Source organism: Lytechinus variegatus, chromosome 5, assembly GCF_018143015.1.
Source record: "Lytechinus variegatus isolate NC3 chromosome 5, Lvar_3.0, whole genome shotgun sequence".
NCBI classification, from domain to species: Eukaryota; Metazoa; Echinodermata; class Echinoidea; order Temnopleuroida; family Toxopneustidae; genus Lytechinus; species Lytechinus variegatus.
In genome coordinates, this window is record NC_054744.1 from 38,654,520 (window position 1) to 38,785,099 (window position 130,580).

General features: G+C 37.3%; 5 protein-coding genes, 2 long non-coding RNA genes, 1 other non-coding gene and 1 pseudogene across 8 annotated transcripts; 6 read left to right on the forward strand and 3 right to left on the reverse strand.

The window, feature by feature from the left end:
• Nucleotides 1-10,225: 10,225 nt before the first annotated feature.
• On the forward strand, nucleotides 10,226-14,081 carry LOC121414936 (trans-L-3-hydroxyproline dehydratase-like). The gene is made up of 3 exons (XM_041607982.1): nucleotides 10,226-10,816; nucleotides 12,236-12,528; nucleotides 13,364-14,081. Exons 1-3 carry the CDS (start codon nucleotides 10,330-10,332, stop codon nucleotides 13,625-13,627), a joined length of 1,044 nt encoding a protein of 347 aa, XP_041463916.1. The 5' UTR covers nucleotides 10,226-10,329; the 3' UTR covers nucleotides 13,628-14,081.
• A 2,300-nt stretch (nucleotides 14,082-16,381) lies between these two features.
• Nucleotides 16,382-26,170, reverse strand: LOC121416100 (protein RRNAD1-like). Its single transcript, XM_041609558.1, has 8 exons — nucleotides 26,163-26,170; nucleotides 24,450-24,648; nucleotides 22,448-22,608; nucleotides 21,723-21,750; nucleotides 20,598-21,426; nucleotides 19,976-20,132; nucleotides 18,439-18,623; nucleotides 16,382-17,388 (listed from the first exon to the last, which is right to left on the reverse strand). Coding segments are annotated over exons 1-8 (1,680 nt in total). The 5' UTR covers nucleotides 26,165-26,170; the 3' UTR covers nucleotides 16,382-17,269.
• An 18-nt stretch (nucleotides 26,171-26,188) lies between these two features.
• Nucleotides 26,189-43,130, reverse strand: LOC121416101. Its single transcript, XR_005970099.1, has 3 exons — nucleotides 43,095-43,130; nucleotides 27,969-28,091; nucleotides 26,189-26,275 (listed from the first exon to the last, which is right to left on the reverse strand). It is a non-coding gene; the product is annotated as an uncharacterized LOC121416101 (long non-coding RNA).
• Nucleotides 43,131-54,061: 10,931 nt separating this feature from the next.
• LOC121415453 (trans-L-3-hydroxyproline dehydratase-like) lies at nucleotides 54,062-77,261 on the forward strand. The gene is made up of 4 exons (XM_041608656.1): nucleotides 54,062-54,141; nucleotides 55,305-55,402; nucleotides 74,595-74,887; nucleotides 76,788-77,261. The coding sequence occupies exons 1-4, from the start codon at nucleotides 54,062-54,064 to the stop codon at nucleotides 77,073-77,075; spliced, it is 759 nt and encodes a 252-aa protein (XP_041464590.1). The 3' UTR covers nucleotides 77,076-77,261.
• LOC121416102 lies at nucleotides 55,691-58,668 on the forward strand. The gene is made up of 3 exons (XR_005970100.1): nucleotides 55,691-56,125; nucleotides 57,131-57,253; nucleotides 57,717-58,668. It is a non-coding gene; the product is annotated as an uncharacterized LOC121416102 (long non-coding RNA).
• Nucleotides 77,262-79,612: 2,351 nt separating the features above from the next.
• LOC121416103 lies at nucleotides 79,613-96,697 on the reverse strand (annotated as a pseudogene).
• A 7,617-nt stretch (nucleotides 96,698-104,314) lies between these two features.
• On the forward strand, nucleotides 104,315-107,727 carry LOC121416104. Its single transcript, XM_041609560.1, has one exon. It carries the CDS (start codon nucleotides 105,199-105,201, stop codon nucleotides 107,095-107,097), a length of 1,899 nt encoding a protein of 632 aa, XP_041465494.1. The 5' UTR covers nucleotides 104,315-105,198; the 3' UTR covers nucleotides 107,098-107,727.
• Nucleotides 107,728-109,220: 1,493 nt separating this feature from the next.
• TRNAI-GAU lies at nucleotides 109,221-109,293 on the forward strand. Its single transcript has one exon. It is a non-coding gene; the product is annotated as a tRNA-Ile (tRNA).
• Nucleotides 109,294-113,805: 4,512 nt separating this feature from the next.
• Nucleotides 113,806-128,201, forward strand: LOC121416105 (galactose-1-phosphate uridylyltransferase-like). The gene is made up of 11 exons (XM_041609561.1): nucleotides 113,806-113,974; nucleotides 116,018-116,187; nucleotides 117,061-117,139; nucleotides 117,853-117,901; nucleotides 119,953-120,082; nucleotides 120,608-120,664; nucleotides 121,658-121,780; nucleotides 122,578-122,710; nucleotides 122,929-123,012; nucleotides 124,687-124,841; nucleotides 127,106-128,201. The coding sequence occupies exons 1-11, from the start codon at nucleotides 113,935-113,937 to the stop codon at nucleotides 127,181-127,183; spliced, it is 1,098 nt and encodes a 365-aa protein (XP_041465495.1). The 5' UTR covers nucleotides 113,806-113,934; the 3' UTR covers nucleotides 127,184-128,201.
• Nucleotides 128,202-130,580: the final 2,379 nt, after the last annotated feature.

Below are 130,580 nucleotides of genomic sequence, written 5' to 3' on the forward strand. Positions count from 1 at the left end.
ATGTATTTGGCATTGACGTCAGGATTTCTCTACCTGGGTGTCGTGAACTGTTTTGATGAAAACAAAAGATTACAGAGCCAAAGAGACCAAGTGTTGATATTGCTTGTGAGTTTTGATGGAGGGAGGGGGCTGCTCTGGAAATGTATGGAGAAAATTTGGATGAATTATTAGAGAAGATTTCTGGGTCATGACGGGGGCGGCGTATTGCCGTGGGTTAATGCAGGGTGTTGCCGCATCTTAACAATGGAGGTGTTTGCCCACTCAAATGTGTGGGGGAATAGATCGAGGCCTGGGAAAAGCTACACCTTACCTCGTATTCTCGCCGACCGTTTATTCCATATTAATTCTCTGTCTTTTCTTTTGTTAAGTTATGAGCGGATTGCACTTTTCAACCTTATGCATTTTTTATAGCACCGCAAGATGTTACACAACTGGTCAGTTTTTTTTTATTCTGTACACATTAAAAACTAGTTCTCTGTTAGAAATGAGTAACAAGGCAACTCTTTCTCTATTGAAAAGATTGATTAGCTTCCAAATGAGGGAATTATGTATGAAGAAAACAAAACCTGCTTTCTCTACCATTATTATAAAACATTTAAACAGATTCAGGAGAAATACCATATATGAGAATACAAGGATTGTCATTATCTCGCTCGTCTAAACTGTTATTCAACGTGGCACTAACTTCACACCACTCTCGGACCCTTTTCCCGTAAAATGAAAAATTACTTTGGATTTCATTTATGATAAATCATAAATAAATGATGGATTCTGAGACTCTGCCTTGAAAGGAAAGCAGGTAGCTCTTACCTTGTGATGAAAATGCGTCATTGCAAATAAAATGCTGAGAAGGATCGTATAGTACCTGCTTGCTTGCTCACTTAATGACCTACTCATTTTTTTATTTATTTGTTATTTACTTACATATTCACTAAGATATTTACTTTTTACTTATTTACCAACCTATCTACTTGCTTACTTATGTACTTACTTACTTTTTACTTACATATGTACTTACTTTTTTAAGTACGTACATACTTTCTTACTTACTTACTTCCTTACTTACTTACTTAAGGTATCAAAGGCCATGACCTTGAATTTAATTTGCGTTGTAGGACCCTAACTTCAGACTTGCTCCATTGACGCAATGGGCCTTTCTTCAAACGCCTTAACCAAGTCCCTGGTAGCAGGAATCCTGCAGAGCTCTTATCACAGCAACTTTCCTGTGTTCTCTATTGTTTTGACTCTGCTGAGATGGAAGGAGTTTTGAGGAAAAGATGCTGAGTAGGAATCCTGCTCGGTATCTCGCAGGGGCTGTACAGCTTTTTCAATTGCTTTATATATTAAACTGAGATAGGAGGATAAGTGAGGAAAAGATGCTGAGGACTTCATTCTTCATACATTCAAGAGATACAGGGAAAAACTTGAATCAACATCTTGGTTTGCTGATCAGGGAACCATCGCAGAGGCTCGTATTCCTGGTCCATGACTGATGATGCTGCGCACCATCAACTCTGCCTTGGAGACTAGAAGATAGAGGCTACTTGCGGACCTTTCTGTGGCTGTCGTGTTAAGTGTGATTCTATGAAGACACTTCACACACAACCACAGGAAGTTTTGCATGGTAGCCATGACAACACATCCCAGCTTCATGACGATGCCCCTCTCTTTCGACCTGTCATTCCGAACACCCGAAAATTATCTGTGAACAAGTTTGTGTTTATATTGAATTTGATGTAGTTAAATCATCTAGATAACTTACCATCACATATCAGGCTTATTAATGCATTTAGATAATGGGCAATTTTCTCAACCTAATTAGCTTAATTCATGATCTCTTTGTATTCATCAAATGGGAAAGAGCCATCTCCAATTTGAATTGAATACGTTTGATGAAACTCTAAAAGCATTCATGAAGCTAAAGACCTGGTCACACCGCCCGAACGTTGTTGGAGCAGTAGGGAGGGGGGGGTCGAATTTCGCTCACAAGATTGGGGGAAAAAATCAGGAGGAAAAAAAATCGAAAATGGTGAATGGTAGCGAACGGTGATTTTTTTCTCCGCTCCAACAACGCTTGGGCGGTGTGACCAGGCCTTAAGCCTGGCTGAACTGTGTTTATACTTTTTTGGAGTGCCTGTTACCATCTCAATTTACATATTTTTATGTGTTTCTAAGAAGTAATTGTGCAATTAAACTCAAATTAAATTTGAAAAAATATGACAACTTTGGCAATATTTTTTTTTATTTCAAATCTTGAAAGTAAATTCAAGATTAAGATGAAACCTTGTATTCCTACATGTAAATTCACTTTGGACTGAGCCATTGCTTTGCCCATAGTGTAAATTGAAGTTTGGAGTTGGTGTTGACGGCATACCCTAGCTCAAAAAACCTTATCCAAATTTACAAAAATTGCTATGCTGACTTCAAAATCAACAGTTGGGTGTGCTGAATGTTGATTTATAGATTTAAACAGCAACATGAATTTGTATACCAAGCACAATTGCAAAAGTCATCACAAATTACGATCAGCGATGGTCTGAAAAAGTACGAATATCTTTTTATGTGCTTGAATACACAATGTAGAAAGCAATGATGAAAATGGGAATTAGATTTTTGATTGTTTTTTACAGGGTGCCCAATTATTATTTAACATACAAGATGTTAGAAAAAAGCCAGATATGTATGAATAATATGTGTACAAAATGAATGAAGATTCTCAATCTTTATTAATTTCATGCAAACACCTTATTTTCAAAGTTAATAACGTTTTACTTTTGAACCCTTTTAAAAAAAGGATGACGAATATTTCACTGAACCCCCACCCCCCCCCCTTAGAAAAAAATACAGATAGTATTAAAATCCGTTTAGGTATATATAGAAAGTATATATGAACCCAATATAATACATTAATTAGCATTTATTATAAGAAATATTAAAAGATTCTCAGTAGCCAGATTATAAATTGTATAATCTTTTCAATGTAATTGATTAATGGACTGCCAGAGATATTACATAGCAAATAAAACAAATGGCTCTGTGTAGATAATGCTTTTTTTTCATGAGGAATCTAATCAAAGACCTGGGAGTTCCAAGTTGTGCTGGAAAATAGCCACAATAAAGTAACCATTAAAAATTTGTTTTTGAGGTGCTATTGGCAAAACATAAAACTGTAAATATCTCAGTATGAGGAGGCACGTTACAATCGCCTGCGTTCGCAGAGCGGGGATGGCCGCACCCTTTCGAGAAAACCGGGGGAGCTCTTCTCGAAAGGGTGGGTTGAGGGAGGGGAGTCAAATAAACGCACCTTTTCGAGACAACCGGGGAGCTTTTCACGAAAGGTTGTGTTTAATAGTTTTCTGAACCAGTCATTTCTATGAAAATTATTCATCAAATAAAAACAATATAATATTAATAGACTATTAGTAGAGGTGCACAGATGGAGGAGGGCTTATTACGCTACTGATAATTAGGAGAAAATGAAGAGAGCTTGCAGTTTTCTCTTTCCCTTTCATTTTTTTTTCTTGGTCGTGATTTTTTTGTTGGAGGGAGGGGGCAAGCGCCCAAAGTACCCCCCCCCACCCATGTGTACACCGCTGAAGCAATTACTTTAAACTGGCTTTCCTTCGCAAGCTGCTAACTAGTACTACCTGGTCGACGCGTGCACCGCCGAGACTATTGGAAATAAATAAGCCTAAATTGAAATACACAAAATTTGTGTTTTCTTCCTCTTTCCTTTTGTTAATGCAAATGTCCGTCGAAGTGTTCCAAAGATGACACACACACCCCCACATCGCACATACAACCTCACCTCATATGCGGCCTCCATACCTCACACAAATTTACACAGACACACAAAGAAACAACTGGTACAAGGGACTACTCAGCACTGCCTTTCGTATAAAGCTCCCACCCCCCCCCCCCCCCCGTTGTCTCGAAAAGATGCGTTATTTTTGGTATTTTGACTCCCCTCCCTCAACCCACCCTTTCGAGATAGAAAAGCTCCCCCGGTTTTCTCGAAAGGGTGCGGCCACTCCCGCTCCGCGAACGCAGACAATCGTAACAAGCCGTATGAGGAAAGTGTAGATACCATGTTTTCCTCCATAGGGAGACAGAATAGTAAAATGGAAGTTGCAGGATACCTGCATGGAAGCCAAGGCTTCATCCTACAAGAAATGATGGCGGAAGCTGGAAAGCCACTGACATTGAAAGACGTATAGCTGCTATACTGTGCATTGAAAAAAGACCAAATAAACCAATGCTTACTGATCGTTTATCATAACTTAGTCATAAATATAAAGGCCATCGCCATGATCGCACTCCATAGATTGATCTGGGACTTGATTTTGTAGTAAAGCATCTTAAATTTGTGCCGAATCTCTCAAGATTTAACATCTTAACCTGCAAAGTTCTAAATCATATGTACACTTATGTTCAAATCCAGGAGACCATAACGATAGAACATAACTCCTTAGTCGAATAAAAGTAAATTCAATATGTATTCGCAATGACGTCACAGCAATCATTGACTACGATTTGAAACAAAATTGAAATCGACTCCAGAATAAAGGCTTCCAACTATCAAAAATTTCGGTATTTAGTATTCTAAATTGAACCTCAAATAGAAATATTCTATGCATTCACATTTTCAGAAAATATGGAATATGTGATTTTTCCCCCAAAATGAGATCGTAGACCAGTCACAAGGCATGTGCTGGCTTGATACACAAATGACCTATCATGTTCAGAGTATCCTCTTTCATCTGATATAACTCAGAAGATTCTTCATTCATGCATAGGTGGGACAGATTTTGGTTTACAATTTCTGTTATTTGAAAAAAGTATTTTGTTTATAAGTTGATAACATTTATTTAAAATGGTGAAAATTTGAAAGGCAGCATAGATGATGGTAATAATGGTGGTGGTGGTAGTGATGATGGTGATGGTGATAATGACGATGATGATGATGATGATGGGAATGATGATGATGATGGTGGTGGTGATGATGATTTTGATGATGATTTTGATGATGATGATGATGATGATGATGATGATGATGGTGATGGTGGTGATAATGATAGTGATGATGATGGTAATGGTGGTGGTGGTGATGCTGATAATGATAGTGATGATGATAATGGAGATAATGATGGAGATAATGATGGTGATGATGATGGTGGTGGTAATGATTTGGATGACGGATGGTGGTGGCAGTGATCTTATTTTAATGACGCAATGAAGGATCATGTTACTTCATAGAAAAGAAAACAGTCCTGAATTATCCTCAGATTCTACATATAAAAATGATCAATGATCCTCTCCCACATAATTCCTTTCACACACATACACAAACAAGAATACTTAAATGACAGGAATTTCACCCCAGCAACGAGTTTAGTAAAAAAAAAAAAAACACTGAAAACCTCAGAAAAATCGGATGTAAGAGTAAGAAAGTTATGACATTTTTAAGTTTCATTTCATTTCACTAAACATTTAAATGCACATCCAGGTCTGTGTGCAAATGAGCGGTCTGATGACGTCACTATTTCTTTTGTATTTTTATTGAATGAAATATGGAATGATCTAATTATCTCCTCATCCTTTGAAACAAAGTTTCCTCCCTAAAAAATGGAATATAATATTCAAAAATTTGAAGAAAAAATGTAGTAAATGAAGGACATCATGCACGTCACTGAGTTGTAAATAATTGGCTCTTTTATGAAAATGAGCGAAAATTTAAAAGGTCATAACTTTCTTAATACACATCCGATTTCGATGAATTTTTCATCATTATGCTCGTTTGATTTGTCTCTATTGATTCAAATTAAATATTTTTTCTGGGGTGGACTTGACTTTTAAAGAAAACTCATTGCCCTTGAACTGGATAAAGAAAACGTCATTTGATTTTATAGGCAAAAGAGGTGTTTCATTTATAAGCATAATATTGTGAATTAATCATCCTTCTGTGTCTCTTTGAAAATATTTCAAGCTCTTCCAGAAATACTCCAGGCTAAAAAGCATAATTTGAATAGATGAAGTAAAAGAAAGCAGTGAAAATTACGTCAAATAGGACAAGGAATACGTTATCGCATTTCAAATCAAAGTATTGCATTAAATATTTCGGTGAAACTGTTCCATACATATCTCCCTGAATATGCCCATGGTCTTTGGTATTTTATTATATGAAATTACGTTTATTCGAATTGTTGACTTAAAGAATGAAAAAAATGGATAAAGTGCATAACTGATTCATTACCTTGCCTTGATGAGGATTCACATAAACCTCTCCATTTAAGAACAGTAGATGGCAGTATGCCACTTTTATTAATGGAGACCATTTGAAGGGAAGTTCACCCTATCAAAAAAGTTTGTGAAAAAAGAAAAATTAAAACAATATTGGTGAGAGTTTGAGGGAATTACATAAATATTTGACAGTCTTTTATCAGGTTTTGTTTTATTTTGTGACGTCATATGCGATCAGCTTCCCCACATATTGTGTAGTAAAAAAATTAATAAAATGACATTTTCTATTAAAAAAAAATCCTTCAAAATATCAAGTACGTACATATTATTTCACCATTGCCCCTGAAATAAAAATCTTTTTAGTCATCATGAGCCATAATATCAAAATTGAAATTCATGCATTATATATTACATAACAAATGGGGCATATGCTCGTAGTTTGACGTCACGAATCAACGACTTCAAATTCTAATAACTTTCTTAATTAAATTCAATTCAAATAAACATTTATTTTTCTTCCATTTCATTACATTTTTCGTAAACATAAATCAATTTGTTAGGAAAAATATATTATATAATCTTTAATGACTTCTCCTTAATATTTCAGTAAAATTGTTTAAATTATTTTTGTTTCTTCTAATTTTACAACAATAATTTTTTCAGGGTGAATTTCGTTTTAAAGGTTACCCCATCCCTTCCCCAGGGCCGTAGCCAGGATTTCTAGAAGGGGGTTCCGAATTTAAAAGAGTTAACCTTTGTAGTATGTGATCAGATCCGTTACTCCCCAGGGCCGATCAAGATTTCGCCAATAGGTGGTCCAGAAAAATGTTCATCCACATTTTCCCCAATCTCCTGGCGAGTGCAAGCTCTAATTTGGGGGTATTTTATTTATTTAGACCTGGAAAGTGAACGCTTAGAGCAATTTTCGTAATGGTTTTCAAGATGCTTATCTTACGAGATGCGCGAGATGAAATTTGTAATATACTGACCTGAGAAAAGGGTAAAGGGACCTCTTTAGGAATGTTTGCAGCACTTGCGGATCCAGGGGGGGGGGGGTAATTATTTATTATTACCCCCCTGTTTTGGTGAGCCAACGTCTCTCAAAATATAAAGCCGGGATCAATTTTCTGTAATGGAAGTACTATAAGGCAAACTGTTAACCAGGGAACTGACACTTCCCTATGTGTTAACCCTAATATAGGACTGGGCTATCGTCGGGAGGTAACAGAGATGGGGGCATGATCCCCAACCCCCCCCCCCCCCTCCTTCTGGGGACCGTTTCATCAACATTTTTGTCTGACAAGTTGTCAGATCTGACATCTTTCCTTGATTTTGATTGGCTGAGAGGCACTGTTACTACAGTAACTGTCGAATAAAATGGGACTTGTCGGATAAAACGTCCGACAAGTCCTTTCATGAAACGCTCCCCTGATCTCAACTGCATCGAAATTTTGCAAACTACAAGCTTGTGTTTAAAATAATAATGACTATATTTTTGTTATTGTATCCCTCTTAAGAATATTCATGAGTATAGTAATTGCCAGTCCAACCTCGGAAAAATAACTCCCACTATACTTTTTCAAAGCCTGATATATTTGTATATTACAAATTGAATATGCAAATTAATCCGGGAAAATATCATTTGCATACCATGACAAAAAACTTTTTTTCACACGTCTTTTTTATAAAATTTATAAAGAAAAGACAGTTCAACGAAAATCGTTACAGGCCATTCAGCAACCAAATATTATCCTTATAAGTTTGATAAGAAGATCCTAGATAACAAGAATGAAAAAAATCACCCTTTTATGAATACCATCTTCTATTAGTTTTCGACACGGTACATAAATGTCACATTTTCGGCATGATATTGTTTCATAAAAGAAATAAGGGGAAACGGGTAGGAAGATAAATGAGTGGATGAGAAAGGGAGGAGAAAAGAAAAGGAAGATAAGGGAAATTGTTCTGATCATCCATAGCCTATACATATAAGTAAACAAAGAAAGATATAAAGTGAGCAGAGAAGAGCTACAAAAAAATTCCAGGTGTATGGAACGCCTCACAAAACTCAAGCTACCAAGTCTTGCTCATAGGCGAAGGAGCTATGATTGATGTCTGGAATATAGAAAGTAAAAAAAAATAATTTGTAGCAGAGGAGGTCACAGGATGAAGTTAATTGGATAAGAAATTTTCTCTGCATGAGATTGAGTTTTTTTTTCTCTAACAGATCAGTAAATATGTCTTCCTGATAGTGTTGTATCGGCACCTTCCTTCAGTCAACTCATTCATTTCTTGGATAGACACTGGTCTAAGAATTATGACGTGCTCTCATAATGAGCCAGTATAGGCAGCATTACGTTTGCTTTCTGCAATTTTGCATCCGAGGGGTAACAGGGGTCAGTGGCCAGAAAGGGGGGGGGGGGGAGGGAGGAGCAAGAACCAAAAATTTCCCGGTCATATCATAGTAATGAACAGACAGTGGCGTAATGAGGCCAAACAAATTAGGGGGCCACATATGGCGTATCGATCAGACAAAATTTATAAGAAAAACATGCAAGCGAGCAAAAAATTCGAAATTTTTATTACAAAGGTCTTATTTTTTGATAAATTTTGACATAGTATTCTGAAAATGGTGTCATATTCACCCTTCTCTCTTTTCTTTTTTAATCTCTTTCTTGGTTTGTAGGCCACTGTGAAATGGATTATTTTATGATTGTGCGCGAGCATTATAGGACGAAGCTCTATATGCAGCACAAGCGTGATGAAAAAAAGAGGGGGCACAGTATGGCGTGCGTGGCAAAAAGTTGCCGAATGTAAGTCCAAGCGAGCTAAGCGAGCAAGAAAAAAACCTTCATTTTCATGAGGATCTAACTTTGAGCTAAAGAGATTTTGAGATTTTGACATGATATTCAGAAAATAACATATCTTGCACTTTTCCTTTGCTTTTCTTTCTTTCCTCCTATTCTTTTTTTTGTTCTTGATGGTTGTAGAAGTTCTTAGGACCATGGCCCAGACCCTTCCATCTGTATGCCAGTGCTATTAAGTCCATTTTGTTTAATTTAATTTCTTATAATCATACTAATTCGGGGTGATTTGTTCTTTCTCACGTATTCTTCTTTCCCTTTCCCGTTTTTCTTCCGTTTTTCAAAGTTATTTTTTCTTTCTTTCTTTTCACTTCTTCACTTTCCTTTTTCTCCCTTTCCTCTTTTTTTCATTTTCTTTGCATTTGCATTTCTTTCTCCCTTATATTGATCCTTTTTCCCTTTGAATATGTTTTTCCTGGGAAATCCGGGGGGGGGGGGGGGGGGTGGGGGGACGGGGCGGCGCCGGGGGGGGGGATTATCATGCGTTGTCATGGATAGTGTACGTATAAGACCACCAGAGGGGATGGTTTATTTCCAATTCGTCCAATTGCCAACTCGTCCATTCACCACATGGTCTACTTTAATTTAGTCTAATATGCAATTCCGTCTAATAACCAGAACGTTAATTCGTCCAATAGCCATTGAGTCAGTATTTGGTGTAATTGGACTTTGTGTTAAATTGTACAAAATGAATGAATTGTGAGACGAAATGATCATAGACGAAATTGTGATTAGATGAAGTGATGATTGGACCACATGGTTGTTAGACGAAATGTTGATAGACGGAATGACATTAAATGTAAGTGGTAAGTGGACGAGTCGCCACTTTGCAAACTGCATGCCACCTTTGAAAGCCCCGCCCACTTCCGCGCCCATCAATGTATGGGTAGCCATCGAGTTCCATAAATGTTTTCCTGTAAAAAAAAATATATTGGTCTCGTCATATCACAATTAACCACATCCAAGTTTTGTGATATTTTTTTACATAGAATTCCCCTAATTTTTTGCATAACGGATGAACAAACTTTATAAATAAACTTGGTTTAAACTTAGTTCAGGTTTCAGCCCATAATCTAATAATAACGGATTAAATAGTCGCATAGCTTTCCATACAACGCAACGTGTCGCTAAACAAGTTACAGCTGCTAACAATTTCGTTAACTTGTTTGTGGACGTACACAGTTTTAAAGAGAATACCTTACAGAGATATATCTCATCAAACAAAATGTCAGATATTGCTGCTGTTGTGCCAAAATGCTCGTTCAAAATCAAAACGATGGAAATGCACACTTGCGGTGAGCCGTTACGGATTATCACCTCCGGCTACCCCGATATCGTCGGGGACACGATCCTGGCGAAGCGCTCCTACGTCCGAAAGAACCTGGACCACCTTCGGAAAGCACTGATGCTGGAACCGAGAGGGCATTACGACATGTATGGAGCCCTCCTCGTCAAACCAGATCACCCGAGAGCCCATTTTGCTTCTCTGTTCATGCACAATGAAGGTTATAGTACAATGTGTGGCCACGCAACACTTGCTTTGGCCAGATATGCTGTTGATTTTGGACTTGTTGAACCAGTTTCTCCAGAAACAGAAATTAATCTTCAGTGCCCTTGCGGATTGGTGAGGTCTTTTGTAGAGTATGATGACAAAAGGAAAACTTCTGGAAGAGCGAGATTTCTGAGTTCCCCTGCTTTTGTTTTTAGAACAGGTAACTGAAACTGGAAAGTTTTAATAGCAGCCTGTTGTTGTGATTAGAAAATTTCATGGACATGGTTGAATTTGAAAGTACTTGACATTTCCACAGACAGTAGAATTAGATCAGAGTCTTTAGACCTATTATATATATATACATTTATCTATTACCAGCTTCAGCTTCTTGAGCACTGTAAAAACTATAACTAACTAGCCTAGTAGAAATCTGTAGACAATGTAGGCCTACATCTGGGCCTACATGTAGGGGAAGGCGGGGTAAGTTGAGCATAGGGGCAAGTTGAGCCACCAGCTTCAGGCCAATAATGAATGAGTCAGACATTGTGGTGGTGTCATGTATTGATGACCCATAGCATAACCCCTAACCCCACCACATTGTTTTCAACTTTGAAACAAAAAGTAGTTTTTTAGAGGGAAAAATATGAATTTCAGCCAAAAAAGTAAAAAAGAGTGTGAAATAGATAAGTGCTTTATAAACACACACATCTTTAAATATAATAAAGACATGATAACAACATTATTAGTCCAGGTATGGATCTCCATTCTTGTCATAGTCTTTTATATGATGGATGCATAATAAATGTGTGGATACAAAATTATCGCACTAAGTTCGCACTGGGGTAAGTTGAGCCAAACAGCATGGGGCAAGTTGAGCCATGGTAATTCCTATGGTAATGTATCTTAAAAGACAAACAAACCGTAAAAATCGATTGAAATGCTGGCTGAAAGGAGCAAATTTAAATGACTGCTCTTTTCCTTTTAAAGGATGTTAGTATTTATAGAAAATTAGCAAGTGAAAAGACTTTAAACAAAAAATTGACATGCTGGTTCTCCCCTCATACATTTTGTACATAGTTTTTGTGGCTCAACTTACCCCAGAAGGTGGCTCAAACTTACCCCATATATGGGGCAAGTTGAGCCATTTGACATCGTTTTTTTCAAAGGTCACGATGACTTTCAGTGTGGGGATAGAAAGTTATATATAGGTGGAAAATATTTCAGAAGAATTAAATTTTAAGGCAAGGTACTTATTTCGACAAGATTATTAATCATATCAATTCTAACATGCAAAAAGCAAAAACTGTCACAACTTACCCCGCCTTCCCCTACATGATGTTCCATTAATTCATTATCATCATTATGACAATGACAAAATCTGAATCGTATACTGTTAAGCCTCAATTTTACTCACCAAGTTTATTACAAAGAAATTCAAACCTGCCAACCAAGCTATTATCACCAGACACCAACAAGCATTGTCATCCTCTGTTAATTTACTTAGGTCTTGAAAGTTGAAGTCGATTCTGTTCTGTTTTAGCCTGTTCCATTCTAGTTTGTTTTAGAAGGGATTTTTGTATACAACCAACTCCAAGTGAGATTGTTGAAATAATGATGTTCATTCTTCAACTTCCCTCAGATATAAAGTTGAATGTACCAAACTATGGTGAAGTAACAATTGACATCAGCTACGGGGGTGCCTTCTATGCCTTAGTCTCTGCAGACCAACTTGGTCTTGACCTCGGAAAATCTTCTTTCCAAAGCATCCAGGCAGCTGGAACAGCTGTTACCATGGCAACCAAGGATGCAGTGATCCTGGAACATCCAGACAGTCCAGACCTCGCCTTCCTCTACGGGACTATCATCACAGATGGAGAGGATACTTGGAGCGAGGAGCCAACAACCAATATTTGTAATTTTGCTGATTCTCAGGTTAGCTGATTTTTAATAAGCTATGATGTCATATCCTCTCTCGCCTATATTTCTTTTTTAAGGAAATCTGAATTGTTTAATTCTTTTCTAATTCACTGTCTCCCTGAGTCTAGTAAGAATAACAGATGAATGAATGATGATCTTTTTAGATCATTAGTTTCTCTCCTGTAGTTTTTAATTCTTAAAGAAAAAAAATGAATGTATTTTTATAATTTCATATGATATGGTACAAAATATATGAAAATCTTAAGATTCCATCATTGTTTTATTTGTAGCATATTCCGTCATAGTACTGTTTCATAGAAATAAAGTATGATAGAAATATTCCATAACTTTGCTTTATCTCGTAAATGGGAGAACATTTAGTTTAATGGAATTACTAATTAATTTGAATTGTAATACATGTTCATAAGTTCAGGCTTTCTCAATACCATCTTGTATCAAATTAATATGAGCAAGGAATGGTACAAAATTTGCCAAATTTTTATCAGTTTTTTTGATATATTTTGGATATTTTTTTTTTGGGGGGGGGAGAATTAAAATTAAGACATATAATATTTGTGTTGATCAGGTTTTATCATATATTATTGTTGTAAACTAAATTTTATTTAGGTGAAGTTAATGTGTCACATTATGGAACAAACTAGTAGCGCAACGTTTCAACTGCTACAGGCTAGTCTCTGTTAAAGGCAATGCGACTTGCAGGTAGCAGTCGAAATGTTGCAATACCAGTTTGCTCTATTGTGTGACAACGGATTAACTTTTCAGCTATTTCTCCTACCACGATGATCAAATTTTTCTGTATTTTTTACGAAATTGTACTTTTCCCCACCAGATTGACAGATCCCCCTGTGGGTCAGGTGTCACTGCCCGCATCGCTCTTCAGCTTCATAAAGGACTGATAGATTTGGACCAGACTAGATCCTTTAGGAGTGGGGTCACAGGAACAACATTCACAGGAAAAGCAGTGGAAAAGACAAAGGTGGGCCGCTTTGATGAAGTTGTGGTTGAAATATCAGGAAAAGGGCACTACATAGGAGAAAGCACCTTTATATGTGAAGACGATGATGAATTGGGAAAAGGATTTGTTGTTCAATAGAGGACTTTTTAGGGGTTCACTCAAAATAATACTGAAATAAAAACATTTGTCTATTTTATTGAGGACAGGTTCCAGTTTTTGTCTCGTCTGCAAAGCAGAGTGAGACTAAAGGCACCGCTTCTCCGATGGCGATGGCGGCTGCGTCAACATCAAGTTTATGAAATGACATCATCAACTGAGAAAGTATATGGACCAAGTTCATGAAACTTTTACATAAGGTTAATCAAGTATTACTGAACATCCTGCTTGAGGTTCAGGTCTTATGATCAAGGTCAAAGGTCATTTAGGGTCAATGAACTTACTGGTAGACCATGTTGGGGAATCAACATCAAAATATTAAACAGAGGTTAAGTTTTGGAAATTTCGTTATAACTTCGAAAGTGGGCCTAGTTCATGAAACTTGGACATAAGGTTAATCAAGTATTACTGAACATCCTGCCCAAGTTTCAAGTCACATGATCAAGGTCAAAGGTCATTTAGGGTCAATGAACTTTGACCAAGTTTGGGGTATTTGTTGAATTACCATCATAACTTTGAAAGTTTGTGGAGCTGATTCATATAACTTGGACATGAGAGGATTCAAGTATCACTGAACATCCTGTGCGAGTTTTAGGTCAAATGACGAAGCTCAAAGGTCATTCAAGGTCAATGAACTTTGACCATGTTGGGGGTATTTGTTGAATTACCATCATAAGTTATTGGTTTAGTTCATAAAACTTGGACATAAGAGTAATCAAGTATCACTGAACATCCTGTATAAGTTTCAGACCACATGACCAAGGTCAAAGGTCATTTAAGGTCAACGAACTTTGACCATGTGGAGGTATTTGTTGAATACCCATATAACTCTGAAAGTATGTGGATCTATTTTTTTATAGAATATGGCCATAAAAGTTATCAAGTATCACTGAACATCTCGTGGGAGTTTCAGGTCATATGACCAAAGTCAAAGGTCATTTATGGTCAATGAACTTTGACCATGTTGGAGGTAATTATTAAATTGCTGTCAGATTTCAAAGTTTATGGATAATTTATGAAATGTGGACATAGGGGTAATCAATTATCACTGACAAGTCTTAGGTCACATGATCAAGGTCAATTATCATTCAGGTTCAATGTGCATTGTATCATATGAATGGCATTTTTTTTTGCGAATTATTATTTTGTAGTATTCAAAGTCAGCACTGCCGCTATATATTGAATCACATAATGCAGGTGAGACTGCCAGAGGCTGTTTTATTTTTACCTACCGGGGTATGCCATTTTTTATGGCACCAGACTCTCTTACAGGTCAATTAAATGTGATGCCAGCGTCAGTAATACCGATGAAAAAAAAAAAGATTTCTGAATGGCAGGTTCCTTTTTAAGTGATATGTACATACATTGCATGGAATGGAGTTAATAATGGAAATGATTTCAAGAGGAGCAGAATTTTCCATGGTAGTAATGTAAATGTTAGGAGCCAGGACAATAGAATTCAATAGGGCTAATTATGTATTCATCATTTTTTTATGGTATTGGTATATCAATTGTATGTACACCCTGTATTAACTCCCCTCTTCCTTTTCCTCCCCCCCCCCCCTCTTTCTCCTCCTTCTCCTCCCCCTCTTTCTCCTCTTTCATCTGCTCTTTCTCTGCTCTCTCTCTTTCTCCCCTCTCTCGCCTCCCCCTCATCTTTCTCCTATTTCTTCTCCTCTTCCTTCTTCTCCCCTCCTCCGAGTCCCCCTTTGCTTAATCTTCTTATATCTTTTAAAAAGTCAAGGTAGTTTATATCTCAGATGCATAGCAGAAAGAGACATATGCACTGTTTTTCTTTTTTTTTTGGGGGGGGTAAACTATTATCTCCTTGAATTGAAAACAAATCTTGCTCTTGGAGTTCAAAAACAAATAAATGTAACTGCAATATTCAAAGATACATTTTATTGAAAAATACCTTTTCTATTACAAATTGACAATATACATGTATGATCACTGTAATTTTTAATTCAACTATTAATATTGCTAACAGACACCTCCTGTGTATTTTTCAAATGCACTTAATGTAGGTTTGAACACCCAAGTTACCTAACCCTCCAGGGTAGTATTCTGAGTGGATTTATCTCTCTTTTCAAAAAGCCTCTATCATGCTTTGGTGAAGGGTCAGTAATGCGAATTATACTTGAGCAGGTTTGGGCTCAATTACAAATCAATTGATCAATTACTGTACATAATCAAAGGAAACCAAAACCCAAGAAGAGAAGCAATCTTTTTTGGAAAGAGTAAAACAAGAGGAACAATTAAAAAAAAGTTTCATCAAAATCGATTCTGAAATAGGAAAGTTATGGACGTCTTGTACTTTCTATGGGTATCCTCAGATTGGCAAACATGCTTCAAATGGCTGATTTTGTGGACAACTCTCAATTTGTTTTGTACACAAATTTTCAGATTTTTCCCTTTATTTTACATATTTCACAACATTTCCTCCTGACCTTGACATATGTGGTGTGAATTATATTTTTCCATGACATATATTCATGGGAGGGGCAATATGCAATTTGAAAGATGTGGAAAATCTGAAAAATCGAGTACAAAACAAGTGGAGAGTTGTCCACAATATAAGCCATTTTGAAGCATGTTTGCCAATTTGCAGATCCCCATAGAAAGTAAAACAAGACCTTATAAGCGTCCATAACTTGCTTATTTCACAATCCATTTTGATGAAACTTGTTTTAAATTGTTCCTCTCATTTTACTCTTTCCAATAAGATTGCTCTTGGGTTTTAGTTTCCTTTCATTACATTTAATTACTTTCATTTACTTTACAATAAACTTATTGGTACTTAATTTTATAATTTAATTTCATGACCTTTTCTATATCAACTGCTTCAGCATCTAAGAGTGTAATAGGCGTAATCCATGATCTTTTAGTTAAACATAAATGTCAGTTTCTCTGTAACTTAGAATTACGTTGAAATAGGTGGTGCTAGTACATACAGAATACAAATTGATTTCATTCATGACTTATATAGAAAGTAATTGTAACTGACAAAGCAATTGTAACTGACAAAGTAATTGGTAATTGTAATTGAAAAATGTGTAATTTAGTTGAAAATTAACTGTAATTAAACATATCTTCAATTTTATAATTGTAATTGAAGAAAGTATTGTAATTAAGCCCAACCCTGTACTTGAGCATCATCTTACATTCCAATATTACAGAAGTCTGGTGGTCATTTGATGTTTTCTTTTTTAACCATCAGAATTAAAATTTGGCATCTAGCAACTTCTCTTGATAATGATTTTAACATTTAAAAATAGCCCTTTGAGCATTGACTTTGCAAAATTTACAATTGGATATAAGAAAGCTAAAAAAAATATATAGCCTTAAATTTTCAAGTCAAATCAGGCAAATGATTAGAGTGAATTCTGATATGAAATCTAAGATTCTATCCAATGAAACACACCCTTTCCTTTATATCCTTCACCTCGTAACCAATTTTGGGGCATACAAGTTTATATAATCTTGTAATAAGTCAAATACATGGATGCACTTTTGGCATATTTACCAGAATACAACATAGGCTTTATGGCTGTCAAGTACATCAGTATTATTAAAGAGAAGCATTAATTATTTGAAGATTGTTAACAAATGTGATAACATCTATCATCTTTTAAGATTTGTAGAACTCAGCTTAATATGGTCATCATCCTTTATCGCCACCAGTGCAAAGTTCCGTGGAGAAATACTTGCATCGAATACAGGAACAAGTTTGCTCTCTATACCTGTAGATTACATTGTAGAGAAGAAAATTATGATTTTGACTGTGGCCAATTGAGCAGGGTGTGTTGAAGAGAAATTAACTTGTGATATATGCCAGAATATTACAGCTCAAAAAGAATCATGTTGAAAGGTGGAATCACATATGCACGACACAGGTTTCTAACCCCCCCCCCCGTGTTCAATTGGTAAATATAAATGTAATTTGTAGAGTAGAGAAAGTAGGCTTCCCTTTGCCCGTAATTCTAACATAATCATACTTTTTGTTAACTTATCTTGTAAACTATTTCACCTTTTAAGTATTCTAATGCGCAGTTGAGTATATAGAAATTGGACAATAGAAATTTAAGTTATCATTACAAATTATAATTATCATTTTACGAATATTCTATTCATTCTTGTGTGCACATTTTCCCTTAATATACAGGTGTAAAGTCTAATACACAAGCTCATTTTTAGAAACCCTAGAAATGTAAAATTTTCCTTTAATTTTTTTGCCTCTTTTCTATCCTCATTTTCCATGATGATGATGATTATGGCGACATGATGGTGATGAGGATGAAGAAATGATGCTGGTGATGATGATGGCAATGATAATAAAAGGATGATGATGAATTTGATACTGATAATGATGACAAAGAGGAAGATGATGATTTTGATTTTAACGTTGATGATGATGGCAATGATGATAATTATGATGAAGATGGTGGTAGTGATCTTATTGCTGCTGCTGCTGATTATCACTGAAGAAGCCAATGACAATCTTAACAATAACTAGACTGGTAGTTATGATAATGATGTGTAGTGATAATGAAAGGAGTAACGATGATGATTAGGAGCTGGATAATCCTAGCAGTGACAACTGATGACAGTGGTAATGATGGTGATGAGAGTGATGATGATGAAAATAATTAAGATGATAAAGACAACAATTAATGATTTCAATACAAGTATCAATTAGCTTATCTTTTCATGCAACACATTACAATCACTTTATTGGTTATGACAAGGAAAGATGACATTCTCTGTAATTAGCAAAATAAGATTACACCGACCTTGATCAAAGAGATAGAGGACCCTATCCAGCAATAGTAAACTCTCTACTATGGGACCCATCATACTACGAAGCACATGGAAAGTGATGACATTGGTCCATTCCGGTCGGCATATTTCTTCCAGTTCTGCTAGGCGGTGGTCTTCACATGGAATGCCCAGAGCACCAAGCACGCCAGAAGCATACCTGAAATATGCACGAAAGAAACATGTTTGGAAAATCATTGGCAAATGTTCACAACTGGTTTTAAATTCATGGTTTAAGCAGGTTACTGCACTAATTACACTTAATAGAATCATAGGGTGTTATTCTGATAGTCGTGGTATAGTTAAACCGAGGTTAACTTAGACCACACTTTTGTGGAGTGCCGGTTGTCAACTTTATGCACCATTAAGCAGGGTGCTACATAAACACTTCCAAATGCAGAAGCACTTGCCCAGTCAGGCAAGTAAATTTTAAAATAGTTGGAATATACTTGTCCCAAAATCTATTTCACTTGCACGAGAAAATCCTTGAAATTTTTTTTTTGCCCCTTCAAAAGAAAGTTTTGTGGTTTTATAAACTATTGACCCTTTTCTCTCTTTTTTCATGAACTGATCTACTTGCCATGGCCAAAATTAGGGACAACACTAAATCATATCAACCCTAATTTTGGTCATTCTACCGTGAGAATTTTGCTTGCCCAATTCGGGCAATTAGTTTTGGTCTTTACTTCAAAACACTTGCTCGACTTAACTTTTTCTTGCCCCGGACAATCAGGCAAGTGCTTATGTAGCATCCTGCATTAAGATATATTCTTATCTTGGTGCAAAAAAGTCATCACAAACTTAAATGATTCATGAAATTGGACGATTATGAAAATACAAAAATATAATGAATTTTAATGAAAAAAAATTGGGACACAATGATTTCCTTGAATATGGAAGAAGTATTATGAAGCCAGCATCCCATAGGAGTGTGCTTTAAAATTCTATAGTTCAGAAAACCACCCATCAAGTTTTCAAAATTATTTGCTATCATCTTCTCTGGTTATAAATAATTCAATTTTTGTTAACATTAAATATGCTAAGATAAAAAATATCCATCTGAAATTCCCCAACTTTTATTTTCGACGAAGAAGTTTGAGACCAAGCCAATATTTTGAAAAAATATCAACTCGTAACTTTGAGTCCTTGCATCAATCATGGGTTGTCTGGTCAACTTGGGTGAAACTGGCATACTATTCGGACTGTTTGTGCAAAGAGGGGGCAATATATTGTTATAGAAAACTAATAAAGTTGAAGCAGGGAGATTACCAATTCCCACCGTTATTGGAAATACCGGTAGTCATGTTTGATTAATATCTCTCTCTTAGACATTCTCAACTTTGAGGCCATTACTTTCTCTCTTTATATCCTGTCTCACATTCAGCTATTTGAAAGGGGGCTCTACCCAGAAAGCCCACTTCTTCATTAACCTGCTGTTCACTGGAACCATGTAGTCCCTGTGCAATGCATATGTCAATTACAAAATCCAGTATGCAAGAGGTTAACACTTACTCTTGAAATGTCTTGAGATGGGGTTTTCTGACACTAGCCACTGCTTTCTTGATTCTACAAATGCCCGAGTGAGACTGGGTCATCCCGGGATCAAAGCCGTGTATGATAACTTCTAAGGTTGCACGATACCCATGGAGAATCAGGTTGGCATCTGAGGCTAACAAATAAATGATAGAATATTGTGATATTAGCAATGACCTTTTAGTTGAACTTTGATAGAGTATTGTTACATTAAAGTTGACCTGTTTGATGACCTTTTACATTTGATGACCACTAAGGATGTATGATACCCATTGAGAATCAGGTTGGCATCCTACATGTAGGCTGGCATCTGAGGCTGACAAATACATGCTATTTTATCATAAATATTGCAATATCACAGTTGACCAAAAAGTCGACCTTTGACACATGATGACATTTTATATAAAGTTGCATGATCCCGATGGATAATGGTTCAAATTCCCTTGGTCTACATACAGAAAGTTGTCTAAGGCATAAAAAATTAATTTTTCCTCATTCACTTTTTTCTAAAAGGGACTTGAAATTATACTATTTCATGAATGTCCAATCAACTATATGACATTAAATGCTTTGTTACTTTCTAAAGATGAAGATATCTCACCTTTTAACCGCTTGTGGTAGCTTTCAAGGAAATGGCAGGCTAGTTCCATAGCTGTAAACTCGATGATTTTCCCACCAAGACTCTGAACAAACTTACTCATGGGGTAACCCTTTGAATTCAGTGTCGAATAATCATCCATTGAATAACTGTTATTATCTGAGTCTGATTTTTCTCTTGGAAATTCCAGTCTGTCGTGGCTCTCAGTTAGTATGGGGGATTCTTGCAAAGAATCTGAATGGATCGTCTTTCTCAAGTCGCCATTTTGAACAGGTTCCAAGGAATTTGCAGGTGGTGATGGAACTGCTTCAGGTAGCGCACATTTCATCTTCATGTAACAGCACGAGACAGAGGTCAGAGCCCGGGCCTGGGGACACTTGGAAAACACTCTCAGCATCGTCGGGGCCAAGTCACCGCATGTATGCAGGCCAGCTAGCACAAACGCATCAGAGCCTCTGTCCTCTGACACCAACGGATGAAGCGTTGATCTTTCATTGACCATATCAAGGCAAGCATTACTGGACTCTTTCGTTGGATCATGATCTGGATGCCCCATAGGTGGAGGTATATCTAAGAAGTGATCAAGACTGGTAGGTGCTTCAGTAGACTTCTCTACAGGTGACAGGACCTCACGGTTTTGTCCCTCGGCACAATGAGCTGCACCCTCCTTTCTGTGCTTCTTGGACTGGTCCGAGTCATTGCTTACAGCTGATTGGTGGTTTATGACATCAAGGAACTCTTCAGGGGTTATCTGGGGGTGAACAGTGCATTCTACATGCTGCGGAAGTGTGTGGGGAATACTCTCAATGGGTTGTTCAGATTGCCTTTCTATCTGTTAAGAGAACAATGGAGATTACAAAACAATAATTATATAAATCAGAGACCAGTAGTTGCAAACTACTTAAAAACATGAGAGAATAAAAAAACAACAGTCTTCATGAAATCAAAATCATTCATTGATGTTACAGTATTTGGAAATGTAGATATTTTCCAATGGTATTAGAGGTTAGAGCACATATGGAATATTGGGATCTCTTGGAATCTGTACATTGTTCTTTAGTTGAGAGAAAGCGACACCCCCCCCCCCCAGCCAAAATAAGAAAATATATAGAGAAAAGTCATACTCACTCTCTTCTGGATAATGGTCTTTATTTTCCTGTAAGAAAAGAAAATGAAAAAAGTACATATATCGGCTTGAAACTTAATTAATTAATCAATGCTTCTTGTTGGAATATATATATATATATATATATATATATATATATATATATTTGGGGGGGGGGGGTTAATAGCATTCATTTTTAACATTCACTACCTTGCTTATATTCTTTTGTACATTAATTATCTTTTATTTCATGTTAATGTTAAGTGCTCATAATGCATGTCAGGCAGAAATCTCTGACAAGCCAAGGCATTTTTATGATTTGTTAAAATCTACATGTATGCTTTTTGAGCACCAAAGTAATTGAACCAATGAATGAGTCCTTGTCTAAAGAAAATATTATGCTTTTCACACTGCATTAACCCTGGACTTTAACCCCATACCATTTGCTTAGCCGGGGTTAAGGCATTGACTATCACACAACTCATGATTATTGATGATTTTACCACACAGAGTACAATTAAGCCGGATAACTCTGCTTTTTTGCAGGGCCAGATAGTACCGTACTATTTACCATGCTAGCCCACTTTGCTAAAACGTAGTGTGGAAACGAAGTAGCTAAACTTAACCCCAGAAAATTGGTAGGGCTAAGACCCCCCCCCCCCCTAAGCCCAACCAATTTCCTGGGGTTAAGGAAAAAAGTGCAGGGTGAAAAGCATGTTAGTATAGTAAGATCAGAGTAAGGCCTTACTTGTCTACCTTAGCTGCACCTGTCAAATGACAACCAACAGCCTCAATACTGGTGACCTTAAGACCATAACCAAACGAGAGTAACCTTGATAGATGACCTTGGCCTGATCCTACATCAACAACCCTCTCAGTTCCTGCTTTCCTGGTTGCAGAATTTATCACCTGATTGATGGATGGATGGATAGATGGATGGGTGGGTGGATGGGTGGATGAAAGGATGGGTGGGTGGGTGGATGGAAGGATGGGTAAGTGGTTGGATGGATGGGTGGATGGATGGGAGGGTGGATGGATGAGTGGGTGGATGGATGGGTGGATAGATGGGTGGATGGATGGATGGGTGGGTGGATGGGTGGGTGGATGGATGGGTGGGTGGGTGGATGGATGGGTGGTGGGTGGATGGATGAGTGGGTGGATGGATGGGTGGATAGATAGATGGGTGGATGGGTGGGTGGGTGGATGGATGGGTGGATGGATGATGGATGGGTGGATGGTTGGGTGGATGGATGGGTAGATAGATGGATGGGTGGGTAGATAGATGGATAGTGGATGGATGGGTAAATACATGTAGATGGATGGATGGATGGGTAGATAGATGGATGGATGGGTAGATAGATGGATAATGGATGAATAATAGATGGGTGGATGGATGATGGATGGGTGGATGGTTGGGTGGATGGATGGGTAGATAGATGGATGGGTGGGTAGATAGATGGATAGTGGATGGATGGGTAAATACATGTAGATGGATGGGTGGATGGGTAGATAGATGGATGGATGGGTAGATAGATGGATAATGGATGGATGAATAATAGATGGGTGGATGGATGAGTAGATACATGGATGGATTGATGAATGGGTAGATAGATGGATAATAAATGGATGGATGGGTGGATGGATGGATTGAAGGAAGCATGGATAGGTGGATGGATAGATAGATAAATAGATTAAAAGATCATTGCAGCCAGCAGCCAAATTGTCATCAATTGTACAAATATGTTACACATAAACTCTCCATGCTAAGTGTAACTTTCAAAATGATAACCTTACATATAAATTTTGTGATCACAGGAAATGTAGAGTAAGGGGGAGGGGGGAAGAAACATGGGAGTAAAGGGAAGAAAAGAAAGAAGGAACATCAAAGAAGATAAACATCACAGAATAAATAGAGGATAAGTAAATGGAGTGGATGGATGAGAGAAGAGAAATACACAGAAAATAAAAAAAGGGGGAGATATAAAAAGAGATCAGGTTCATCACGAATTATAATAATAATAATATAGGTATATTTACCAAGGGAAGCCACTTCAGAAAATTGTTCTCCCAGCGGGCCGTGCTATTATTATTACCCCCCGGCTTTAGCTGGGCTGCCTAGGCACTCAAGCATTCAAGGAATTTCTTCCTCCCGGGTACCCATTCACCTCACCTGGGTTGAGTGCAGCACAATGTGGATAAATTTCTTGCTGAAGGAAATTACACCATGGCTGGGATTCAAACTCACAACCCTCTGTTTCCAAGCCAGAAGACTAATCCACTGGGCCACAATACTCCACAAGAATTGACATATATACCCCCATACAACAAGGAAATGATACATGGTGATGTTTAATAAAGCTATTCAAATGTTACATGCAATTTTAAACACACCTGGCAAATATTCTAATTTAGTGTTGAAAGCAGACTCTCTATCATTATTTATGCTGAAGGGGAAATTGGACCAACTGGGAATTAGACCAAATGGTAATAGACTAGTAAGGGAGTATAAGACCAACCAGCATATTAAACAAAATAGATAGTAGACTAAATGGGTTAAGCCAATGTGGTTTTAGACCGAGAGGTTCCATGACATTTGCTCCGGCGACAAATGCTCTGCTATAAAAAAAACCCTATTGCAAACCTAACCCAATGAAATAAAGCCCAGAGCACTTGTCACAGGAGCAAATGTCAAGCCACCATCTGCGATCTAGGCAAACTACTTCTTAACCATGTAAAGTCACGATCATTACCTCGGCCAAGCGTAAGATTTCATGTTTCTTCTTCGCTTTGACATGTAGTCTGCATAGTAGATCGATTGGTTTCAGGGCTGGGTCCATTTTAATGCTGAGGGAATCACCGGCCGTTGGGGTCGTGTCTAGTGCCAGGGCTTGTGTGGCAGCACGGTATGCCAAGAGGGACAATGGCCAAACAGTCTGCGGCGGCTGATGCCTGTAATATACATGTAGAAACAAGGAGACATTTATACTGCCCTCAAATGACATAAAGAAACAACTCTGTGGATTGAGTTTTTCAGAGTAAATGAGGAAAATATTCTTTTGGAAAAGAATATATGTGACTCCAATACCTGTAGCATCATGTATAGCATACAGAAAATAGCCTACATGTAAATCAAGAAATTATATCGCCAATTTTGAAAATATCAGAGATGCTTCCTTTTTAATGGGATGGCACTCATGGTAGCATAGAAGAAAGTATACTTTTTCTCATGTTTTTTGTTCAAATGATTATCATCAAAAATAAACAAACTACAGAAATTATATATTGAGAGAAATGTGATCAAATCATCCAGCCTTATTTTCATATTTTTTGCTTAGTACAGGGAACATTTCCCTTCAATATGTTATCATTTTATGAAAAAAAATAAAACACAACTCCCCATTCTTTTTTTTAATACTATAACTTCTTTATAAGAAGAGAGTGAGAAAATGTTATGTTTAAGGACTGTTCATAAACTCATCAACTAACTGCTTTTTTATAATTTTAATTGATCCATCTAGTCATGTGCATGCATTATAGGAGAGCTTGTTTAGTACATGTAGTTCTTTTGCTATTAACATTCTTCAATATTATATCACAAATCCCTGAAAATGACCAAAAGTTGTTAATATGTACAATGTGCGACCACTCACGCATACATTCGTAATTCCGAAGCTTCGTTATTCCGAAGGTTCGGATATTCTGAAGGTTCATTACTCCGAAGGTTCGTATTTCTGAAGGTTCGTGAGTCCGAAAACGAAATGAGGTTAGTAATTCCGAAGGTTCGTTAGTCTGAAAACAAAGTGAGGTTCGTAATTCCGAAGGTTTGTTAATCCGAAAACGAAATGAGGTTCGTAATTCCAAAGGTTCGTTAGTCCGAAAATGTAACGATTAACGAACCTTATTTCATTTTTGGAGTAACAAACCTTCGGAACAACGAACCTTATTTCGTTTTTGGATTAACAAACATTCGGATCAACGAACCTTATTTTGTTTTCGGACTAACGAACCTTCGGAACATCGAACCTTATTTCGTTTTCGTATTATCAAAACTTCGGAAAACGAACCTTTGGAATAATGCCACAAATGTTCGGATTAACGAACCCTTTTACGTTTTCGGATTAACGAACATCGAGGTATAGGCAATTTACATGTTTCGGAATTACGAACCTTCGGAATTACGAAGTGTAACCGACCACTCATGCACAAGGTGGAAATACATGTAATTCACATCTGTATAGGCTTTATATCATTTCACAGAGGGGTGATTGCTGAATTTGGGGGCTATTTCTTTCACTTTGAGAGCTACCTTTTTCTGCAACAAACAATTATACACTAAATGCAAATAACATCATTCAGCTGTAAGTACATGTAGGCTATTGATTTTCTAAATATTGGGCTATGTTGAGATCAAAATGCCCTCATCATACAATTCTACTTGGCACGAATAAAGTGAATTAACTTACATCTCATGATCTAGTACATGTAACTGATTAGCCATGATATCTGGTGGTAAGCCATCAAGGGCTGCTTGCCAGGACTTCGGGAATACCTCCCATCGATTTTTTACGAAGAACTCCTACGTAATGATAAAGAACATCAACATCATTATTTAATCAGTAATAGGCGATGGTGAAGACTGTCAAGTGCCAGTTTTCATGGGGGGGGGGGAACTTTGCCATGGAATCTTTCAACTTGGGTCCCATTTTTATATTAAAAAAAAAAAAAAAAAACGTTTTAAAAAAATCCCTAAATACATGTGGTATCCCAAATCCTGTGCCCCATGTATTTTCTCAATGAAGAAGAGGGTCCACTTTTCATGATGAATCCCTACACATAGGTACCCTTTTATTCTCAAAAGATGAGTTAGGGCAGGTTCAGGGTCCAGACTCCAGACCTCACACCACTGTAAAAAAGAAAAGATATGAGCATTCACCCTCCTTAGCTCTCAAAAATTTGTTTCTCAAAACATGTTACTCCGTTTCAAACTCGATATAAAATGGAAATTACCTTTAGAAAATGTACATGTACACAGCATAAAATATGAATTCGGTTTTGCAAAGGTAAAATTCAATGAATTATTCACATTAAAAGTAACAAGTGGAATGTCTCTGGCCGTCTCACCTGCATCACGCGATTCAACATAGCAGCAGTGCAGACTTTGAAAACTACTATAACTCGCACAAGATGTTCAGTGATAATTGGTTACTCTTATTTCTACGTTTTATGAACTAGACCAATACACTTTACAGAGATAGGATGGTAATTCTACGAATGTGGCCAAAGTTCAATGACCTCACATGACCTTTGACCTTGATCATGTGACCTGAAACTTGCACAGGATATTCAGTGATACTTGATTACTCTTATGTCCAAGTTTCAAAAGTCAGATCAATAAACTGGCAAAGTTATGATGGTAATTCAACAGATACCCCCATTATTGCCAAAGTTCATTGACCTTTGACCTTGGTCATGTGACCTAAAATGCGCACAGGATGTTCAGTGATACTTGATTACTCTTATTTCCAAGTTTTATGAACTAGACCAACATACTTTTAAAGTTATGATGGTAATTCAACAAATACCCCCAATTCGGCCAAAGTTCATTGACCCTAAATGACCTTTGACCTTGATCATGTGACCTGAAAATTGCACAGGATGTTCAGTGATACTTGATTACTATTATGTCCAAGTTTCATGAATCAGATCCAAAAACTTTTAAAGTTTTGATTGTAATTCAACAGATACCCCCAAATCTGCCAAAGTTCATTGACCCTAAATGAACTTTGACCTTGGTCATGTGACATGAAACTCTAACAGGATGTTCAGTAATACTTGATTAACCTTACGGCCAAGTTTCATGAACTAGGTCCATATACTTTCTAAGTTATAATGTCATTTCAAAAACTTAACCTTAGGTTAAGATTTGATGTTGACGCCGCCGCCGTCGCCGTCGGAAAAGCGGTGCCTACATGTATAGTCTCACTCTGCTATGCAGGTGAGACAAAAACCAAAACAGATTTTACATTTTGATATAGGTAAATAGAAAATCAATGTCCCTAAACTTACTCTGATTACTTTGAGCCCCTTTGAGCGGACTCTGATATGGGAGGATGATTGTTTGTTTAGGGTCTATTTTGTATGAGCATGGTGTCTAACCTTCTTATAACAGTGCCCTCCCCCTCCCCCCCTTCCCCCTCCACATCAAAGAAATCTGCATTGGCAGTAGTGTGCCCTCCCTGTCCTAATAAAGAAATCAGAAGATAACCTACTACAACATGAGAGTTGATGAGTTCTTGGTATTCTTCAATAATTGTGTGAAGCTGCCTTGCATATATTCTGAGCTGTGACACTGTGTCACTTGAACAGACAACCTGAGTTGGCATTCTACGGATCTGCGAGAAAAAAACACATTAATCATAAAAAATAGTAAAAAGGTAAATCTCTGCCATGATAGATATAAGATTTGTTTTAATGGTCCAAATCCACCCTACAATAAATCAATTCTAGAATAAAAAGAGAAAAATCTAACAAGCATTACAACTTCATTTATATTAGAGGAAATCTGGAAGTTTGAAATTGTTGAACATGTATATTTTATATATTTGTTTGGTTTTCCCTCCTACAAAGTTGGCTCATCATCTAGCACACAGAGTGAGAGCCTATGCCCATAGGCTCAATGTATTATTGGGGTGGTTGATTTTTAATGATTCTTACAGTATATTGCTTAGAAATTACATCAAAGTGGTGTTGATTACATTCTGATTATTTTCAAGAATGATATCAACCATAGATCTGCTCATTCATCAATGATCATAACCTTGTTCTCTGTTACTAGTCCCTGTGTAGTGAATATTTGGCTTATTTTCTTTGTTCTTGGGGACAAATGCTTGATTTTGTTTTTTCTGTCAGTTTCCAATACAGCTATTCACTACATAACTTGGCTCTTAGGAAAATTGAATTCTTCTTTGCATCAATTTTCTTTTCTACATTAAAAATAGAGATTGAAAAAATACAATTTTCTTACAATTTTACTGCCAATAGAGGGCGTAATTAAAAATATTCAAAAAATTCAAGTTTTTGAGTGCTATGGTGAATACAAATGTGATTTCCAAGTTACTCATGAAGAATAAATTGCAACGTACTGTATGACAATTAGTATTTTTTGGTCACAATGTGATATTTTAATGAAATTGTTAATTGTGTGATGTGGATATGCATCTACCGTAATCATTTTACATGTAGATTCTCCACAGGCAGGGTGGTTGCAGTGAACAAGTGCATACAGTAGTCTCCATACAGTTGAAATATATTTTTCATTAGTAATGTGGGGATAATTTTTGTATTCACCAGCGTGCTCAAAAACTTGATTTTTTTGCATATTTTTGTGCAGGCCCTCTATAGGTGGAAAATATAATTTCAAGAAAATTTTCAATCTCTATTCCTAATTACAAAAAATAATTTAGACTTTGATTAATTAAAAACCAAGTTATATGATGAATAGTGAATAGTTGTATTGGAAACTGACTGGTGTCATAAAATTAAGCATTTGTCCCTCAAAACAAGAGAAAATAAGAGAAACATTGCCAACCTTACCATACACAGAATAGTAACAGAGAACAAAGTTATACATGTAAATAATATAACCTTGTTCACTGAATGAGTTCATAGGCTGCATACATGTAGACCCTTATTTTGATGAAAAATGTTGTATTAATAGTAGAAGTCAAGAATTTATTGGGGGGATAAAGCCTAATCAATTAGGTTCCCTTGTAAGAATGACTTTAGCTTTATATGAAGGTGTAAATTAGTGCAGCCACCATTAGGGGGCTTACAGTGCAAAATCCCCCCGACAGGGCTCATCGATTTTTGTCTTTATTTCATGAAAGAAATATAAAAAGAACTGTACCAAAACAAAGATTATTATTCCCTTTTGGCCTGAAATGTACATGTACCAAAAAACGGGGAAAAAAAAACTTAAAAGGGGAAAAAACAGTGGCTTACTTCGGCTGTCGCACACTCCCACTTCCCTGGTTGATCCGAACTTAAAGGACAAGTCCACCCCAACAAAAACTTGATTTGATTAAAAAGAGAAAAATTCAACAAGCATAACACTGAAAATTTCATCAAAATCGGATGTAAAATAAGAAAGTTATGGGATTTTAAAGTTTTGCTTCATTTCACAAAAAAGTTATATGCACATCTCGGTCGGTATGCAAATGAGGAACTGATGACATCACTCACTCACTATTTCTTTTGTATTTTATTATATGAAATATGAAATATTTTGATTTTCTCGTCATTGTCATGTGAAATGAGGTTTCATTCCTCCCTGAACATGTGGAATTCTATTATTTTAACAGTTTGTGCTTCAGGCAAGGAGGTCCTAATCGTCAAATTCGTAAAAATTGAAAAATTGCATAATTCAAGCAATAAAACAACAAAAGAAATAGTGAGTGAGTGACATCATCGACTCTCTCATTTGGATGTAACTGGCTCGTTCATATAACTATTTTGTTAAAAATAAGCGAAACTTTGAAATGTCATAACTTTCTTATTTTACATCCGATTTTGATGACATTTTCAGCATTGTGCTTGTCTGAATTTTCTCTATTAATTCAAATCAACATTTTTCTGAAGTGGACTTGACCTTTAATACATAAACATATATATGGCCATTGAGTCCCTGTACAGATCGAGCTAGAACTTCGGTCTCTGTATTTGGTGAGTGGAGCCAACGGAGTTCAGCAGAACAACCAACATAACAGAGACCGAAGCTTTTGGTCTACATCTGATGTTGATTAAAGGTCAAGTCCACCTCAGAAAAATATTAATTTTAATCAATAGAGAAAAATCGGACAAGCAATATGCTGAAAATTACATCAAAATCGATTTCACAAAATAGTTATATGCACAATATAGTCACATGTAAATGAGTGAATCAATGATGTCTCTCACTATTTCTTTTGTTTTTTGTTTGAATTATACATTTCATTTTTTAAAGATTTGACAATAAGGACAAACTTGACTGACCCATAAAATGTTAAACAATGGTAATTCCACATGTTTATGGAGAAATAAAACATTGTTGCACAGGACCATGGGGATTGGGGAGAAAATTAGAATGTCATATCTCCTATGATAAAATAAAAAAAGAAATAATGAGTGAGTGATTTCATCAGTTCTCTCATTTGCATACTGAACAGGATGTGCATAGAACAGTTTTGTGAAATTAAGCGAAACTTAACCCTTAACGTGCCATGAACACATTTCTGTGCATCCACTGGAGTGCCACAAACACGTTTTCGTGCAATGCCTATTGCATTTGAATGATTCCATTATTCAGTTCAGCTTATGGTCAAGAGGTTTAACATTGTCTCAGGAGTGATTCCCTTTTCGTTATAAATAAAACAATTATATAGACTCTTTGAACAAACAAGTAGAATGCCTCTGGCCGTCTCACCTGCATCACGCGTTTCAATATAGCAGCAGTGCTGACTTTGAATACTACTCTAACTCGCACAAGATGTTCAGTGATACATGGTTACTCTTATGTCCACTTTTTTATGAACTAGACCAATAAACTTACAGAGATATGATGGTTATTCAACAAAAAACCCCAACATGGCCAAAGTTCATTGACCTTTGACCTTGATCATGTGACCTGAAACTCGAACAGGATGTTCAGTGATACTTGATTACTCTTATGTACAAGTTTCATGAATCAGATCCATAAACTTTCAAAGTTATGATGTTAATTCAACAGATACACCCAATTCGGCCAAAGTTCATTGACCTTTGACCTTGGTCATGTGACCTGAAACGCGCATAGGATGTTCAGTGATACTTGATTACTCTAATGTCCAAGTTTAATGAACTAGACCAATAAACTTTCAAAGTCATGATGGTAATTCAACAGATACCCCCGATTCGGCAAAAGTTCATTGACCCTAAATGACCTTTGACCTTAATCATGAGACCTGAAACTTGCACAAAATTTTCAGTGATGCTTGATTACTATTGTGTCCAAGTTTCATGAATCAGATCCATAAACTTTCAAAGTTATGATGGGAATTCAACAGATATCCCCAATTCGGCCAAAGTTCATTGACCCTAAATGACCTTTGACCTTGGTCATGTAACGTGAAACTCATGTAGGATGTTCAGTGATACTTGATTAACCTAATGTCCAAGTTTCATGAACTAGGTCCATATATTTTCTAAGTTATGATGACATTTCAAAAACTTAACCTCAGGTTAAGATTTCGATGTTGATTCCTCCAACATGGTCTAAGTTCATTGACCCTAAATGACCTTTGACCTTGGTCATGTGACATGAAACTCTAAAAGGATGTTCAGTAATACTTGATTAACCTTATGGCCAAGTTTTATTAACTAGGTCCATATACTTTCTAAGTTATGACGTCATTTCAAAAACTTAACCTCAGGTTAAGATTTGATGTTGACGCCGCCGCCGCTGCCGCCGTCGGAAAAGCGGCGCCTATAGTCTCACTTTGCTTCGCAGGTGAGACAAAAATGGCACTTGCTGATTTATAGTGAATGGCACATCGATAAGGGATTTTAGTTGTCATCCACACACAAAACAAATGGGCTTCTGACCTCACTCATGTCAGTGAGACAAAATTTTGGGTGGAAAAATTAAGCTTTTATTCTTTTGCAAAGCAAGTCTCTAATATGGGAGATTGTCTCCCATATTGCCATGGAGAGTCTCCCATTTTGGTAGTGCACCTCTACTGTTTTACATCCGATTTTGATGAAATTTTCAGCATTATGCTTGTTGGATTTTTCTCTTTTTATTCAAATCAACTTTTTGTTGGGGTGGACTTGTCGGCAAATTGGGAACCAGTTCCTAATTTACATGTACACGGGACACTTTTTTCACGACAAGACATGAAATTGATTTCTTTGCTGTCTTTTCTCTACTCGCTAAAATGGGAATCAGCGCGTACAACTCTATAGAAAAATCCCCATAGAGTGGTAACACTGGTTCCCATTTTGGCGAGTAGACTAGTATTAGTAAAACTAGTTTACTCGCTGAAATGGAAACCAGCGCGTACAACTGTACAACTCTGGAAAACTCCCCATAGAGTTGTACACACTGGTTCCCATTTACTAGTTTAATCTACTCACCAAAGTGGTAACCAGCATGGAAAATTCTCAACAGAGTTGTACACGCTGGTTCCCATTTCACTTTCAGCGAGTAGATAAAGACAGATTACAAGTGATATTTTGACTTTTGACTTTCTGAAATAAATCTAATTATAATAACCTGTCTTTATGTAAGACAGATTACTAGATCTAGTGATATTTTGACTTTCTGAAATAAATCTAATTAGGCCTACAAGTATATAGGCTATAAATTATACTCGTGAAAATGGGAACCAGCATGTATAATATTGGAGAATTTTCTTAGATGGTTCACATTTTGAAGAGGTAAGTCATGAAAGTTAAAGAGAGATTACCAATGAGATTTATTTCGTCAGTGATGATTCTAAAGAAATAAATTTCACGAGTAAACTTAGAATATTAGGTTTAGATCTAGACCAAAAGCTTCGGTCTCTGTTTTGTTGGTTGTTCAGCTGAACTCACCAAATGCAGAGACCGAAGTTCTAGCGCGATCTGTACAGGGGACTCAATGGCCATATGTTTATGTACTTAAGATCGGATAAAACGGGGAAGTGAATTTGCGCGACAGCCGAGGTAAGTCACTGTTTTTGTTCCTTTTAACTTCATTTTTTCTCCGTTTTTTGGCAATTAATGCCAAGAGGGAATAGGATAATAAATTTTCATTTTTTTCGCGTTAATTTTCAAAATTTTTATTCATTAAAGACAAAAATTGAAGAGCCCCGACGGGGGGATTTTGCATTGCAAGTCCCCTAATGGTGGCTGCACAATAGCGAGCCGTCTGTGTACACGTATGTTCACGGCCTCAAATCAGTGGAGCGCGCCATTGAAAGGCCTTCTCGCTTAGCCTTATTGTTAGTGACGTTCGTGAGCATCACTTTTTTACTCTCTTAAATGTCTGCGACATTAAAATCATATAAAAACAATGGAATCGTTAAATTTTAGTGAGGCTATGAATGTTTATCATTTACGTTGACTATCAGTGTACCAACATATACCAAATTTACAAGCAAGTGTGGGTGAGACTTCGAAATTCGAATTATCAGTCATTTCGATGCAATCCCAAAATTGATGAAAATATAACAGAACTTTGATATAACATTGCAAAATCCTTATTTTTGAATCCCCTTAAATTTTCCTTTTCTTTAAAAGCATCTTAGTACATTTTTTAGAATTTTTCATAAATAATAACGCTGGTGGATTTTGTATTCCAGTTTTTTTAGTGAAAAGACAGGCATTTGAAATCAGGTAAATTTTTGTTATATTTTCAAAAGAAAATTGTTAGATTCGAACAACTTACTAATAGTTCTCCGAAAGAAGGGTTTTATTCTATTTTTTGTGTGTGAATGATACATGACGATAAATTTTACGAGTATATCAATGCATGCTGGACAACTTTTTCCATGATAAGTTTCGTAATTGAGAGAAAAATCAAGTTCATTCCTAGCACGCGAGCCGCAGAATGATAAATTTTAGCGTACGCACACAGGCTGATCGCCGTGTCTGCGGGGACGGATATCTAGTTCCATACTGGTGTAAGGTGATATTTTCTACGTACCTTTTCCCCTTGTAATGATCACTTTGCACTTTAGTGCTTAATTTCGACACTTAATCTGTGAAAATTGATGGTTTAACGATTTTGGAAAATGCTCGGAATAAACCTGACACATGAATGATTACATTTTCGAGAATTATTATTTCTTTCCTGAATTACCAAAAGGCAAATTTAGGTCAAGATTGTATATTATGTAACATACTCACATTGACTGTATACATAGCGCATATTTATTACAATTACATATACATGTATATGTGTGTGGGGGGTGTCTATAATTATCTTAATTGGTCAATTCCAGCCAAATGTTGCATTTTTCCATTTTCAAAAATTTCTTTTCTGAGCAATTTTGTTTATTCTGTTTCAAAGTATACAGTTTAAGGTTTACAAAAACACAATTATATTTACTATACCCTCATTCATTCATAAAATACACAGTGTGCACTCTGTTGCACTTTGGTACTAAGATTTCATAGAAATTGTACAACTTTGACCCATCCCTGGCTCCTGGCATGCAAAGGGTGCTGACGAAAAATTATACTGTCCATGTGACTTCCAAGCAGTAATTTACCATTAGCTGTATTGTTTTACATGCTGCAGTGAAACGGTGAGGCACAAAATACATTTCAATGTATGTTTGTTTGATGTCCCATAAGTCACAGTTTTAAGCATTAAGTTTTCCTCATGTGCTGCCATTGACTCCTGCAGACAAGTATTGGACTTTTTTATCTACCACATTACATGCTTGCTTCAACAAATTAAGCTGCATCTGTATTGGACTTGAAATAGCTATTCTGGGGGGACATACATTTAAGTCCCATAAGTCACATGTCCCATAAGTCACACATACAGTTCGTAAACCATGCCACCTTAAAGCTGTCCATGACATCAAAGAGTGAGATGAGAATGCTTAAAAGCTGGAGAACAGTATGCTGACTGTCAGAAAAAACAGTCAGAATATCATAGGCAGTGCATGGAACAAAAAAAAAGTTTGGATTGTGTGCCCATCCCCCCAAAAAGGAGAAAACTGAATATGATCGCTAAAATGCAAAGCTTGAGTACAGATGAATTGGGTTTGTTTCACCCCAGCTTTTATTCATTTTTTAAGGTCCAGATCACTCTCTTGGTTTTCTTGTCTCCTTGGGGTATGCATCTACTGTTTGACATATGATGTGAACTTGGTATATAGTTCCATGGAAACTAAACTTATTGCAATGTCCCATCAGTCACAAATTTTGTAGTTGAGCGATCCTATGGATCCTGTCGAAATAAGAGCAACAGTCCTCAGATGCATAAGGCTACCATGAGCAGAGATATTAAAAGGGTACATACAGCACTCCTTACCAGCCCCTGTGAATGCCAAAAAGTTGTTCAGAAGCTTGCAATCAAGTTTTCTTAGAATCATTCCTGCCTCCTGCCAATAGAAAGTAACATGCGCAATTTGCAGAGTACCGAAGTGTGACGTCACAATGTCATGACATCGAATCGGCCGGTTCTAATCTGAGTCGCAGCTGCATGATCGTCAATACCTATTTGTATTTGCAAAAAAAATGGTGATGTGTGTTGTCCCTGGTTGTTACCATAATTCTGAAAGTTGTAAAAGGGCACTGGTTCATAAAGCTAATCGTAACTTAAGAGTGACTTTAAGAACGACCGGTGATCCTTGTGGTAAATGTCATCATAAATTGGCAATGTTTTAGCATACAAGAAAGGATCACCAGTCATTCTTAAAGTTGTTCCTAACTTACAAACAGCTTTATGAAACGGCCCCCCTGGTTATTTTGTTTAGAACCAGGCCGCCACGCCGCCATGACACCATGGCAGCTGACATCATCGCTTCGGTACTCTATAAATGGTGATGTCCTTTATACAGGCATTGTCAATTTCTATGAAAGAGATGACATAACAATCCAAGCAGCTGGCAAAAAAAAGAATTTGTGATAGGGTGCACCCCATGATATATTATTTAACTAACTTTTTTGTATGGCCTAAAGTGTATATTTAATGAATCTTGATGTACCCTTTGCCAAATTGTGTCCCATAGGTTTCAAAATTGGCAATTTTTGGCGGCCATCTTGGCGGTTATCTTGGATTTTTCATGAAAATCAGTTATTTTAATATTTTTTTGCAGAGACAATGGTAAAATCTTCCATGTAAATGAATACACTTTTTACAAGTATACATGTAGTTTAGATAGAATATTTTTTTTAAAGAATTTATGCCAAAATTTTCATGTTTTTTGTCAAAAATTTGCATGTGCACTGATTTCTATTTGTTTTATTATAAACATCAACAACTAATGAAAAATATCAGCTTTCGACATGACAGAGAATACATGTATATTAACAAGAATATTGATATACTTCATGGCAGCATTAATGTCTTAATTTGCTTACATACAATACACTGAAAAGGTAATTTTCTTACCATTCTGTATGAGACAGATAGAGAAAAGCAACATTTATTTGTCCATCTGTAACAAATATGTCCTATCATTTTGTCCCATCAGTCACAATGGAAAGTGTGTACATTCTTATTCTAATTGTTCATTTTTCATCTGTTTGCTAGATATTTATGATTGTAATTGTTTACTGATTATTTTGTACTTAATTGATTACAGTTCTTAAAGCTTGCTGACAAGTTAGGAAGTATTTTTTTTTTTTTTTTTGGGGGGGTTAATGTTCCCTTTATATTCATGAAGTGCATGAAAAGATGTTTCTGCCCTTTGTTGAATGTATTTCTGACACAATGGCATGAATTATTAAAGGTGTCATGTTATTAGGGAATATTTCTTCATGCTGAAATTAAGTTTGACTTAAAAAGTTATTGAGAGGAAATGTAAATACCATGAAATGAGATAGGGTCCCATCAGTCACATTCACTTGTCCCATAAGTCACACACGATTGCACACAACTACTGAAACAAATGAAATGAATCTAGTCCAATTCAAGTACTGTTTGTGAGCACTATCACTGGTGAATCTCCAAGTCCAAATTTAAAAACATTGTCATAAAACTGAGATAGATATGGCACTTTGAACAAAAGAGCTCAATTTGTGTGGTCCATCGATGTCCCATAAGTCACAATGACACTTCTGAAGATATAGCACCCTATGAAACCAAGCTGCAAGCATACATTTTTGTATGTAGTAAGTTTCAGTATTCTTCTTAGAGATTAACAAAGTAAATCCATGTTTGTGCAGCTACTATTTCAGATATGTACTTTAGTTATGTGGAAAAAACTATCAAATGTCCCATAAGTCACAATGGAATTGACCAATTGTCATGTAAATAGAATCATATTGTATGCAAAAATCATGATGGGTGTCATAGTCTGAGTTTTCTTTGTGTAAAACAAACAAAATACTGCATGAACATGTCATTGTATGCAATGGCAATTTCAATCAGTTTATAATTTTCTTTTGTTTAGTCAGCGTTTAGTCTTCAATGTGCATAATTAGTTTGCAAGCGGTGTTTATACCGAAGAGCTCATTCCGGCACATAGACTGAAATTCGATATGATACTTTATTAATAACTGTTATCCATTTTTAAAAACAATATTTATTTACTGCAGCCAACGAGTTCCTGACACAATTTACTTCTTTGACTATAAACTACATTATGAATGTCCCCGGAACGGTCTTAAGATAAAAAAAAGAATTACCTTTTTTTTCGCAAATGAATATACTTTACTAGTTGTAGCTGTAAAATTACTTTGTCTTAATCCTTTCCTCTTAATTTATCATTTTAGTATTTCATTTACATAACCTAAAGAATAAATGAATAAATGAATAGATGAATAAATGAAATTAATCAATTAACAAATAAAAGTCAGTAATCTTTAATAGAATAGTTTGCATACTTGCCAACCATTCCGATTTTGGCGGAATCATCCCGATTTTTTATTGCCAATTCCACATTACGAATATCAACTCCATAATTCTGATTTTCATTAATTTTTACATTGATAATATTGAAAAACGGCTGGAGCGAAGGTTAGACCATTCTGAAGCTTGCGGACACCTGGATATATCGCGATATTCCAAATAGCATTATTTTTCCACTAACTGAACACACTCTTGTACGTAGTTTTTCACTTTGCCTATCTCACATCGCGCGCACATTGCAGAAGCGCATGCAAACACAGCTAGAGCGACAACACATGCAAATACAATGCATGCTGTGACGTCGCGAGCGCGAGTATACCTCGCTGCTAACCCAGGGAGCTTCGGCCTGTGCCGGATTACCGACGGGCCGGAGCTCCGTGGGTTACTGCGCTGCAAGTGCATACATGTGCAAACGTAAGATCCAGCTCAACGATCGTCGGATTAATGGCCAAAGGATATAGTTTTCCGTGAAAATTTGAACTTGAAGCCAAAATTACAAATTTAGTGTGTGGAAACTGGATACCATCGCCAATGCGTCGTTTGGATTGTGAATGTGAGTTGTGACTGTGATTCCGATCGTTATACAGACCCGGGGGGACCACTTACATTGGCGAGTGGATACCATGCGCGACCACAAAAACACGTAAAAAGGATGTCTTTTTCACGATAGGGCACTTTACGTACGTAACGTGATAAGGGTGTCAAAAACACAAAAATAATGAAAAAAGGGTATCTATTTCGCTAGGAAAATTACATGTTTAGGGTCGAATATGCGGGGATGATAAAACAAAATTAAAATGTTTTATACAGGATGTCTTTTTTGCCCTAAAACTTCGTGTTTAGAGTCCGATTTGCGTGAGGTGTAGAAGGTGGGGTCGTACTAAACCAAATAAGGTAAAACCGACGACCGAAGGACCCGTAACAATAAAACATTCCTGTACTTGTTTAGGGGTTCATTTCAGGGAATATTACCAATAAGAGTATCGTTTTGTTTCCAATACTTGTTAAGGGTAGGGTTTCACACGCCAATACTTGTTAAGGGGTGCATTTTCAGAAAATGGACATTACGTGTTTAGGGTGCTTTTCGAGACCCCATGGTCGCGCATGGTATCCACTCGTGATGGAAGTGGCCCCCCCCCCCCCCGGGTATACAGCTCTCACAGTGACTGAGTACCGGTACCGAGCCCAGTCGCGGCCCGCCCGCTTCCCGGGTCGGAGCTCCCTGGGTTAGTGAGTACCGTACCGGTGCATTTGCAATTGCATAATAAGTTCATGTGTAAGTTACATATGCATTTAGACTGTTAGTCTGTTTTCGTGAAATAAAGTCAAAATTATTTAGAAATACAAGGAGTATTCTGAGAAATATCCAGTTATTATTGTAATGGAAATACATGTTTTTGAAGTAAAAAAATATGGTACAATTTCATGAAATGAATCCTGTTGATTTTCCCGTTTCATATTTCATTACTTTGGGACAAAATTAAGATATTTTTCTTCTTTGTGGACAGGTAAAAGGCACTTCAAAAGTGAAGGAAAGCCCCCCACTTCATGTTCTAAATTCCCAAAAATTTCTTACCGTGGCAGGGGGTACCCCCACACCCTTCCCGCGCAAAATGTCACACGCTCGTTACTCTGCGTGAAAAATGGATTCCACTTTTTTTTCTTCTTAAGTTGGCAAGTATGAGTTTGAATATTTCCAGTGGGGTCCTCAACACGTATAGAATTGTAATCATAAAAGATAAAATCTGTTTACACTATAAAAAACAATAGGAATTACTATCAAAGTCAAATAAGATCTTTAGATGGTATACAAAAAATATAGGCCTATTTAACAAAAAAGAGAAAGGAGAAGAAATTAGAAGTTATAATGTTGTCTCAGGCGGATCGGGAGAAGTGGGTGTTCCTTTCCCCCTCTCTTTTATATAAATCGTGTGAGTTAATATATCTCAATATTAATTCTATATCAAACTACTTAAAATCCCCATTTCATGACAACACAAAAATCGGCTTGCGATTTGCGCTCGCATTGACTGTTGAAAATATATTAACTCGTGCATCAAAATTACAAAAATGCTTTTAACGTTCAGTTTTCAAGCCATAATATTGAAAGATTTTCGCGGTCTCATTAGGCTTATTTCATAATAGATAGGATGTCACTTTAATAATCACTATGTAATTTTTTCAGAATGGAATATTGATAAGTTCTAAATTTTGTGCTTAGGAAAGTAAAGTAGTGCTGATCTGGACTTCATCTTAACTTCTAATTTATTCTTTGTTCACCCTATTTTCAGTTTAATAATTTTAGTTTAATTAAACGAGAGCTTAGGAGATTGAAATGTACAGGAGAGCATAGGACTGAGTTTATGATTTTACAAGAGTACAAACGGTCATGTTACAATATTGAAACATATCAGCTTATTTCAAACTGTGATCCATATCCACCTATAACAATTTTCCTACAAAGTGCTTTGAATACAGAGCTTTATTGTCCCTTTTACAGATCGGAATATCAAATATTTTAATCCCTTTTTGATAAGATAAATACATATATTAAAATTGTCTGTTTGCGCTTCGCGCTGGCAGTATATTATTTACTTGGTCGATACACATTTACGATCACAAGCATTGCCCAGAATATTTAGATTTTAGGACAAATACTTGGAAAAAAAATAGCTCGCTCTTTGCACTTGCACTATTTAAATAAGGCTTATGAGAAATGACTATTGTAAGACTACCCCTTCAAGATACAAACAAAAATCAACTTCAAGCGGCCGATCAGAAAAATTTGGCTGAAAAAATATCGCCCCCCCCATCGGCAAAGGCTGGATCCGCCCTTGTCTATTGACAGCTCTTGACGGGCCGGGAGGGGGGGGGGTGGTAGGATGGGGGGTCGGGTGTCCGGACACTTTATCTTTTTGAAGCCTTCTTTTTTGTCTGTGGATTACATTAAAAATAGGAATTCATTACTTGTAATAATTATCTATTTTAACAGTAGGGGCGCACGGCCAATATGGGAGACTCTCTCCAATAAGGGAGACAATCTCCCATATTGGAGACTTGCTTTGCAAAAGAACAAAAGAAACAACACCAACAAAAGTATGATTTTTTCCACCCAAACTTTTGTCCCACCGAGGTCAGAAGCCCATTTGTTTTGTGTGTGGATGACAACAAAAATCCTTATAAAAACAAAAGTAGACGGTGAATTTTTAAAGTAGACGGTGAAAAGGGGTAATATTTCATGAGGAATCTGCTTATCACATTTTTATTTGCCGCCAAGGTAATCCTTTTTAAGCAAATGTAAACAAAGAAAATTGGTCTCCAAAACTGGAGACTGTCTCTGAAATTGGATACCAAAATTCTTTATGAAAGTCTCTGATATTGGAGATAATCTCTCTCATGGGAGACAGTCTCCAATATTGGCCGTGCGCCTCTACTGTTTGTTCTTTATAAGATTTCCTAACATTTTGTACTAAAAACTGATGAAACTTCGCTTGTAAATTTTTCCAAATGACAATCTAAAATTGATCGTCCGGACACACAACCCGTCCGGATACACAACAACTGGGTATACCCTTAAATATTTTTGTTGAATTCAGCTCAATATATTGCTTTGACCCAGCCACCCCCTTCACATGCACGTTTGATATATCCCTGTCTACTAACAGCTCTTTATGGAGGGGGGGGCACCAATTTTTTTTTATTTCCAGCTCAATACTTGTATATTACTCTCAGTCACCCCTCTCCACGATCAGATGATAACGCCACTTGACGTACATGATTTCAATTGCCATATAGCCCTAAGATCCACTGACTATTTCAGTATTCATCTAGCTTACACTTAAAAAAAAAACTGGAGAGTTGTGAAACTAAACACAAATATACAATAAAATAACAACAAAATGACAAACAATAGAAAGGAAATATCAAAAAAATTGAGAACTTGGTAGAATAAAGAGAATAAAATGTTGAAATTTTTTACCCCCGTCCCCCACACTCGTTCTATTACGTACTATTAGACAATGATATGAAATTAGGCTGATCTGCCTTTATTTGTGCACGATGTTCTTAACTAAAGTCATGATATGACCATTGACATATGGGTTATAAATTTTCATAGTTTGATCACACCATATCCATTTTAAATTCCTGGAAATTCCAGCAACAATACATGTTGTCATGAGTACGACACACATTTTCTTATCACAACACCAACGTTGAAACTGTGCAAAGGCCTTTAATGGCGAACTCTGCTGGGTTGATACATAGCCTATGGCCTGGGTGATGAACATACGTGTATGACCACTCATTCAATGAACAAGGTTATGATATAAGTGTACGACGAGAAATAAAAAAAATGTTTAAAAACTCCTCGAAACAGACGCTGCCAGCTGTCTGATCTAGATTTCCATTATCATCTTGTTCGTGATTTATTTAGTGAATCTATTTTGTAATAATTTTTTGTCAACATTGTGAAAGTGGTCTTGAAGCGCAGGGAAATGCGGGGTAGATATAAATTTTTTTAATTCAGATCAGCGGAATCGTCGATGTCACTCAGTCGTCTCAGACGATAAATTATTATCCCCAGGCCCAGGCCACACGATTACGAATAGACGGGACTATCGACTAAAGGTGAATTGAAACTAAAGGGCTAATTCGCTAACGCGCCGTTAGAACTGTTCAGTTTTGTTGATATATACGGTACTGCCTTCTACTATAATTAAAGGTGACCTGTGCACACTCGTCCTACAAACAGCTAAAATACACAGTGTTCAATCTAACAAGCAAAATTTAAAATCTTGTATAAACTCACTTGTTCACTGCTACCACCCTGCCTGTGGGAATCTACAGGTAGGACTATGGTATGCCAATGTTGTACAGAGCACACACTTTAAAAAATCATTAGAATATCACTTTTGTGACCAAAATTACTAATTTCCATACAGTTGCAATTTATTTTTCATTAGTAACTTGGGATTAATTTTTGTATTCACCAGAGCGCTCAAAAATTTTAATTTGGGGCATATTTTATATGGCAAGAAAATTTTCATTTTTTGATCTCTATTTTTAATTAAGAAAAAAATAATTTAAAAAATCAAATTTAAATAAGAGTCAATTTATATGAATAATAGGTGTAATGGAGACTGTCAGTGTAAAAAAAAATCAAGCATTTGCCCCAAAGAAAAAGAGGAATGTTTCGGACAGGTCGACTGTCCGTCTTCAGGAGACTCCTGAAGACGTACATGTACAGTCAACCTGTCCGAAACGTTGAGTATCTCTACTACTCATCATCTCTACTCGCCGACTCAAGCCAGCATCTCATCAGCTCTATGTGTGTACGGACGATCAATTTTAGAAAGTCATTTGCAAAAATTTACAAGTGAAGTTTCATCAATTTTTAGTACAAAATGTTAGGAAATATTGTAGAGAACAAAATAGAAGATGATTACATCTATTGAATTCATATTTTTAGTGTAATCCAAAGACAAAAAAGAAGGCTTCAAAATTATAAAGTGTCCGGACACCCGACCCCCCATCCTACTACTCAAGCTGTTCTCACTCAACATTCCTTCTGGTAATTTACAGTCTTTTTCAGGACTATTTCAAGAAAGAATACTCTACTATCAAATCTCCACTTTGTCGCCTATCCATTTCTTCTCTTCTTCTATCCACTGTTTCTATAACACTCCACATGGTGTACCGTAAACCACATCAGCAATATAATTATGTACGCATATGGCGGCCATCTTGGAAAATGGACGGTATTTGTATTGTGTAACGGGCCTCTCCCTGATTCAAACTAGGATTTTAAGTTTACCTAATTTTATATTAAGAATCAACTCGAGTCCCTCTATATCTCTACTTCTATTTACCTTTTTATCTTGTCTGTCTCCCTCTCTCTTTCTCTTCCTGCTCACTCGAGTAATTCACTATTGTGCTATACCAGTTTCACTTTGTAAGTTATATTTTCAAGGTAACCAAATTGAGATTCTGATTATCTTTATGTCTGGAGTATGAACACGAACTATGGTCTGGATTGTGTGTATAATTTTATTCAGCCGTGTTTGCTTAGTGCAAAAAAGGCTTGGTTTTGGAAACACTGTATGAACACTCTTATATGTAAACAAAGCGGACGCGGAACGACGCGCCGTTCCGGTTCACATAATCTAACTATAAATCGTAAAAAAATACTTCAAAAAGAATTATTATAAAATATATGTGCCTATGATAAATGTATAGTATCAGAAATGAGAACAAATTACTTACCTTCATTATGCTATCCCTCACTTGTGATTACTTAAGAAGTCGAAATAGTTGAATTTACACTTCTTTTGCCGTTAACTTAGGATCGGATTGTTAGTTCAAACAGCGCACGCGCAAACTAAGAAAGATGACTACGGATCCTCATATTGTTCTTTAAATAATTGTTTATTATAATTAAATGTCTTTACAAATAAGAGATTGAAATAAAAATGTCTTATTACATTGTATAAAATAATAATGCAAACTTTTGCTATGTTTTTATTACTATAGCAGTTACAATTTTTGTATAAATAAGCATTTTAATTGGATTTTGTAACTTTCGAGGTCCGTTGGTTCTATAGGCGCGCCGCTCTCCTGTACAGCATCGCACTGCGGCTACGCGCATAGGCTTTCCCCCACGTACGCATTGAGCGCATATATAGAAGTGAATTTTCATAATTCGGGGCAGACTAGTTTCTGACACGGCCCCAACTACTTAAACTGGCCAACGTACCTTTGTACACAACTCAACTCAAACTAGCCAGACGGAACTCTTGTTACTTTATTGCCTAAACAAATTAGGTAATTAACTAATTCCCAAGTACTTTTTAACAACTAAGAATATACCCGAATAAATCATTCGAATATTGAACTATTGATTAATCACCAACAACGATATTTATTATCAAGTTTATTTGAAATATAGAAATATTAGTCCCCTATCTTAAAGAATTAATAAAGAATGAAATACATGTATTAGAGTTGATTAATGATAATACATAAATCTGAAATAACAATTTGTAACAGTGGCGAAATAATTGTTTGATGTACAGAATGATGAATTATTAAAATTATAATTTTTGTTTTTCTTGTTGAACCTGAAATCTTGTCTCCAAACCATTGTGTCTTCTTTTCTTAAGTGTTCCATTGCCTGTAATTCTAAAATCATATACTTTGATTGAAACGAACAAAAATAATTTATCACAAACACCACCTCCTTTCATATTTCCATCTATTTTTCTCTCTTCATCTCTCCCCTCCACCTCACCCTTTTGAACCGTCTTACCGCTCGGACTATCCTGAAAATATTAAACATCTTATTTTCTGCTAAGGGGTGATATGGCCACCAATACCCGGTCAAGAGTGAAAGGGAGTGGGGGTGGTGTGGTCGAAACCGTAGAGGGCGACGGTGACGGCCGGTACAAAACTGGTGTCAGAAGTGGGATGGAAATACAGGTAGAAAGTAATGGAACTGAAGAAGATGCTACCAAATTGATCATAAATAATTCAGGAGAACAAGTTGAACTTAAACAGAATTTGAATGAGTGTAAGAAAATCGAGTCAGAATGTGACTCAACTGATTCTGAGACTGAAAAAGCCACTCGTAGGAAAGCTAAGTCAAGAAATAATCGTAGTATGCAAAGTAGAATTCTCTCAAGACTTTCCCAATTAATGGAACAAATGACTACTTTGACTAGAAGAACTAAAACGAAGCGAAGCATTGATTCTGACGCTTCTAGTGAAGAAATGAGTGATACGAGTTCTATTGATAGTGAGATAACCTTGAACTACGACAAACCCACTACCAACATAACCAACGAAGAAAACGAAACGAAGTCTTCTGGACTTCAAAAGGACATAACAAGCCCTACTAAACCTAAACTGGAACAGAATTCTAACCCAAAACCTAATCAAACCGCGAACAGCTCACGTCCCAACATAATGCCCGATAAATATGACGGTAGTGCGGATTGGAACGAGTATGAAACTCACTTCGATTCGTGCAAATTGATCAATGACTGGAACAATGAACAAGCAGTCAAATACTTGTCCGCTAGTCTTAGGGGACCAGCCCTGAAGTTACTAAATGAAAGAAAGCAAACAAACTGGACTTATGATGCTTTGAAAAATAGACTATCCCAAAGATTCTCTTCCTCTAAGCAATCAGAAAGTTACCTAATGGAACTGCGTGGTCGCAAAAGAAGACCAAATGAATCTCTCCAAGAACTTGGGAGAAATATTAGGGAATTGGCAACAAAAGCCTACCCAGATTTTGACTTTGACGGAATAGACCGTCTGGCTAAAATCCACTTCATGGATTCAATTCAGAGCCCTGAAATTCGAACCGGCATCTTCCATGCCAAATCAAAAACTTTGGATGAAATGATTGAAGCTGCAATCACAACAGAAACGTTTCTGATAACAGAATCTGAGCGTTCTTGGAAAAAGAACACTCATAATAGAGTTGTAGGAAAGGAAGACACAAGTCAAAATGACTTGCAGAGAAAAATCGACATTGCTGTAGAACAAGCTTTGCTTAAGCATGATAAACCGCAATATTCTGGCAACAGACGGGCCAGAACTAATGACCAATCTCGAACAATCACGTGCTACTTTTGTCAGAAACCTGGTCATATTGCAAGGGATTGCTTTATGAAGCCCTCTGACATTCATCAGGCACGATCTAATGAACAACAACGAAGTCAACCTCGAGGTCATTTAAACGACATAGGGCCACCCATGGGGGCATTGGCGCGCCCAAACCGACGTTAGAACCGGCCCCAACACCTACGAGTGAGAACTATGATAGAATGACCGCAGAAAAACTTCCTTTCAACAGCTCAAACTGTAATGGTTTATTTGTTAAAGTTAGGATCCATGACAATGATTATAGATTTCTGATTGATACTGGTGCTTCTGAGTCCTATATATCTAAACAGGTGTATGAGAATATCCCAAGTAAGGATAGGCCTTTATTGCAAGAATCAAACAAAAGGGCAAAACTTGCTAATAACGCCCCTCTTCCCTTATTCGGCGTTGTAACACTTGAACTAAAGATAGGCCCCACTTGCGGATTCACTAAGTTGTTAGTCGCAGACATAGGCAATGATGGAATTATAGGCCTAGATAATTTGTGCAAAATGGGTATCAAGTTAGATCTTACGACTTTCCAACTTTCCACTAAGTGGGGAGACATAGAATGTCAACGTGATGACGGGGAAACCCTATTCTGTCGTATAAGTACGTCAGAAACAGTAACCATTTCTGCAGGACGTGAAGTCCTAATTAGAGGAAAAATAAAAGATAGATTGAAACCAAATAGACTGGGTATTGTAGAGATGGACAAAGCCAAAAACCATCTAACCCAGAGTGGTTTAATTGTTGCTAGAACTTTGGTGAGAACAGGGAATGAAGAAATTCCTGTTAGAATTTTCAATCCATCACCGTCAAACAAGGTGATTAAGAAAGACACTAATCTTGGTACAATAACAGTAGTAGGTGAGAATGAAGTTGAAACTGTACCAAAGTACACAAGGTCTAATTTCGACAAAGTGCCAGAGCACTTACAAGACCTACTAGATAGAAGCACCCAAGAACTTCCTGAACAAAATCATCAGGACATAGCAAATTTGCTAATAGAATTTCAGGACGTCTTCTCCAAAGGAGACAATGATATTGGGAAAACAAATCTAGTTGAACATCCAATCAACACGGGAACGCAGCATCCCATTAGACAACGACCTAGGAAGCATCCTTTAGGTCAGAGAACTGAGATTAACGAACAAGTATCAGAACTATTAGACAAAGGTCTAATTGAACCTACGGATAGTCCCTGGGCCTCCAACATAGTTCTTGTTAGGAAGAAAGATGGTACACAGAGGTTTTGCGTCGACTATCGTCAACTTAACGCTGCAACCATCAAAGACGCGTACCCATTACCACGCATCGACGAGACACTTGATGCATTATCAGGTGCTCGTTGGTTCTCAACACTTGACTTGGCCAGCGGATATTGGCAAGTTGGACTCGACCCCGACGCAAAAGAAAAGTCCGCTTTCTTAGCGGGTGGCGGTCTTTACGCTTGGAACGTTATGCCTTTCGGATTATGTAACGCTCCCGCCACCTTTGAACGGTTAATGGACAAGGTACTAGCCCGGTTTGCACTGGGAAACACTCCTGGTATACTTAGACGACGTGATCGTCTTTGGCAGTTCAATACCTGAAGAACTCGCTAGGCTTAAACAGGTGTTTCACCGACTTAGGCAAGCAAACTTGAAACTGAAACCGAAAAAGTGCCATTTGTTCAAAACCAAAGTCTCCTATCTTGGACACGAAGTGTCCCAGTTTGGAATATCTACTCAGACAGAAAAAACCGAGGCTATAAAGAACTGGCCTACTCCCACAAATGTGAAAGAAGTAAGAAGCTTTCTCGGATTGGCTTCATATTACAGGCGTTTTGTGAAAGACTTCGGATCAATTGCGAAACCGCTTCATCAACTTACCGAGAAGCACCGTGCCGGGCGGTTCGGATGGAGTCCCGCCTGTCAAAATGCTTTTGATGAACTGAAACTTAGATTAACGTCTGCCCCGATTTTGGCATATCCTCGCTCGGATGGAGAATTTATCTTAGACACAGATGCTAGTAACGACGGCATCGGTGGGGTACTATCTCAAGTCCAAGACGGGTATGTACGGGTGATAGCTTACGGAAGCAAAGTCCTTAGCAAGTCAGAAAGAAACTATTGTGTAACTAGGAGGGAACTTTTGGCAGTAGTTACTTACTTGAAACACTTCAAACAGTACCTCTACGGGAGACATGTAACTGTTAGAACAGATCACGGAGCCTTAAGATGGCTAACTAACTTCAAACAACCGGAAGGTCAACTCGCGCGTTGGTTAGAAGTTGTATGTGCATATGACATTGAAATAGTACATAGGGCTGGTAGAAGCCATGCAAACGCAGATGCACTTTCGCGACGACCTTGTAAACAATGCGGTAGGGAATCGGATTGTAATGTAGAACTTGTGAAAACGGATACGGATATCGGTCGGACTTGCGTTATTAAATTGACAAGCACAAGTAACGTTGAGATTAGAAAGGCTCAACTTGAAGACCCATATATCAAGCCGGTAATCGAAGCTCTAGAACAAAGTACAAAACCGACTAAAGAGGAAATGTCGCCTCTTTCGTACAAAACGAAGGTGTTATTAGGACACTGGGAACAGTTAGAGATCCACGACGGGATTCTCTTCCGAAGATGGGAGTCGGATAATGGTAGAACTGTTAGGAAGCGACTAGTATTGCCAAGTAAGAGTATTCGTGAAGTGTTAGAGGAACTGCACTCGGGTGTATTTGGTGGACATTTGGGGTCCACCAGAACTTTGAAGAACGCTCAGTTGCGCTATTACTGGGTAGGAATGAAGGCGGATGTTAGGTCCTTTATTCGTGAATGTTTGGCATGTAATAGAAGAAAGTCGCACGGACCGAAACGAAAAGCACCTCTACAGCAACGACGCTGTGGTAGCCCAATGGAACGGATTGCGTTGGACATTCTAGGTCCACTTCCCATCACCGAGGATGGAAACAGATATATTTTGGTAATAGCGGATTATTACACAAAATTTGTAGAAGCATATGCAATTCGTGATGAACAAGCCCACACGGTGGCTCAGAAATTGGTAGAAGAATTTGTTTGCCGATACGGTGTACCAATAGAGATACACACGGATCAAGGTCGAAACTTTGAATCGAACCTATTCAAGGAGGTTTGTAAGATTCTAGGTGTTAGGAAAACTAGGACAACTGCGTACAATCCTAAATCGGATGGGATGGTCGAACGCTTCAATAGAACCTTGCTTAACATGCTAGTAACAATGATAGACCCTGACAAACACCAGCAAGACTGGGATAGATATATTCCTTTTGCTGCTGCCGCGTATCGTAGCACTGTACATGAAACAATACAAGAAACCCCAAACATGATGATGTTTGGACGTGAAGTTACCCATCCTGTAGATCTTTCGTTTGAGCAACCTGATTCAGAACTACACACTGATTACGCTCATGATCTAAGGAATAGAATGGACAGTATGTACGTTAGGGTAACAGAACAAAGTGACAAAAACCTGCGACGACAAAAGAGAAATTATGACAGGCGAACTGATAGTGCAACATACACCGTTGGCCAATTCGTTTGGCTTAGACATGATTCTCGAAAGAAAGGCATAAGTCCGAAACTAACAAACCGGTGGGACGGACCGTTTCGGATTATGACCAAACTATCGGATGTGACTTATCGAATTCAGCGATCTCCACGAACCCCTCAGAAGATCGTACACTATGATCGACTGAAACCCTACAATGGACCTGAACTCGACGCTTGGAAGAAACCAAGAACCCCGAGAACTCTCACTCAGAACTCTGTCGCTACAGATACCCCCGACAGAACTTTGGACGGAAATAGGCGTTACCCACAAAGAAACAGACAACCCCCAGATTATTTTTACTAAAATATTATTAAACACTGAACAAATCTTTGTGTCATTACCTTAGATCGTCATGACGTTTGATTGCGAATTTTGCAGTTACAAAACAGCCCACAAAGAAGTCCTGGGAAGGCACATGATGAGGAAACATGAACGACAAGTAGTAAAAGGCAGCAAGGCTAGCCGTCATCACAGGAGCCGATCCCCACACAGGAAGACACCTCCTCACACGTCCAGATCCTTTACAAGAGTAAACCGCTTAACCAGCTTGAGTCCAGATCCTACAGTACGCCACCCCACTCGTCCCACCCTCCCAAAGTTCCGAAGAGCCCTCCGTCTCCCCTCATTAACCCCTCCCAGGATGATTTCCCCCATCAAAGATCCGGTTTCCTTAGATGACTCCGACGACGATAGCATGTCCATTCATATTGACACTCCAGCTCCTGAACCCACCAACACCCATGCTCCTACCCCCGCAGAACCCGAGAAAGACGCTCCGACTCCCCTCTCCCTGATGTTCCAGCAGTCGCCAAATCCACTAATCCGACTCCCTCTCTCCCTGATGTTCCAGCAGTCGCCAAATCCACTAATCCGACTCCCTCTCTCCCTGATGTTCCAGCAGTCGCCAAGTCCACTAACTTGAATCCGACCCCAGCCCGCGAAGAAGACGCCATCAGCCTCGTAGCACAGACCGAGTGGGAGGAGGTCTTCGAAGATGTGAGCACGCAAACTACCGACCCTGAAGATCACATTTCTAAGCTCATGGAAATGTGTCGGATTTCTTTGTCCAAGAACCCTAATAGTTCCCACTCTTGCGGCGAGTCCCAGAGCTATTTTCATAACTTACAGAATAAAGAAAGCGTCACTCGGGTTGTTGAAACCCTTCATCTTCCCGGAGGAGGCTTTTATACTCGTTTTGAGTATAAGGTACGCAAATTCTGAAGCCTCCTCCAACCTATCTCTAACGTTTCCTCCTTGCACTCTCGCACGCTATCTCTGTCCTTTCGTTTTTTTCTCTCCGTTTCAATAATTCGAGTGAAGTTTTTTACATGTCAATTTTATTATGTACATTTAAATATATATATATGAATGTTTTCTGCTCTCTCTGTCATCTTCTTTTCCTATCACCTTCTTCCTGCTGTTCTCTTAATTCTTTCCTTTCCTTTCTCAAACAAAACAAAAACTTTGTAACGCCACTGATAGGAATATGATGATAAATGTTATTTCTAAGTTTATTGCACACTTTGATAAAGACTTCATTGGGAGGCCGAAAATATTAGACATAATTTTTCGAGGTGAATTGACACCTCAGAGAATATTGGTCAACATTTGGCAGAAGAAGAAATGCTAATGAGTATTTGAATAAATGATTGATTGATTGTGAGGCGGTGATTGATTGATGAAATGATGATGATAGGACGGTTCCTATCGGGTGATGTTATATGTAAGTTTGTATATAAGGAAATTAAGAAGTTGTACTTAAAAGCATCTCTTGTATCTGCCAAATAGACTGTTCAATATGCCATTTGGAATTCTTGGCGATTCGAGTTTGTTAATTGCCAAAAATGAAAGTTTTGTCTGTAAGGTGTTTTTTTTTATATATGAAGTCTCTATTATGTGAGCATTCTATATACAAGTACGTTTTAAAATGCGAGGACGCATTTTTAGAGGGAAGGAGGCTGTGTAACGGGCCTCTCCCTGATTCAAACTAGGATTTTAAGTTTACCTAATTTTATATTAAGAATCAACTCGAGTCCCTCTATATCTCTACTTCTATTTACCTTTTTATCTTGTCTGTCTCCCTCTCTCTTTCTCTTCCTGCTCACTCGAGTAATTCACTATTGTGCTATACCAGTTTCACTTTGTAAGTTATATTTTCAAGGTAACCAAATTGAGATTCTGATTATCTTTATGTCTGGAGTATGAACACGAACTATGGTCTGGATTGTGTGTATAATTTTATTCAGCCGTGTTTGCTTAGTGCAAAAAAGGCTTGGTTTTGGAAACACTGTATGAACACTCTTATATGTAAACAAAGCGGACGCGGAACGACGCGCCGTTCCGGTTCACATAATCTAACTATAAATCGTAAAAAAATACTTCAAAAAGAATTATTATAAAATATATGTGCCTATGATAAATGTATAGTATCAGAAATGAGAACAAATTACTTACCTTCATTATGCTATCCCTCACTTGTGATTACTTAAGAAGTCGAAATAGTTGAATTTACACTTCTTTTGCCGTTAACTTAGGATCGGATTGTTAGTTCAAACAGCGCACGCGCAAACTAAGAAAGATGACTACGGATCCTCATATTGTTCTTTAAATAATTGTTTATTATAATTAAATGTCTTTACAAATAAGAGATTGAAATAAAAATGTCTTATTACATTGTATAAAATAATAATGCAAACTTTTGCTATGTTTTTATTACTATAGCAGTTACAATTTTTGTATAAATAAGCATTTTAATTGGATTTTGTAACTTTCGAGGTCCGTTGGTTCTATAGGCGCGCCGCTCTCCTGTACAGCATCGCACTGCGGCTACGCGCATAGGCTTTCCCCCACGTACGCATTGAGCGCATATATAGAAGTGAATTTTCATAATTCGGGGCAGACTAGTTTCTGACACGGCCCCAACTACTTAAACTGGCCAACGTACCTTTGTACACAACTCAACTCAAACTAGCCAGACGGAACTCTTGTTTCTTTATTGCCTAAACAAATTAGGTAATTAACTAATTCCCAAGTACTTTTTAACAACTAAGAATATACCCGAATAAATCATTCGAATATTGAACTATTGATTAATCACCAACAACGATATTTATTATCAAGTTTATTTGAAATATAGAAATATTAGTCCCCTATCTTAAAGAATTAATAAAGAATGAAATACATGTATTAGAGTTGATTAATGATAATACATAAATCTGAAATAACAATTTGTAACAGTGGCGAAATAATTGTTTGATGTACAGAATGATGAATTATTAAAATTATAATTTTTGTTTTTCTTGTTGAACCTGAAATCTTGTCTCCAAACCATTGTGTCTTCTTTTCTTAAGTGTTCCATTGCCTGTAATTCTAAAATCATATACTTTGATTGAAACGAACAAAAATAATTTATCACAAACACCACCTCCTTTCATATTTCCATCTATTTTTCTCTCTTCATCTCTCCCCTCCACCTCACCCTTTTTAACCGTCTTACCGCTCGGACTATCCTGAAAATATTAAACATCTTATTTTCTGCTAAGGGGTGATATGGCCACCAATACCCGGTCAAGAGTGAAAGGGAGTGGGGGTGGTGTGGTCGAAACCGTAGAGGGCGACGGTGACGGCCGGTACAATATTTTGACATCAGAGCATGTGTATATCCAAAAATAAACCTCAGATTTGGACTTTCCATCCCCTAAAACCAGTATATTTCATGTTTTGAAAATTCTAGTTACCCTATACAAGAAATAAACAATAAAATTCATGTAATATGGCGGCCATGCATCTTGGAAAATGACCACTATTTGTAGATTCAACATCGAAGCATGTTTATATCCCCGAATAAACCTCAGATTTGGACTCTCCATCCCCTAAACCAGTATATTCCATGTTTTGAAAATTCTATAGGAACCCTATGCAGGAAACAAACAATATAATGCATGTACGTATATGGCGGCCATCTTGGAAAATGGCCGCTATCTGTATATTTTGACATCAATGCATGTTTTTTTCCTCAAAATAACTTCAGATTTGGATTCTCCGCCCCCTAAAACCTTTAACTCACAAGTTTTTAAACATCTTATTATGCTAAAGTGATAAACAGAAAATCCAAGATGGCATGCCGGCGGCCATTTTGGATTTTCGCGTATATCTCAAATTGCTCAATGCTGACAGAGCTCCAGCATGTAGATTCTTCAAATAGAAGGTCTCACCAGTCAAAATCAGTTTTACAAAAACTATGACATTCCAATGCAACCTTACCCCCTAAATCAGGGTTTGGCTGCCGGACTACTAGTCTGCTTCTGTCATTACAGAAAACAGTGCTTTACGTGTACGTGTATGTCCGCTATTCGAATGGCATGTACAACAAAATAAATTGTAAGAATCGACTTTACTGACGTTTAACTTCAACAATATGTCAGTTATTATATTATATGACGTATACCCAGTTGTTGTGTGTCCGGACGATCAATTTTAGAAAGTCATTTGGAAAAATTTACAAGCGAAGTTTCATCAATTTTTAGTGCAAAATGTTACAAATATTATGCAGAACAAAATAGAAGATGATTCCTTCCATTGAATTTGTATTTTTAGTGTAATCCAAAGACGAAAAAGAAGGCTTCAAAAATATAAAGTGTCCGGACACCCGACCCCCCATCCTACAATTCTTTCCATATGGGCGGCTATAAGGTCGTTTAGCTCAGTCGGCAGAACTTTAGTCCATGGATTAAAATGACGCGTTTTGGGCCCGGGTATAACTTTTATTATAAGATGGCTAAATAATTTGCAGCTTGCTGATTGGTCAAAGCGTACCACGTGGTCATTCGCAAAAGTGTCTATCCCTGCACGCCCGTGAGAATTTCGCGCACCCAAATTGTCTAACCCACGGTGAGTGCAATTTCAAAATGTTTGATATTTGATTTAGATCTATTTCATAATTTCTTTCTCATATAAGGTGCTTAAAATTGCGATCGAAATTACTTAGCCATCTTATAAAAGGAATAACGCATTTTACCCGTCGTTTTTCAGCGATATGCAGTGCACTCGAGGTTTCTTCTTCGCATGCACACGTACTCCACACTCGCCTCAGCCGGCTCGTGTGGAGTGCGCATGCAGAAACCTCTCGTGCACTGCATATTCGCTAAACAACTTTAACCACAGAGATACGATCTTACGTATACGTAAGCTCCCGAAGGGAGCTAGAGAGGTAACTCTTTTCGCGCGTTTTCTTTTCCCATAGGTTTTGTACACAGCCAACATGGCTGCCTGCGGACAATTTGAAGGTTGATTTTGGAGGGTCAATGTTTAATTCATGAGAATGACGTCAAATTACGCAAAATGCACTTCTATGATTGGCTAAGACGCTAATGTTTTATTCATATCTTATGAATTAAACACGTTTTTTCCTTCCCACAATTCCCCACGAGATCTGTGCGAAGTGTTGTTCTTTTGGACTCTGCGAATTTCCAGTTTCTACAACGAAATAGCTCGACTAATCATAAGTTTATAGAATTGATGTTCGAAATCGTGATTTATAAGTGAACTTCATTGCAGCAAAAAATCTTGGAGGGAACATCAATATTAATCTAATGACATTCCATATGAATAAAAGTAAGTTAAGTTCATTTTCATGTTTTGATCTCACTTGCAATGATGATGTGTTTGCCGGGGTTCGGGGCCCATCCCGTATTACTTTACTACGTAAACCTCCATTTCCATGCACTCCCATTTCTTTTGCCCGACTTCCAAATTAATCATCTGTCAGTGAGTTTCTCAAAAAATAGGCCTTACTTACCATTTGTCGTAGATCTAGACCTTCATCGGAATGCTTCATGTAGGCAAAAAGTAAACCTGTATTTCAGTTTTATTGTCGATTATCAGGGGTAGATGTGGACTTGTTTCCGACCTCCTGTTTTATAGTAACGACAAACTGTCGATTTTGGCCAGAGCGAGATCCGGCCTTGATATCGCCGGTGCTAGCCGGCTAGCGAGATTGTCGATGTAGTCATGGCCGGGGTATGAAAATAACGGGGACGGACTAGGCCCAAACTTCAAGCTTGAACGTTGAAGTTAAGGCTTAGTCCGTCCACGCTATTTCATCTTCATATGAATATGTATAATTCTCAGCAGCTTCTTTTATTCAGAAACTTTTTACTTCAGAGTAATCATGAATGAAATCCAATTGATTTAATGTTAGATTTGAATGAAATGACTCACTTAGACGTAAATCAAGTTTCTATTTGAACAGGATGCCCTGGGCCTGGCCTGGGATGGTATTCTGAAAATGTTCTTAGTGTTTACTTCATTCAAATGGGATGTAATTCTTTAGTTATATACAGGACCAGCATAGACCAGGTCCTGATTCAGCTATACAGCTGGAGCAATATGTGGTTGGAATCATTTTATTTCAATAAACAGTCGGGTACCTGGTATGCGTATGCCTCTCTGTGAAACTTTATGATAGAGAGAGAATGAAGTTTTTGGACCAGATAATTTAGTTTGGAATATTCATATGCCAATGATATGGGCAGCTGGATTTTTTTAAAAATATAGTTTAAGAAGAGTAGTTTTATTTATCTCTAATAGTCTCAAACTGTAAAAAAATGTTTATGGCAGATCCAATAGGACCAAGATCTTAGCAGTTCACACCCGGTCAGAGGGACAAAATTGAGAACCATGCAGATCAGCAAGTGTTACACTCTAATAAGGAACAAGACATCTGAATTGGAAAATTGCAAGGTATGCTTGTTATTTTAATAATAATACAGGCTGTATCTAAAAATAGTCTAAATAAATAAATATTCCCTCTTTGAGGGAGGGGGGGGGGGTTATGGCCAATTGAGCTGAATCAAGATAAGATATCACGTAAAATTAAAGCTCCATCGATAGTGAATATTTGCTTGAATTCAGATTCACCAGTATTTCCATTTTCACCGATCATACCTTCTGTCTATGTACTTGTACATAGAAAACAATGATATTAACAGTTATCATCTGATAAATATTTGAAATAATTTGCACTCTTTACTATCAAAACATACTGTAAATAGTTATAATGATATATCAATTTATCTGGATGTAGGACAAAAGTGACAGAGGTATTAAATAGAGTTTAAATATTCTTAATAAAACTGGACTAGATGAGTAAGAAAAATTTACATCAGCAGTTCATTTTATTCTTTCTCTATTTTTTACAATGCAGGTTTCCCACTGCCCAAGCTGTTTAAGTACCGGTATCACAACAAGTACCAAGACGGAAGAAATATGAAGGCCAAGTTAATAAGTAGTTACTTTAAATTAATTTGAATAGATATATCAACAAAGCATTGAATGTTCTTTAAACTTCATATCTGTAGAAAAGAGTGCAGTTCAAGTTCAGGTTCAACAGCGGGCAATGATATTAAAGTATACAAAATTTCACACAAAATACAAGTAAGAAATATTTTTTTTCCAATGGGCAAATGTATCAACTTTTATTAATATTTAATACTTATACTAGTTCTTAGAAGTTTTCGTTAAATTAAATATAATTTCCAGTTTAAAGGCCTATTGTATACAAGACAAAAATTTATATTTTGAAATAAAAATCATACGTAGATAAATGTTAATAAAGGTGATCAGAGGATTAAGAAATAATTTTAGTATCATTCCTGGACCTCATTTCACAAGTTATTACTATTGTAATCTTGTCACTATGACAATTACCATGGTAACAGGGCTGAGCAAGAACTCAAGGTCTTTAAGGTATCTGCAATGGGCTTGGACAAAGTTACCATAATTGCAAGTCTTCATATAATGGCTGAATAATTATGTAGGGATATTAAATTGCATTTATTGTTATCTTAAAAAAAAATTGACATGGATTACCCCTGCAAGAAAATATAAATAGACTATATTTTTAAAAATATATTGAATTCTAGCCACAGTGACAGTAGACAATATCAAATCTCTTTAGGGAGATTCTGGAATTATCCCCTCCCCCCTTTTTTTTACATGGAGTGCTTTCACATTAGTATAATATTTCTTGTCATCAAATTTGGAAGGAATTTACCTCTTTTCTTTGAGTGACAACTTTTGTGGACAAAAATAAACAGAATATCACAAATTTTTATGCTCTTTTTATGAAATCCTGGATGCATCCCTCATATTAACTATTAGGCTCATTGACATATTTTGAATGAAATTTTAGTAAACATTGTATATTTTGACTTAAATGTAGAAAAATGTACTCAATCCTTTTTTTTTTAATCTGATTTAATGCTTGTAGACTCTAATTATTATTGTTATGTTATTTTCAATGTTTTATAAAAATGGATTTCTTAATAAACATGTTAATTTTGAATTAAATTATCTGATCTTGGTCATTTTCATTAATCACCAATTTGTGATGATATATTGCTACCAAAATTTTTTATGCACAAATGGCACAAGATGTTGCACTCTGTACTTAAATGTGATGACACTACTGTGACATCATGAGAGCAAACAGCAGTTAAAATATTCTTCAAGAGAAATAAGGATAAGAGTGGAAAAGTAAGTAAAATGACAGGAGAATTGTTTGCCTTTATGCATATATTGTGTGTGTCACTTTCTGAGAGAGAGAGAAGAGACATGCAGGAAATGGGGGCACTAGTTAGAGAAAGTTGTTTGTTTTGGAAGAAGCAATCATAAGACGAGGAGGGGAATTGTTTCTACAAGATGTGGAACCTGTATATAAAATGTATTTTTCTTTCCACATAAAAATTATACCAGATTCATTTCCAGTTGAAAATGAAAAATAAATATCCTATAGCCTACGATTGGTTTGCTTTCTTGCCTAGATAATTTTGAGAATCCCCTAAAATATTGTACCTAGGTCATGGTTATTGATAAATGATAGTGACATAGAAGTCGCCATTTAAAATTAAGTGCTCCTGACTTCTATTTATAATAGGACCTATATTGGAGACTATACACTAATTATGTAAAATAATTTGATTTGTTTTTATTTTTGTTCAAATAATGAAATAAAGACTCATTTATTTTTCTGCAATTGAAATAAACAGAAATATATATGAAGAGTTTAGTTGCAAAACGGGTTAGGTCCACTTTTTACCATTCCAAGAAAATCCATGTTTTTTATACTGCATTACTCTTATGAGAAACTAATTTGTCATGATGTACTACCCTATCATAACATTAAATTGGGTATAAAAGAAATGTACCTGTATTCAATTTTTTTTCCATATATTCTTTGTGGACCTAACCCCTTTTGCAATTAAACTGAAATGAATCCAATCAATTTTGATTAAAAGGTGATTTTTCTTTGCCACTTTTATTCACAATTTAATTAATGTGAATTTCAAATTTCGTTGTTTTCATTAGAACGACTGAAAATATAGAGGTTTTGAGACAGAAAACAATCAAATTTATGAACAATGGACCTAACCCCTTTTGACAAAAGAGCTCTTCAGAATAGTTTGTTTGCAAAAGGGGTCAGGTCCACTCTCCCATATTGCGATATTTTTGTGCAAAACTAATTTTTATGACGCCCTACCATGAGAACATAAAATTGGCTATGAAAGAAATCTACCTGTCTTCATATTTTGTAAAATATTCATTTCCAAATAAAAAATTGTGTGGACCTAACCCCTTTTGCAACAAAACCGAAATGGACCTTAACCCCTTTTGAAAAAAGTGATTTTTCTTGGCCATTTTAGATCACTTTTTAATGGGAATTTCAACTGTTCTTTGGTATCATCTACTAAAAATCTATACATTGAGACAAAAAAAAATCAAATTTGATGAAAAATGGACATAACCCCTTTTGCAAGTGAGCTCTTCAAATAAGGGCTTCAGAAACATAAATAGATGCCATCGTAATCACATTCAACCATTATCGTCAACCGATGAACACTTACACGATTTAAGGGGAAAAAAAATCATTATGGCAACATTTTCTTGGGGAACCTCTTCTGTAATATAAATAGTGAATGTAATTACAATGAAAATTATATGAAAAGAGGGCAAATCAAGCTCAATTAAATTCCCTCCCATAAAGTTTCCCGTTATTGCCTAAACAAAGATCCTGCAACTTGCAGCTAAATTCAATAAAAATTAGATTACTGGATGAGTGGCATGATAGACACCAACGATATTAAATTAGGTCGCGCATTATGCTAATTAGTGACCAAATGCTAATTTACATATTTTTACGCTATGCGCGAAGGACGTTTAATGACCACGCCTCCATTTCGCTGGTGTACCAAAGCAGTGGCGGTGTCCATAGGCTTGTACATGTAAAATGGGAGCAGTGTGCACTTTTGACCCTCCAAAATTTTCTTCAATTCTGACCGGATGCAGAAGCGGAGTTTCCACCCCCTGAACAACTGCGCGCAATGCGTTATTCCTATAATAGTCCACCTTAGTGAATTCGGTACGTCCCTCTTGCATGAGTTGTGACTCGTACTCCAGAGCTACCAAGTCTCACGCATTATGCGTGAGACTCACGCATTTTGGACTCTTGTTCATCCCCTCAAATCTCTGTCTAAAGCAACTATCACAGCCTATCCCCATATACTTTGTACACAATGTCTGTGATCTCACTCAGATTCACAGAAAATCTCACGCATAGCTGGTCTTTGAACTTTGCATCTCTGGTACTCGTCAAGGGGGGGGGGGCAGGGGCGGAAATCTCTCACAAAAGGTAGGGGGGACAAGGGTCTGGAAAATTTGACAAGCAAAAAAAAAAAAGGTCATCTCGTTCCAAAACGCACGTTTCAATTATTCCCATTTTGAGTTATATTATTAGCATCACCAAAGACCCAAAATAGTAGGGGGGGGGGGGGGGACATTTGATATTGTGTCCCCCCTACTATTTTGAGTAGGGGGGACACGTCCCCGGGATTTCCGCCCATGGGGGGGAGCAGTCTGCCCCCCCCCCTTAGGTACGCTAGTGTGTTCGAGGTTACAGATGAAGAGCCCCTATACTGCGTGGAGTCTAGGGCAGATCTCAGGTAGTTTTTAAGAGCCGAAGTAAAAAAAAAGAGAGAGTTTTTACGGAAACATGCAGCGTAGAGCTTTACTTAGGTAGTGTAATATAATGGGAGGGACGTCTAGCCTTTGGCTAAGGACTTTTTGTCCTGATTGCGACCGTTATTGCATAAGATTTAGCATACGCAATTTTATTTGCCATGCATATATCATTCTTCCAGTTCGTTAATTTGAATCCCCTGAAGTCTCTTCTTTTTTGTTGTCTCTTTTATTCAATTTTTAAGAAGTTAGCTTTTGGCTCATTCCATTCTACCTTCATTTCCCGTTTTAGGTTGCTATTTATCATCTTTTAATTTATTTTTCCTTTCTTATAATCATGCTAATTCGGGGTGATTTGTTCTTTCTCACGTATTCTTCTTTCCCTTTCCCGTTTTTCTTCCGCATTATGAAAGATTTCTGCCTAAATGAGACAGAAAATCGTGTACAACTCTTGAACACACGCACATGCAGGTCACGGAGTGACCCTGAGTGCAAACAGCTGACTGTGTTACAACTTAGGGGTGATACATTTTCACAATAGGGGGTGATCAAACTCACTGGAGGGACTTCGTAATTCTCTTATAACAAAGAAATGTGTACTACAGTACTCCTGTACATGCTCTGATGAAAATTATATGAGTTTTACATTCATTTGAACGGGAGGAAAAGATTATTGTATAGCATAAATCATACTACCATTGTGACCCCTGCCTGGCCGATGGTTCAGGCATGACGATCCTGAGTGACGTCACCGATAGAGACCTCAAATGCCAGGAGAGCCTATTCGACAACTAACTTCATCTAAAAAACACGTATTGAAGACAACATCCAATGGGGAAATGGCTTTCATTTTCATGAAATATACATTCCATTCTTCAATAAATCTTTCACCCCGTCGTTAACTGCCCATTCATTCTCGAGCAATGGGGGAATGAATACAGAGTGTCTAAAAGTTTGTGTGAAATTGTTGAGAAAAAGAACACAGAAAGCCGCTCCAAGGCATAGCATTTTCTTCTTATCGAGAAAAAAGAAGAGAGAAATCCGCTCCAAAGCTTCGCATATTTTTCGTTACGCCGCTCCGATCGCGTTGAATGAGCTGCAATTTTGGTGAAAAGCGGCCGCAGAGCTCCCCGGCGGAGGCCGCGCTAGCGCATCGTGCACGCATGACCGTTCCGTAGGGAGGCATACGCGCTCACACGCTGGCGATCCGTTCCAAGGACCCCCGTTTTCACAAACATTTGTCGTTCCGAAGCCCGTTCCGAGGACCCTCCTTTTTACAATAAGCCCGCTCCAAGGCCCCCGTTTTTTGTCTCGCCCGCGGCACACCCCCACCACTTTTTTGGTCGAGTGCCCCCCCCCCGGGGGAAAGATTAGCCCCAAAACACGAATAGATGAGTTAATCAAATGGGATGAATCATGAAAATCAGTGAAATATAGTTTCTCCTGTACTCATTACTGAATACCCCGACTTGATACGATTAATTTTCCCCCTCTCCATCAACTTTTAAGAAAAAGGGTGCATATTTTCATAAAAATATCATGTGTTATATCAACGGACGCCCGTGCGTACGAGCAGGAGGAAGTCAAATGTCTCGTATTTTTCATAATGTTTTTAAAGTTATTTTTTCTTTCTTTCTTTTCCATTTTCCCCTTTCCTCTTTTTTCATTTTCTTTCCATTTTCATTTCTTTCTCCCATATTGATCAATCCTTTTCCCCTTTGAATATAATTTTTCCTGGGAAAGCCTCCAGGTTGAGCAGCCTACCCCCCCCCCCATCCCCCGCCTGTTACACGACTGTTTTGCATACAGTGACACTTCTTACAGCCCTTTCTTGCTTTTAAAAAAAAATTGGGAGGGGGGCCGGGGCGGAATTACCATGCGTTGTCATGGATAGTGTACGTATAAGACCACCAGAGGGGATTGTTTATTTTCAATTCGTCCAATTGCCAACTCGTCCATTCACCGAATGGTCTACTTTAATTTAGTCTAATATGCAATTCCGTCTAAGGCAGAACGTTAATTGGTACAATAGCCATTGAGTCCCGGCATTGCATGAGTCCATATTTGGTGTAATTGGACTTTGTGTTAAATTGTGCAAATTAATGAATGAATTATGAGACGAAATTGTGATTAGATGGAGTGATGATTGGACCAAATGGTTGTTAGACGAAATGTTGACAGACGGAATGACATTAAATGTAAGTGGTAAGTGGATGAGTTGCCGGCACGGTAGACACTGTTTGCAAACTGCATGACCTTTGAAAGCCCCGCCCACTTCCGCACCCATCAATGTATGGGTAGCCATAGTGTTCCATAAATGTTTTCCTGTAAAAAAAATATATTGGTCTCGTCATTTCACAATTAACCACATCTAAGTTTTGCGATATTTTTTTTACATAGAATTCCCCTATTTTTTGCATAACGGATGAACAAACTTTATAAATAAACTTGGTTTAAACTTAGTTGAGGTTTCAGCCCATAATCTAATAATAACGGATTAAATAGTCGCATAGCTTTCCATACAACGCAACGTGTAGCTAGCTAGCTCTGATCAACAACATACTACCTAACAAAAAAGTTACAGCTGCTAACAATTAAGTAACTTGTTTATAGACGTACACAGTTTTAAAGAGAATACCTTACAGAGATATATCTCATCAAACAAAATGTCAGATATTGCTGCTGTTGTGCCAAAATGCTCGTTCAAAATAAAAACGATGGAAATGCACACTTGCGGTGAGCCGTTACGGATTATCACCCGCGGCTAGCTATATCCCGATATCGTTGGGGACACGATCCTGGCGAAGCGCTCCTACGTCCGAAAGAACCTGGACCACCTTCGGAAAGCACTGATGCTGGAACCGAGAGGGCATTATTACGACATGTATGGAGCCCTCCTCGTCAAACCAGATCACCCGAGAGCCCATTTTGCTTCTCTGTTCATGCACAATGAAGGTTATAGTATACCGGTATGCATGGCCACGCAACACTTGCTTTGGCCAGATATGTAGGTATGTTGCAAAAAAAATAAATCTCAGAAATAAGATGTTTTCTTCATGGCATCATTTAGAGCTCATCAAGACCTTTAATTTAACACCTCATTTATCTCAATAGCCCCAGAAATAAGAAAGTTATTGCAGTTTTAAGGTCATATAAATCGCCTATTCAGTTCTTATGTATTCCTTTGTTTTTTAAGCCAAAAGTTGTGATCTTAACTGGGACCAAGGTGCACTAATAGAAAACAGCAATGCGCATGCATTTGAATATATAAGTGCCCCAAAACACTCCCAAAAATAACAGACGCCGCCGAAACAGGGACATAAAAAACATATCTTTATTCAAATTTCACCACAATATAGTATTGTAGTAGCGACTGCCTTCGGGGCCCGGGTTCGGGCATTTCCGGGAGGCATCGTGAACAATCGGCGGGGTTTCCCGACCTTGGGTCGGGGGTCGGATGGACACAGCGAAGTACATGACTTTGAGCAAGACACATCTACTTACCAAGAGAGCTGTGTTTTTTATACTACAAAGCCGGCAGAGCTAAGCTGCAGGTGAGTTTATTACTTATTTGCATAAACTTAGTACCCGCGCGGCTTCATTGGCGTCACGGACCGGACCTGTGACAATTTTGGGCCAACCCTAGCTAAGAAAAGTAAATTAGGTCGGGTCAAATCGGTAGGCCGGGTACGGGTAGCAGTGGGATTCTGCGACCGAGGGCATCCGGGCTGTATTTTTCCCTTCCGTTTTCCTTTTCTTTTTTCGGTTTCCTTTGACTGTCACTGTCTGTTCTCTTTTCATTTGTATTCTCTATTCTCTTTTCTACGGATTTCCTACTGTCTTTTTCTTGTGCCTTTGTTCGGTTGCCTTTTATTATTGACTAATAAAAACCTAACCCTAACCCTCGAGCAAAAGCACTTTACTCGAGATTGACTGCTTTATTTTTGTGCAGTGATTCGGGTCGATCGCGCGGTGAGCGTGCACCGCGAGTAACGACCCACCATAGAGATGTATATTGACACTAGAGTAATCGCTCGCATTGACGCGCGCGTAATGCGGCTGTGATTCCATGTATTGCGCAGCCGCCATCTTAAATCAAGAGAACATATGAACACTCTAAAGTGTTAAGTTGACCTTATCTGACACCCTTGTCACGGTATATGCTATATGATGGCTATAAATAACTACTACTCAGTCGACCTCGTCGTTTTCCCCCGTTTTCTGGATGTTCAGTCCATCTCCTTTATAAAATATGCATGGTTATCATATATTTTAACATAAAAATGTTTTGCCTTGTGATTTTAACGTTGCATACAGCATTAAATTGAAAATATAATGTAAAAAAGTGAAATATGTGATATTCTCCCATAGAGCCGTGTGTTATAAATCCGCGCTCTTGCCCTCTTTAAGATGGCGGTCGCCCCGAACATGGAATCACAGCAATTTGATGAAGTCCGCCCTCTAGTGTCAATAATATACATCTCTATGCGACCCACCTACTCGTCGTAGTGGGGAGTCCATTGTCAAATTAAAATAAATAAATATAAAAAAATAAAAAAGACACCATTTTTTTTGAGAGTGTGGAGTGATCGTGATTACTCGTATTGTAAGTTAGGGTGTATTTAGATTTAATTGCATTACTGTATTTTTGTATTGTAACCGGTGACTTGACCGGTTAACTACAGCCTGCCGTTGAGGCTGTCAAGTGCAGGTACCTGTGATTTTATCTTGAACTTGACAATAGTCTTACAATTCAGACTCTTGTGTACCGGTTATACACCGGTGTTATTGCAAGAGTTTATTTTGTTAAATATTTGCTGATTTACATTCGATGGGTAGGTTTATTATTAATTGAGATCAACACTGGGTTTTTTGTGAAATATACTCAGAGTTAGTCTGAATAATCAGACCCTTTGAGATTTATTTTAGGAAGTGAAAACATATTTATTTTTATCGGCCTAATTTAATTAATTTACACATTGTTTTGAGTTTGGAGTACGGTTAGTCTGTATTTTAGACTTGACCTTTTATAATTGATAGTCTGTGTGCCAGACTCGGTTTGACAAATTTTGCCGGGTTAGTCTGGGTTTCAGACTTATTGTTGTTTATACTGCTTTAATCAGCGGTTACTGTTTGGATAATTTTCTGATCTATAACTTAATAATTTGATATTAGGTTAGTTTATATTTCAGACCCTGTTGATCTAATTAAGTGATAGTCTGTATTTCAGACCCTGTCTTTTAATAAAAAATATATATATATATCTGATTGGCTGTAGTGATATATAATTTAGACAGAAGTCTTAGTTTTGCCACATTGACAGACAAGCTAGTCTTTATATCAGACCTGAGATTTGATTAACATAATCATTACCCTATTGGATATAATTTTGGGTTACCAATAACTATAGTTCATTGTTTAGGATAGTAATTACCAGGTACCGTGCACTCAATCAGATCAACGCCAGCTATTGACCTTCCAACGTTCGGCCGAGCAACCGTGATTTAATTACCTTCCGTAGGCTCTGCGCGTCGTTGGCAGCATTACATTAGCACTGAAAGATTTTTGGGAATCAATAAAATACAGCAATACTGAAAGATTTTGGAAATCTGAGAAGTGAACTATATTAATACTTGTAGGTTTTTTGGAAACAAATAGATAAAATACAATATTTTTAAAGGCTTTTTGGAGGATTTTGGATATAAATAAAACAATAGCTAAATAGTACTATATATCTATATAGGAATAAAGAAGCCATATACATTTAGCTGCAATTGTAGCTGTGTATAATTAATTGGCTACCCTTCCTTTGTAAGGGTGTTTTTTATTGGTTTATTTCAATACATGGATGAGAATAATTCCAATCAGTTTGTTATTGAAATTAGGGGGAGGTTACGCCTTTTGCGATTTCTTTTGTTAGCGTACCGTGCCGGAGCGATCACAAGGGCGGAACTAATCCAAGTATTGTTGGATTTATTCTTTCCGCAATAGGAATTACTGATTAGTAATAAAGAGACATAATCAGATTATTTACTACAATGGCGGAGTCAGGCCGACTCTCGATTAATTCATGTTCCATGTTGGAACTTGCGGCTGTGCCTGGCATGACTGCCGCGGGTCTGGCGGTCATCGCCGAAGCCAGGTCACATTATGGGACCATTACACCCGACCTATTCGCGTCGGCCCCATTTCTCGGGGATATTCCGGTTGATGGCTTCGATTTCGCACCTCCATCCGTATCCACCGCCTCAGCAAGCGGTGCCACACCAGCGCGTCCAGCGGATAACTCAGCAGCATTCCAGTCTATGCCAGAGATGCATCCGATGGGGGCAAGCACACCCCGCTGCAACCAAATTCCGGATCCTTATCAGTTCGACTTCTATCCGCCTCCGGATTCTCACGGGAGCAGTGGGCGGGCGAACGCCTCCGGCGCCAAGGGAACTAATCCGCGCGCCAACGCCACACTAGGCCTGCGCCAAAGAAGGGATAATCCCTTTCCTGGGGACAGTTCCGGTCCCGCACCGGATTCCCAGATGCCTCAAGCGAATGCTGGGATAGACACACGCCCCGCAAGGAATGCTTCACACCAGGCAAACCCTAGGGTGTCTTTGCCCTATAGGGATATTCGAACTGTGCCCCACAGTGCACCGGTGATCGGGCTTAGGCCCCAGGTGGCCAATGCCATGGGCCGCCCTCGCACTGGTCTGTCTTTCCAAGTACTCCCCAAAGGTCTCTCATTTGATGGGAAGTCCCAGTGGGATCCGTTGGAAGAGTGGGCGGACCGACTTCAAGAGTTGGCCAGCAGGGCTTTTCCGGGCAGCCCTGAAACCTTTCTCCAACAGAAGCTGGTATTGCGTATGTGCCAAGGGGCATATGACCGCAACGCGGGGTATCAAGCCCTGAATCACCGACCCAAGTCGGTGGAGTCCGCAGCGGATGCTATCCGGTGGGCCCAACACTCCCACACTGCGGTGTTCGGTCGCTCTAAACCCGCGAGGGCATCAGTAGCCCACATCGATGATCCTAGTGAATGGGTTGTAAAACAAGTCAACACCACGCCTACCATGCCGCGAAACAACCCATGGAAAACATTTGTCAAGCCCTCTGGGCCCAAGCCGGGCCAGTCGCGGCCAATAGGAATGGGTGAGGTCCTGCACCGAATGAACGGGTATGACGACCGCCTTGACACCCTATCAAAGGATGTGGCAAGGCTATGTGAAGCGTTTGAAGGAATGATGGCACGCCCTTCTGCTGAGCCCGGGGCATGTTATTAATGTGGGTCCCCCGGACATTATCAGAGAAATTGCCAGAAAAGAGGCCCCAGCAACAGCAAGCCTTCAGTTTCCCTTATTGAACTTGAGGAGGGAAACAAGATGGGGTCGGGGGAGATGGCCGAACCTCGACCCATGAGTCCCTTGGCCGAGTCGGACCAGGAGTAGGTGTTCCTACCCCAGCAGGTGACATGGGCGATGATGCAAACATCGAAGTGTCTTTATGGCACCCATCCCCAAAGGACCCGGTGATCCGGGCACTTGCTGACGGTTTAATAGACCTCTCGGCTGAGCTGGAATCTACGTTTCCGGTAGCACTGCCTAGCCCTACCCCCACTGAGGAGGCAGCAGTGAGCCCACCTGAGGAGGGGTTGGAGGTGGACCCCAGGGATATAGAGCCCGAGGAGGTAGTGGTATGCCGCTTGGGGACAAACTCAATGACTTATGTGCCTGTTGTCATAGCTGGTCATGAACTAAAAGCGGTTGTTGATACTGCTGCTGAAGTGACCATTATTTCAGATAAAGTTTATGATAAGTTAGACCCCCGCCTGCGCACAAGCGTTCGGTAACTGCTTACTGCAGGTCGGGAGATGCGCATGGCTGGAGCCATTGTAGGTCCCATGTCTTTCCAATTAGGAAACTCTTGTTTTGAAGGAGATGCATACGTAGCTCCAATCGAGGATGATATGCTTTTGGGTGCAGATTTTCTGCATGCTAAAGGGGTGGTCCTTGACCTCAAGTCGGCCCGTCTGGAACTGGGGGAGGAGCAAATACCTCTCCAGTTTGGATCTGATTTGTCTGAGCATAAGGTGGCTCGGGTGAGAGCTGAATACCGAGTCATCGTTCCTCCAAACAAGGCCAAACGGGTCTCTGGAATCTTAGATCAGAAGTTAGACACCTTTGTGTTTGAACCAGTGCATACCCTGGAGGGGATTGCCCCTCAAACTTTGCATGATGCAGGGGCCACAGCTGAAATATATGTCATCAACTTGGCTGATCGCCCAGTCATAATAGATCCTGGTGATCTTCTCGGTGCAGCACAGGAAGTAGAGGTGGCCAAAGTTCCCTATGATCCCACTGAGGACGTGATACGCGCCTATCAGATTAAAACGGGGGGGGGGAGTGAGAAGCTCCCTAATCATCTTGAAGATCTTTTCACCCGTTCTTGTGAGGGATTATCATCTGCGCAAGGCAGCGAGCTTCTTAATCTGCTCGTATACCATGCAGACGCCTTTGCTAAGGATGAATTCGATCTAGGGAACTTTACCCTTATTGAGCACGGTATTGATACTGGCACTTCGCCTCCTATTAAACAAAGGATGAGGCGTACTCCCGTAGCATTTGCGGGTGAAGAAAAGGCACACCTAGCTAAGGTGGAGAATGCTGGTGTGATTCAACCCTCAATCTCTGAGTGGGCTTCTGCTCCCGTATTAGTACGGAAGAGGGATGGGGGAGTTCGATGGTGCATCGACTACCGGGCACTTAAATCGGTGACCCGGAAAGATGTTTATCCTCTGCCTAACATAGAGGAGTGCCTGGATACTTTGGCTGGGAATTCGTGGTTCTCCAAACTTGATGCCAATTCGGCATAATATCAGGTTAAGATCAAGCCGGAGGACCGTAAAAAGACGGCTTTTACTACTAAGTATGGGCTGTTCGAATTTGTCCGCATGGGCTTTGGCTTATGTAATGCACCAGCCACTTTCTCCCGGGCAATGAATTTAGTTCTTCGTGAGCTCAACTGGGATAGTGTTCTCGCTTTCCTGGATGACATTATTGTCCTCGGTAAAGACTTTGAGGATCACCTCGTCAATTTTTCGAGGGTACTGCAGAGGTTTCAAGAGTTTGGTCTCAAGCTCAAGCCTAAGAAATGTGTGTTGTTCCAAGCTCAGGTGGAATTCCTTGGGCGAACTGTGAGTAACAACCGGGTGGAGCTTAAGGAAGGCGACATTGAAGCGGTCCAACGCTGGCCGGTTCCTTGTACCACACGTCAGGTGGAGCAGTTTCTTGGACTGGTGAACTATCATCGGTCTTTTATTAAAGACTATGCCGCACTGGCAGTCCCCTTATACCAGATCACTGGTAAGAAACCCTTTCATTGGGGTTCTGAACAGCAGGCAGCTTTCGAAGCCATAAAGATACGCCTGACTGCGGCCCCAGTTCTGGCTATGCCTAATGGGGACGATCCGTTCATCTTAGACACTGATGCATCGGATGAAGCCATTGGTGCAGAACTCTTGCAGCTGCAGGATGGTCAAGAACGCGTTATCTCCTACGGCAGCTTTGCTTTGACGCCTGAGCAGCATCGATATTGCGTCACTCGACGCGAGCTGTTGGCAGTTATGAGGTTTACCCTTCAATATCGGCACTATCTTTCGGGCCAATCATTTGTTGTCCGAACAGACCATAGTAGTCTCACCTGGTTACTTAAGTTCCGTTATCCTCAAGGCCAACTGGCTCGCTGGCTAGAAGAACTCAGCCAGTATTGTATGAAGGTTGAACATCAGCCTGGGAAAAAACATGGAATTGCCGATGCTTCATCACGGATACCTTTAGATGAAAAGGTTTGCGAAGGGTTTCAGGTCGCTACAGACCTGGATCGACTTCCTTGTGGAGGACAGATGCCTGCTGGTGTCCATCTAGATCTGGAGACAGATATGAGAGGTCTCATAGATCTTGAGACAGATCTAAGTGATCTCATAGATCTCGATACAGATCTTGGTGATCTCATAGATCTCTCAACAGTTCTCGAACCAGTCCCACCGGTTATTCTGAATCAGAGTATACAAGCCGGTGATACTTCTGCGATTTCATTAGAGAATGAACTGAAGGCGGAACCAGAGGACGTACTTGTCTGCCGCCTTAATACCAGTTCCATGGCCTTTATACCTATGCCATCGGGAGGCCTATCCGGAGACTTCGGATATGAAGACTTGGAGGAGTTTCCTCTAAGCCTGTCCAAGACTGTAGAGCAGGAGCGGAGCTGTGCGCTTAGCCCAGAAACTCCTGGGTCCGCTCCAAGAAATCTGGATGCAATAGTTCCCCAGGAGAAGTGGTTTGCTAAGTGCAGTGAAACAGTTTTGAAGCTGTTAAGTCTAGATGACTCCTTCATACAGCTAAAATCCTGTAAGCCAGGATCAGCCCATACTGGTGTCGCCAATATGAACTTGTCCTGCTGCATCACAGCAGGAATCCCTTCGCGAAGGGGATGGCCAGTGGCTCTGCCTGACACCCGGCAGAGGAGGCTATGGGATCCTGGAATTAGCAGATTTCCAAAGATGAAATCCTTGGGAACACCTGACTCAAATCAGGGATCGCTTCGGAGATAGATTGACTCCAAGGATCACCGTGAATAGTTCGGGAATTCCAGAGCAATGCTACAAGACGTTGTGATCCGGTCATTGGGACCACCGCTTATCTACATAGAGGGTTTGGTTTTTGGATTTTCGCGGTGAATGTCTCAGTAAATTCTCCCTTTTCTGAAGGATTGTCTGGGTAGGTGTGAACTCCTCACCAACACGGTAGGAAGGAAGATGATCCTGCAGGTACGGGACTCTATGAATCCCGCCGCATTCTGGGAATGGTGGGCGTGAGTCCCTAGAAGTGGATTCAATTGCATTGCACAATATCGCAGCGCATACCCTGAATGTTACCCCGGGAGAACCGGCTCGATTCGGTTCTAGTGAATCCCAGGAAGATGGGGTACTCAGAATACCGGATGAGTGTCTCCTATTGGAGACTGACCCTGCAGACGGGGTATATACTTCGTCACAACCCGGGACGCCTTTTGGCTGTGCTTCCCGGGAGCCTGGCAATAGGCCGGGATGTATCCAGGGTGCTTTTCCCAGTGATATAACTACTGATGTGAGTGTTCCCTGGGTTTTTCCTTCAGGAGGCCTGACCTTCTGGAAGGTTTGTTATTCTAGCAAGGTTTTACTTGCTTGACCCCATTTTGGGGGAGTATTTGGGCTTTGCCTATGATGTTTTTAGTTTAGGCCACTTTTTTTTGTATTGGGAGATTGTTTTCGGCTTCCAAATTTAATGTTTTAGTGGCCAGGTTATATTTGTTTTTTATGTTTGGTTACCCCATGTTTAGGGGGTGGGTTTTGTTTTAATTTTAAAAATATATATTTTTGAGCTCTCGGTGTAAATTTCTGGGAATCATTACTGGCGGGGCCAGTCAGTCGCTACTTTTTTTTAAAATTGGGTGGCTGAATTTTGTCCACATTTTTAATCATTTTGGAAATATGACCAAAATTTTTTAAAATGGGGGGCCTGTAGTAGCGACTGCCTTCGGGGCCCGGGTTCGAGCATTTCCGGGAGGCATCGGGAACAATCGGCGGGGTTTCCCGACCTCCGACCTGGGGTCGGATGGACACAGCGAAGCACATGACTTTGAGCAAGACACATCTACTTACCAAGAGAGCTGTGTTTTTTATACTACAAAGCCGGCAGAGCTAAGCTGCAGGTGAGTTTATTACTTATTTGCATAAACTTAGTACCCGCGCGGCTTCAGTTTAAATGTTGCTCTATCGGGAAGAATACATTTTAGAGTGGGATGATACCTGTAAATGTGAATAGTAAGAGGTTGAAAGCGAGGCCAAAGTTCCAGTAGCATACAGAGTCGCAAGATCACCAAGTGAGAATTTTTTTCAAGTCTATACAGCTGCCATAAACATTCAACTATGTAAAAACAATGATGCCATGGGGAATAACCTTTCCTTGCACATGCAAAAACAATACAAAGCAATGCCCTCACAGTCGCCCTGCAATTCTAGCCAACACACTCAATGCCTCATTCAGAATGCACCTAGAGGGCGATTTTGCAACATACCTAAGATATGCCGTTGATTTTGGACTTGTTGAACCAGTTTCTCCAGAAACAGAAATTAATCTTCAGTGCCCTTGCGGATTGGTGAGGTCTTTTGTAGAGTATGATGACAAAAGGAAAACTTCTGGAAGAGCGAGATTTCTGAGTTCCCCTGCTTTTGCTATTAGAACAGGTAACTGAAACTGGAAAGTTTTAATAGCAGCCTGTTGTGATTAGAAAATTTAATGGACATGGTTGAATTTGAAAGTACTTGACATTTCCACAGACAGTGGAATCAGATCAGAGTCTTTAGATCAATTATATATATATATTCATTGGCGGCGGAAGCCACAAATTTTAGGAGGGGACAACCCAAAAAATTTTGACAAGCAAAAAAAAACAAAACAAAAAAATTTTTCAACCCAAAAATTTTAAGGGGGGACGTAGGAAAATAAATTGACAAGCAAAAAAAAAAAAAAAAGGTCATCAACAAATTTAGGGGGGGACCGTCCCCCCCTCCTCAAATTTAGGGGGGGACACGTCCCCCCTGTCCCCCCCGCTTCCGCCGCCTATGTATATATTTATCTATTACCAGCTTCAGCTTCTTGAGCACTGTAAAAACTATAACTAACTAGCCTAGTAGAAATCTGTAGACAATGTAGGCCTACATCTGGGCCTACATGTACATGATGTTCCATTAATTCATTATCATCATTATGACAATGACAAAATCTGAATCGTATACTGTTAAGCCTCAATTTTACTCACCAAGTTTATTACAAAGAAATTCAAACCTGCCAACCAAGCTTTTATCACCAGACACCAACAAGCATTGTCATCCTCTGTTAATTTACTTAGGTCTTGAAAGTTGAAGTCGATTCTGTTTTAGCCTGTTCCATTCTAGTTTGTTTTAGAAGGGATTTTTGTATACAACCAACTCCAAGTGAGATTGTTGAAATAATGATGTTCATTCTTCAACTTCCCTCAGATATAAAGTTGAATGTACCAAACTATGGTGAAGTAACAATTGACATCAGCTACGGGGGTGCCTTCTATGCCTTAGTCTCTGCAGACCAACTTGGTCTTGACCTCGGAAAATCTTCTTTCCAAAGCATCCAGGCAGCTGGAACAGCTGTTACCATGGCAACCAAGGATGCAGTGATCCTGGAACATCCAGACAGCCCAAACCTCGCCTTCCTTTATGGGACTATCATCACAGATGGAGAGGATACTTGGAGCGAGGAGCCAACGACCAATATTTGTAATTTTGCTGATTCTCAGGTTAGCTGATTTTTAATAAGCTATGATGTCATATCCTCTCTCGCCTATGTTTCTGAATTGTTTAATTCTTTTCTAATTCACTGTCTCCCTGAGTCTAGTAAGAATAACAGATGAATGAATGATGATCTTTTTAGATCATTAGTTTCTCTCCTGTAATTTTTAATTCTTAAAGAAAAAAAATGGATGTATTTTTATAATTTCATATAATATGGTACAAATTATATGAAAATCGTAAGATTCCATCATTGTTTTATTTGTAGCATATTCCTTTGTAGTACTGTTTCATAGAAATAAAGTATAATAGAAATATTCCATAACTTTGCTTTATCTCGTAAATGGGAGAACATTTAGTTTAATGGAATTACTAATTAATTTGAATTGTAATACATGTTCATAAGTTCAGGCTTTCTCAATACCATCTTGTATCAAATTAATATGAGCAAGGATTGGTACAAAATTTGCCAAATTTTTATCAGTTTTTGTCTCACCTGCGAAGCAGAGTGAGACTATAGGCGCCGCTTTTCCGACGGCGGTGGCGTCAACATCAAATCTTAACCTGAGGTTAAGTTTTTGAAATGACGTCATAACTTAGAAAGTATATGGACCTAGTTAATAAAACTTGGCCATAAGGTTAATCAAGTATTACTGAACATCCTATTAGAGTTTCATGTCACATGACCAAGGTCAAAGGTCATTTAGGGTCAATGAACTTAGACCATGTTGGAGGAATCAACGTCGAAATCTTAACCTGCGGTTAAGTTTTTGAAATGTCATCATAACTTAGAAAATATATGGACCTAGTTCATGAAACTTGGACATAAGTTAATCAAGTATCACTGAACATCCTGCATTAGTTTCACGTCACATGATCTAGGTCAAAGGTCATTTAGGGTCAATGAACTTTGGCCGAATTGGGGATATCTGTTTAATTCCCATCATAACTTTGAAAGTTTATGGATCTAATTCATGAAACTTGGACATAATAGTAATCAAGCATCACTGAACATTTTGTGCAAGTTTCAGGTCTCATGATTAAGGTCAAAGGTCATTTAGGGTCAATGAACTTTGGCCGAATCGGGGGTATCTGTTGAATTACCATAACTTTGAAAGTTTATTGGTCTAGTTCATTAAACTTGGACATTAGAGTAATCAAGTATCACTGAACATCCTGTGCGCGTTTCAGGTCACATGACCAAGGTCAAAGGTCAATGAACTTTGGCCGAATTGGGTGTATCTGTTGAATTACCATCATAACTTTGAAATTTCATCTGATTCATGAAACTTGTACATAAGAGTAATCAAGTATCACTGAACATCCTGTTCGAGTTTCAGGTCACATGATCAAGGTCATGTAAGGTCAATGAACTTTGGCCATGTTGGGTTTTTTTGTTGAATAACCATCATATCTCTGTAAGTTTATTGGTCTAGTTCATAAAAGGTGGACATAAGAGTAACCATGTATCACTGAACATCTTGTGCGAGTTAGAGTAGTATTCAAAGTCAGCACTGCTGCTATATTGAACCGCGTGATGCAGGTGAGACGGCCAGAGGCATTCCACTTGTTCGATATATTTTGGTTATTTTTTTGGGGGGGAGAATTAAAATTAAAACATGTAATATTTGTGTTGATCATGTTTTATCATATATTATTGTTGTAAACTAAATTTTATTTAGGTGAAGTTAATATGGTGTCACATTATGGAACAAACTAGTAGCGCAACGTTTCAACTGCTACAGGCTAGTCTATGTTAAAGGCAATGCGACTTGCAGGTAGCAGTCGAAATGTTGCAATACCAGTTTGCTCTATTGTGTGACAACGGATTAACTTTTCAGCTATTTCTCCTACCACGATGATCAAATTTTTCTGTATTTTTTACTAAATTGTACTTTTCCCCAACAGATTGACAAATCCCCCTGTGGGTCAGGTGTCACTGCCCGCATCGCTCTTCAGCTTCATAAAGGACTGATAGATTTGGACCAGACTAGATCCTTTAGGAGTGGGGTCACAGGAACAACATTCACAGGAAAAGCAGTGGAAAAGACTAAGGTGAGCCGCTTTGACGCAGTTGTGGTTGAAATATCAGGAAAAGGGCACTACGTAGGAGAAAGCACCTTTATATGTGAAGACGATGATGAATTGGGAAAAGGATTTGTTTCGATAGAGCACTTTTTAGAGGACTCAAAATAATCAAGTGAAATAAAAACATTTGTCCATCTTATTGAGGACAGGTTCCGGTTTTTGTCTCACCTGCAAAGCAGAGTGAGACTAAAGGCAGCGCTTTTCTGATGGCGATGGCGGCTGCGTCAACATCAAATTTATGAAATGACATCATCAACTTAAAAAGTATATGGACCCAGTTCATGAATCTTTTACATAAGGTTAATCAAGTATTAGTGAACATCCTGCCTGAGTTTCAGGTCTTATGACCAAGGTCAAAGGTCATGTAGGTTCAATGAACTTAGACCATGTTGGGGAATCAACATCAGAATATTAAACGGAGGTTAAGTTTTGGAAATTTCATAAATTCGAAAGTGGACCTAGTTCATGAAACTTGGACATAAGGTTAAATCAAGTATTACTGAACATCCTGCCTGAGTTTCAAGTCACATGATCAAGGTCAAAGGTCATTTAGGGTCAATGAACTTTTACCAAGGTCGGGGTATTTGTTGAATTACCATAACTTTGAAAGTTTGTGAAGCTGATTCATATAACTTGAACATGAGAGTAATCAAGTATCACTGAACATCCTGTGCGAGTTTTAGGTCAAATGACAAAGGTAATAAGGTCAATGAACTTTGGCCATGTTGGGGGTATTTGTTGAATACCCATCATAACTCTGAAAGTTTATGGATCTATTTTTTATCAAATTTGGCCATAAAAGTTATCAAGTATCACTGAACATCTTTTGGGAGTTTCAGATCACATAACCAAGGTCAAAGGTCATTTAAGGTAAATGAACTTTGACCATGTGGGGGTATTTGTTGAATACCCATCATAACTCTGAAAGTTTATGGATCTATTTTTTATCAAATTTGGCCATAAAAGTTATCAAGTATCACTGAACATCTTTTGGGAGTTTCAGGTCACATGACCAAAGTCAAAGGTCATTTTAGGTCAATGAATTCGACCATGTTGGAGGTAATTATTGAATTGCTGTCATAGCTTTCAAAGTTTATGGATAGTTTATGAAATTTGGACATGGGGTAATCAAATATCCCTGACAAGTCTTAGGTCACATGATCAAGGTCAATTATCATTTAGGTTCAATGTGCATTGTATCATTATATGAATGACATTTTTTGCGAATAACTAAACTAGTAGTTTTCAAAGTCAGCACTGCTGCTATATCTTGAATCACATAATGCAGGTGAGACTGCCAGAGGCTGTTTTAGTTTTACTTACCGGGGTATGCCATTTTTTATGGCACCAGACTCTCTTACAGGTCAATTAAATGTGATACCAGTGTCAGTAATACCAATGAAAAAAAAAGATTTCTGAATGGCAGTTCCTTTTTAAATGATATGTACATACATTGCATGGAATGGAGTTAATGGAAACGATTTCAAGAGGAGCAGAATTTTTCATGGTAGTAATTTAAATGTTAGGAGCCAGGACAATAGAATTCAATGGGGCTAATTATGTATTCATCATTTTTTATGGTATTGGTATATCAATGGTATGTACACCCTGCATTAAATCCCCTCTTCCTTTTCCTCCCCCCTTTCTCCTCTTCTATCTGCTCCTCTTTCTCCCCCTATGTCTCTCCTCCTTCTCCTCCCCTCCTCTTTCTCCTCCTCCTCTTCCTTCTTCTCCCCTCCTCCGAGTACCCCTTTGCTTAATCTTCTATCTTTTAAAAAGTCAAGGTAGTTTATATCTCAGATGCGTAACAGAAATGAGACATATGCGCTGTTTTTTCTTTTTTTGGTAAAACTATTATCTCCTTGAATTAATAACAAATCTTGCTCTTGGAGTTCAAAAACAAATAAATGTAACTGCAATATTCAAAGATACATTTTATTGAAAAATACCTTTTTCATTACAAATTTACAATATGATCACTGTAATTTTTAATTTAAGTATTAATATTGCTTTGTTTTTACGCTACGCTATGTAATAGACACTTCCCGTGTATTTTTCATATGCACTTACTGGAGGTTTGAACACCGAAGTTCACTAACCCTCCAGGGTGGTTCTGAGTGGATTTATCTCCGTTTTCAAAAAGCCTCTATCATGCTTTGGTGAAGGGTCAGTAATGTGAATTATACTTGAGCAGGTTTGGGCTCAATTACAAGCCAATTGATCAATTACATAATTAAAGGAAACCAAAACCCAAGAAGAGAAGCAATCTTATTGGAAAGAGTAAAACAAGAGGAACAATTAAAAAAAAAGTTTCATCAAAATCGGGTATGCAGAGCTGCCAAGTAGTACTGATTTTCTGTATTTATTACTTAAAATAAAGAAGAATACTGATGGTTTCATGCAAAATACTGATTTCTAAAGTTTCTGTGTATGTGTTGTCTTATGGTATTCCTGTGAAAATACTAATTTCCTCACCAAAATACTGATTTTCAGCATGGAAGATACTGAAATGTCCTTGTTCAGGTTGGCAGCTCTGGTTATGAAATAGGCAAGTTATGGACGTCTTGTTCTACTTTCAATGGGTATCCTCAGATTGGCAAACATTCTTCAAATGGCTGATTTTGTGGACAACCCTCCATTTGTACATGAATTTTCAGATTTTCCTCTTTATTTTTATTTCACATCATTTCCTCTGGACCCTGACATATGTGGTGTGAATTATAGTTTTCCATGGCATATATTATGCTCAGAATGAGGCAATATGCAATTTGAAAGATAATGGGGAATATCTGAAAAATTATGTCTAAAAATAGTGGAGAGTTGTCCACAAAATCAGCCATTTTGAAGCATGTTTGCTAATTTACACATCCCCATACAAAGTAAAACAAGACCTTATAAAGCGTTCATAACTTTGCTCATTTCACGACCGATTTTGATGAAACTTGTTTTAAATTGTTCCTCTCATTTTACTCTTTCCAATAAGATTGCTTCTTCTCTTGGGTTTTTGTTTCCTTTAATTACATTTAATTAATTTCAATTACTTTACAATAAACTTACTGGTACTTAATTTTATGATTTAATAGGCATACATGTAATCCGTTTTCTTCCCTTAGTTAAACATAAACGTTAATTTTGTCAGCTTCTCTGTAACTTAGAATTACCTTGAAATAGGTGGTGCTAGTACATACACAATACAAATTGAATTCATTCATGACTTTTATAGAAAGTAATTGTAATTCACAAAAGTAATTGGTAATTGTAAAACATGTAATTCAGTTGAAAATTAATTGTAATTAAATAAATCTTCAATATTGTAATTGTAATAGAAGAAAGTACTGTAATTGAGCCCAACCTTGTACTTGAGCATCATCTTACATTCCAATATTACAGAAGTCTGGTGGTCATTTGATGTTTCCTTTTTTAACCATCAGAATTAAAATTTGGCATCTAGCACCTTCTCTTGATAATGATTTTACCTTCATTTATAAATAAACCTTTGAGCATTGACTTTGCACAATTTACAACTGAATATATTAAAGCAAGCTAAAAAAAAATTATAGCCTTAAATTTTAAATCCAATCAGGCACATGGTGAGAGTGAATCCTGATATAAAATTTATCCAATAAAACACATCCTTTCCTTTATATCCTTCACCTCCTAACCAATTTTTGGGCATACAAATTTATATAATCTTGTAATGAATTAAAATACATGGAGGAGCATGCACTTTTGGCATACTTACCAAAATAAAACATCAGTATTCAGAGAAGCAGTCATTATTTCAAGATTGTTAACTATTGTGACAACATCTATCATCTTGTAGAACTTCGCTAATGGTCATCATCCTTTATCGCCACCAGTGCAAAGTTCCTTGGAGAGATACTTGCATCAAATACAGGAACGAGTTTGCTCTCTATACCTGTAGTTTACGTTGTAATATAGAGTGAGAAACAGAAGAACTATGTATTAGATTTTGACTTCACTGGCCAATTGAGTAGGGGGTGTTGAAGAGAAATTAGCTTGTCATATCATATGCCAGAATAATACATCTCAAAAACAATTATGTTGAAAGGTGGAAGCACATATGCACGACACAGGATTCTAACCCCCCCCCCCCCCCCCCGTGTTCAATTGGTAAATATACATGTAATTTGTAGAGAAAGTAGGCTTCCATTTGCCAGTAATCCTAACTTAATCATACTTTTTGTTTACTTAACTTGTCAACTATTTCACCTTTTAAGTATTCTAATGCGCAGTTAAGTATACAGAAATTGGACAATAGAAATTTAAATTATTATTACAAATTATAATTATCATTTTTCAAATATTCTACTCATTCCCGTGTGCACATTTTCCCTTGATATACAGGTGTAAAATCTAATAATCAAACATCATTTTTAGAAACCCTAGAAATGTAAACATTTTCCTTTAATTTTTTGCCTCTTTTCTATCCTCATTTTCCATGATGATTATGATGTTGGCAACATAGGTGATGATAATGATGGTGGTGATATTGATGGTGATGATGATGAAGAAATGATGCTGGTGATGATGATGATAATGATAATAAGAGGATGATAATGATTTTGATACTGATAATGACAAAGAGGAAGATGACAATGATTTTAATTTGTGACGATGATGATGGCAATGACGATAATTATGATAAAGATGGATGTGGTGCTCTTCTTGCTGCTGCTGATCAGTGAAGAGGCCAATGGCAAACTTAACAAAAACTAGAATGGTAATTATGATGATGTGTAGTGAAAGCAATAACGATGATTAGGAGCTGGATAATCATCGCAGTGATAATTGATGACAGTGGTAATGATGGTGATGAGAGTGATGATGATGGTGATGCTGCTGATAGTGATGATGATAATAATGATGATGAAGAGGATGATGATGCTGCTGCTGCTGAAGATGAAAATAATTAAGATGATAAAGACAACAATTAATGATTTCAATACAAGTACCAATTAGCTTATCTTTTCATGCAACACATAACAATCACTTTATTGGGTATGACAAGAAACGATGACATTCTCTGTAATTAGCAAAATAAGATTACACCGACCTTGATCAAAGAGATAGAGGACCCTATCCAGCAATAGTAAACTCTCTACTATGGGACCCATCATACTACGAAGCACATGGAAAGTGATGACATTGGTCCATTCCGGTCGGCATATTTCTTCCAGTTCTGCTAGGCGGTGGTCTTCACATGGAATGCCCAGAGCACCAAGCACGCCAGAAGCATACCTGAAATATGCACGAAAGAAACAAGTTTGGAAAATCATTGGCAAATGTTCACAACTGTGGTTTTAAATTCATGGTTTATGCACTAATTACACTTAATAGAATCATAGGGTGTTATTCTGATAGTCGTGGTATAGTTAAACCGAGGTTAACTTAGACCACACTTTTGTGGAGTGCCAGTTGTCAACTTTATTCAAAATTCAGATATTCTCATCTTGGTGTAAAAAGTCGTCACAAACTTAAATGATTTGTGAAATGGGACGATGATGAAAATACAAAAATATGAATTTTAATGAAAAAAAATTGGGACACAATGATTTCCTTGAATATGGAAGAAGCATTATGAAGCCAGCAACCCATAGGAGTGTGCTTTAAAATTCTATAGTTCAGAAAACTATCAATCAAGTTTTCAAAATTATTTGCTATCACCTTGTCTGGTTATAAAAAAAATACAATTTGCGTTAAAGCTTGTGTATAGTTTTGGTAAATCCACCAAAATGCACCTATCACTATTCCAATTCATTGCTAGCTAATATGAATGGATATGCCCTATAACAGTTATGATGTGGAGGATATGAAATTAAATTGTGTTTTACAGGATAAATTTTGCGATTTTACATGGAAATTTAACTTGATCGGGTCACCCGATCAAATTAAAATATCTCTGTGTTTTTGTCTTTCAATTAAATCCTATTCCAAATCATGGAATGGGCTGAAACTATCAAGATATGTTCTTTGTCTGTAACTTTTGGATATCTAATCACTAAAGTTATAAGATTAGTGCTTGAATGCCAATTTTTTTAATTTAAAACAAGCATCGCCGAGAGAGGGCGCTATATATCCAAGATTTGAATATTTGAAATTTTCTCAGAGAAGTGCAGTTGGAAAAATATCTAACGGTCTCTACGCTTCAGTAAGACTGTCATATTAGATGATATTCGATTATCAATCACATTATTGACCCTTTACCAAAGCTATACAAGGGCTTTAACATTAAATATGCTAAGATAAAAAATATCCATCTGAAATTCCCTAACTTTTATTTCGATGAAGAAGTTTGAGACCAAGCCAATATTTTGAAAAAATATATCAACTCGCTACTTTGAGTCCTTGCATCAATTATGGGTTGTCTGGTCAACTTGGGTGAAACTGGCATATACTATTCAGACTGTGCAAAGAGGGGGCAATATATCGTTATAGAAAACTAATAAAGTTGAAGCAGGGAGATTACCAAATTCCCACCGTTATTGGAAATACCAGTAATCATGTTTCATTAATATCTCTCTCTTAGACATTCTCAACTTTGAGGCCATTACTTTCTCTCTTTATATCCTGTCTCACATTCAGCCAGCGTTCTCGCCAGTGTATAATACGCATGGTGCAAACACCATGCGTGCGGAAATGGAGACCAAGTGGAACCATGCGTAAAATTTCAGCGACATGCGTGGCGACATGCATGGAAAAATTAAATGGAAATATTCAGAAAAAAAATAATACACTCCATGAACTCATCTTAGTGATATCAACTTCATTTATCGGGTTGCGCCGAAGTCCCACCAACTTAAGACCACTTACAGGCCTACTACGGCTAGGAAAGTGGCAAGGCGCCCAGCTAGCTCGCGGCTGCTATTGCGGGCATATGACGGCACTATACCCCCTATTCCCCCGTCTGCCCCCGTCCGCACATCACACCGGCTATGCTCCATGACCTACCGGTAGCTGCGCTTACTGATATGATGGGAGTGGAACTTGGAATAAATGCATTGTATATACAAGGAACATGTATGTACTTGTACTGTGTTTGTCATTTATCCCGCCCTCTATACACACAATGAACGAATAGCAAAGGAGTTGTACTGTGTTTGTCATTTTTCCCGCCCTCTCTGCACACAATGAACGAATAGCAAAGGAGTTTGAGAACTGTGCGTGACCGCCATGGTGCATGGATGTTAGGCCTGGGACGATTGTCATTTTTACCATTCAATTATTTCCTGAAAAAATAATCGAATGATTCGATTGTTCGCCGGGAATCAGGTCTTTTAAGTCACAATAGTTGACCTACTTTATGGTGAAATCTCCATCAAAGTCACATGTTTAGAATAAATGAAAGTAGGACCTTTTTCCCCTTCTCCATGATATTTATATCAAAAGGAACTACATGAAATGAGATTAAACTTTCAGTTTATTGTTCCAATGAAAATCCTTCCTAAATCCATGCTGGTCCTCTGGTATTATGCATGCATCCCTCCAAGTGCCACACCCCTGCATATGAATGAATCAGCCCAGATCGTCCAAAGCCAAAAGATGTAAACAACTCATTCATGAACTATTCTTTGAGACTGACCCCAGGTGGAGCATTTCTTGAACAATTTCATCCCTTGCCCACACCATGTCCCCGCCCCCACTTGTGGCACTGCCCACGATTCGATGCATGTATTTCAAAAAAATATTTTGCAAAATATTTAATTTGAAATACCTTTTGAAATTACGATTGTTTATCATTTGAACCTACATGTATAACTGGGTCTATTTTTGGAGACTAGTCGAGAAAGTACCGGTGAAGATGGGCGCATGTTGGAATGTAGTTTTCATTGTGTGAGGGGGATAGAAAAAAGGTTGCATTATTGTTTTGAAACAAAGGAATTCTCCGGCTCCCACCCTTATCTTTCTCTCTCCCTCACACACACAGATGGGGGAGGGGTCAATTTATTTCTGAAGTCATGACCTCTCCTGATAAGGGAACCACTGCCTTCTTCTTTGTTTCCCCAAAAGTTTAATTGGCTATCCGAAGGTCCAATCAGCTCAAGTGAGCTTGGTTGTGTGTTTTCTTCTTGTTTTGTGCACGCAGACAATGAACTCATTTTGTGTATCGAGGGCAAGGTTGGGTGGGATTAAAAAAAAATCGGAGCGCTTTCATGTTGGTGTGTAACTGTGAATGTAATACAATCATTGATTATTTTTGAAAAATTATCTCGGTAACATAATTTTTAAACCTGTATGAAGTGTCATCATTGTTTTCTTGTCATTTTGTTATTATTACTTGGGTATTCGAGTTCTCCCAATGTCATAATCGGGATCTGCCGAACATTCGATTTGTGTAAATTTTGCTAATCGATTGGTGATTGGCGGCATGCCAATCGAACCATTCGATCAATCGATGTTTATTCCCAGGCCTAGCATTTATGTGCATTTGTGTGGGCTTAAAAATACGCCACAATGGGGCTTCCTTGGCGTCTCTATTTGATGAAAAGGCCGTCGCTTCCGCGCTCCGCGAGGGAGGGGTGAACCCCCACTCCCGCACCCCCCCCCCCCCCCCCGGGAGTGGCAGCACAAGTCCCCGACATGGGTGAATTTTTTTCTGGCGAGAATGCTGCATTCAGCTCTTTAAAAGGGGCTCTACCCAGAAAGCCCACTTCTTCATTAACCTGCTGTTCACTGAAACCATGTGGTCCCTGTGCAATGCATATGTCAATTACAGAATCCAGTATGCAAGAGGTTAACACTTACTCTTGAAATGTCTTGAGGTGGGGTTTTCTGACACTAGCCACTGCTTTCTTGATTCTAAAAATGCCTGAGTAAGACTGGGTCATCCCGGGATCAAAGCCATCTATGATGACTTTTAAGGTTGCACGATACCCATGGAGAATCAGGTTGGCATCTGAGGCTAACAAATAAATGATAGAATATCGTGATATCAGCAGTGACCTCTATGTTGGACTTTGATAGAGTATTGTTACATTCAAGTTGACCTGTTTGATGACCTTTAACATTTGAAGACCACTAAGGATGTATGATACCCATTGAGAATCAGGTTGGCATCCTAGGCTGGCATCTGAAGCTGATAAATGCATGCTATTTATAATAAATATTGCAATATCACAGTTGACCTAAAAGTCAACCTTGGCTTTGACACATGATGACATTTTATATAAAGTTGCATGATCCCAATGGATATTGGTTCAATTTCACTAGGTCTACAAACAGAAAGTAGTCTGAGGCATAAAAATTTAATTTCTCCTAATTCACTTTTTTTCTAAAAGGGATTTGAAATTATACTATTTCATGAATGTCCACTCAGCTATATGACATTAAATGCTTTGTTACTTTCTAAAGTTCATCTCACCTTTTAACTGCTTGAAGTAGCTTTCAAGGAAATGGCAGGCTAGTTTCATAGCTGTAAACTTGATGATTTTCCCACCAAGACTCTGAACAAACTTGCTCATGGGATAACCCTTTGAATTCAGTGTCGAATAATCATCCACTGAACTGTTATTATCTGAGTATGATTTTTCTCTTGGAAATTCCAGTCTGTCGTGGTTCTCAGTTAGTATGGGGGATTCTTGCAAAGAATCTGAATGGATCGTCTTTCTCAAGTCGCCATTTTGAACAGGTTCCAAGGAATTTGCGGGTGGTGATGGAACTGCTTCAGGTAGCGCACATTTCATCTTCATGTAACAGCACGAGACAGAGGTCAGAGCCCGGGCCTGGGGACACTTGGAAAACACTCTCAACATCGTCGGGGCCAAGTCACCGCATGTATGCAGGCCAGCTAGCACAAACGCATCAGAGCCTCTGTCCTCTGACACCAACTGATGAAGCGTTGATCTTTCATTGGCCATATCAAGGCAAGCATTACTGGACTCTTTCGTTGGATCATGATCTGGATGCCCCAAAGGTGGAGGTATATCTAAGAAGTGATCAAGACTGGTAGGTGCTTCAGTAGACTTCTCTACAGGTGACAAGACCTCAAGGTTTTGTCCCTCAGCACAATGAGCTGCACCCTCCTTTCTGTGCTTCTTGGACTGGTCCGAGTCATTGCTTACAGCTGATTGGTGGTTTATGACATCAAGGAACTCTTCAGGGGTTATCTGGGGGTGAACCATGCATTCTACATGCTGCGGAAGTGTGTGGGGGATACTCTTAACGGGTTGTTCAGATTGCCTTTCCATCTGTTAAAAGAACAATGGAGATTACAAAACAACAATTATATAAATCAGAGACTAGTAGTTGCAAACTACTTAAAAACATGAGAGAATAAAAAACAACAGTCTTCATGAAATCAAAACCATTCATTGATGTTACAGTATTTGGAAATGTAGATATTTTCCAATGGTATTAGAGGTTAGAGCACATTTGGAATCTTGGGATCTCTTGGAATCTGTACATTGTTCTTTAGTTGAGAGAAAGCGACTCACATCCCCCCCCCCCCCAGCCAAAATAAGAAAATATATAGAGAAAATTCATACTCACTCTCTTCTGGATAATGGTCTTTATTTTCCTGTAAGAAAAGAAAATGAAAAAAATACATATATCGGCTTGAAACTTAATTAATTAAACAATGCTTCTTGTTGGAATATATATATATATTGGGGGTTAATAGTATTCATTTTTAACATTCACTACCTTGCTTATATTCTTTGGTACATTAATTATTTTTTATTTCATGTTAATGTTAAGTGCTCATAATGCATGTCAGGCAGTAATCTCTGACAAGCCAAGGCATTTTTATGATTTGTTAAAATCTACATGTATGCTTTTTGAGCACCAAAGTAATTGAACCAATGAATGAGTCCTTGTCTAAAGAAAATCTTATGCTTTTCACACTGCATTAACCATGGACTATAACCCCATACTATTTGCTTAGCCGGGGTTAAGGCATTAACTATCACACAACTCGGGATTATTGATGATTTTACCATACAGAGTACAATTAAGCCGGTTAACTCTTGCTTCTTTGCAGGGCCAGATAGTAACGTACTATTTACTGTGCTAGCCCACTTTGCTAAAACATAGTGTGAATGTGAAGTTGCTAAACTTAACCCCAGAAAATTGGTGGGGCTAAGACCCCTCTCAGCCCAACCAATTTCCTGGGGTTAAGGAAAAAAGTGCAGGGTGAAAAGCATATTACTAGTATACTAAGATCAGAGTAAGGCCTTACTTGTCTACCTTAGCTGCACATGTCAAATGACCACCAACTGCCTCAATACCGGTGACCTTGAGACCATAACCAAAGGAGAGTAACCTTGATAAATGACCTTGGCCTGATCCTACATCAACAACCCTCTCAGTTCCTGCTTTCCTGGTTGCAGAATTGATCACCTGATTGATGGGTGGATGGATGGGTAGGTGGGTGGATGGATGGGTTGGTGGGTGGATGGGAGGGTGGATGGATGGATGGGAGGGTGGATGGGTGGGTTGGTGGGTGGATGGATGGGAGGGTGGATGGATGGGTTGGTGGGTGGATGGATGGGAGGGTGGATGGGTGGGAGGGTGGATGGGTGGGTTGTTGGATGGATGGGTTGGTGGGTGGATGGGTAGATAGATGGATGGTTGGATAGATGGGTGAATGGGTGGGTGGATGGATGGGTGGATGGATTGATGGATGGGTGGATGGGGGTGGATGGATGGATGGGTGAATGGGTGGGTGGATGGATTGGTAGATAGATGGATGGGTGGGTAGATATATAGGTAGTGGATGGATAGATGGGTAAATAAATGTAGATGGATAGGTGGGTGGATGGATGGGTGGGCGATAGACAGATGGATGGATGGGTAGATAGATGGATAATGGATGGATGGATGAATAGATGGGTGGATGGATGAGTAGATAGATGGATTGAATGGGTAGATAGATGGATAATAAATGGATGGGTGGATGGATGAGTAGATAGATGGATGGATTGAATGGGTAGATAGATGGATAATAAATGGATGGGTGGATGGATGGATTGAAGGAAGGATGGATGAGTGGATGGATAGATAGATGAATAGATTAAAAGATCATTGTAGACAGCAGCTAAATTGTCATCAATTGTACAAATAGGTTAGTTACACATAAACTTTCCATGCAAAATATTGTGACTTTCAAAATGATAACCTCACATATAAATTTCGTGTTCACAGGAAATGTAGAGTCAGTAGAGGGGAGGGGGAGGGGAATTTGGGAGTAAATGGATGAATAGAAAGAAGGAACATCAAAGAAGAAATAGAGGATAAATAAATGGAGAGGATGGAAGAGAAGAGAAATACACAGAAAATTTAAACAAGTGGAATGCCTCTGGCGGTCTCACCTGCATCACGTGATTCAATATAGCAGCAGTGCTGACTTTAAAAACTACTATGAAATAATTATTCACAAAAAACACAATTCATATAATGATACAATACTACGTTCATTGACATTTGACCTTGATCATGTGACCTAAAACTTGTCAGTGATACTTAATTACCCCTACATGTAAATCCACATTTTATACAGTCACTATCTATAATCTTTGAAAGTTATGACAGCAATCCAATAACTACCTCTAAAAATTGCCAAATTTTAATGACCTTTGACATTGGTCATGTGACATGAAACTCGCATGAGATATTCAGTGATAATTGACAACTCCAAGTTTTATGAACTAGACCAATATACTTAGTGTTATGATGGTAATTCAACAAATACCCCCAAAATAGCCAATGTCCATTGACCTTTGACCTTGGTCATGTGACCTGAAACTCGCACAAGAAGTTCAGTGATACTTGGTTACTCTTATGTCAATGTTTTATGAACTATATACCTTTGCAGTTATGACAACATTTCAAAAACTTAACCTTGGTTAAGATTTCGATATTGATTTCCCAACATAGCCTAAGTTCATTGACCCTAAATGACCTTTGTCCTTGGTCATGTGACCTGAAACTTAGGCAGGATGTTCAGTAATACTTGATTACCCTTATGTCCAAGTTTCATGAACTAGGTTCGTATACTTTCCAAGTTATGATGACAGTTCAAAAACTTAACCTTGGTTAAGATTTCAATGTTGATGACGCCATCGCCGTCGGAAAAGTGGCGCCTACAGTTTCGCTCTGCTATGCAGGTGAGACAATAAAAAACTGTATTACAATCCTAACCCTAACCATATGCTCTCTGAGATATCAATACCAGAGCAAATGTCCTGTCATTCAATCATTACCTCGGCTAAGCGTAAGATTTCATGTTTCTTCTTCGCTTTGACACGTAGTCTGCATAGTAGATCGATTGGTTTCAGGCTGGGTCCATTTTAATGCTGAGGGAATCACCGGCTGTTGGGGCCGTGTCTAGTGCCAGGGCTTGTGTGGCAGCACGGTATGCCAAGAGGGACAATGGCCACACAGTCTGCGGCGGCTGATGCCTGTGATATACATGTAGAAACAAGGAGACATTTATACTGCCCTCAAATGACATAAAGAAACAACTTTGTGGATTGAGTTTTTCAGAGTAAATGAGGAAAATATTCTTTTGGAAAAGAATATATGTGACTCCAATACCTGTAGCATCATGTATAGCATACTGAAAATAGCCTACATGTAAATCAAGAAATTATATCGCCAATTTTGAAAATATCAGAGATGCTTCCTTTTTAATGGGAAGGAACTCATGGTAGCATAGAAGAAAATATATTTTTTCTCATGGTTTTTGTTCAAATTATTATTATAAAAAATAAACAAACTACAGAAATTATACAGTGCGTATCAAAAAAAAGTTTACACTTTGAAAAAGCTCTGGGAATTAAAAAATATACAACATGTGGGTAATTTTTTCACATATAATCTTGGGTTTGGGTCTCATCTATCCAATGAAAGTAAAAGTTTTGACAGAATGTTACACTTGAGTGAGCACTGTCCATTTTTGTAAAGCTCGCAGAAATCTGTTTGCGCAGAAATGCCCGTTTTCACGCAGTGTCAAGGGGAAATGGCGAAATCAAACTTACCCTGCGATACATTTTTCCTACATTTTCCTTGCACTTTTAGTCAATAAAGATAAAACAGATACATTCAACCATTTTTATACAAATTTGCCACCCAAATTGAAATTTCAACACTTAGTAAGCACAACTTTACCCTTTTTGTGCCAGCTGGATCTGAGGACATAACTGAGTCTGAACAAAAGTTTACATTAGACATCTCCAGCACTTTTTCACTAAGTTTTTTATCATTAGAAGTGGGCTTACATGTCATTTTTCATTTAATACTTGTTTCTCCACACTTTTCCCAAGCTTGACAATGATTAAAAAAATGGAAATCAAGCCTAATTCATTTTATGTAAATCACAGCTCAGTGTTAATCAAATATCGTCTTGATGGCCTTGGTGTGTGGGGAGTGGGGCGGGGCACAATGCACTCTTCAAAGTGTATTGGGCAAGGAAACAAGTTAAAAGAGGTCAAAGATATCTTCAAATCATTTTACTTGCTAAATTCTAAGTGTTCTTCATGATAAAGGTTTACTTTTATTCGCATAGCTATTTCAAAGTTTTGCGCAAATCATTTTTCACTAACTTTTCAAAAGTGGTGCTCACTCAAGCGGAAATATTTTTCGATAATTAAATCGTCATTTGCTTACATGGATCTGTACCAATGTTAAAATGTGGAAAAATCTTCAGGATATTACAAATGTATAATTTTACAGGATTTTTTCAAAGTGTAAACTTTTTTTTGATACGCACTGTATATATTGCAAGAGAAATGTTATCCAATCATCCAGCCTTATTTTCATATTTTTTGCTTAGCACAGGGAAAATTTCCCTTCATCATTTTATGAAAAAAAATAAAACTCAACCCCCCATTCTTTTTTTTAATACTATAACTTCTTTATAAGAAGAGATTGAGAAAACGTTAAGGACGTTTTTTAAGGACTGTTCATAAACTCATCAACTAACTGCTTTTTTATAATTTTAATTGATCCATCTAGTCATGTGCATGCATTATTTGGTAGAGCTTGTTTAATAGTTTTTTGCTATTAACATTTTTCAATATTATATCACAAATCCCTGAAAATGACTCAAAGTTGTTAATATGTACAATGTGTGACCACTCACGCATACATTCGTAATTCCGAAACTTCATTATTCCGAAGGTTCATTACTCCGAAGGTTCATTACTCCGAAGGTTCGTATTTCTGAAGGTTCGTAATTCCGAGGGTTCGTAAGTCCGAAAACGAAATGAGGTTCGTAATTCCAAAGGTTCGTTAGTCTGAAAATGTAACGATTAACGAACCTTATTTCATTTTCGGTGTAACGAACCTTCGGAACAACGAACCTTATACTAACAAACCTTCGAACATCAAACCTTATTTCATTTTCGGATTATCAAAACTTCGGAATAACGAACCTTCGGAATAATGCCACAAATGTTCGGATTAACGAACCCTTTTACGTTTTCTGATTAACGAACATCGAGGTATAGGCAATTTACGTTTCAGAATTACGAACCTTTGGAATTACGAAGTGTAACTGACCACTCATGCACAAGGTGGAAATACAGTAATTCACATCTTTATAGGCTTTATATCATTTCACAGAGGGGTGATTGCTGAATTTGGGGGATATTTCTTTCATTTGAGAGCTACCTTTTTCTGCAACAAACAATTATACACTAAGTGCAAATAACATCATTCAGCTGTAAGTACACATAGGCTATTGATTTTCTATATATTGGACTACTATAGAAAAAATGGTCACTCTAAAGAATGGGTCCCGTTTCATAAAAACTTGTTATAACAAATTTACAATGAGAGTTAAAAGCTACTAAAATCCTTCTTTCTGATTGGCTGATAGTAAATTTGTTATAGAGATTACAAGTGTTTATTATAAGAAGTGTTTATGAAATGGGACCCTGGGCTAAGTTGAGATCAAAATGCCCTCATCATACAATTCTACTTGGCACAAATAAAGTTAATTAACTTACATCTCATGATCTAGTAACTGATTAGCCATGATATCTGGTGGTAAGCCATCAAGAGCTGCTTGCCAGGACTTTGGTAATACCTCCCATCGATTCTTTACGAAGAACTCCTATGTGATGATAAAGAACATCAACTTCATTATTTTATCAGTAAAAGGCGATGGTGAAGACTGTCAAGTACCCAGTTTTCATGGGGGGGGGGGGAACTTTGCCATGGAATCTTTCAACCTGGGTCCCATTTTTATATTAAAAAAAACAAAAACGTTTTTTTTTCAATTCCCTATTCCTGTGCCCCATGTATTTTCTCAATGAAGAAGAGGGTCCATTTTTCACGACAAATCCCTACACATTGGTACCCTTTTATTCTCAAAAGAGAGTTAGGGCGGGTTCAAGGCCCCGACTCCAGACCTCACACCACTGTAAAAAAAAGATATGAGCATTCATCCTCCCTAGCTCTCAAAAATCTGTTTCTCAAAACATGGAACTCCGTTTCAAACTTCCCTTTTATAGTAAATGTACAAAGCAAAAAATATGAATTCTGTTTTGCAAAGATAAAATTCAATGAGTTTTTCACATTAAAAATAAAGAACCAAAACAGATTTTCTGTTTTGATAGAGGTAAATAGAAAATCAATGTCCCTAAACTTACTCTGATTACTTTGAGCCCCTTTGAGCGGACTCTGAGATGGGAGGATGATTGTTTGTTTAGGGTCTATTTTGTATGAGCGTGGTGTCTAACCTTCTTATAACAGTGCCCTCCCCCTCCCCCCCTCCCTCGCAGTTGTGTGTCCTCCCTGTAATAATAAAGAAATCAGAAGATAACCTACTACAACATGAGAGTTGATGAGTTCTTGGTATTCTTCAATAATTGTGTGAAGCTGCCTTGCATATATTCTGAGCTGTGACACTGTGTCACTTGAACAGACAACCTGAGTTGGCATTCTACGGATCTGCGAGAAAAAACACACAAATCATAGTACCGTAAATAGTAAAAAGGTAAATCTCTGCCATGATAGATATAAGATTTGTTTTAATGGTCCAAATCCACCCCTACAATAAATCAATTCTAGAATCAAAAGAGAAAAATCTAACAAGCATTACAACTTCATTTATATTAGAAGAAATCTGGAAGTTTGGAATTGTTGAACATGTATATTATATATATTTGTTTGGTTTTCCCTCCAAAGTTGGCTCATCATCTAGTACACAGAGTGAGAGCCTATGCCCATAGGCTCAATGTTTTATTGGGGTGGTTGATGTTTAATGATTCTTACAGTATATAACTATATTGCTTAGAAATTACATCAAAGTGGTGTTGATTACATTCTGATTAGTTTCAAGAATGATATCAACCATCGACCTGCTCATTCATCAATGATCATAACCTTGTTCTCTGTTACTAGTCCCTGTGTAGTGAATGTTTGGCTTATTTTCTTTGTTCTTGGGGACAAATGCTTGATTTTGTTTTTTCTGTCAGTTTCCAATACAGCTATTCATTACATAACTTGGCTCTTAGGAAAATTGAATTCTTCTTTTCATCAATTTTTTCTTCTACATTAAAAATAGAGATTGAAAAATTACAATTTTCTCGCAATTTTACTGCCAATAGAGGGCGTAGACAAAAATATTCCAAAAATTAAAGTTTTTGAGCGTTATGGTGAATACAAATATGATTTCCAAGTTACTAATGAAGAATAAATTGCAACTGTATGAAAATTAGTATTTTTTGGTCACAATGTGATATTTTAATGAAATTTTTCATTGTGTGATGTGAACATGCATCTACCGTAATTATTTTACATGTAGATTCTCCACAGGCAGGGTGGTTGCAGTGAACAAGTGCATAGTCTCCATAGACCACTTATTTGAAAAATTCATTAAAATGCCACTTTTGTAACCAAAAATATTAATTTCCATAGTTGAAATATATTTTTCATTAGTAATGTGGGGATAATTTTTGTATTCACCAGAGTGCTCAAAAACTTGATTTTTTTGCATATTTTTGTGCAGGCCCTCTATTGGTGGAAAATATAATTTCAAGAAAATTTTCAATCTCTATTCCTAATGAAAAAATAATTTAGACTTTGATTAATTAAAAACCAAGTTATCTGATGAATAGTGAATAGCTGTATTGGAAACTGACTGGTGTCATAAAATTAAGCATAAATTTGTCCCTCAAAACAAGAGAAAATAAGACAAACATTGCCAACCATTGCCAACCAAGGGAGGCGCGATAGCTCAGTCGGTAGAGCGGGGGGTTCGTATTCCGGTGACCCGGGTTCGATTCCCACTTGGTGCGCTAGTGCCCTTTGGTAAGGCATTAATCCTCAGTACCAGGTCCTTCGGAGGGGACCTTAAGCCGTCGGTCCTCTGGTTGCTTGCTTACAAGCATTCATGCTTTCTTAGCAATCAGGTAAAAAAAATCACCAATCACCAAAAACCTTATTTTACCATACACAGAATAGTAACAGAGAACAAAGTTATAAATAATATAACCTTGTTCACTGAATGAGTTCATAGGCTGCATAGACCCTTATTTTGATGAAAAATGTATTAATAGTAGAAGTCAAGAATTCATGGGGGGGCATAAAGCCTTTTTCATTTAGGTTCCCCTATAAGAATGACGTTACATGTAGCTTAATATTATTATTATTATTACTTGTTATTTGTACTGCGCTTTTCCCATTAGGCCCAAAGCGCTTACAATGAATAAGATGTAATATTCTAAAAACTACAAAGTATTAAAGAGATGAGATTTTAATAACTTTTTGAAGATTGCTAATGATGGAGACTGTCTAATTATTAGTGGCAGGTTGTTCCAGGATTTTGAGGCCGACACCGTAAAAGTTCTATCACCAGCTAATGTACGAGTTAATGAATATGTGAGGCGAAGGTGATCACTGGCCGATCTAAGAGCTCTAGTTGGTCTATATAGATTAAGGCAGTTACTTAAATACTGTGGAGCCTGTTTATTCAGTGTTTTGTAGACAATCACCAGTAATTTGAACGTAATTCTCTGTTTAAAAGGAAGCCAGTGAAGCAAATTAAAGAGTGGTTGGGAAGGATGATCCCGGGAAACTTGTAGAATTAATCGTGCTGCCCAATTTTGTAGTCGTTGAACACGGACTAATTGATTAGAGGGAATTGTAGAAACGAGCCCATTGCAATAATCAATACGAGACAGAACCAATGAACGAACAGCATTGTGACAGGCAGACTGGTCAATAAACCTTCTGATTCTAGAAAATGTTCCTTAAATAAAAAGTGACTGTGCTACAGATATGAGAGATATGTACAACATTGACATGCGGGAATCAAATATGACACCAAGGTTTCGTATTTTTTCTGATGGTCTAATGAGTGTACCACCAACATCAAGTTGAACATTTGGAAGATTGCGCAAGTTATAAGTAGAGCAATGTTCGATAGTCCATTTGTAACCACCTCAGGACTGTAATGTTTCCATGCAGGGTTACACTGCAGAAGAAAATCTCTGTCATAAACAATTCGACCATTAGTTCCATTGTAAGATGTACTCGCAGATAGCTTACGGGCAAAGTACTCTCCAGGAGTTTTTTCGGTTGTTGGTCCTGGGTTGGGGTTGACGTCGCCGGACTTCAATAACTGGAACTGGAATGTTGCCGTTGAATTCTGATAATATGGCTGGCGGTGTTTCAAGTACTTGCAATGAATCCAGGATACTGAAGTGTGAAGATATCCTCATGTACATGATGTGGCACAGCTGCAGTTGAGACTTGAGCAGTAAATAGAATGCTAAAGATGAACCAAAGTCTCAATAGCTCCATTGTAATGCTATAGGATCAATTACTTACTTGAACAATACAATAGCCTTTAAAGCTGAATGAACATGAATGGTGAGCACCAAGTACAGTGTATGTGTAGGCAGTAGACATACAATGCACAGCCTACATGTACAAAATGGCTTACAAATAGAGTAGCTCAAATCAATACCAATGCAAAAAATCTTATGTCAAAGATCACACCTATATTAGAAAAAAAATGATTCAAAATTTGGCCAAATGAATCCATGCATATAACAAATTTGCGTGATACAACTATATAACCAAAAGTACACAATATAAAGGTGAAAAACACGCAAAATATCAGAGCTTAAACTACCACATGTCAGCCACGCAGGGCGACAGTTATAATATAGGTGTAATATAGGTGTAATATAATATGGAGGTGTAAAATCGGTGAAGCAAAAACATAGCAGAACTAACAAAACAGTCACACTGAAGCTGTAAAAATAATGAAATAAGATAAATTCAATTCAATCAAACTTTATAATTTCCCTTTAAAAATTATATTATTGGGACGATTCAGTAACAATGAATAAAGACATTATTGTAAACTAAATTACGTAAATATGTTCCAAGTCTGAGCTGACATTATAATTTGATTATAAATTAAGTTTGGAATTCAAATTTCAATTAGATATAGACTAGATCTAGTGTAGTTTAAGTAAGTTTGGAATTCACCCCAGCCTAGCTTTGGGCATTAGGGGTGGAACTGAGGAAAAAGAAATAAGTCCTAGTCTAGACAAACACTTCATCATCATCATCACTACCATCATCTGATATAGACAGCTGGCAGCCGTCTGTTTCGAGGAGTTATTTAAAAATTTTATTATTTTTTTATTTCTCCTGGTACACAGACGGCTCGATATCGTGCAGCCACCATTAGGGGGCTAACAATTCAAAATCTTCCCAACAGGGCTCATTGATTTTTGTCTTTATTTCATAACAAAAATATAAAAAGTTAGTCACATGCAAATGAGAGAATCAATGATGTCTCTCACTCACTATTTCTTTTGTTTTTTATTGTTTGAATTCTATCAATTTTTACAGATTTGACAATAAGGACAAACTTGACTGACCCATAAAATGTTAAACAATGGTAATTCCACATGTTCAGGGGGAAATAAAACATTGTTTCACAGGACAAAGGGGAGAAAATTAGAATATGTCATATCTCCTATAATAAAATACAAATGAAATAGTGAGTGATGTCTAGGCCTAGTGATGTCATCAGTTCTCTCATTTGCATACTGACCAGGATGTGCATAGAACTGTTTTGTGAAATTAAGCCAAACTTAAAAATATCACAACTTTCTAATTTTACAGTAGAGGCACATTGCTAATATGGGAGACTGTCTCCCATGAGAGATTATCTCCATTATCAGAGACTTTTGTAAAGAATTTGGGTATCCAATTTAAGAAACAGTCTACAAGTTTGGGAGACCAATTTCCTTTGATTACATTTGCTGCAAAAGGATTACCTTGGCTTGGCGGCAAATAAAAATGTGATGAGCAGATTCCTCATGAAAAATTACCCCTTTTCACTGTCTACCTTAAAAATTCACTGTCTACTTTTGTTTTGATAAGGATTTTTTTTGTCATCCACACACAAAACAAAAAGGCTTCTGACCTCATTCATGTCAGTGAGACAAAATTTTGGGTGGAAAAATTATGCTTTGTTGGTGTTGTTTCTTTTGTTCTTTTGCAAAGCAAGTCTCTAATATGAGAGATTGTCTCTCATATTGCCATGGAGAGAGTCTCCCATATTGGTCATGCGCCTCTACTGTTTTACATCCGATTTTGATGAAATTTTCAGCATTATGCTTGTTGGATTTTTCTCTTTTTGTTGGGCTGGACTTGTCCTTTAATGAAGAAGGCAGTTTCCAGTGGCCTGTACTTCCTGGTAACTCCATCTCTGTCATTCACGTCTGGTTAATTATCACTTAGACAGCTGGCAGCTGTCTGTTTTGAGGAGTTTAATTTTTTTTTTAAATTTCTCCTCGTACATCGTGCAGCCACCACCATTTAGATCTAGGCCTTTTTTAATTTTAAACAATGCAAAATCCCCCGACGGGGCTCATCGATTTTTGTCTTTATTTCATAAAAATATATGAAAAGAACTGGACCAAAGAAACATTATTATCCCGTTTTGGCCTGAAATGCACCAAAAGGAGGAAAAATAAATAAGAGGGGAAAAACAGTGACTTACTTCAGCTGTCACGCAACTTCAGTCCCTGCACTGTTTTATCCTAGTCTTGAGGACAAAATGATGATGACTTTTTAAAATCCTGCCATATACTTCTTCATCATTGACGTCTTGACACTGTTCCCATAGTGTCTTAAGCGAAGGACGATAACAAACATGGATTTCCCTAGGAAATCCATCTTTTCATAACATGATCGCTCGAAATACGTTTATATTATAAATTTCTACACAATTTCTTCCGGCTAACGACGCCGTTTTGAAAAACCATTTATAGATAAAAATTATTTTACAAATATTAAAATTTATTACGTAATTATAATTAATTCCATACTTCAAATTATTTATAATTACGTAATAAATTTCAATAATTGTAAAATAATAATTTTTATCTATAAATGGTTTTTCAAAACAGCATCGTTAGCCGGAAGTACGTCATACATAAGAGGTTCAAGGGTCAACGCTATTGTATTTCTGTTGTTTAACATGTGGATCGAGGGGTCTACGCGGCATCAGTTAGGTAAGAAATCTTCAATTTTTTTACATTTTTATTCAACATTTTTTAAAACTTTCCTACCCATTAGGCGTAGGAAGGTGTAGGAATTAATAAAATAAACATATTTCGAGCGATCATGTTATGAAAAGATAGATTTCCTAGGGAAATCCATCTTTGTTATTGTCATTCGCTTAAGACACTATGGGAACAGTGTCAAGACGTCAATGATGAAGAAGTATATGACAGGATTTTAAAAAGTCATCATCATTGCGTCCTCAAGACTAGTTTTATCCGAACTTAGTACATAAACCATGTAAACATATGGCCATTGAGTCCCCTGTACAGATCAAGCTAGAACTTCAGTCTCTGTATTTGGTGAGTGGTGCCAACGGACTTCAGCGGAACAACCAACATAACATTAACAGAGACCCGGGGGGGGCACTTCCATTCACGATTGGATATCATGCGCGACCATGGGGTCTCAAAAAGCACCCTAAACACGTAATTTACATATTCTGAAAATGCACCCCTTAACAAGTATTGGCGAGTGAAACCCTACCCTTAAGTATTGGAAACAAAACGATACACTTGGCAAATATTCCCTGAAATGAACCCCTAAACAAGTACAGGAATGTTTTGTTACGGGTCCTCGAGGTCGTCAGCCGCTTACCTTATTTGGTTTAGTACGACCCCACCCCCACCTTCTACACCTCGTGCAACTCGGCCTCTAAACACGAAGTATTGGGGCGAAAAGGACATCCTAAACATTTTCATTTTGTTTTCATTCCCGCAAATTCGACCCTAAAGTAAAAACATGTAATTTTCCTATCGAAATAGATACCCTTTTTTCATTATTTTTGTGTTTTTCTCTTTTTGACACCCTTGTACGTAACTAGCCAGGAATAACCGTCGTTTCTGGGGATTTATTCAACAATATCTGACATTTTACTGTAATCCCCATTCACAGACGGTAAAGTGTCCGTGTGGGCTCCCATTTGCTATAACACCAGCACTTTTGTCCGACCAGAGTCCAAAGTTTGGGGTTATATAACACATTGAGGTTACAATCTAAGGATATGTAAACTACAAATTAAAAATATTTAATTATTCAATTTTAAAATACTTTAAACGATATAGATGAAAATTACACTTTACCGATGTTTAGTTGGGAAAAGCACAGCTCATCGATCCAAATTAAGGCAGCCAAACTATGAAATATTTACAAACGAACGGAGAGGGCGTCAACAATATACGAATGTGATATCGATATTGCATTCCACCAGCACACCTACAAGGCAATAATACGATACACTCACGAAGACAAACGATAATAGTTATAATCGCGATATATCGAGACATTAACGATAATGACGTCATTCAAGATGGCAACTTGCAGGAAAAACCGTCAGGTCAGGAGAAAATGTCTTAGATGACAGATTTCTCAATCATCCAGTGGATTTTTTTTCAATAACTCCGGTCCAAGGTATGCAATTACTTAAGTTTTTTATATTTCCCTGATAATTAAACTGTAAATTTCGCTCAAAAAACAGTTTTAAATCGCGATCTATAAAACGCTAGTTCACTATACGTTGTCTGTAGCCACGGACCCCCAACCTCTTCAGTCTATGTATGGTGAGTGGAGCCAACGTAGTTCAGCGGAACAACCAAACTACAGAGACTGAAGCTTTTGGTCTAGTAATACGTAACGTGCCCTATTGTCATGATTGATTGTGAAAAAGACATCCTTTTTTTAATACATGTTTTTTTGGTCGCGCATGGTATCCACTCGTTAATGTAATTGTAAGTGCCCGCCTCACCGAGAGATAGGCACGCTCACGCATCACAAGAGGGCGCTTTTTCGCGAGCTCGGTTCGCTGTACAAAAATTGCGACCGGCGGCGTCAGCGTGACGAAGCGAAATTGAGCTCCAGAGCCATGGCATGGCGTTATTCAATACACTCATACATGTATAACATCGAATACCAGCAAAATGATTGAGACACCATATGGCTGTGTGACGTATAGACTTACCATCTGACTCATCGGCACTTCCAGCGGACCAACGAACGACGATCGAGAGGCCTGGAAAATCACTTGTAAGTACCAAATATGCTTGATTTTGTCGAAATTTTGAGTTTTATGAATAATTATATTACTTGCACACTGATGCATCATGATTCATGGTGAAGATGAAATTCTAAGCTTTAATTTAACACCAAAATTACGTGGAAAGAACTTAGCAGATGAAAGCGATTCAGCTTGATGCACAGGTCTGTTGCAGGCAAAATTGTCGAGATTTAGCGCCTTCGCGCTCTTGAATTTCGCGGGGGGGATTTGGCGTCTGCTTCATCTGCTCTGCACAGTCCTGCGTATCGCTTTCAGTGTGCACATTTGCACTCACTTATTCGTAGGTAATATTTTTTTTTCTCTTCTGGAGCTGTTAATATCATGGACAATTTAATATTTTATTAATTTTAAAAATATGTTATATTACAATGAACCTGATGCAAAACAAAGCACAAAACATCATTTCCTGTTCATTATGAATCATGATGGATTTACATCTTATTCTCAGACTTACTTGTTTTCACTTCATTTTATTTTCATTTAGTATATCAGAATATGGTATGATTTTTTATTTTGTTTTCCTTTTATGAATATTTGATCTTCTATAGTCTTGGGGAAATCAATTATTTTACACACTCAGTATCTCTATTTGTAAATTACTAAATTGTAAAATGCTACATTTTTTCAGAAATAAATTGGTGAAGCGGTGGGGGGGGGGGGATGCTACGTTCTATTTTATAATTTTTTTTCCTTGAAATCTCTATGAAAATCATATGTATTTTTATTTTCAAAGCCCTTTTTATTTATTGAAAATCTTTTTGACTATGATTTGATTTATTTTTTTAATTATTTTTGTTTCCTTCAGGTTTCATTATCTATTCCTGAAAATGCTAAATCGAGTCTATTATCAACTCATCATCCGTATGTCTGGCGACTGGCGAGAAATTTCCAGGCCGATTGTGAACATCAGTCCAGGCCAAGGATAAAGCCATGAACGACCAAATCTGGCTAATGCCAGATGACAAGATCTCTACGCAGGATTACAGCTAGCATATGACTAGCTTGAGAAATTTAAATATTCAAGAAAGAAACATAAGATTCTTATCTATTAATTTTTTTTTATTATTTAAATTTCTGTTTTGTTTTTGTTTGAATTTTTCGTTCTATTTTTTGTGTTTTGTTCTCGTAAAATTCTTGTAAAAAATGATTTCTGTTTCATGGACTCCTAACAATTTCAGCACCATTTATTGCACATATTTTTTTTCTGCACTGCACTGGGAAAGGGAAGGGTAATTTTTCTTCCAGTACTTTATCATGAGGTCTCATGACTTTTATCTTAATGGCACTTATGTTCTCAGGAATTTTTCTTCATGTATGAACTTAACTGTGGTCTTAAATCTGAATTATGGAATTGTAATAACTATTATTCAATTGCTTAAACATGTTAAAGGGTTTTTCAGCAAGGTTGCATCATTATTTTGCCTTCCAGATATTATATTGTTTGGCTTTAATATTTAAGATCATGGCCAAAATGTCAGAAGAGGTGGATCTGCTCCAGCTACCAGCTGATAGGATTACTAATGAAGTTATCATTGACCTACTGCCAAAACTCACGAGAGGAGAGGGAATTACATGGTCAAAATTTTATGAAATAGTTCAAAACAAATATGATGCTGAATGTACTTTAAAGGCCCTTCAGACCAAGATAACAAGAATCTATGGAAGGTACTTGAAACTAAACAAAACAAAACAAACTAAGGACCAAAATGATGTGAAGGTCAACTATCTGCAAGAACATTTCAAGCCCCCAGGAAAAGTTGTTCGACCTCCAAAGCATGCTAAAGTAGACCAAGATCAAGATGCTGCTAGTCCTAAAAAGAGAAAAGTCTATTCCAATGATCAAGTAGAAAATTTGGGAAAAGAACTTGAGAGATTCAAGGACATGGTGCAAAAAACAGAGAGGGAAGTAATGACTTGCAAAAAGAAAGTGAAGCACCTTGAGAAGGAACTGAAAAAGAATAAAGAAAAGGTTCAGTCTTTCACATCTATATTTGGCAGTGTAAGAGGTGGAAGAAAGCGGATTACCGAAACAATAAAGCGACTTAAACAATCTAAAAGGGAATGGAGGGTAAACTACCAGATGACAAAGAGTGAAGAAAAACGGAAGACAATTGAAATTACGAGACTTCGAGCACAATTGAAAGAAGAAAAGAGAAGACGTCAAAGAATTCAAAAGAAATACACAGAGCAAGAAAAAATCAAGGTCGCCCAGAAGCAACAGGAGATTGAACAACTCAAAGAAACTGTTGAAAATCTTCAATATGAAAAAGACAAGTCCCATCATCCTCAACAAATCCAAACCAAGATTGGCCAGTCCTACACCCCTCAGATCAGAGAAGCATCCTACTATTTACAGGTTGGGTTTGAATAAAATTGATTTATAAAAAATAAAGTGATAGGAATTAAGTCATATAATGTTCATAATAGTAATTTGGAGGTTCCCCTTTTGACATTTTAATATGTAAAATGGGTAATTGATCAGATACATGATTATTTCCTGAGATACATTACTGGAAACTGATCACAAAGACCCTATTTCATAGAATATTGTATTATGGTAACTTTGCCATTCTGGGGTTACTTGTCTGGAGCATTGGCGGCAGAAGCCCCAAATTTTAGGAGGGGACAACCAAAACAATTTTGACAAGCAAAAAAAAAAAAGGCTCTCAACCCAAACATTTTAGGGGGGACGTAGGAAAATAAATTGACAAGCAAAAAAAAAAAGGTCATCAAATTTAGGGGGGACACGTCCCCCCCCCCCCCCCCCCCGATTCCGCCGCCTATGGTCTGGAGTCTTTGATTTTGATTGGTTGGTGATTAGCATTACTATGGGATAGCCAAATTACCATAATATTAGCTTGTATTTGTATGCACAGTTGCCCTGGTCTATGATAAAAAAAAATTACCTACTTCAGTTGTTATAAAAATGTAGTGATTATTGCTTTTATATTTTGCATTAATAGCAAGGATGTTAAAAGGGATTGAAGTTCACTCAAATGCAAACTCAATTTGAGTTCACTCAAATTCAAGAATAAGATCTTTGAAACCTTGATAACAATTGGGCAAAAAAAGTTATGAGCATGTGTATGCTGATAACGGCATAGTTTATTATTTATCCAAAACTACCTGTCTTCTACAGTTCAACTGGTTTCAAGGATTTCATTCCTAATTATTGTTCACAATGAAGTTATTTTAGAGCATGTTTTATTTCTTCCTATATATATATTTAAACCATTTGAGATAATTTTAATTTTGACTCAGTAATCTATAAGCATGTACTCAATTTCTTAAGTTTAATACTGTTTTAATAACTAAAAGTCTCATTACAATTGTTCTGGCAAAAAAGGCAAATCCCAAATATGCTAACCCCAAATCTAACACTACACATTGATTTTGCTAACATAGTTTTAAACAAACTTCTGTGAAACCCTAACCGTAACTAACTGTCCTTGGATCATTTGCCAAAAGAGCAAATGTCACATCATTCTGATAAAGGTTGCATGCAAAATTATTACTGTATCCCCACTTTTATAAATAAAATTACAGAACCTAGGAGTCGCAGAAGGCAAGGTAAGCGAAGCGATTAGAGTTGTTGCGGAAACTCTATGTGATGTGACCTTCATGGATGAGCTACCGTCTCGACAAACTCAAGGACGCTTTGCTTCTGAAATGAAGGCAATTTGTCGGGACCAAATCGAGGAACATTTTGTGTCGGAAAGAAATACAACATTAAAGTACGATGGGACGACGAAATCACGAGTTGGTCATCTTGTAGAATGTGAACTAGCTTCTAAAGAGAAAACATACTTGGTAGGATTACGCCAGCAAGCTGGAGGAACAAGCGACGAATATATAAGTGCTATCAGAGAATCTATATCGGATGTGAATCCATCCCTGCTCGACGGCATAGCAAATACTATGACCGATCGAGCGAGTGTGAATACTGCAATAGACAGAAAACTCTCTGACCTGAAAGGGGAATGTCATATCAACAGCTTCAGATGTGGGATGCACCCTCTGGACACCCTTGGTAAGGCATGTGATAATGCATTAAAGGAGAGTGAAAGCCAAGATAAATATCATAGACTTTTCAAGAAGAGAGGGGAGAGTAATACCGCATGCCTCATCAGAAAGGTATCTGATTTATTCCATAATGAGGCAACCGGATGTGGTATTGCTCTTACATCATTTCTGAAGACTACTGGTTGTCCAGTGACAACATTCCCAAGATGGGTAGGAAATCGGTTTAACATTTTATTTAAATCTGCCAAGTGCTTAGTTGCAATGATGCCATTTATTTTGAATTACTTTCAGAAAATTCAGAAGCCCACAAATGATTTACAATCAGCTTTGTACCAGTATCTTCAAGATCCCCACCTACAGGCTTGTATTTGTTGTTTAGCTCTTATTTCACTCAAGATTACGGAGCCATGGATGAAGATGCTAGGTACAGCAGAAAACATTCTTGGAATTAACACTGCATACCAGGAAGCAGTCGATTGCATGTCGAGTTGGGAGATGGATCCTCAACTAATGCTCTCTACCAATAGATGTGCCTTTGGAGAATGTGTAGCTATACCATTCATTGATGACATGAATGATGCTCGAAAAGCTCCTCTATGTCCTATCTTGGAGAAAATGATGCACGAATGTGTCATTGTGTGCAAGAGACAACTAGAAGACCAATTGCAAGGGGGAGTGTTTTGGGAACCAGGACAGGATCTCTGTGAAGCTGCTGCTTCATGTTCGTCTACAAACATATCTGGTGAACGTCAGTTTGCCAAGGCAGACTCTCTCTTACATAGAGCACCAAACATTTCAGTAGGAAAGATGGAAGCCAAGGTAATGTTTTCCTCCAATGACACAAGGGATTGGTTGGAATGTAAATCTGCGGAAGAGAAAAAGAAAACAATTACTTCAGCAATGAAGAAAGGGAAGGAGGTACGTAAACATGATATAATTCTCTCATCACATGTATCAAAAGCAATAAAAGAGAAAAATGAAGCAAACAGACTTTCACTGACAGAAAAGGAGAAGAAACACAGAGAGAAAATTGAAGAAGTGATAGAACATGTATTGGAGGAAGGTGTAATGGAAGGCACCTCATCAATTGACGAAGTTCTCTCCAAGAAGACATCAAAGACAAGCAAGAAAAATTTTCTTACAAATCAAATTAAATTTCAGCAATTGATTAATCCATCCCCAAACAAGCAATACCTATCGAAATGTAATGTTGAAGAACTACATGAGATCCTAGAAAATGAGTGTGCCAGGAATCAAGGTGATGAAAAAATGAAAAATATCCTGATGTTGATCAAACACCCCACCTCCCTCGTGAGAAAGAATTTCACCCAAAAATGGGAAGACAACAAAGGGGTGGAAGTGTGGTGGAATGGTGTCGTTCAAAACTATAATGGCAAGGAATATGAAATAGAGTTCAACGAATTAGAGGAGTTCTTCTATATGACCCAATCCGAAATTATTTGTGACATAATTTCTAATGACCTTAAAATCCTATAATCATGATAATGACACTGTGGATTGACGCCTAACCAAAGGACACAAGGCCATATTGGAACAATAATTGACCCTCTGATAGCAAGGTGAGAATCCGAACCACTATATGCTTCTACAACTGCCTACATCATGGTTATAACCGGAGTGATCAAACCCAAAACAAGTGGTCCAGTATCAAAACCTTTTTCCCCTGAGCATTATTCCTACACATCCAAGTCAAGGTAAGACAATTTTCTATTTGTTCTATTAAGTATGGCAAAATCATAAATGCAGGCCTAATATAATTATTATTGTAGGAAAGATATTTCTAAAGTAATATTACCATAAATAATTATCACTCACTTGTTTTCTGAGGCCCATCTGGATCAGCGAACAATACGGCTTGCCTGGAACTAAAAAAAATCCTCCAACATAAAACTGATTCAAGGCAACAAAAAAGAAAAGAAAATTGGGGTTAGATTTGAATAAATTTAAAATGAAAGAGCTAGAATAAAGAAAAAATAAAGAAAAAACCTCCCTAAGAAGGGAACACAAACCTAAACCATTAGTGGACCCACGACTTTCATGAAAAATTGGGAGGCACTAAGCTTGACCCCCCCCCCCCCCCCAAAAAAAAAAAAAATGGCAAGAAAAAAATTACAAAAAACCCCAGCTATGTTTAACCAATTATGATTGCCCTACCCCCCCCATCAAAAAAAGAAAAATACTCATTAAAGATTGTTTAAGGGCACATCCTATATATCCCCCCCCCCCCCTTACCTCCCTAATCTGCCTCTGAACTAAAAATAGAATTTGTCAATTTTTCAAGCAAACACCCATTTGAAGAGAAACGGCTGTGTTTACCTCATTATGCATGGGAAAAAACAATATTTATTCATGAATATGCATATGTAATGTGCGCGACGCGTCTACGCTGTCCCAATGAGGATTGCAGGCCTAGCGCTCCATCGCGCCGTAACCATGCCATGGCTCCACGCATACGCTCCCCGCTCGGACCCGCCCAGCGTTGGTAAGGTGGGTCACGTGCGCGCTGGCTGGATGCGACTCTCTTCGAGCCGACGAAAGGCAATAGACGCAGCATTTTTAGTAAAAAATCTGATTTCCATGTTTTTCCGAGTTTTTCAACAAACCAAGTAAGGAAATGTTTTATTGAATATCTAATCTTTCTTTTGAGGTAAGTTTTATGAAATTTCATTGGAGTTGAAAATTTCCGTGAGCGTGCCTACCAGAGACCGAAGCTTTTGGTCTAATTATCACTGTCAGTGTGACTGTCATGACTGTATACCCAGTTGTTGTGTATCCGGACGGGTTGTGTGTCCGGACGATCAATTTATTTTTAGAATGTCATTCGGAAAAATTTACTGGTCAGCGAAGTTTCATCAATTTTTAGTACAAAATGTTAGGAAATATTATAAAGAACAAAATAGAAAATGATTACAATTAATGAATTCATATTTTTAGTGTAATCCACAGACAAAAAAGAAGGCTTCAAAAAGATAAAGTGTCCGGACACCCGACCCCCCATCCTACACTTGTGATAAATTATTATCCCCAGGCCACACGATTACGAATAGACGGGACTGGACGTGAATTGAAAGCCAAAAAGGGCTAATAAAACACGCGTTAGAACTGTTCAATTTCGTTGATATATATTGCCTTCTACTACAATTAACATGATTAAAGGTGACCTGTGCACACTCGTCCTACAAACAGCTAAAATACACAGTGTTCAATCAAACAAGCAAAATTTAAAAAAACTTACCACGCCACGCGCGGTCCGCGGTCCACGGCCCTACCCACGGTTCGAGAGCAGGGGGGCGTTTCATCAATATTTTCGTCCGACAAGTTGTCAGATCTGACAACTTTCCTGGATTCTGATTGGCTGAGAGGCACTGTTACTATAGTAACTGTCGGATAAAACGTCCGACAAGTCCTTTCATGAAACGCTCCCCAGTAGACTCTGTATCCAGTCGGCTAGTCTGCTTCTGTCACACAGTGCTTGTGTATGTCCGGTACGTAGAATGGCATGTACAAAATAAATTATAAGAATCGACTTTACTGACGTTTAACTTCAACAATATGTCAGTCATTATATGAAGTACAATTCTCTCGGCATGGGCGGCTAAGGTCGTTTAGCTCAGTCGGCAGAGCGTCGTGCTGATAACGCGAAGGTCATGAGTTCGAGCCTCATATCGACCAAAACGTTCCCTTTTTAAAATTTCATATTAAAATCTCTAAATATGTGTTATATCAAATAGCATGTGTAATTCAAAAATATACTGAAACCGGTCGCGGGACAGCGGGCATTCCCCCAAATTTCCCATGGACAAAAAAAAGCACTTTGACATGAAAATATGCCCTTTGTTCAAAATAAACTGTCATTTGTGACGTTACACTTTTCATATTAGAAAATATGAAATCTTTTTTTATTATTAATTATCCTTTCCTTTTAAAGAATGTATTCTACAGAGAAGATATAACTGCATGGGTGAATTGAATTCAATCAAGAATTTAAAGAAAACAATGCGAAGAAAAAGGAGGAAATGAAAGACTAATATGAAGGGGGAAGTGAATAACAAAAGGCCAATAATTATTGGAATTAAAGTAGTATTCTGAGATCAGTTTATCTTTAAAATATTTATTTTTATTTTAGCTCTCAAATGGTAGAGGCCGCGGAAGCGGGGGGGGGGGGGGGCTAGCCCCCAACTTTTTTCCAAAACCGTGTACAAAAACGTAAAGATGACCATAAGATTGTGATTTTTTGCATGGTCAGTCCACCCCCACACTTTTGGCTCAGCCCCCCCCTTCACCTCTTTGAAAACCGTTCTGCGGGCCCTGAATTGTATTCTGAGATGAACACCACTGAAAGTTTCGCTCGCGCTTTACGTGCGCATTGCCTGCACGTGTAAGTTAGTGAAATTAAAATCTGCTCAAGAGGAAGAAAAAGGGGGATGAATTTAATTCATTTTTATATGCACATTATTATTCTGACCGCGATTTTCCCGGGATCGTCCCATATTTTGCTCCTTTGTCCCGGCGTCCCTACAAACCCTTCCCGGGACCCCTATTTGTCCCGTATATCAGAATATTGTACTTTTATTTAAGTGACGAATTTTCATCAAATAACCAATAGGAAGCAGAGACATCGATAACTACTATAGGCATGTAGGATCGGAGCAGATTCTCAATGGTGCAAACAATGACATGATAGTATTATATACAAAAATAATCACTAAATCGGCGAAAAATATCTATAATTATATTATGGATTCACAGATTACTGATTTGGAGATGTAATTGGGTGGGGGATTTATTGAGTTTTCACTTTAACTATAGATATAATTGTTTTAGCTTTTGTTTTGAGTCTTGTTGTGTATGATGCCGCGATGTTTCATTTAATTTTTAAGATGACAATGTTTCACTTTGAAATTTTATATTCATTTCTAAAACATTTTAGTTTGTTAAAATTTTAAAAACGTAATTAAAAAACATCAAATATCATTATGATTTTTGTTAGATGATTCGATGGTTTCATTATTTGCTTGAAGTTTGAACTTTTTACTATTTCTTTCTTTTCTATCCTTCTTTCTTCATCTATCCTTTCTGCCTGCCCTTTTTTTTGTTCCATTATTTCTTATATTTTTTCCTGAGTTTTCTCTCTCTCCCTCTCTGTTCATTTTCTTTCTTTCCTCCTTTTTCTTACCTGCCTTCTTTACAAATACTTATTTTTATATGGTATACAATTTGTTTTTGTTTGATGGAAGTGAAATAAATAAAATTGAATTGAATTAAATTTCCCTTTTTATATCCTTCATTCTTTCTTTCCTAAAAATTGTCTTTGCTTCCTGCTCCCTTCCTCTCCTTTTTCTTTTCGTTCTTATCTATTCTCTTATCCCTTCATTCTTTCCTCCCTCTCTTTCCCCCTTTCTTTCTTTCTTTCTTTCATTCTTTATTTTATTTTTCCTTCTAATTATTTTCCTTATTCTTTCTTTACCTCCCTTCCATCCTTCCTTCCCAACCTTCCCTTTCCTGTTTTTCTTCTTTCTTTGTGTGTTTCTTTCTTTCTTTCAAAGAATGAAGGAAACATTTTTCTTTCCTTCATTCTTTCTTTCCTCCTTTTTTTTCTTACTTACTTTTTTTCTTTTGCTCCTTTATTTTGTCTTTCACACATTTATTCATCTTCCCTTCGTTTATTTTTCTTTTTTTATATTCAATTCAAAGAATGACGGAAACCTTTTCTCTCTTTTTGTCTTTCTTTCATCCTTCTTTCATTCATTCACCCTTCTTTCCAATTCTTTATATATTTTTTTACAAGTCTAACACTGTGTAGCGTTCAGGGTGACCAGACGTCCCGTATTTCCCGGGATTGTCCCGTATTTTGCTCCGTTGTCCCGGCGTCCCAACAAACCCTTCTCGGGACGCCTATTTGTCCCATATTTCAGAATATTGAACAAAATGTAGTTAATACATAAAGTGACGAATTTTCATTAAATAACCAACGGATGACGATACAGAGACAACAATTAAATTGATAACTGTAAATTTTTGCAAGTTCTGCGATGATTTTCTTCACGGTTAATTCATTAATTGCAAACGAACTTACCTCCTGCCTGTGTGTGGCAGGCTACAACCTAGGCATGTAGGATCAGAGCAAATTCTCAATGGTGCAAACAATCTCACATGATAAACAGTTTTTGTCTCACCTGCATAGCAGAGTGAGACTATAGGCGCCGCTTTTCCGACGGCGGCGGCGGCGTCAACATCAAATCTTAACCTGAGGTTAAGTTTTTGAAATGACATCATAACTTAGAAAGTATATGGACCTAGTTCATGAAACTTGGCCATAAGGTTAATCAAGTATTACTGAACATCCTATTAAAGTTTCATGTCACATAACCAAGTTCAAAGGTCATTTAGGGTCAATGAACTTAGACCATGTTGGAGGAATCAACATCAAAATCTTAACCTGAGGTTAAGTTTTTAAAATGACGTCATATATGGACCTAGTTCATGAAACTTGGACATAAGGTTAATCAAGTATCACTGAACATCCTGCATGAGTTTTATGTCACATGACCAAGGTCAAAGGTCATTTAGGGTCAATGAACTTTGGCCGAATTGGGGGTATCTGTTGAATTCCCATCATAACTTTGAAAGTTTATGGATCTGATTCATGAAACTTGGACATAATAGTAATCAAGTATCACTGAATATCCTGTGCGCATTTCAGGTCACATGACCAAGGTCAAAGGTCAATGAACATTGGTCGAATTGGGGGTATCTGTTGAATTACCATCATAACTTTGAAAGTTTATGGATCTGATTCATGAAACTTGGACATAAGAGTAATCAAGTATCACTGAACATCCTGTGCGAGTTTAAGGTCACATGATCAAGGTCAGCTTTCATTTTGAATTTTGGTGTGTATGATGCCGCGATATTTTATCTAATTTTTAAGTTTGACAATACGTTTCACTTTGAAATTTTATTTATTTCTAAAACATTTTACTTCTTGAAATTTGTAAAACACATTTAAAAAAAAACACCAAATAACATTCTGATTTTCATTAGATCATTGGATTTTTTTTTGCTTGAAGTTTGAACTTTTTCCCTTTTTCTTTCTTTTCTATCCTATCGTTCCTGCTTGCCCTATTTTGTTCCATCTATCTTTATTTCCTATCTTTCTTTCCTGAACATTTTTTTCTCTCTCTCTGTACATTTTTTCTTTCTTTCCTTTTTCTCTTACTTTCATTTTTTATCAAATTTCCTTTTTTATTTCCTTCATTCTTTCTAACCTTAAAATTACCTTGGCTTCTTTTTCTCTTCCTCCTGTTTCTTTTTATTTTTTCTTTCCTTCCATTATTTTCTCTTTTTTCGTTCTCTCCTCGTTCCTTCATTCTTCATTCCCTCCGTCTCTTTCTTTATCTATTTCTTTTTGTTTTTTTTCTCTCCTTCCATTATTTTCTTTTTTTTCGTTCTCTCCTCGTTTCTTCATTCTTCATTCCCTCCCTCTCTTTCTTCCTTTCTTTATTTCATTTTTTCCTTCTAATTCTTTTTTCTTATTCTTTCTTTCCCTTCCTTTCTCCCTCCCTTCCTGTTTTCTTCTTTCTTTGAGAATGAAGGAATTTCTTTCCTTCATTTCTTTCCTCCGCCTTTTTCTTACTTTTTCCCTTTAATTCTCTCCTTTACTTTGTCTTTCACACATTTATTAATCTTCCCTTCCTTTCTTTTTCTTTCTTTCTTTCTTTCTTTCTTTCTTTCAAGGAATGACGGAAACCTTTTTTATCTCCTTTATTCTTTTTTCATCCTTCTTTTATTCTAACTTTCTTTTATTTTTCCTTTATTTTCTTTCCTTCTCAATTCATCTCTCTTTTTTTCTCGTTCATTCATTCACCCTTCCAATTAATTCTTACATATATTTGTTTTTTCACTGGGCTTCTTGGTTGATCTAGCGTCAATTGTCCCGTATTTCATTTTGTGAAATCTGGTCACCCTGTACAGAAGGCAAATTATGGAATAATGAAAAAAACTGCCTTTTGGCCTATAAATAATCCCCCCCACACACACACACATCACTCTCGATCATGGGCGTGTCCTGGTTTGGCGCACCAATGTAGGCGTGACACGCCACGCCCCGAAAATCCGACGTCCACGTGCAACATGTTTCTCATGTTTACGTAGTCTAGTACGTGGCGCCGCCCCGATGCCCTCCTACCTGCCTCACGTACCGCTCGACGTACGCGACCAGCTCCTGGGATTCTCCTGACAAGTACAGTATTCTACACTAATATACAGGCAAGCTACACCCCTACAGGACGTAGATCATTGAGAAAATCAAATATGGCAGCTAATAAAGCGAATACTCCTTTCGATTTTAATGGTAAGAATAATATCTTCCAGTGATCAGGATGCCTTCACGCGAGGCCGAGGTTAACCTCGAACCTCGCAAAACGATTTAGCTCCTGTGCAATTGAAATGAGTACCATCACGAAATTGTGAAGACCCCATTGGATTTGTGTGCTGAAGAATTACATGCACTGTGATACGCCCTATGCACATGCCGTGACGTGGTTAGAATCTATAGTCTATACAGGCATTTCCACATATGATTTTACTTTAATGCAACTGGAAGGGAATAAAGACCCGACGGAAGTGCCTAAATCCGCACTTATTTTGCTTATTACTCAGCAATTCCACAATTTCTTCCAGAATCCTTTGGCACATATTTTTTATTCATAAAAACACTACAGGCACTTGGGTGGTCATTATATTGGATTCTGTAAAAAGTCATTTTGAGATCGTTACCACAACTGGCATTTATCTTTAATGTTCAAATGGTCATTGTATAACAAATTTTAAAAAATACTGAGACAAGATACGTCTTTTGTCTGATACCTCTAACTAAAATTCCATTTAAAATGTTCATATGGAATCGAGTGTTGGAACAAAAATCTAAGGTCACTATAAACTCATGCCATGGAATATCGCCACAAACTAATATCATTGGGCAAGTCCAAGAATTCGTGCGTGTTACGTATGGGACATTTTAGAGGCTTTAATGACCTGAAAAATAGTGTTAATTGACTTTGAGAATACCCTCATGATGGTAGACATCTAGGAGAAGAATAATCATGCAAAAAATGTGACATATGACCTTGACCTTTTCGAGAGAAAAGATGTGCCGTTACGTATAGGACACAGAAGAAAAACAATTTTAAAAACATTTTTTTCAAGTTGAGAATTCTCTGAAAGTATTTCATTTGACAACTTGTTACTTAGTTACTCTTAGTGTGATAGAAGTCACAATACTCTAGTATACATAAGGCAAGTTTCATGTCATAAGCCAAATCGCTCTAATTACAGACTCTAATTAAACAAATTAATGAAATGTTACGTATGGGACAGTTGTGTATGGGACATTTTGTCCCCATAGAGAATGCACACAGTTTTTCCCATAATTCAAAAAATTGAAATAATTTAAAATATGGAAATAAAAAAAGAGTTTCTTTTAAAATGTTCTATTGAGACATATTTGATATGACTGAAAGGGAAATAAGCCATTTAAACATTTTTTCCCCTTGTTTTTCATGGTTTCATGAATTCCTTATCTATTTCTATTGTTTTTTGTTTTTTTATATTTTTCCATTTTCACAATTTTTTAGCTTCAATTGTATTCATTTATCAGTATTCATAACAAATCAGTCTTTAAAAACTAAAGAAAAGGTAAATAATCACTTTTTAGAGCACTCTTGAAATTTGTTTTTCTCCATTCACTTTGTACACAAATCTCCCCTTTGACATTGTGTGTAAATGTCCCATACGTAATGTTGTCCCATACGTAACAATTTTTAAAGTAACTTTTAATTAAAAAGTAAACTCTATTTTTGAAACTTTTTGTGGTATAACATTTTAATACTTAATAAATTAGAACTTCCCAGAGATGCAACAATACAAGTATTGTATTATGAGAAATAACAAAAAAACATCCTCAAAATGTTACGTATGGGACATTCCATCCTTGGACAAGACCTGATTTGCATAATTAATTAGATGACACCACGTTTTTCCCTCAAAAGTAATAGGATGTTAGGAGGTCCATGACTAAATCTCGGAAGATTTGTTTTCATTTTCTATGAGTTTTTATAATTGTCCCATACGTAACGCCCATTTTACCAATTATGCAAATTAGGTGCCCCAAATTAGCATAAATATGCATATTATCAAAATTTTCTTAATGATATAAAATTCAACATTTGGGCTTTCTTACCCAACCAAAGATAACTCCTTGAATTAAAGATGTAATTTTGCCTTCTAGGGTTACCTTTTCTTGGACTTGCCCCATTCCAAATGTGAATGACTGTCTGAAATTGTTGTTATTTGTCTTCAAACTTAACAATTTTCATTTAAAAACTTTTTATATCAGAGCATCAGCATATCCGTTACAATCCCCTGAAGGGCGAATGGGTCCTTGTATCACCACATCGCATGAAACGACCCTGGAAAGGTCAAGTAGAGAAACCTACAGAGCAGAATATCCCGAGGCATGACCCCAAGAACCCGCTGTGTCCTGGAGCAACCAGGGCTCATGGGGATGTAAGTATTACAGGTCAAAGTTCATAGCTGACGGGGCTCAATTTAGTCAAAAGAAATTGAAAGATATGGCCTTGGTGAGGCCCATTTGATTGACCTCTATTCCCTCTCAGTGACCTTGGCTGTTTAGTCCCACTATCAAACTTTTGATTATCACTACAGTTGAAGGCTGATTTCTCTTGACTTTCTGGAAATTCTTCTTGGGAGCCGCAGATGCAATGCACCGGGTGAACACCCTTCTCTTTTTACGAATAGTGCATTGGTTTCAACAGGCATAGGTTGTGATTCTCCTATGCACATGACAAAATGTTTTCCAACTGCTTTCACACTTGATATGCAGCACTATTGTATAGCATCAATATTTGAATAAAGTTTCATTAGGGTTGTAGCTGTATAAAAGAAAATACACTCCCATTCTGTTATACCTGTTGGAGACTGTCCAATTCAATAGCACACATTTCCATAGAACACAATATATGCAGGTTCAGTCCTTATCTGGTTTCATTAAAACTTATGGGTGTCTTATGACTTAAAGATGTCTCTTTTTTAATGGCCTCCTATTTGCTATTTTTCATAGTATCTTATTAAAGTGCTTATTGAAAACGAGGTAGAATATAAACACCCCCGCCCAAAAATAGAATGAATGAATGATTGATTGATCAATTAATTGAATTAATGAATGAATCATATAGATCAATGAGTTTTGAATTAATAAAACACCAATATAAACTAAAGAAATGAAAAAAAAAATGTATCAAGTTGAACTTCTATTATTTCATACTTATATGTAATATACTGTTGTAGATTTGGCAAATTGTATATGATATTTCTCTGCATACCTCAATCTGAACTCTCTTTTCTACGTGTTTTTTACAGGTTAATCCAGACTACCAGAGCACCTTTTTGTTTGAGAATGACTTTCCTGCTCTTCTACAAGAAGGAGCCCCAACACCCGGTAGGTAGAGATCAGGTCCTAGATTCCATTCAACACTTCGACTAAGTAAAACTGTTTTGCTCAGATTACTCAAATCAGAATCATATCATGAGGCTACTTATTTTAAACCAAGTTCAAGCCAGAATTCTCAAATTTTGACTTCACATTTTTGATGAAAAATGATATGCAATTAATGTGTCTCATCAAATATTCTATGACAGTTTTAAAGATCCGCAGGTATAAAAAGCCATACCTTCTAATCCAAACTCCAATATGAATTTTGGGTGAGCGGTGTCATAAATATTAGGCAAAATACACAGTCAAATTCTTGAATTAAAGACCAAGCAATTGACATAAAATCTTGGTGTAATATAATTCTAACATCAGTTTATAAATTACATACTTGCCCAAGTCTTGAAAGATCATTTCATTGAGCACTCTTTAAATCCTGAACACTATAGTTATGATCTAGATGCATATGGATCGTTCCATAGGGTGAAATTCATGTACCAGAACTATTAAAAAAACTTTCTCATTTAAATCAGGCAGATATTTGCCAATGATCTCTCTATCAAACAATTTGTGTCTGACCAAGATTTATTACTATTTACCAGACATCATGATGTATTGCGATTTGAGACATAAGAGTCTATTGCCAATGTTATAAAATGTTATGTCAATGAACTGTTACATTTAAAAAAATGTTCTTTGGTCTTTTACATCTTTCATACCAGGTACAAATGAGCATCATCTCTTGAAATGTGCTCCTGCAGTTGGAACATGGTAAGCATAATTCTTAGAAAAATCAAATATTTAAAAACAAGTAGTTTATCTTAATTTTCACCATCCTGAGGTGTTGTGGCTCAGTGGGTAAGTCGCTCGTCTTTGAACCTCAAGGTCAGGGGTCCATATCCAAGGTGTTATAAATGACTACCATTTGTTAAATGCTTGTGCACCTGATCAGTAGCCATCATGCTTAATGATATTTGTATAAAAGGGCTTTACAAATAAAGTATTAAGCAACATACATTGATATAATTGAACATTTCAAAAACAAGAATGAAAATGTACTGTGTGTAGTATTGTCATATGACAAATATGGTAACCAACCTACCAAAGTTGGAAATTAAAAAATAACAATGATAATAAATGCAATTAAGTTTTCTGATTTAACAGCTGGAATACTTACGGGAAATATATAATGAATATACCATAAATACAATGACATACATTCAACATTTGAATAACAGCAGTACAATTGCTATACATACACAAAAATAAAGAAATATTCATTTGCCAAGATTTAAAGGACAAGTCCACCCCAACAAAACTTGATTTGAATAAAAAGAGAAAAATTCAACAAGCATAACACTGAAAATTTCATCAAAATTGGATGTAAAATAAGAAAGTTATTTTAAAGTTTCGATTCATTTCACAAAACAGTTATATGCACATCTCGGTGGGTATGCAAATGAGGAACTGATGACATCACTATTTCTTTTGTATTTTATTATATGTATATTTTTATTTTTTCGTCATTGTCATGTGAAATGAAGTTTCATTCCTCCCTGAACACGTGGAATTCCATTATTTTAACATTTTGTGCTTCAGGCAAGGAGGTCCTAATTGTCAAATTCGTAAAAATTGAAATATTGTATAATTCAAACAATAAAAAAACAAAAGAAATAGTGAGTGAGTGACATCATCGACTCTCTCATTTGGATGTAACTGGCTCGTTCATATAACTATTTTGTTAAAAATAAGCGAAACTTTGAAATGTCATAACTTTCTTATTTTACATCCGATTTTGATGAAATTTTCAGCATTGTGCTTGTCTGATTTTTCTCTATTGATTCAAATCAACATTTTTCTGAGGTGGACCTGACCTTTAACTTTATAACAGAGTATTGTAGAGCTACTCTGGCTAAAGCCAGGGTAAAGCCGTATAATATCATTCAACACTTAACCCTAATTCTCCCGGGGGGGGGGGCCATAATGGCCCCCCCTCAACAATTTTCGCGATATATCTGCTGCGCGAAATTTTTTCACCTCGCAGCTCTCTGACTTTTTACATTCAAGTCTCGCGCAAATTTTGAGACCAAAGTTGTGACGCCCGGTCACACGGTTACGACATTACGCAACATTATGCAAGTGCATGTCAGACCCAAAATTGCTCATAAACGTGATTTCATGTACAAATCCAATGCTAATTGCGTATTTAGCCAAAATTCATAAATGTATCATTATTTCTACTTTTACTGATTAAACTTAATTAATTTTGCCTTGTTTATGATCAGAATTATGTCTGGAACAATTTCCATTGAAAAAACAATAAAAAACAAAAAGTAATAAAACATTGAAATACATAAGAAATTAATAAAACAATAAAATACATAAAAAATTTATTTCCAAACCAAAGTTTTTTTGAATTACGATTGTTAAGAATGCTACAAAGAAAATTTTTACCAAAAATTAGCATTCTAGGAGCTTTATTTAGTGAATTAGAGCAAAAAGTATGATTTATGCATAAATTAGCATAATTAATTCATATAAAATAAAATCTCATTATTTTGGAAAATTTTACCATACAGCCTTGTAGATTACATCGCACACTACCAGCGTGCAAATTTTTGCGTCGCTCGCGCGATTGGCGGCCGAGATCTTAAGGGGGGCCATAATGGCCCCCCCCCCCCCCGGAATGACAAGAATCAAAATACCCCGGGAGATTTAGGGTTAAAAGACTGTATTAAACAGTATACAGATGTTCCTGCACATTATTAACCATTTGATAAGATTCCTCTTCAGCCTCTGTTTATGTTTTTTTCTCATTGTAGTCAGGTGATGTGTTTTCATCCTTGGTCAGACATCACTCTCCCTCTCATGTCATTGGACCAAATCAGGACAGTGATTGACAAGTGGGCGGAGCTTATCACAGATTTTGGTGCTAAATACAAATGGGTTCAGGTAAGAGTCCTTTTTCTTTTCTTGGTATTGCACGCTCCAAAATATATTCAAATTTCACCAACCAAGAAATAAAGTAATTTATATTTTTCATTTGTTTCCAGGTTTCAGATGAAATTAAAATCTTTTTATGCTGAATATATACATGTAAAAAACAAATTTCAACAGATGCATAGTAGCAGGTATTATTTCTTGTATTTGTGTAATTCTAAATTTGATATATAAGGGATAGGTTTTTCTTTGTCTTCATACTGTACTTCTATAAATCGTTGTATAATTTGTCTGGAAATACATTTCACCTTCATAATAATGATAATAATACAGAGTGATATAGTTACATTTATATAGCGCTTTATTATGTTACCAAGTGCTTACATTGCAATTATTATTACCTCGGTTATCAGATCTTGGAATTCCCACCCACAATGTATGCGCATTATTTCTACTCTCTGGGGAGCTACTCATCCCCCCCTCTATCTCTGCCTCCATCATTGTCTATCTCTTTTATTTTAATCTGTCTATCTACAGATCTTTGAAAACAAAGGAGCTGTGATGGGATGCTCTAATCCTCACCCTCATTGTCAGGTATGTTGTCTTAGTATCGGAAAGCTCCTTAGGAATAATATATTTTTCAATATTTTGTTTTTTCATTTCATATAAACATTTATTTTCTTCCATTTCACAAATTTCTTCAATTTTATAAACATTAATTCATATGAAATAAAAACAATTTCATTTGACATTATGATGCATAAGCCGACAGTAGTCCATCCATGTCCACCAATTTGAGGAGAGTACAGAATGCAGACCAATCACATTGACAGCAGTTTTCATAAGAATCTGAAGTAAATTCTAATGTTCAAATGTGTTTGCTCACTTGGTGTTTGAAAATTAAGACACCTGAACTTTCATAACACAGTGTTTATTTGTTCAGTATTTTGTTGTTCATTTGCTTCATTTTTTTTGAATTCCTTTTTAAATTTTTTATTTATTTCATATTTAATTTTTTGGGGGGAGGGGTTGGTGCTCTTATTTTCATTTTTTGGTTTTATTGTTGTTTGCAGGGGGAGGGGGTGGGGTAGTGCAGGAACATATAAAGGGGTAAGAGCGTTCCACATTTTAATAGCTAGGATAGCATTAGGATAGTTCTGTCCAATGTAGCTGTTTTAACAAGTGCAGTGGTGATAGTATTTTCAGGAAGTTTTTCTACAGATTTCGCTCATACTTCTTTGCACATAGCAGAGATGGTCTCATAGCAGACCATTCAATCAAGGCATAGAGCCGCACATTGTGCCTTTAATAGCATAATGAGAAACGTCATGCAAATAAAGAGCGAAATGAACAAAAACTGTTCATGCAGCAACCATAGATTTAAAGTAAAGAATTTGAAACTGACATGACTGCATACCGAGTCACATCTGTAAATTATGTATAGTGACTGATGTTTACTAAAATCATGATGCATCACTTATGCAACAAGGAGAATAAACTGAAGCTAAGTGAAATCTCCATTAGTGACCACAGTATATGCATTTCTTTACATCAGTATGATTTTCTGGTGGTGTCTTTTTTATCCAGATGTGGGCGAGTAACTTCATGCCCAATGAGCCGAGGATAAAGGACGTTTATCAGAGGGATTATCTAAAGGAACATGGGACACCACTTCTGCTGGATTATGTCAAATTAGAGGCAGAAAAGAAGGTAGATATAGACCTTTGAACTTTTGATTTCAAAATCTAATCAGGGCCCTTTTGCAGTTACCATTGTGGTAACTTTGACGTCCTATTGTAATTTCTGGTAGATTCCTAGATTTTGACTGGCTGTTTGACATTACTACCTTAGTAGTTACTATTGGATGGCAAAGATACCGTATTAGTGTTTAATTATAATTATTATTAATTCACCAAAATTCATATTTTGTAATTTCTCTTTCTTCTCATTTCAGGACTCAAATTATTCTTTTCTTGACAGCTTTTTACATCAGGATAAGAATGATTTTAATTGATGAATAAGTTGGCACTTCATAAAAGTATGGACTAAGTTAACCCGGTGGGTGTTTCATAAAGCTGTTTGTAAAGTTACGCACAACTTTATGCACGACTGGGACATGTTCTTAGGTCATAAATCAATTATACTGGGATATCATTTAGCACAGGAAAGGATCACCAGTCTTGCGTAAAGTCATTCGTATCTTATGAACAGCTTTATGAAACGCCCACCCGGTGTGGTGTTTCATAAAGCTGTTTGTAAAGTTACGCACATCTTTACACACAACTGAAACCTGTTCTCAGGTGCTAAATCAATTACATAGGGATATCATTACACACAAGAAAGGGTCACCAGTCAAGCGTAATGTCATTTTTAACCTTATACAAACAGCTTTATGAAACGGGCCCCAGGTTTGACTAACCAATGGCTATCATAATACCACCGTATGTGTTTATTTCATTATCAAGAAGAAACAGAAAATAATTTCTTTGACTCATTTTCATTCGCAGGAGAGGATAGTAGTTGAAAACCAGACATGGATGGCTGTCGTACCTTACTGGGCTACATGGCCGTATGAGACAATGCTGTTACCACGGCGACATGTCCTCCGACTGCCAGACCTGACTAATGAGGAGAGGAATGGTATGTACAAGTCCAACTCGGGAAGAAGTTGATTTGAAATCAGACAAGCATACCACTCAGAATTTCATAAAAGTCGGATATAGAATAAGAACGATTTGTCCATTTTTTTCAAAACACCTGTATGCACATCCTGGTTGGTATGCAAATGAAGGAACTAATGAAAGAGTCACGTTTCATGAAAGAGTTCTTCTACTTTCCTCCATTTTTTTTCTTTTCAGATCTGGCAGACATCACAAAGCGTCTGCTCATCAAATATGACAATCTCTTTGAGACCAATTTCCCGTACTCCATGGGCTGGCATGGTATGTAAAATGAATGCAGTATGATATTTCAGTGTGAGAATAATTACTGATAGATGATTTTGATTATTCAATTGGTCTGCAAGTACATGAAGTTGGCGTACTCAGGGTGCGACATAACTTTTTAGAAACGCTTGCCCAGTCAGGCAAGTAGATTTTTTAATAGTTGGAATATAAATGCCAAAAATCTATTTCACTTGGCCGAAAAAATCCTTGAAAAAAAGTTTCTCTTCAAAAGAAAATTTTGCGGTTTTATAAACCATTGACCTTTTTCTCTCTTTTGACATGAGTTATTGTATTTATTTTTCCAAAGTAATTTTTATCTTGCTTGCCATGACCAAAATTATGGTCAACATATCATTTCGATCCTAATTTTGGTCATTCTACTGTGAGAATTTTGCTTTCTGTGTGACCAAGTAGTTTTGGTCTTTACTTCAAAACACTTGCCTGACTCTAACTTTTACTTGCCCAGGGCAATCGGGCAATTGCTTATGTAGCACCCTGGCGTACTTCTCGGATTGTCTAATAACGCATGGCTAAACCCGTCTGGTGTACTATCAGTTTATGTTGCACTCTCTCAAATAAAAATTTGATTCATAAACAGGCCATCTAATCACAAAGAGTAGTGTTAGTAAAACCAAGTGGATATTGAACAAAAGTGAAATTGCAATACTGAAAATTAAACAAAGTGGTTAGAACACCAATTGGTTTTAGATGTCCTAGGATTGGACCATGCGGGATGAGACCAAATAGAAATAGGACAAAATAGGTGTCCACCAATTATTATTATTATTACTTATTATTTGTACTGCACTTTTCCCAATAGGCCCAAAGTGCTTATGATGAATTAATTCAATGTAATATTTTAGAAATTACAAAGTACGAAAGAGATGAGTTTTTGATGACTTTTTGAAAATTGCTGATGTTGGAGACTGTCTAGTTATAAGTGGCAGGTCGTTCCAGGATTTTGAAGCCGACACCGTAAAATTTCTGTCACTAGCTAATGTACGAGTTAATGAATATGTGAGGTGAAGGTGATCACTGGCCGACCTAAGTGCTCTAAGTGCAGCAATTTACGAATTAGACGACCTTTAGTTGGTTGGTTCATGTATAATGATATTCAGCACTCACCTTGCAATATTCAGTCAACTGAATGCAATATACAAAATATACCATGACAGAACAATCAATACTATATTATCTTACAACAAAATATCAAAGTATAGCTGATATTAAAGTTAATCTGATGTCACATGAAGGGGCAAACATGTTCATCGACTGCTAACTGCTACATGTCTTTGTTGGTCGATGTGGACAAACGCCGCTGCAAGTGTCTTTTACAGCGTTAGATATAGTGATATCAAAGTATGGTCATTTCAGAGTTTTGTTCCTATATTTCTAAATTTTATTTCTTGTTCAGCATACACTTTACCCTTTAAAAAGTTACAACTTCCTGAGAAGATGAATTAAGTTACCTTCATGATTACAATATTGTACAATGATAATGAATTTGTTAATTTGAAATTGATAAATGTGTTATATTATGTTCAAATGGCACATTGTGCTTGATGTGACATTTATCCTAAATATCAGTTGGGATCCCCCTTGAAAATTGAATTATTTTAGGATGCAAAACGGCTAATTGTAATACCTCCTTGATTCCTAATTGCAATACAGGTGCTCCAACAGGGGAGGATGTCAGTAAAGACAACAGCCATTGGCAGCTCCATGCTCTGTACTACCCCCCTCTTCTACGTTCAGCTACAGTCAAGAAGTTCATGGTTGGATATGAGATGTTGGCCCAAGCACAGAGAGATCTCACGGCTGAACAGGTATGTTATATCAGATTTGAATGTTTGAATCTTGTTAAAAAGTTCAAGAGAGGTTACACAGGTTAATGAGAAACTCCAGCTGTAGTAATGCTCTCAAAGTGAGTTTGAACAGAATCCAATAAAAAAAAAATTGTAAATAATAAAATAAAAATATATGTGTCAAATTGCTGTGGAAGAAAATATGTAATTGCTGAGAAATTAGCAAAATAAACACAGAATTCCATAGAATGTTGGGTATTTTTCCAAGCAGTATTAATACAATGTTCCGCATGTGCTTCTCTGCATTTACTGGTCATGGGTGCTATGAGTTTTCAGCTAAGATTTCATGACTTCACAAATACAATGTACCAAGTAAAGATCTCTGATAATATGGTGGCAATTACCCTTGATTTCAAAGACTTTCTCATTATATAATTGTTTGCTGCAATTATATTGATTTACCTTTTATGCCTGCCACAAGCTTTGATAAAAGGTGTTTTATGTGATTTGAATCTAATATTCCAGTGTTTCAGAAGTGCAGGATCCATGGATTAAAAAAAAAAATCATTGAAATGCAAACTGAAAATGCTTTGTTTTTACCATCTTTTGGTGTTGTTTTTATATTTCTTTAAAAAATAGGGTTAACAATTAACCTGCTTTAGAAATTTAGTACATGGATGTTATACAGCTACAGATGAACATCTTGGAATTTTCAGTCTATTCCATGCTTGAGAATTGGGGTTTATACTGTATTTACAAAAAAAAACTCACATATTTTATATATTTCAAGTGTAATCACAATGCCTACCCCAACACAACATTTTTATTTGGTATCCTTTGACTGTGTTAGTGGATACACATTAGTTAAATCTTGTAGTGAATTGGAATAGTGTCATGTACTTTTAGGGGATTTCCCAAAACTTATCAAAAATAGGCTGAAAGCTTTTACTCAGCAAAGATCAGGGCCCCCATTTTATTTTAAAAAAAAATAATGAAAGCAACTCTTGCTATAATGTCAACTTTCATTGGAAGAACCAATCAGAAAACAGGAATTTTCTGTTGTCATGGGAGTTGGCAAGAGTTGCTATCATGTCAGTTGTTTATGAAATGGGTGTCTGAATGTCCTTGTTTTTTAGTGCGATATGTTTGATGGTCAGTTTGGTGACTGCCCCCCTCTGAAAAATTCTATTAAATTATAACCATCTGTTTTAGACTTCGATGAAAAGATGTATCTATATGCATTTACCTGAGTAAACTGAAATTTGCAGAATGTTGCTGAGGTTCGTCATATCCCGGTGGGGTCACTCAATATGACTTGGGGACCGCATGACCGTTACCAAAATCGCGGGAAAAGGGGTCAATTTCACGGAACGTCCGCGGACAGAACTCTCCTCGAAGTAGTGAAAATAGGGGTGCTCACTGTCCTCGATCTGATGGAAATAGGGGTCAGGAAAAAGGGGAGAACGATTACGGGAAGTAAAATCCGTCGCCGAGTCACCAGCCGCAGAGGGTGCGCGCATCATGCTCTGTATCTTTATATGGACAACTCTACATTTATTTTTACAAAGAATTCTACTTTTCTTATTTTTCAAGAAAAATAAAGTTCTTTTGGATTATTATGACTTGGCTCTTGGTCATCTTTAAGGACTGAGCACTCTGACGCCTGTGTTGCAATTTCCTCTAATGAGGAAAGGGTGTTAAATGCCCTGTCCTTGAAATACGTTAAATAGGGGTAAATTTGCGAAATGGGCAAAAGTGTCCTTACAATCTTATAATTAGGGGTGTTTCAAGGTACCATTTTACCGCAATTTTGTCCTTGTTTTGCGTGAAAATAGGGGGGTAAATTTCACAAAATGTCCTTGAAATTGACTGCAATAGGGGGTCACTTGCATTTGTGGTAACGGTCATACGTGTCCCCCTCTGCGGCTGAGTGACCCCACCGGGGTCATATCAAGGACCCATTTCTTAAAACTTGTAACAGTTTTGCAATAAAAGTTAAAAGCTACAACTATCATCCTTCAATCTGATTGGCTGAAAGTAAATTTGTTATAGATATTGTGCATAATATGTTATAACATGTCTTCATGAAACTGGACCCATATCTGGGGAACATTTCATGAAACAAATAGTCTGTGATTTTATTATAATCTACTGAAATCTTTGCATCTGATTGGCTCATAACCAACCAATTAGTGAAAGTTTGCTTCATGGAAACACTCCCCATGTCAGTGTTTATACCACTCAACCCTGACATCTCTTTTTTTTTCTTATTTCTGCTATTCCAGGCTGCTCAGAAGTTAAGGGCACTTCCCGATGTCCATTATAAGTTAAAGGACCAATCGGTCAACAACTCGGACCAATGATAGCCATCCAAGGGACTTCTTGTGCAACTCTTCATTATCCACTTAAGCGTTTTTTCAAAGCAATATGGTATTACTAACAAGTGCAATACTTATTGCAGAAAGATTATTGGCATGGCTTGAAAGGGTTCTGTAGTGTTTGGTGACATAGTGTTGAACTTAGGATGTTGCGACCTTGCGACTAAGTCTGCCTAGGTCAGTGTGCTGTATCTGCATGGGTGTTGATATGTTGCTCATCAAATAGGACATGCAATGATAAAAGAGAGGGATTGGAATCTGAGTCAAACTATCAGAAAATGTTTTAGGCTTCAAATTGTAGTTGTCTGCATCAAAACCCCAATGTGAGTTAAATGAAGGCTCCATTGCAATATGACAGGGTTTCTTTTTGTTCCTTGTAATTGTACTCCAAATCATATGAGGGTTTAAAATAAGATGACACCATGTGAGACCTTTATAAATATTGAATCAACTGTGATGTTTTATTTGAAGTCATTCTGTAAGGTGTGCGGACATAGGGCTTCCCTACATATGAATGAAATCCCGAACAATAAAAAACACTTTATTGTACAAATCCATTATATCAGTTGTTAAAAGGAGTTACGAAGGCAATAATAGGGAGTTTTTGCTTTCATGATGCATGACAGATTCAACAACTTGTTAAAATGCCTGTCCAATACCAATGAAGAGCTGGGAGGTCTTTGTCGAAAATTGGCCAACCAGAACAGCAGTTTCCTCTTAAAATTTCTGGGATGATGAAAAATTGCGAGTATGTCGTTTTTCCAGAATCCAGAATTTAACTGCTTTCTGATTCACCAATTTTTGACAAACAACTTCTTGGTTTGTTCATTGTCATGAAGGGAAATTGACAATAGATTTTGTAAGTTTTTTATCCATCATGCTTTCGTGGAAGTGAAAACTCCCTAGTACCTTTAATAGCATCAGCAGGGGCCCGTTGCAGAAAGAGTTGCAATCGATCGCAACTCTAAAAATCATGCGCAACTTGATTTTCAACCAATCAACAGCGCGCATTTGGGACTTGCGGTTGATTTTTTGACTTGCGTTTTAACGTAACTCTTTCTGCAACGGACCCCAGGAATGATGTTATGAGTTTCTTTGAGTTTCTACATGTACATGACTTTGATGGCCTATATCTTTGTATGAACTCATGTATTGCTGCAAAAGTCAAGTTTAGTTTTAATCTCAAAGTACTCTCAGTACTAAATCTGAAAGTTTTAGAGCATATGATATGTCTTAAAGGTGTATAATTTGCAATGTTTTATATATTTTTGTAAGTTATCATATTCACATATTAAACTCCACATAGAACAGGTGTGCGAGTAAATAATAGTGTCAATACTGCCAAAGCTGTGCAGATATGAAACTGCTGAAACAAGTTATATTTTTTTGCCTTCTTTATAAGGAATATTTTCATCAGAAACCTTTTTTTCAAATGAATTACTCATTGTACATTCATTGACTTGGTTACATGCTATATTTTAAACATCTCTGCTCAAGTATAGGCACACAAATGGACTTGATTTCAAGTCAACCGTTTATCCTTTAAAGTCAATCATACGTCTTACAATCAACTGGAAATTTGATTCTGGTCTGTAAAAATAGACTGATTTTGCTGTGTTATACATGTACATGTCCCAACCTATAACCCCTTCTAAAAAAAAAAATTTAATTCAGGTATACTTTCAGAAGTTGATCTTACATTTATAGTACGTCAAATGTTTGCCAAAGTTGACACAAGTTTTAGACAAGATTTTATGCAAAATTTGGCATATACCTCTTCAAGTTTGATTTTTCCAATAAAGTTGAATACATGTAGGTCTCTGTGATCCCAATATATTTGAATAGTGCAAAGTTACCTGTACAGATAATATTAACTATTTACAAGAAAATGCTGCAATTATATTTTTTTCTATGAAAAAAAAATTACATTGAGAATTTGTACCAAATTGTATGTTTGTATCACTGAAGTGGAATTATTGGGAAATTAATCTGATGTGAATCCACTGGAATTACTTTTTGTATGTCAAGAATTACTTATCCTAGTTGAAACTCTGAAATTTGAAATCGTGGAAGCATCATGGTGCACCGGTTCCGTCTTTCTCCTTGTTATCAGAGAATCCTTTGGCGAGGCGTCAATCTTATGTAGTATGCCTAGCAATTGAATCTTGAAACTACTATCGGAATGCTCCTCAGGGAGTGGAGAAACTGCATACATTGTGTGCAGGCATGCCAAGATCCAATAATGCGATAATAATATATTTGAAAGGCGCTATTAAAGAGACATCATTCTTTAATAGGTAAAGCGCTATATAGAAGCAAAATATTATTTACACTCAAGAAGCATGCCGGATGCTTCTTTTTCATCTCCTGATTGTGATTTCATTTTTCTTATATTTTTGAATGCCATTTATTGTGTCTAGCTTTGCTGGAAATTTATTGCATGTAAAATCCCTTTTCATTTGAGCAAGATGTTCAAAATTCCACAATAAAAATACCCCAAAACAAATCAAATGAACGATTCTATTCTGCCAAAGAAGAGCATGCACTGCATTTGAGGGATTTTCTTCTGCTTTTAATGTTTTCTTCAGGGTTTTTAAAATTTGATATTAAATTTGATGACACTGATGTGGCTGAAGTGAATTTTTAAGGGTTTTCTCCACTAAAATCATCAAAAACCTATCTTCATCAGTTTCCCCATTGAAATGTTTCATGTGCATGTATAAACCTTATACCTAGTATTACCAGTGTATTAGCTGCATGTATGCCTTACCTTTTGTTTTTGCTTCATATTCAGAGTTAAAATATATGTATTTTTTTTGTTTTGCTGTGTTCTAGTTTTATACTTTTAGACTATCATTTCCATATAACAGTGGTGCTCAAAAGTTTGTGAAAGTATTCAAGTTCTGCCATGTTTTAGATATTTAAAATTTGAAGTCGGGTGATAATATATAACATTCAATAATGTTTGTTTCTCTTGGCTCGCTTAACATTGTAATGTTTACATTTAACACTCAGCATGAAGGAGTGTATTTTGTGATGTTCACTACTTTTGAGCACAACTGTATATAGGGTATATTACATGTTATATTCATTTACAGAGGGTGTAACAATCTAAAGATGTACTTGTATGATTCAGTACAATTTTCTATGTTTTCTATAATGTTCTTTTTCCCCAATTTTCACATGCATGCACCTTCATCATTTTAGAAGCATTTTGAAATGGAATTGGCACCTTATTAATCACATGTATTATCATATCCTTGCTTACATTATCATGACAAACATATCAAATCAACCTTGAACCCTTGCCTTGAGCCCAATCATACATTTTAAAAAACAAATTGAGTTTACTAGAGTGAGTATTCATCTCGGCTAATATATG

Excerpts from the sequence above, each read along its gene's own strand:
- LOC121414936 (XM_041607982.1), top strand. The coding sequence starts at position 10,330 with ATGTCAGATATTGCTGCTGTTGTGCCAAAATGCTCGTTCAAAATCAAA. Across the intron at positions 10,817-12,235 it reads TGCTTTTGTTTTTAGAACAG|ATATAAAGTTGAATGTACCA; the intron begins GTAACTGAAACT and ends AACTTCCCTCAG. Across the intron at positions 12,529-13,363 it reads GTAATTTTGCTGATTCTCAG|ATTGACAGATCCCCCTGTGG; the intron begins GTTAGCTGATTT and ends TTTCCCCACCAG.
- LOC121416100 (XM_041609558.1), bottom strand. Across the intron at positions 22,609-24,449 it reads AAATCTTACGCTTGGCCGAG|GTGATAAATTCTGCAACCAG; the intron begins GTAATGATCGTG and ends TCCATCAATCAG. Across the intron at positions 21,427-21,722 it reads AGACCATTATCCAGAAGAGA|ATAGAAAGGCAATCTGAACA; the intron begins GTGAGTATGACT and ends TTCTCTTAACAG.
- LOC121415453 (XM_041608656.1), top strand. The coding sequence starts at position 54,062 with ATGGCCACCAATACCCGGTCAAGAGTGAAAGGGAGTGGGGGTGGTGTG. Across the intron at positions 55,403-74,594 it reads CCCAAATTGTCTAACCCACG|ATATAAAGTTGAATGTACCA; the intron begins GTGAGTGCAATT and ends AACTTCCCTCAG. Across the intron at positions 74,888-76,787 it reads GTAATTTTGCTGATTCTCAG|ATTGACAAATCCCCCTGTGG; the intron begins GTTAGCTGATTT and ends TTTCCCCAACAG.
- LOC121416104 (XM_041609560.1), top strand. The coding sequence starts at position 105,199 with ATGGATGAGCTACCGTCTCGACAAACTCAAGGACGCTTTGCTTCTGAA.
- LOC121416105 (XM_041609561.1), top strand. The coding sequence starts at position 113,935 with ATGGCAGCTAATAAAGCGAATACTCCTTTCGATTTTAATG. Across the intron at positions 116,188-117,060 it reads CAACCAGGGCTCATGGGGAT|GTTAATCCAGACTACCAGAG; the intron begins GTAAGTATTACA and ends TGTTTTTTACAG. Across the intron at positions 123,013-124,686 it reads GTACTCCATGGGCTGGCATG|GTGCTCCAACAGGGGAGGAT; the intron begins GTATGTAAAATG and ends ATTGCAATACAG.